Source organism: Thunnus thynnus, chromosome 11, assembly GCF_963924715.1.
Source record: "Thunnus thynnus chromosome 11, fThuThy2.1, whole genome shotgun sequence".
NCBI classification, from domain to species: Eukaryota; Metazoa; Chordata; class Actinopteri; order Scombriformes; family Scombridae; genus Thunnus; species Thunnus thynnus.
Window position 1 is genome coordinate 12,877,683 of NC_089527.1, and position 137,499 is coordinate 13,015,181.

At 38.6% G+C, this 137,499-nt stretch overlaps 3 protein-coding genes and 1 long non-coding RNA gene across 4 annotated transcripts; 3 read left to right on the forward strand and 1 right to left on the reverse strand.

Annotated features, from left to right (window-relative positions):
- The first annotated feature begins 9,790 nt into the window (after positions 1-9,790).
- Positions 9,791-108,778, forward strand: asic4a (acid-sensing (proton-gated) ion channel family member 4a). The gene is made up of 10 exons (XM_067603216.1): positions 9,791-10,604; positions 87,020-87,164; positions 87,547-87,674; positions 87,809-87,962; positions 94,024-94,077; positions 98,274-98,427; positions 99,599-99,690; positions 99,841-99,920; positions 100,529-100,639; positions 100,954-108,778. Exons 1-10 carry the CDS (start codon positions 10,029-10,031, stop codon positions 101,095-101,097), a joined length of 1,638 nt encoding a protein of 545 aa, XP_067459317.1. The 5' UTR covers positions 9,791-10,028; the 3' UTR covers positions 101,098-108,778.
- Positions 67,484-71,617, forward strand: LOC137192100 (uncharacterized). Its single transcript, XR_010930513.1, has 2 exons — positions 67,484-68,560; positions 69,872-71,617. It is a non-coding gene; the product is annotated as an uncharacterized lncRNA (long non-coding RNA).
- On the reverse strand, positions 108,538-118,208 carry chpfa (chondroitin polymerizing factor a). The gene is made up of 4 exons (XM_067603215.1): positions 117,707-118,208; positions 115,537-116,101; positions 113,512-113,694; positions 108,538-113,360 (listed from the first exon to the last, which is right to left on the reverse strand). Exons 1-4 carry the CDS (start codon positions 117,994-117,996, stop codon positions 112,098-112,100), a joined length of 2,301 nt encoding a protein of 766 aa, XP_067459316.1. The 5' UTR covers positions 117,997-118,208; the 3' UTR covers positions 108,538-112,097.
- Positions 118,209-124,718: 6,510 nt separating this feature from the next.
- On the forward strand, positions 124,719-134,117 carry LOC137192482 (pyridoxal kinase-like). Its single transcript, XM_067603217.1, has 11 exons — positions 124,719-124,993; positions 126,415-126,469; positions 129,927-130,031; positions 130,576-130,659; positions 130,768-130,802; positions 131,048-131,133; positions 131,407-131,452; positions 131,550-131,661; positions 131,954-132,090; positions 132,174-132,240; positions 132,689-134,117. Exons 1-11 carry the CDS (start codon positions 124,913-124,915, stop codon positions 132,808-132,810), a joined length of 930 nt encoding a protein of 309 aa, XP_067459318.1. The 5' UTR covers positions 124,719-124,912; the 3' UTR covers positions 132,811-134,117.
- The last annotated feature ends 3,382 nt before the right edge of the window (positions 134,118-137,499 follow it).

Below are 137,499 nucleotides of genomic sequence, written 5' to 3' on the forward strand. Positions count from 1 at the left end.
TTCAGCTGGAGGGAAGGAGAGTAAAGCGGCAGTAGAGCAGGTGGTCAGAGTCTGTTGCAACTGTGCAGAGGGGATGGGTTTAAACAAATTAGCAGTGGGAAGGCCAAGTATGTGAAATTTTGTTCCGGTTCGTAAAAGCGAGCATGGTGTCAGGAGGTAGAGTAGATTGTCCACTAATCGGAAGGTCGGTGATTTGATCCCGAGTCCTCCTGTCAGCATGTCGAAGTCTCCGTGGGCGTAATACTGAACCCCGAAGTGCTAGCACCTTTTTTTACACAAGGTTGTCAAGTGAACATTTTCTGTGTATTTGTGTGCTTTAACCCCCTGTGTGTGTACTTGTGTGACTCTCTCTCTCTCTCTCTGGTGAACCTGTGGTGCTAGTTGTGTGGAATGGGCTGCCGGCGAGCTTTTCTAATTGGCTGAGTGAATGATTGTGTGATTGAATGTGTAGGTTGTTGTCTCTCCACTTCCAACCAGCCAACCAGCCAGCCAGCCAGCCAGCCAATAGTATAATAGTATATTGTAAATAGCTTTGCACATATATATGACAGCCCAGGTTCTGTAGGGTTGGGTAGCATTTTTGTTTAATCTCTTCTCTGCTGTTAGGACAGTGATTTGTTTTGTATTTTTTGTCTGAGTAGGTAGTTTTAGGTTGATCAACTTTAGTTCCTTTTTGTTTGTTTTTTTGCTGTTAACCCACCCTGAAGCCAAAATTATGAAATAAACATTTAAAGGGCTGTGGGATCCCTTGTTACCGGTGATTCTCTCATTTTCACGTTGTGTCAGGGTTTCCCCTAGGCTGGGTTTTAACATCTTGCATGGTGGTCTGCCACCATTGATGTGTGAGTGTGTGTGTGAATGTGAGTGTGAATGGGTGAATGAGCAGCAGAAACATTGTAAAGCGCTTTGGATAAAGGCACTATATATGTATATATAAATGGCTGCAGTTTTATAAAACTGCAGCCATTTAGCAGAATTGATATTCCATTTAACAGGACTGTGACAATGACTTGTCAATATATGATCCTTTGAAACGTGCAGTTTTTACAGAATGGCTATCATCATCACTGAAAGTCTGAGCATCAAACAGGCTTGTGAGGGAAGTTAGTGTGGCACTACAGTACCATGCCATTTGTACAGATCAGAGAAGCCTCATATTATAGATGGGCTTTAAAGGGCATTGGATGCCATCCTTTCTGAATTAATTTTATAGCTTAAATGTAAGCTGGCTTTTTTCATGTGCAGTACTCTGTTTAGTGTTTGATGTGCGTACATTTGTTGTGAACAAGACAAAAACTGCTTATCGTGAGGAAACTGAAGCTCAGAAACTGTCATTTTCATCGCAACATAATTATACTGAATAGCCGTCAGTGTACAAAGCTCTACCCATGAAATAGACCGAGATGAATCAAAGCAAAAGCTATGACGTTTTAAAATCAAAATAATTTTAGAAATTTTACTGAGGAAAGAAGGTGCACATAACAGGAGGAGAGGAGATTGTTCAAATAGTTTTTTTAAAGCCAAAAGGTACTTATAACTGGTACAAGTGGGGCATAACTACTGTAGATATCAGATGAGTATAAAAACACACTATAATGAAAGGCTGTGTGAAGTCAGACATTAGTAACTAAATGCACTCAAGAACCCTTCAGTACATTTCCTCATTAGATTGTAACAGTTAAATCAAAATGTTCCTCTCATTGAGCTGGGACCTCTGGTGTTTACTCAAGGGGAAAAAAAGAGCAAATATCAGCCTGCTTTCTGCAGCCTCCACAGTTCCACACCTTCAAATATGAAGCATAGAGAAAAACAAGAAATACAATATTTTGTGGCTTTTATGTAAATTTGACATTTCCCCTGCCGGCTCCACAGAGCCAGGCTCTCTGTTGACCACAGATACCTGCCTGTGTTACTGCTGAGGTGGCAGCAGCCTCTGTTGTATTGAGTCTTCATTATTTGTTATCAACACATTAATACCTGTCAAATAGAAATTACACACATGCAAGTCTAAAAGCTGAGCTGCATGTGTACCCAATCTATAGAAAGTATATGTCAAATACATCAGTGTACAGGATTATCTTGTGGCTGCACCTTTAGGATTGAATTGCAGGGCATAGCAAGCAATTTTTTCACTCACCTCCTATCGAAAAAAAAGATTGAAGCGACGATACAGCAGTCCTAAAATAAAAAATACCTATTCCACTGTATTTTAATACAATAATTTAACATCACTGTTAATGCATGACATGTTCTCCTGTTTGATGTCAGAGCATTGGCAAAACATTTTTTAAAAACAATTAATACAATTCATTAATTGATAGGTAATCTGCTGATGTCAGTTTTAATTGTTCAGAGAGTTGATAACTTAAAGTATCCTCACCAGCAGAGTACACTTTCTTTTTTTAAGTTTTTTAAGTACACTTTCTTAAAACAAAGTAAATCTTGACCATAGCTTAAAATCCAGATATTTTTCAGAATTTTATCATAGAGAGACATCACAGAACAATGCAGTGTATTCTTAACCAATAGGGATGTGCAGAGGGCCCAGTATTTGTATCTGTATCTGTATTTGTTGAGGCAGCAAAATTATTTGTATTTGTATTTGTATTTGTATTCAAATCAAAGTGGAAAGAGGCTTAAAAATTCTGTTTTTGTTTTTATTACGCTTTTCATTTTAGAAAATTAAAGTGTTATAATAAGTGTTCATGAATAAACTACCTCACAAAGGAGGTCCTCACATCGGGTCTCGAACTGGAGTCTCTCGGATCATCAATGACTACGCTGACTACTGAGCTAAAACTGTACTCATCGCATCATTGCAGACAGACCTCTACCTATTTATACACCCATAACACAGAGACAGCACAGCATGTAACATGTAAGGAAGAATTTCAAAGGCAATTATTGCTTTGCACTTTTCATTTATTGCCCATTTTTTTACAACCCAGCTTTGTGGAAAGGAGAGGGGGAACAACAGGTTATGGAGAGTCCCGTGTAAGCACTTTGCGTGTGTCAGCAGCTCAGCTTTATCTCTGGTGAACATCCCCAGCTCTGAGAGTGATGTCTAAATAAGGAAATGTGCATCATGTAGCAGGTGGATGTGACTCCCCTCGTTGAGACCTGCTGATAGACATAACAGTTGAGCAGAGGAGAGAGACTGAGATAGCGATGTAACCGACCTGCGTGCTAGTATTTGACATGTTTTTTTTTTCTTCCCGAAAACAAATAATTTTTAAAATATTTGTCAATCAATCAATCAATTTGTATTCATATAGCGCCAAATCACTATTTGTTTAATTTGTATGAAACAAATATTTGTAAAAAAAACAACAAAAAAACCCTACTATTTGTGCTTTGTGAAATAACATATTTGTATTCGGGCACACCCCTAATAACCAGTACATCATACGTTTTATGTGATGATCCAATAAATGTACGTACGTACAAAATGCCTTTACCAGTACATACATTTTAAAAGATGATCAGCCATAAAAACGCAATAAAGCCAAAGTTTTATTTAAGGAAAACTGTCAGGACGATCCATGTTAAACCTGCAGTTTTTTATCATGTGTGGTCCAACACTATAAATTCACCTCATTTTTTCAGGTTCGGGTGAAATTTACTTCCAGATTTATATTATTGTTTCAAATGATTCAATCATATTTTGTCAACAAAACTACGATTAAAAAATTAAAAAATCTGTCAAGTTGGGTCAGGTCAGACAAAAAATTAAATCCTCAATCAAGGTCCACTTGGTTTTCTTTTTGTACCTCATGATCTTCCTCAGCATATGGAGTTTGCTCAGATGCTGTTGAAAGCTCAGGAAGAGAGCTATGAGTAAAACTTGAGTTCAGGATTATTTATGTTGCCTTTTGATCACAATATCATCTGAAAGGACAGTGATAGAACTCGTGTAGACACTCAATCTACTATAACTTTTCAGTTATCAGTTATGAAAACAACATGACAGAGTGTTTTATACATATGAACAAAGCAAAGTACCAAAGAGACAAGACGTAAGGAGCAGTATAGCGTATGAATGTTGAGTGTTGGATGTAACCTAGACTACAGCCAAGATTCCGAATCCAAGAACACTCAAGGAAGAAAAGAAAAACTTATTGAATAAAAACTGAAGAAATAATATTAAAAATATATAAAAGAAGAATAAAGAAACCCTGGGTAGGCTGCTTCTTAGAAGCTATTACAAAAAAAATCAGCAGCATTTATTCAGTCACCAGTGAATTAGAAATATTCTTCATGGGCTATGATTACTTTTAAATTCTTCAGTTTCTTTGTACACATGTAAAAAATGAAGATGATAAAGCAAAGTCGCCCTCCTTTTAGTGACAAACTATACTTCACTAGCAAGAACCATGCCACAACAACGTCATTTAAAGGTTTAATGGAAATTCAGGAGGTATTGAATGTTGAGGACAGATGATTGGTGAAGTGGGTGAAGATGGAAGGAAGATGTTGTCTGTTAGGCTGGTCTGGGAGGACGAACTGTAGACCAGGCGGAGGGAGACTCAGTGTGGGGGTTCCGTCTCAGGCATGTTTCCGCCTGAGCTGATTACAGGCCCCCAGACGGTACCTAGAATGAGACGTGGGAGAGGTATGCACTGGATTGAATAGGAAGGGATTATGGGAGGAGGGAGGAGAGGATGAAGGGATGTGAGTAGGGATGAGCAGAGGGAGGAGTGGGGTAGGGATGAGGTAGGAAGATGAATGGATAAAGTAAAGGGAAAGGGAGGGTGGGTTGAGAAATCTGAGACAAACAGGGTACGATGGGTTGACCAAGTGTAAGTAGGCTTGACAGGTGATTAGAGGTGTGGTCGAAGCATGGCTCTGCTCCCGAACCTAAGTTAACTTCATTTTAAACACTGTGGCCTCCAGGGACTGCTAGCAGTGTTATAGACTTAAGGTTTTGTTCAGATTATTGTTTGATTATTATCGTCCTCGCTTGCTGCAGAGTGAGAAGCTATGTTTTTTAAGATGAACAAAAAAAAAAGGAAACTGTGCTCAGTCAGAAACATACTTTAAAATTCTGCCACAAGCCTTTATCTTAAAATGTTAAGATCTAACCCACAGGAAATGCAGCTCTGACCCTTAATTGATGAGGAGAGGGCACTGTCAGACATTCATTGCATGAGACACTGAAAGCTGAATCTTTCTCTACTTTTAGCTCTCTCAAAAGTTTCTCCCTTGATTTGTGTGCACACTAATTTATAAATCACTTTGTTCATATACCTGCTGCATAAAAATCTACAACTGCTGTGTAACAGTGTAAAAATACAACTGTTATTTTCCATGTTTCCCTCACTAATCTCTGCTCCCACAAGATTATCAAGCTCACACATGTTTATGGTGTTTGACTAATTAGGAAATAGTGCAAAACAGGCTTCCTGGCTGTTAGAATAGCTGCCACTTAAAGGTTTTGCTATAATGCATGATGGTTGATTATATCATATATATGACCGCTACCCTTCACCCAAAGACTAGCCTCAGAATTGGAGCTGGTTAATTTGGGATTTTTAAGCACTGTGATGATCCTTTTAACCAAAGCAAATAACTCAATTTTTCTTCAGAATCTTTAGATTTTCTTCTCAATTTTTGATTTACCACTCAATACAATGTATTATTTTTTCACATAAATGGGGAGAATTAAATGCTGTGTTGACTTACATTAATACTGCCACATTTACTCTATTCTCTCTTAGATAGCCTGTTGAAATAAAGAGCCTATAGCCAAAAGACCAGCATTCATGTGTAGCCTGTTTACACCACAGGGACTTTTTCATGAACTCATGAACCTTGCCTGTTTTGCAATTGGAGGAACCAGGGTTTAAATATAGTTCCTCTGCCATAGTCTCTGGACCAAAAAAGGTCCCTGCTGTGGGGGAACCTTCTGATGGCCTAAGAATTATCAGGGCAGAGTTGATGTTAAAAACAAAGTTGTATGTTTACTGCTTTCCGACTAGAGTGAGAGAATAGAGTGAGATAATGGAAGATAATGCACATGAATGACAGGGAGAGGCTACAGTGGAGTGAAATGAATGAAAAGAAAATTTGATTTAGTATTTAATGAAAACAAGTCCCCCTAAGTCCACCCCCCTGCTCCAGATTTCCACATAGGAGTGTTTTCTAATCTGGCACCCCTATCTGCAGTAATCAACAGGACAACATTATTTGTCTGTGCTTTCTAAAACTGTTACAAATCACTGTGAAAAAATAATTTTGTTTTGTAATATGACAACACAATGGCTAAGGTCTGGTGAGGTTTAGGCACAAAAACCATGTGGTTAGATTCAGGTAAAGATCATGATTTGGGTTACAATGATCACTTTGTTAAGGTTAGAGAAACGTGGTGTGGGTTAAAGTTCCTACGTCCTTAAACTTAGGCAACAATATAACCACAGGTGGATGATCGTAGACTGTTCTTAAAAATGTGACACTTGCGGTTGGAAACAGGAAACAAACAGCAACTCTCCTGTGGCAAAGTTGTTATGGAATCCATTATTGATTGTGTAATCATCACGTTATATCGATGCATTGGAAACGCAAATGCACAAAATGACTTTCATGCTCCTGCCTTAGATCCTGAATTCCTCTTACTTTGTTACCTGGAACTATTTAGTCTAAAAGGTTAAATTTTGTTAGAAATGCCCAGAAAAGAGTAGGCTACATATATGATAGAGTTAGAACACAATAGGAACAACATTATGTGAGTTTTCACTTTACCAACTCCAGAGAAATTAAATATAAATTGTTGGAATTAAATATAAATATATTATTTTTAAGCTCAATAGAAATGTTCTCATCTATTGTTCAGTTCTATCCTGTGGTGTTTTTACTCAATTATTAAAGGCATACTATGCAGCATTTTCCTAAAGAACAATGTATAGACTCATACAAAAATAATCCCTCTCGATCATCACTTATAACCCACTAGGAGTGTGTGGTGGTGCATTTATCTACAGAGACTCTGCCCACTGCCTGTGTTTTCTTATTATTTTGCTGTGTGCAGGATGCTTCTTGGTGTCAACCTTTGGGCAGTGGGTGTGTAGCCTCCAGCCAATAACAACGCGCAGTGTGTGAGGTCAGGACTCTATGAACTCTATAAACATAGCGACCAGGTTATATCGCTGTCTTCGTCTCTCCCCTCTGCTCTGCTCTGTTCTCTGTCTCTGTGTCATGGATGTATAAAGAGCTGCAGGTCTGTGTGTCTGCTTGACCGAGGGCAGGACTGAGCTACACACACACAGAGAGCAGAGAGGCCACAGCGGACAGGATGAAGCTCTGCATTCAAACAAAACCTGGCAATGCAGCACCTTCGCACCTTGTGCAGAGGTGTGGGCGTGTTTATTTGTGCTTTAGGATGTAACCGCCGTGAAACAATCGGAAAATAATGTTTTATTTATCTGATTCATAGTGCTGCTTGCTCTCTTCATTCACTCTCTAGCTCGCTCTACCGCTGCTGCTCTCTCTCTCTCTCTCTATCTCTCTCTCTCAGCTCACTCCGGTCGAGCCAGGGAGGAGGGGCCAAACTTTGAATGCTGTGATTACAAATACCAACCTACAAATCTTGCATAGTATGCCTTTAAATTACTGAGAAGCTGGATTAAAAATATACTAACTTTTACCTAAAAATCAATGAATGATAATAAATTATTTTCTGGCCATGATAGGCATGTGTCTCTAAACAATCATCTTTAAATTTTCATAAGTGAGCTGAACGTGCCTTGAATTGAGACGTCCAATAGATGGAGCCTTTGAACGAGATGGTAAAACTGTCAGCCTGTTCTCTCAGGGACCACATCATCCATCCACATCTTCCACTTCCACAACTTTCTTATTTTATCCCTCAATAAATAGACCAAACAGAGCAATTTTAAACCTAATCAACTAAACCAACTATTTTTTTTTTTCAGCATTGATTTTCATTCATAGCTGAACCTTATATTTGAAAAAGACAAAATCAATCATATTATAGCATCCATAAATTATATTATGTTGTAATTCATACAATTTACAGTTGTGTTAGAAGTGATTACGATGCCTCACAAAAGTCCCTGTTAATATATGTAAATGTTCCTGCGAAATGAGACGTTATTCACAGTGTCAGAAATAACTTGAAGGTCAGCGACATTTAATCCATTCTATCTCATTTTTGGGACACAAACCAGAGCCGGGGTTGGAGTGTTATTGGCTCTGACAAACAAATATAATGCCATCCGCTCCTTGAATGGTTTTCATGTGCCAGATGTGCCTGCGTGTTTTTTATTCACATTTGGTATTTAGTCATGGCGTGGACTGTGAGCTTTCATTCCCTCTCTGAGACTGTAAATAAGCCAGGCATCCTCTGGGAGTGACTACATAAAACACTCTGTGGTTAGCAGACCTCCAGTGCCTGCCAGAAGCATAGCTAAATCATGGACGCTTCACTTCTATCAAGTAAAAGCAATATCCTAGATATCTCTGTTTGTCAAGCAGACGAATACACCATGAAAAACAATCTTACTATTATTAGTGTAAGAGTATAAAAAGCAAATGTCTGAGGGACTGTGATGACAAAAAGCATAAAGGGGAAAAAGGAAATGTTGAGTGATATTTGTCTTAGCATTGTATTGTCCCTAAATGAGATTTTGTTTTTTTTTTAAGCAGCCAAAGAGCCAAATTATACAATTTTCACTGCTATGCTGATCATGCTTAGTATTTAGTGTTTTTGTTACAGCAAAAATGATGATGTTTCACAGGTCATCAACATCATCAAGAGACATATTTGGAAGGGTAAGAAGAAGCAAATTGTACAGATTTTCTTTTGTACCCTTAATTTGTTCTGCAGTTTTGAGTAATCACGCATTTCTAATGCTCTCTCTGACTTGACTTGGCACTTGTGTTTAGAGCGGTTGAATTCACTTTTAAATATGCCTTTTCTCTAGAGGTCCCAGCCCCTTGTGATGTGACCTGCATGACTAATTCCATTTAAAGGGGAATAACATGAATTAGGGCGCTCACTTTTCTGCCTTGCATTTGCATAATTTTGTTTGGCAACTTGGAAAAGGGCCATTAACAGCACTAAGACACACACTGTAAAGGATGGGGACGAATCCGAATCAATACTTTATTTCAACATCTTTAGCAGCATCAGGGTCCAGATCAGGAGGCATTCACTAATTCAAATCCGTGCAGGAGTCTTGTGATGCAACCATTAGGTCCTGATAAGAAAACACTGTTGCACTGCCTCTCTTAATCTCTGACAGACACGTTCGCTCGATCAATAGTCTTTTACTTTTTTGTTGTAAAGACAAGATTGATTGCCAGGAGTTGCCTCGTGCTCAATTCCACTTCTCACACTCCTCATTATTGTTTCAATTAGGCATTCTCTGGAGACCTGATTGGGGGGTGGCATTAAAAAGCGGTGACCCCTGCGATTCACATCAATCAACGGATGTTTGGCAGAACAACCTTTGACACCAACTTTATTCCGGTCAAGAAGAGGAAAAGCCATCCAAACAAGTGGATTAAGCAGAAGGGGGGCTCTCTGCGGGAAAGCGGGGATGACCAGGGGAAGTTGCGACTCGCGCCAGTGAGGAGGAAATAATCACAATGTTACCTTCTCATGAATTATTAAGTACCCTGTGCTTATTTTAGCTCGGCTCAAAATGCTGCATTTTCATCTGTGGGTCTGAGGCAGTGTGCAAGGGTGCTTTTTTTTTTGACAGCTGTATTACTGCTGATAAGCGAGACTGTGTGAGCTGATCAAGTAGTGAGACAAGCGTTCAGAGCAGTAGCAGCACATCAGCAGCGCTCTAGTCACAAGGAGCCGTGGCGGTAGAAGCAGCAGCGGCACTATCAGTCACAGCACAGGCAGCAACGGCAGCAGCAGCAACAAACTCTCCTGTCTTTTTCTCTTCTTTCTGGAGTTGTTTCTTGCTCAAGAGGACAAAAGCCAAGGAAGTAAGAGGGAAGTGATCCGGGGCTGATAGCTGCCATCAAAACAAAACCAAAACGCAGACCTGGCTGCCCCCATGCCTATCGAATTTGTTTGCAAAATCAAATTTGCAGAGGAGGATGAGAAGCAGAAAACCAAGCAGGATGGGGACAAGGAGAGCCTGATCGAGGAGAGCTGCACACCTCCGGCCAAGGACTTGGCCGGGTTTGCTAACTCCTGCTCCCTACATGGGATTAACCACATCTTTGTCTCTGGTCGCCTGGGGATCCGGCAGACTCTCTGGGCTCTTGCCTTTTTGACTTCACTGGCTCTGTTTGTTTACCAAGCGGCTAAGTGTGCCATCTCTTACCTGGAGCACCCGCATGTCACAGCTCTGAATGAAGAGGCGACCCCCGAGATGGTTTTCCCTGCTGTGACCATCTGCAACATCAACCGCTTTCGTTTCTCTGCACTCACCGATGCCGACATCTACCACCTGGCTAACTTGACAGGTCTGCCCCCCAAAAACAGGGATGGACACAAACCTACTGATTTAATGTACCCTGCCCCTGACATGCAGGACATCTTCAACAGGACAGGACATCAGTTAGAAGAAATGCTCATGAGCTGCAATTTCAGTGGGCAGAACTGCTCAGCCGAGAACTTCTCTGTGGTGAGTGAAAAAGTTTGTCAAACTTCATCCTTTGCTTCATTTTTATCATGTTGCATTACTTCATCATAATTTCTTGGCTTTATCAAAGCATTTTTATGTAAAACAACCTCAGAAAAATACATTGTTTTCCTTTTTTCTAAACCTATATGTATGTAACTTTATGAGGCTCTTCTTGTTTATGCAAAACTACCAATAAGCATGAAAGGAAAAAGGAACAATTGAAGACAAAAGGAATTCTCTTTGTGCTTGTATTCATCTCCAGAGGCCATGTGGTTCCTCCGATACATTTCTGCATGCAAGATTCATGGCTTTGGCTCAGTCATTGAGCTATATCTCTTCTCACTAAGTTCTAAGCAGCAACAGTGTTTCTCTCCAGCAGTGTTTTTCAGCCTGTACCAAAATCTATTATGTCAAAGAACAAAGGCTGCTCCCGAAGAAGAAAAACAGAAAGCTGTCGTATGTGGTTGTATACTTTTCCTAGGCAAACTGTGCTTTTATGCTGCCTCCAACTCGAGTAGCTGAGAGTACACGGCAACAAAATTGTCATCGAAAATAGCCGAGTCTCTTCCTTCCTCTCTTTTCCATCTCTCTCTGTCGCTCCCCCTCTCTCTTCCTGACATTGCAGAGCAGCTGCCTCTCTCTCTCTCTCTCTCTCTGTTTCTCTCTCTGAGCTCTTGTACCTTTCAGGAGGGAAGGAGTAATGCTTCTTCAACGTTGTATTTCAATCTTGCTGCTGTTAAGATTAAATATTTAAAGACAGACATACATGATTTTTGCATTAGCCAGATTGACTAAAAGGAATGAAACAATTTCCATGAGAGAAGGGGAAATGGTGTGTGTCTGTGTGTGTGTGTGTGTGTGTGTGTGACAGAGACAGAGAGAAAGAGAGAGGGATCAGGTGAAAGAGAGAGAGAGTTTGTGCCTGTGTTCTGTGCACTATTTATTAAAGACACTGTCCTTGCAGGAGATGGATTTCCCCATCTCTCCTGCAGGAATAGGAATATGCAATTGCTTTAGTGATGATAAAGTGCGGGTGTCAAGCCTTAATAGGGTATGTTGAACATTGATATGCTCACCTTCCTGAGACCTAAAGATTTCTTTCTTATCACAAGGATGGCACTACATTACCTTTTGATGTGCCAAATTACACGAAAAGAATAATGACATCACATTGCCTCTGGTTTGGTTTCTCTAACAGAGTACTGAGATATTTATTTTCTTTTGTCTTTAAGGTATCCACTCACTCACATGGAGACGTAAAATTACCTGTGACACGGATCAGCCTCCATGAAATTTTCTCAGTTGTATTATCAGGCAAAAGTAAATGTCATACTCCTCAGGGGTTGCCAGAAAGTTTGATGAAATTCAGTCTGAAGCAACAAAAGTTTATAATGTGCTTCTAGGACATTTTGATGGCGATGTCCTCTGACACTCTGACACTCAGTCCTCCCTGAGTACATTAATTAGGAGACAATTCTGACATGCAGGAAACGTCTGTCCTGCGTCGGTCGATGAAGCGTCCTGTAGCTCTCTTTGGACACTGGGTAACTTCATCACAGATTAAGATCCTGTTGAAAGTTCCCTAAGCTGCTTTTTCCTCTCGGTCGGCTACGTGATCTTGTGTATCTGCATTTTTCGAGGGCTGCCAGTTAGATTTGTTACAGGCTACTTGCTGCCGCCACGCATGACAAATCACTTACTCCGAGTCCTGACTGGGAACACGAGTGGAAGTGCGAAGGGAGGAAAGACTGGGAATTTGTGGGAGCAGGCAGGGAAGCAGAATGTAAAAGTGTAATGAAACTCGGTCACATGCGCTCACTCCTCGTGTTTGCGTGAGTGTGTGTTTTGTTACATCAAATCGCACATCATTTGTTACAGCCAGCCTGAGAATAAAAGGAAGCCATTATTACAGGTGATGTGCTATTAATCACATGCAAGCATGTACAAACCATACACACACACACACACACACACACAGAAGTCTCCCTCACACGTCGGTCATTACTCTTTCTCATGGGGCCCCACTTCATGGATTGGCTCCTTGTAATGTGTTTTCTTTCGATTGATCATTGTTGGAGCTCCAGATGTTTTGTTTTGGTAATAGATGAATACATGGATGCGGTGCTCTTGGGGAAATTGCATGATGAAATGTAATTGCAATATTTTCTGACATTTTAGCTCTTATGTAAAAAGACCATCTTTGTGGTTTGCTTTTTCCTTAATGGATTTTAATAGTAAATGTTTTCAAGCCACGCTACGTCAAATGTACGCTTTAAAATATTAAAAATCACAAAAATACAGGCTGTGAATATTTTCTCTTCTCATTTTAAGTTATTTAGTTATTACAGAAAGTCGTTAAATTGCTTCTATGCATTCACAGCTCGAAAGAGTTATAGAAATACAAGCCTCACCACCAGAAAAAATTATCTGGTTCCTCTAATTTATAGCAGGAAAATACATAATCACGTAGCAGAGGAATTTGTTTTCCTCTTTCCAGCATTGTGGTCTGGCGTGATTATTTGACGTAGGTAATAAGGCCATTCTTTATAATTAAAGATTACATTATTGACTTGGATTAATCACAGAAGATAAAGCTGATTCAACAAGCCATGAATAAATAGATTAATATTTTTCTTCCAGTCTAACTCCGAATAATTGTTCATCTATTGTGTGGTGCTGTCGCAGAGATGAGCAGCAAGCCCTTTGGCTTTTTTTAAACAGAGCTCTGTATTGGTTTGCTCTGACTCTCAGCTGTGTTTGCTGCTGCATTATCAGATTTTGCTCTCAGCAAGGACAGATCCCTTCTGCATATATTCATGGAGATAACTAAACAGCTATAGGGTGGCATGAGAGGTGATCTATAAAAACCTGGGTTAAGGGGGACAACACTAAAGAGCTCTCCGCCTGCAATCTGTCATTACTCTGACTGAAGCCCCTATTGTGTGCTTTATAGATAATTGAATGTTTGATAATATAAGCCACAGATGATGCTCACATCCCTCCCTGTCCTACCCTTCATAGTGGAGTGAGATTTTAGGCCACATTAATGTAAATCAATACATGAATAAATGGTACAAAAGAGACATTATTGTCAGTTGATCTCAATAAGTCTGCTGCCCTTGTTTGGTTAATCGGAAAAAATGATTTTGTGATCGAAGGAATTTACAGCATAAACAGGAAAAACAAATTGAAGTCTTGATAGTAATGAGTCATGTGTTCAGCATAGCTTGAAGACTTTGCATATAAAGCAGCATTGTTGTGTGGTTGTGAATTTTACCTACACGGTTTGTACCAGCAACCTACAGTACAAGACTTAAGTCAGTGATTACAACTGAAGGAGAAAAAGGTTTAATCACACAGAGATGAATCACTAAATATACAACATCTCTGTTACACTGCCTTGGCTTCACTGCTTTTGTGTAATGTGTTTTATAGGCCATTTTTCTGCCGTGTCGTAGCCACGTATAGAAGCTAAAATACAGTGTTTTCGATATTTGGCACAAGGTGCAAAGTCTCTGCTTGTCAGTCTCCAGCTTAGGCCTGATGTGGTCTGTTAGATGTGGTTTTCAAGCTTATGGATCTGTAGAAAGTTCAGTAAGTGTGATAGTCCCTGTTACTGCTAGAAATACATTCCTTATGTTTGGTCTTGTCTGTGAGTCCTGTGAAAACTCATATATACACAGACATTCAATCTTGGTATATATATATATATATATATATATATATGTGTGTGTGCGCATATGTGAGAAAGCGTGCTGTGTACATGTGCAGTGACTGTGAGTGACATCCACTTCAACATCTGCACGCCCTTTAACAACACACCCACTCACACACACACACACGCGCGCGCACACACACACACACACACACACACACATCTCACCCAGTCATCCGCCTTCCCCCTGGTGGTGTGGGAGCGTGAAAGTGACTGGCTATCTGGACTGGCTTCGTCTCCAACAACCTGTCAATTAGCTGTCTACAGTTCCACTGCTGTGGGTGTCCCTGCAGCTTAGCATGCTATCTGATATCTGATCCACATACCCAACCCTGGAGGCCAGCGCCGAACATAATACACCCCCCCCCGCAAGCCATAAACAAACAAACACACACATTGTCCTTTCTTTTTTTTTTTTTTATCCATAGAGTTTTTGCTCTTTCAAAATGCAAAAGAAATAACAGAGCACTGATCCCGAATCGTTCCTCCACAATTGAGGCTAAAGGGAGGACTGCTGCCTTTGCAACCCACTTCAGTCCCCCTGCACTCCCACCTTCTTCTCCTCCTCCTCCTCCTCCTCCAGTGTATCAGAGGAAGATGAATAGCAGCGCAATCGGTCGGCTGCTCCTCCTGATATGCATCACCACTGTCTAATCAGATGAAGCCCACCTGTGACCAGCCACTGGATAACACCAATATGCAAACAGTTTATTTTTGGGAAGATTTACCTTTTCCATCACTCCTTGAGCTGGTTTTAAAACCTCACTCTGTGCCACGGTTTGGAGCGCTCGGTTTGATGAGGAGAATCTGCGGCTTGGGGATGGCTTTTAACTCAGCGATAAAGGCTTCCGATGTTGTGGTACTGCTAAACCGCCGCCCCCCTCCCCTCCCGCCCCCCCTCCTCTAACCCCTGGGAGTCTTTTACTCACACAGACATTTGTCTCTTTCTGACAAGTCATACACCAAGCTGTTGGTAATGTTAATGCAGCTGCACACACACACACACAGGAACATGTGTATTGAGAGTGTTTGGTGGATGGAATGCTTCCCCATACAAACACACACAGGTTTCATCACAGATTGAGAGAGTTGGCTTGCAAGATTGATCATGACTCCTGACTAGGTGCCCCTCCCTCTCTGGAGGATCAATACATCCTTCAGTCAGATTGCTTCCCTGCCCTTCCTACTCCAAGCCTGGTGTGACTAATTATCTTGTGCCTGTGTTTTGGGCTCAGTCTCAGCTTCATTTGTTAATGCCGCTGGAGTTGGTGAAGAATTTGATCTTTAGAACAAGATATCTGTTTCTTTTAGCGTATATCCAGCCCAAATTAATCAATATACACTGTCTACCTTCTCCCTAAAGGGCGCTGAAATTATCGAGTAATATGAGATGACTCACAGCTTGTACCGAGCGGGGATGGGGATGGGGAGGGATGGGCGTTTTGATAAAGTGAAATAAAATTTAAAGTCAAATCTAAAAGTCAGAATAAAAGTTTTAGTTGACTGGTGCCCTTCAATGCAAGTAAGAAAAGCTCCGTCTACCTAGATAATCATTTAAAAAGAGCTAATTGTATCCTCAGGCCTGATCAGATTAAATAGAAATTTAAAAAAGAAAAACTTTAAGATTACTAAATTTGTAGATCTTGGAAATGAAAAAAACATGTGTCTACATGTTGAATGGTTGCAGGGGGGGAACGACATGTTTAAGTCAAATTCTAGTCTCCATATAGCAGAAGTCTTCCACATTAACACTGCTTATAAATTGTTGTGGCATTTTCAAGTTGGGCCTCTCCATATAACCGGTTTGAAAGATTTCATTTGCAGCTACTCTGCCTCAGTGACCCCATCAAACAAATACATCTCAACCTGACTAACAGCACTGCACACATTACCGGTATTATTCCCCAAGGTATATTTTGAAAGGACTCATTAACCAGTGTATTTTAGGTAAGACTTCCATTTCTGTTTGAGTGAGGTGTGCATTTTCCTAAAAAAAATAAAGTCTGGTTAATGTTCTTTCAAAATCCACAGTCCTGCTGTGCAAAATTGTATTCTAAAGTTTATGTAGCTTAAAGGGGACAAATCAAGTGGATATCTTCCAGAGCAACAGTTTTTTTCATTATTATTATTATTATTATAAAATGTCCTTAAAAAGGATTTTGTCCTAAAAAGACTATAACTTTGGAAGATATCCACTTGATTTGACTAAGTCGAATTGCTAGAGCTTTATATTAATTTCAGATGAACCTTTGAATGCATTTTTGCACTGAAAGAGAGCTGCGGATTTTGTCCCCCATCACTTGCATTGAAAGCACATAAAGGGATTTTTAATGGCCAGTATGAACAGAGGGAATGATAAGAGCAAGAAAAACCCATTCATTTGGGCACCTGATTATTATTTTAAGACAGACTTGAAAAATTGTGAACCTATGCTTTAATGTAGTATTGCAGTATTCCTGCATATTCCTCATAATAAGTAATAATAACTTTCTTTTTTTTTTTTTAAATTTTACAGTTTACAGCGACAATGAACAGTATTCATAGTGCAGATAACTGTGCCTTTGGCCAAACAGACTTTGAATGCAGACTTTTCCTCTTAGCTGCCAATGTGAACATTTTATTTTGTCATGTTTCCCAGTCTCTGAATACATTAGTGGAAATTCCTCTGAAAAATTAACCAAGCTTGCTTTTAGGCCACCAGCACATAATGGGTTCGTGCTGCTTCATTCCCTGTGCTCGTACGGTTTAATTACTTTGCGCGAGATAGCACGTGCAGGAGATGGACAAAAAAATTGAGACACCTTGCAGTTTAATTCAGTGCAATGAAACAGTTTCGTTAATGAAAGATTTAAATTTAAAAGATTCAAAAATTTAAAAAAGCCAGTTTGATGAAATAAATCTTAAAGGTTTTCAAAATTATGATGAATTTTGATGAATAAATGGACTGATACAAAACAAAAATCCTTTTATTGTCATCTCTGTTCTGTAATCTCCTACGTAGTGAGTGCGTGTATCTTATGTGTAACAGTCTGCTAGGGCTAATATTACTCCCAGAGGGAGTGCACATTTTAGATCATAGACTCGAGCCACCAAATTAGAGGCTGCAAATGAAAGAGCAGTGTGTGGGATCATTTTGAGCACATACTAGAAAGTAACAAACTTTAGTGTTTAATGTCTTTTGGCAGCTATTTGCATACTTTGACTAAAAAGAAAACTGACAAAGATTTCAAAATGTACTCAATAAAAATGTATTAATAGATGTTAAGGGAGCACCCTGGTAGCCGAATGGTTACTGTGCATGCCACGTAACCACAATGTGCCTGGTTTGACTACAGTCAGTGACCCTTGTTGCCCATCTTACCCATCTTTCTCCCCTTGTTTTTTGTCTGCCACTTCACTACCCTCTATCCAATAAAAGGTAAAACATGCTAAAAATAAATAATAATTTAAAAAAAAGATGATGAGGGGAGAGGTGATAATACCACAAGGAAGAGAACAGCCAACAGTGTAGCTTTATTCTTCAGTAAAGCTGCTGTGGTCTGAGCAGACTGCAGAATACAAAAAGGAGAGAAGCAGCTTTGATGATTTTGTTAAATCAGGGAGGCATTCCCGATTATTTGAAACAGTGTCCTTCAAAAGGAGTACTGAGCCAAGCTTGACCAAACATTTATGATGCCCAGTGTTGTGCTGTTTTTTTTGTTACTTCCAAATTGAGGTGAAAGTTAAGTAAAAATACATTTCTAAATTAAAGCTGCAAGCAGTGTTGAACAGGTCTTCGCACCTTGCGCGTCGGAGGGATTATTTTCAGGATTAGCTGTCACTGTGTGAATGCGTAAAATGTTATTTCCTATGTGTAGTACGTGGTGCTCGAGATGACATATTGGAAATTGTGCATACATTTAATGAACTATGTGACATTTGGGCTTCACTTCCTGTTGCTTGTAGGCAATACTACATACTATAAGTGCAGCAATACATTTTCCAGAGGGCAACTGACATGGATATGCATTTTCATGAATATTGGACATTGCATGTAGGAGATAACTATCACTTCCTGTGTCCACTATGTGGCACTAGACAACACCCCCTAATTATATATCATGTTGTTGTATATCATGTGTAGACCACAACGTGTACATTTCATGTAAGTTGGATGATGTTTGTCACATACGGCTGACTTCCTGTTGTCAGTGGGTGGCGCTATGACTATGACTCAATATTGACATGAAGGGTGGTTCATGAAAACTCAAAAGCTTCGCAATTTAGCATCGCAAAGGTCTTTAGGTGGCTGACTTCCTATCGGGTGAAAAAATGTATTAAAAACTTAAAAATGTATTATAACCAGAATGATGAGAGCAATGATCCCACTGAATTTCATGAACATCCAAGCAACTTTATCCCAACATGGCCCTGCGTTTGAGGTCGCTATGGAGCCCGCTGGCCACACCCAAGCCCAATCACCACAAAACTTTGCAATTGTTGCCAGTTCTTACATGTGTGCCAACTTTTGTGAGTTTTTGAGCATCCCAAGGCCCTCAAAAATGCAATGACATACTAGAATAATAATTATAATAATCTCTTCAAAAATAGGTTAGTGCCAGGGACCATTTGGCCCTGGCACTTTTGTGCTCAGGCCCTAATAAAAGCTAGTAATTGAATTTCTAAGGCCATAGTTGCCTCTTACAATCGATTGTTAGTTTTCACCCCCCCCGTGTGTTTTATATTTCCAGTAGGTTTGAAATGTACAAATCACAGCCAGTGTGACTCGGATGAAAATGTCAGTCAGCTACAACTCAGCTGATGAAACAGCTCAAATGTCATGGTGAGTATTTACCCCTGGCATAGTCTGAACATGAGGCCCTCGTCTGTCCGCTTGGCTGGACACTTGGCCCTTATTCTGAATTATGTCTAATGTCACACACTTGGCTGTCCCCCTTTTCTGGTTTTTCTAGTTTGTTGCCACACACATTTCATAAAGATGCTTTTTAACATCCTTTTTCTGTCTCTTTGTCCTTCTCTGTTTGATTTGATTTGATCTGATCTGATCTGATCTGATCTGATTTGATTTGATTTGATTTGATTTGATCTGATTTTTTATTAGGATCTCTTTTAGTCCAACTGGGCTATTCTTCCAAGAGTCCTCAAACATAAAAGCATCACTTTAAGGGATACAAACAGAAACAAACAATATTTGTACAAGTAAAACACTTAAAACACACAACTAGCCCCATACATTGTACAGCACACAAATTATCATTAAAACAACAGAGTACAACAATTGATGCCCTGTGTACTGCAGGAAACCTCCCTTATATACTGTTGGCTATATTTAATGCAAACAAGGTTTGAACTGCACTACTACTTGCACAAAACATTGAGGTGTCATGACAGGTGTGATATTTTGTCTGAATCTATATGTGTGCTGGATGACTTTGAGGTGTAAACCACCTCTGAACTGACCTGCCTGTATGATGATGTTTGGCATACCTTGTAGCTTCCTCTTGGGAGCTGCATGCAATGATTTGTCAGATAGCTTTAAGGTTGGGTCGGCAGCAAATGTACAAAATGCATTTTTGTTCCTGTGTAATGTTACTGACTGAAAATCACTGACCTTTTATATTGCTTAATAATGCACACAAAGCTTATGGAGCAATACATTATGATAGAGAAAGCTTAATAATTCAAGCTAATGCCTTGCTAATGTCGGTAGCTCCTACTGGCCATCATTGAGGCCATTTGGGACCTTGGTTATATCTTTATACTGCTTTGTAGAGCTACGAGCGATCAGCGGATTAAAATTGTCGTATTAGAATTTTTGCCTTTGCTGTTTAAGAGCAGATGTACTGCTGCAAATAAAGCTTGGTATCAGTTTAAGCCACTGTAGACACAATAACCAACAAAATCTTGGATGTTAAATTTGCTGCTGTTCCTACTAGGACTGAATGATTTGAAGAAAAATCTAACAGCGATTTTTCTGACCAATTTTTTAATTTCTATTAAAATTGCCATTATTTTCTATAAACTAAACTACAGATCTGTATTTGTGGTCCGCATAGTATTAAACAAGACACATTTCAACATGGAAACATTAAGATAAAACAAGGTAGTCAGTCAGAGAAAAGTTAACTTCTAAATAAACTTGACTAGTATTCTGTAGAAAAAAATACCAGTTAATCCCACATTTATGGTAAACTTAACATTACTGAGTAATATTGAAATATACTTGACATTTACATTAACAGCAGCATAGTTGTCCACTTATGAATATGACAAACTGCTGGTAAGTCACATCCAACAATGTTTTGATAAATGCTAACAACGCAGTGTTGAGAGCTCTGCACTGTAACTGCTTGAGCTAACATTAGCGTTAGCTTTAAAGACTGACAGGACAAGCTGGACAACAACTCTGAACCCTCAAGGTCCTGACTAAAAACTTTCAATGTGATGACATGATGTCCTTAAATTTTTGACTCGGAGCTTCTGACAGCTCGAGCTAGCTGCTAACTACTCATCTAACATTGACAAGAGGCGGTCACCTATTTCATTTATGTAGAAGAAGACTCACCACTCTGTTGGTCTTTCACAGAGTTGAGTATCTTCAACAAAACCATCTACGGCCATGTGTAAATACTACAGACATCAGCATACAGACCATTTTAACCAGCCAAGATTTGTCTTTTTTGTTGTTTTGCCAACTCACAGAATTAACATTAATTAGTTACAGCTGAGTAAATTTTCCAACAGCAGCCATCATCATAGCCAGGAAGTCAATGTCACCTGCTTAAATTTTCACTCACTACAACACTTGAAATATAAAAAGTCTTATTCAAATTTGATATAAAAACGATTAACCATTCAGCATTGGTGGGTTCAGCACACCCATCTCGAGATTGTTGTTGCATCTCTTTCTCCTTTGTCTTTCCCCCTTTTCTCTCTACTGTCTGCCTGTTTTTATAATAACAAATTTGCTTTGCTTTCTTGTTTCACACTTTACAAAGAGACACAGGCCTGAAATACAGCGCATTACATTCTCCAGACATATGGACATATCAGTGTAAATCCACCTTTTTCAGATTAACATACAATAACCTTCCATTAGCCAGTTTTTTCCTTTCTTCCCATGCACAATGTTCACATCTTGTTTGAGTAACATGTGGACGGTAAATCTTTCAGCTGCTGTTGGCAGCTTTGCCGTCAGGTTCTGTCCATGTTGACAAAACACTTGACCTTCAGGTGCAGCAAAATGTCATCTGATTTAGCACACCGAGTTTGAATTGCCACCACTCATTTTGTCATCCATGCACTGCATTTGGTTAGGAAGTGTCCGAGGCGATGCATTATAGTGCAATGAGGTTGCTTAAAGCATCTTGATTTCTAATATCATTTGGCCGTAGCATTTTTCATATCTGTTACTGCATATCTCTATGTGACTGTTTCAGTGTAAAGAATATGAAAAGAGACCATTTACCATTATATGGTATTCTGTTGCTTTGGTACCAATTTGTTGGTCAAATAAATGGGAAATATCCTTTTTTCCCTGCATGGTAGAGATACTAGATTTATGCATTACAAATCTTTGAAGTGGCATTCATGCTGAAAACCATGATTTTTTCCAAAAAGACAGTTAGGGAAGCTATGATGCTCTGAGGTCTTGTAACATTAACAATGATATTGTGCTTTATCATTATACATAAGACAATGTTTAATTTATATTTAGAAAACACACTGTCATCTCTGTTTATCCCCCAATTTTTCTTAATTTATGCTTCTCCTTTAGTTAGCACACTAGTTTTTTTTCTAGTGTATTGTCTGTCATTCTGTATTTACCTACATATCTCATGTCCCCTGCTCACGTGATCACCAAGCCACTGTAAGGCGTGTTTGTTTAAACAAGCGTGTAACTGTAGTCATGTTTCCCAATGGTGTTGTCAAGATTAATTCTGTGTTTTACTAATGCATGCTAATGAGAAAGTTGTGTGCATTTGATTGTCAATAATGTGAAATACGGTCCTGCTCCCTAAATGCTGGCTCCGTTCAATAACCTATTAAAGTTGAATCACAGATAACTTGGCGCGCATCAGGAAAGCAATCTGAAATTTGTGCTGACATTGATCCAACAGGAAGGAGACCTATTGCTCCGATTAACACTGTTGCCCCAGGAGAGGAGTCCCTGGCCATTAATAGCCCACTGTCCTAGATTTTACTTAGACCATATAAAATACTTTTATTTATGAGACACGGAGGGACAAAGCATTGTGGACATATACCAACCTTTTTAACTATTTCAGGGAGCTGTGGTGTTGATTATGGCAAGTTTCATCTCCAGTTACTTTTTTTTATCTGTCTATATAACATAATTTGCTGGTTGTACGATGCTGTGATGATTACTGTGGTGTACATGGCTAAATCTTAACTATGCACTTATAGCAGCCAGTGTTGGAAGTGAACATCAATGTAAAGCTAACAGATGATGTTATGAATGTTAAAGGGGAGGTATCATGCACATTTCCATATTTTGGGGTTCTACTAGTATATTTTCGCATGATTTACAGTTTAAAAAACTCCTTACTTATCTTATACTGGCCCTTTATGCAGCCCTCAGTTCAGCCTCTGTCTGAAACAGGCTGTTTTAGCTCCTGTCTCTTTAAGACTGTTTCTGGCAGGTCAGGAGGCCACGTAAACAAACAGTAGAAGTAGGATTTCGCTGCTTTTTCTTCTTCTTTACACAAATTGGAAACTTCTCAAATACATCCATACATGTTGGAGCCCGAATCCAATCCAAAATATAGAAGTCAACAATGCGAACAGCCCATAAAATAACCTAAGCAACAACCTTAGCAACAAAGGCTGTGGGACAGACGGCTGTTCGTGGGCATGCGTGAACCCTGATGTCAGTTCAATGGGGACGTAGAGGTAACATTGCAAATGAAGTATCAGAGCAGGTTGAAGCCTGGTCTTTTGACTTGCAGGGAGTATTGTTACATATGTTAACCTCAGGTTTTGATAGACATGTGGCATCATAACAGTATAAAAATAACAGAGAATCACAAAAAGCATAATATGGCACTTTAAAGCAGTAGACCAAAGTCTGCACATTGTAGCATGAAACATAACTCCTTTACCCAATACTCCCTGCAAATATGTTGCACACATCATCTTATTTTTCTTAACCACTTTATTTTATAAATAACATGTGAGTTATGTCTTTTTTTTCAGTCTTTTTGAGGATTAAGCTATGATTCAAGACACAGATGTGGCATTTGAGGTGCCCTTAACACTATGACACAGCATTTGAAGTTAGGAATATGAATACCCTGCTACAGTTTCTTGCACTTTGGGTGTCATGTCAGAACCAGCTAATGGATGTCTTGAAACATTTTAAACAGTGCACATGAACATCTGTAAAATGCCATGGACCCTTTCTAAGTGTGCCAATTATTTAAATACCAGATGTCTGCATACTTCTGTAGTTTAATGCCAACTCATGGGAGGCTGCTATAATTAGACCCTCTCAAAATGTGATTGTCTGATCTTACAGTGAGATGAAAAGCATATAACACGAATCATGGCTGGGAAAGACAAATAGCTCATCACTTAAAGTCCCCCCACCCCACACCCCTCCACAAAGAACTTGGAGATACAAGATGACAGATCTTTTCAAAATTTTGGCCTCATCCATTTAATTATAAACACTGTGATAAGGGCATCTCCTTAGAATAAATATGACCAGTAATGAGGTATGGCATCGCTGTTTACGCGTGTCCTTGACATTCACTTTGAGAATAAGGAAGGGGGTAACGGCATCTTTCTAAACAGATCTTGAAAGTCCACGGGAAGGGATAAATGTCAGTGAGCTTCACTCACGAATTTTTTCTTCAGTGAAGGTCACAGAAGAAAAAAACTCATAGGACTTGTAAAACCAAGTCCTATGAGCTCAACTCACGAACCACTATGCTTTTTTTTTTTTCTTTCTTATGTGACCTTCACTATGTCTACTCTAAAAAGAATTAGCAGGATATTAATAAATAATTGGTATGTATACTACGATGAAAGTGATCCCCAGAGACAGATTTGAATATGTCTTCCATAAAAGCATGCCCTTAAACTGTCAATTAATTAGTGTGTTTAGGTAATGATAAATAATTAATTAGCATGACATTGAGGGACTTCTGGGACAATGTGACAACTAGATAAATTACAAAGCTTTACCGTAAACCAAATAATCCTGAGACTTTGGCCCATGCCACATAAATCCATTGTGTATTTGACTATCAGTGTTATCTAATTGGTGTCATCATATCTCTCCTGGCAAGAGCTTCGCCTAAGGATACCATTTGGCCGCTCTAGTGGAAGTGTACTGTGAACAGATCAATGGATGTAGTGGCCGTGATTATGTTACGATTATACACCGGAGTGTAGCCTTGTAAAGCCCAGAGAAAGGTGAGTTGAAGGGAGTTGCCACACCTCTTGGCACAGTTCCTTCGCCTGACAAAGCTCAGTGGGAAACAGAGCGGTCACTGGGATTGGCTGCAGCCCTGCCTTAGGACCAGCTGGCTCTCGAGCAGAATTAGAGCCTCCCCCCTTGTTTCCACCTGCCGTATGATGCTCAAGTGTTCCAAATCAAGCCATTATTTGCTTCATTTCCTTGCTGTCTGACTCAGCTTGCGAGAAAGTCAGCTGCTCGCCCCTATAGCTTTACATATACCTGCTTAGAGAAATAATCTTAAAAGAAACCTACAAATCAAACCAGTACATTGCAGATATGAATATAAGAATGACTTTTATACCAGCATAACAATAAGACCAAAATGTCAACATGAATTTTATTCTTCAAATATCCTTTTGAATATGACCACACCAAAGCCGGTTTTCATTTGTACGCCTCTGAATAATTGAACTTACCACTCTTAGAATTCAGTTATGATGTGGTAAATAAATCACAACAGATCCTTACGAGGCTTATGATGATTCTCGGAAGAGGTCACCTTTAACTGTGCCTCTCTCTGATGCAGGTTATGCAAGACTATGGCCTGATCTCACCAGACATCGCCTGTATACAGAGTAGCCACTGAATAAATAAAACCCTCACCCTTCCAAACACCAGCGTAAGATGCCAGGATTAGCATCTCATTAGACAGTACTTGTGCTGGGGTTTGTGGACAAAGGAGTGAGAAACGGAGCAAAAGAGGCACTGTTTGAGGTCCTTCCCTTGTATATGGAAGAGATTTAGGTTTTTGCCTTCACTGGAGAGTTACTTTGATAAATATAGAGTGCGCTTCCTTATTTTCATTGGAAAAGCCTTATTCTTTGTGGATACTGTGAGCTTGTTATGAGGCATGATCAACTGCTCTGTTAAACCAGCTGAATCATCATTGCAGAATATTGTGGCATTATTCAAGACCTCAGCAATATTGGTCAGAGGTATAGACAATTTTATAGTCAAAATACACCCCTTGCTAAAACCTTTGCACCCAGGAAGACACTGTAATCTAGTGAAAACTTGCACTGAAAGACTTGGTGACAGTTTGCGTCTGAGATAAATTGGCCACAGCAAAAGTGTCTCCTGCTGGTGGCCAGTCTGTGTTATCTGTGCCATAAACATGCAATTTCCCCTTGATTGTGCTCCCCACGGATAAGTAAACACATTTAGCAGAGCAGTAAACGACAAAAGACAAGAGCCCAAAAGACAGTAGTAATAATCTGCTTGAAGAGGCAAATTCAAACCCTAATTCACAGAGACTCTAAAGATTTTAGATATTCAGATTGTCAGCCTGCAGTAAACATTTGGTCTTTTTTTTTTGGAGTATCTATTTATTAAGATAAAACTTGGATGCCAGTTTGTTCCCTCTGCATGGCTACAAAATACCAAGCAAGGAACCTTTATACACATGCTGATTTCCTAGATGTCTCTGGGAGATGTACTATAACTGACAGATATGAGTGAAATATGAAATGCCTGGATTGCCTGGACAGCCCAGACTATTCCAAATCACCACCTCAATTTATCCGTACAAACAGCAATCTGCACTGCTAGATGGGCAGGTTAATGTCCTAGACTTGTATGGAAAAAAACTTTCTAAAAAAGGTTAATGTTGATATGTTAATGCCGTTCCCGTGTGTGCTGTATGGCATGTTGAGTAGCGTTTTTATTCCCGTATGGATTATGAAGCATATATTTCCATATCTAAGGTGAAACGATATTGCTAGCATATATATTCTCTAAATGGAGGCTGCAGTTGGGATTTTGATTGAAATGGCAGTGGTGTGTTTACCTCTGGCGGTTGATATACTGTAATCTGTTTCCAGCTCTGAGGATGTTACTGTTCCTTGTTAGTGCGGAACACAATCATAAAAATCTTCATGTCACTACGAGGGGTGCAAAAAATCATGCCGTGCATTTTACTAAAGTTAAACTGCCTGTCTTTGCCTTGTCATCATGACATGCAGGCAGTGTCTGATATTAACTTTGTAGCTCACTGCCAAAGCTGTAAACTAAAAAACGACCTGCCAAGAATATCACCCCTTATCAGCCAAAACAATTAATATATCTTTTCAGAGAAATATGTCACCCCACATGTTCTTTTTATATTAGAATCAGGTAATGACATATTCACTGTTTCTCACTTATCTTGTCATATGTTTTAATGTTTCAGACCTGCAGACAGCACAACAGTGGAACAGGGTTAAGCTGGAGATGACATTAATTTAATTAACCGTCCAGGCATTTGTACTCGATGGTTTACTCAACAGTTGGCTTTCAGATGTTTAGATTTGCTAAAATGTCTTACGAGCTGATGTCACTGCAAGAAACACCGAGCATCTCTGCCTGCTGATACAAAAGGCGGACACGGACACAGTCCAGCAGAAATGTAAACAACTGTAGACGGACCATGGATGATGACATCATTGGATCTTTTGTTAAAACCATATGTTCTGTTATCTGAGAGTTCAAGGACATATATCAACAAATCCTCCAAATTAAAATACAAAATAAAACAGGTTGTAACTGTCCTCTAGCGTTTTCTGATCTGATGTTGTCCTGCATAATTTTCCTGTGCCTTCCAAACCTGTTATAAATCACTCTTGATAAATGTATCTATGATTTATTTTTAGGATCTAGTTTAGTTTTATTCATTATGGTTAAGGTTTGATTTGTCACAACTTGAACAGGGTTATGGAAAGATCATGGTTGGGTTAAAATACGTACTTCATTATGGTTAGAAAAATATTATATTAGGTTAGAGGACCTTTGTTGTCTTGGTAACAATAATAGCTATGTGGTTAAGGTTAAGGATTTATCGTTGTCATGGTTAAAAGAAACCCATGTTCACTAACGGTAGGAAACAGGAAACAATCAGCTGTCTCCCATGTTGGAAGTAAAATGTTTTATTGATCTATTCATCCAACTTTGTGGCTCTTTAATAACATCACTCGACTTCCTACTTTGCTCCTGACAAACAAGAGTCATAATTAAGACGACTGCTAGAGGACTTTGTCAATGTTGTTTTGGGGAATTTCCTGAAACAGTCGACTCTGTTGTTTTTCTTTTGAGGACAGTCTTGCACATATACATTTAAAGTTAATAAATAAATAAGCATTGGTACATTGCATTCCTATCAAATCTTTGACTTGGATTACTTCACACTTGTAGTTTAATTCCTTTAATTTCAACCTAAGATAAGAAATTATATATTGTACTGTTTTAGTTTTTAGTCCATTTGGAGGCCACAGTAAAAAAAAAAAAAAAGTAAAACATGAAGTCAGTGGACTGACAGGTAACTCATTCACTGGACAGTTTTAGTGACTTGTCATCTTGCATCATCCATACTACACGGACCTGCAGGGGAAAATCTAAACAAAGTTGATTTTAGTGACTGACAGCAAGTTATTCTGTTGCTCTATGGCTTTATTTACCTTCTCTGGTTGTCACAATAGAGCTGACAAAAAAAAAAAAAAAAGTTGGACATGAGCATCAGTAGGTGGACTTTACTCATCAGGAATAATAACCAAGAATTATAAACAGAGGACAAAGCGAGATGTCTTATACTTGAATATTAAAAGGGGGAAATGGTTGCTGATGCTACTTACAGTTTTACATGCTTTTTATCTAATTTCTAATTATAGTCTAAGTCTAGTTTAATATTCTAATTTAGTCTATTTAGTCTTTATAACTTTTTGAATAAATTAGTTTCAAGTCCAATATGCATTTATTGCATCAAATGTGACTAAATACTTTAGGACAGTTTCACTTAAGTCTAAAACTCCCATTAGATGTGTATGTTTTTCCATTTAATGATGTTTTAATGTTTTATGAAAAGACAAGACATACATGTTGACAGCTGAATGTTATCGTCCTGCTTATAACATCACTCATCATAATAAGCAACTAATGATGCATTCAGAAATATGACCATTTAACAGGGAAATTAGTTGATCCGTATTATTGGTACTCTAATCCTGACCTCCCATCATTGGACCTTTCTTGCTACACTTGACCCGTATTCTCTCTATTATCAGACCTGACAAATTTATGCATCTCGTTAGTAATGTGAGTTATACTGTTAATGACCAGCCCTAATTAAGTAGTGTATCATCCTGTTGCATTATCTTTTCACCTCGAACCACCCAAGAATGATGGCATTGATGCATTTACTATTTAATTCCCTTGAAATATATGTTTTTATTATTATTGTTAACATTGTCAGGTTTGGGTAAAGGCAGCAGAGAATGTGAACATATTCCCATCCTTTCAATTCTCAAAAGGAGGAGGAGGATTACAGCACTTACTGTTGTGTTTGTGGTAGAAACATTATGCATATAATTGCTACTGTACCCTCCTAATTCTACCAATACCACTAAAACACTTTTAATCAGCTGATATTTTTATCACTGTGGATGATGATGGAGTTCTTTGTTTGTTTGTGCTGTTAGCATTAGTAAGGATCATGTTAGCTGGGAAATGTTTTATTGTCATGATTTAAAAGGAAAGAGAAAGGGCATCATCATACAATGGAGAAGTGGTGGGAGGCACTATCAACCTCTCCCGAGGCCAGTTGTGTACTGCAATTTCTTTTTGAGATTCACAGGCACAGAGAAAAATTATCAAACCGAGCAGAAATGAAACCAAAAGGCTTCAGTTGCTCAGCACCACCAGGCCGTGGAAAAACAGAAGTTTAAATGCTACTGCTTTGTGTAGACTGAATAATGAAAAGCTACTCGGAGCCATTGTTTTGTTTCGATGATGACACTGCGGACAGTGACTAGAGGCCAGAGGGGACAAAGTGTGAGAATCGAGGCGTTCTTCTGTTACAGTTTTCATGGCCAGCCAGTAATATATCCACCAATTATGATTTTAGGACTATAATTGGCTCTTCCTGTTTAAAAATTACAATATTATTCAAATTAAAACACTTCTCACAACTCTTCTCTAGTACACCATGCTTTATTCACCAAACGTTTTCAGCTATCTCGCCTTCATCAGCGTGGTGTCTGAGGCAGCTTATGTTTCCCTTATATACAGTTAACTGATTCATCATGTCACTGAATAATACATAAATACAAAACATAATAATCAATTTATAATATATCATAATTTCTCCAGATCTCTCCCTCTCTTTGAAAACATACCATCTCAATTGGAAATGTAAGCGAAGAGACTGGACTATTCATCTCCATTAAATGTTCTGCACCTGGATAGATGTCTTTCTTTGCATCTTATGGGACTTTTATGTTCCACTATTCTTTGTTTGAGTTCTCTTGATGATTCCTACATACAGTATGCTTTTCCACAAGGACACATTAATAGATGTGTTGCATGAAATCACTCCTCTGATGTGTATTTTTCTACCTGTATGTGTATCTTTCAACCAAAAAATGGCATGTTTTCTGTATTTGAATTGCAGTAATCTGTAATTGTGTGACACTTAGAAAAAGTGTTTTTGTCATAAATCAGGACTGATACTAATAAAGCATTTAGATTTAATAATAGCCATCTCCTATGGAGAGTATTAACACAGTGGAAACTGCTTATAGTGATCACGGTTACAGTGATCAACCGCTAATATGGATCAAACAGTTTGTATTAGAATCATTCCTATACAAATGCTTTTTAAATAATTTGCTCATAGTAATCAAGTAGTCCGATTAAAGTGTTAATTTTGAGTCTTTTCATACATGACAACATATGGAAAAAAATTTTTAAATCTACAGTATTATTTCTATTTTTCTTTTTTTTTACTTTACTCCCATGATAGGCTACTTAGCGGCTGCAGCACCATTAGTGCCTTGCAGTAACCCGTTTGCTTCCGGCTGGTTCCCTGAGGCTGGTGCTGCGTGCACATTGAAATCATGATGGGAAAAAGAAAGTAATTTTCTCTCAATGAAAAACGTAGTCTCTGTAGCCAACAAGATGCAGCAGCAAAACAACAACTGTACTGTATTTTGAAACAGTCAGTAAGATTCAGTAAATAGCAAAGCTGTCCGTTTCATTACTTTACATTCATGTAATATATATACAAATGTCAATTAGATGGTAATCTGCATAAAAAAATAAAGAAAAAGAATAAAAAAAAAAATCAGTTATAATAATCATCCGCTTATAGTGATCAATTTGACCTGGGCAGACGTGATCACTATAAGCATTTTCCACGTAAAAAATCAATACAGTCAATATTGAAAATCCTTACAAATTTTGCCACAATTTGTTTATATCACAGAAGTTCTTATGCGCAGTATGTACTGTAGAAATGCAAATGTAAGGATTCATCCTGGGATTGCTGCGGGCTGTGATTCAAACAATCTTGAAGTTGGTAACTCCTCCTGTGAACTATTGATAAGTGTGTCTGGGAACTACTACTCCAACAGTCTCCCCGTGCTCCAAAGTTAAGATCATTTGATCACCCACCTCAGAGACATCCGCAGTGATTTACTCCCTGAATTTTATTTTATTTTATATCTAGCTGATCATCTATCTTACCCAGCACATGGAGCCTGGATTTGCCCTCTGTATTCTGTCTTCCAGATTACAACAGGTTCAGCAGCCTGTCCACCACCCACCACTCAGCTAAAGCCTCCGTGGGGCCTCTGGGACGTGGCTTGGTGCCGATGATCCTGCGATGTTGGTGGAGGTTTAATCCCCACACTGTGAGAAATGAGGTTCTCCTGCTCTCCCTCTTGCTCTTGCAACTTTGATCAAGCCCTAATGTGATTAGGCAGCGACCCTGACATGACTGGCCCTGGAACTTGTAAAAGAAGGGGAGGGAGGAGGAGGATGGGAGAGCATCTCATCTGACCAGTAAACCAGGAGAAGAAAGGAATTATTCTGAAGGTGTCTTTCCTCTGTTGCTTGCCTTGTGGGTAATCAAGGTTTCATGTATTCGTTTCTCCCTGGCAAAAATTGCAATCTATAATGACCTGACATTTCTTTTTTAAAACTAGCCAAGAGGCTCATGATTTGAATGTTAACCAGGTCTTTACTTCACGTAAGGTGCAATCTACTGGGAGGAAGCTTCTTTTGAATTCTACAGGATCTACGCTTCTCTCAGTTGAGCCTACATGGTGAATTAATGTAAATCTTCCACTGTGTGTATTACTGAGCAAAATGGCTGTGTAAACATCCTGTCATTGCAGTTCATCTGCATTAATAAAAAACCTGCTACAACATCAGTAATTCACATGAGACTGGTGCTGCACTACACTCCTTCACAGATATCTCTCATTCAAAATCATCCAATGAGCCTGTTTGCTGTGTCGTGCAGCGGCCTGCTCCCGTACTGTATGTGCTGCGCATTATTCTTGCCGTCAGCTCGCTGATGATGTGTGGGGTGACATGTGGTGCCTTAACTTCAGAGGCCAAATGTGTCAAGTCTCGATATATTAACTTCCCTCTAATGGACTTTATCAACCACAGTGCAGAAAGTCATGGAGATTAGAGAGGGAGGGAGTGGATGTTTGATTATTTTTGCATTCTGTTTGGTTCCTCACACCATGACAGCAGTTACATGCAGATACTTTAAATGCCTTTTGGAATCTGTCCTATAAGGCATCACGCTTGATTTTCAGGTACCTGCTGATACAGAGGCTGGCCGCTGCCCCGTAATCCTCACTTGTAATGTGTTCATAGTGACTGAAGGCATGTTTTGTGTGTTTAATGGAACATGTATACCATTGAACCCATAGAAATTAGACAAGTACACGTGTTTTTAATGAATATTTCAGTCAGATACTAGCTTGAAGATCCACCTACATATTGTGTATTCCTCGCTTGCTTTGGCAACCCAAAAGGGACAATGTCAAAGAAGAGACAGAATGTGAAAGATGTCCTGTACAATTGGCAGCAAGATGGAAAAAGATGCTGCACCACAAGGGATCCTTTGCCATTAGTCTAGAATGAGGGAGCTGGTGTAGAATGGAAATAGGCTGATTTACTTTGGATCAAGAAAACATGTGTCAAATCACTCACATTGCTGATCATACTAAACACTTTATTTTTGACCAAACATTTAGAAAATAAGTAGATGCATATATTATGCTGCAGATGTTAAAAACATGGATGTGGACCTAACAAAGCCACATAATCTACTGCTGATGCAACGAGTGTACAGTAGGTCCATATATGACTTATGTTGACTCATAACAGCAACCAGTACAGGAATTCTAACACTCACAGGTCTCTTGTATAATCCTTCCTATCCTCTTTAGCTGCAGGGGCTGATAATTGTCACAGATGACATTTTCAAAGTAGGGATGAGTAAGCTATATAATTAGAGCAAAAATACAGATCAACACAGACGTATCAGTCATCAACCCTGTCGCCTAAAAATCACGTTAATATGAGTTTGATTAGTTAACTTAAGTTCAGGAGCAGGGCCACACCTCAACCGCACCTCTAATCACCTGTCAAGCCTACTTATACCTGGTCAACCCACCCTGCCCTGTTTGTCTCAGATTTCTCGACCCACCCTCCCTTTCCCTTCCCTTCATCCATTCACCTTCCTACCCCATCCCTCCCTCTGCTCATCCCTACCCACAGCTCTTCACCATCTCTTCCCTCCTCCCCTTATCCCTGCCTATTCAATCTGGTGCTGCCTCTCCCACATCTCATTCTGAGGGCCTGTAATCAGCTTGGGCGGAAACATGCCTGTGATGGAAACCTCACACTGAGTCTCCCTCCGCTCGGGCTACAGTATGTCCTCCCAGACTAGCCTAACTGACGACATCCTCCTTCCTCCTTCACTCCTCCCCTTTACGTCCATTCATCTATCTTCCACATCCAATACCTCCTCAATTTCCATTAAACCTTTAAATGACACATGTTGACACATGATGTGGTCCATACTAGTGAAATACTACTTAATTGCAACAGCAAATGCATCTTTTAGGAAACATCATTCTGGCTGAATTATGTTATTTTTCAACATGATGAGAAAATGTTGATGTTGATACTGAACATACTGAGTTTTGGGTGTTTTTTGAGTGTTTTTGCTGCCAATTATCTAATCTTGCAGTACAATATCTGCAGATAGTAACAACAGAAATATTTAAAATTTGATGGTACTGGCAGCGCTTGATTAAGGTTAAGGGAAGATGGTCTTGGTTTACTGCAGAAAAAAGTCACAGTGACTTGAATCACAACGTGTTTATTAACATTTTTCCAAAACCACAATCTTCCAGTAACCTTAACCAACAAGTGCTCTTGTTGCTTAAATAGGATGTGAACCCGTGTCTCTGGTGTCAGAGTCCTGCGTCTTGTACATTCATCATCCACCCTGACATCTTCCCCCTGACTTCAGTGTGATATATAAATATAGTGCTTCATTTGTTCAAAAAGTCATTGCCTGTGAACATAATCCTGGCAGCGATTAAGTTTGTTAACGCAACATAATTGGGAAAACAATTTAGAAGCATATAAACATAATTTCTAGGGGACAGGGTTGCACTCAACTATGCTGTCAGCCTCTGCAGATAATGTATTATGTATTAAGGTTATTTTGTACTATAAGGCAGAAAATGCTTGTGAAATCAAGTATTTAATAATGAGTGGTATCTTCAAGTGGGTATAAAAGACAGGATTTTAAGGTGAGAATAGCACACATGAATGCAAAATACTTTGCAAAAGCTGTCATCAAAAGTCTGTTTACATTTTTGCGAAAGCTTTGAAATTCCCCTTTTGCTCCATTAGCTCTTACCATGCTAAAAGAGAGCGCTCGCTGCCTGCTTCACTGCATTTTGAGTCCATCCACATTCAACAGCATCGGTCGAAGCTGTGTGGAGCTAGACAGGAACATAAACTAACAGAGATGCCTGCGTTGTGGCTTTGATAGATCTGGCGTTAAACATAGCATTTAATTAAGGTTAATTTGTATGTTTTTTCTGATGGCTAAATGTAAGGACCACAAATTGAGTCTATTATGAGGACTATCAACAGTAACTAAGTAGTGCTAAGAGCACATTGTGAGTGCACTTGTCAACTGTTTAGGCCAGTAGTCTGACAGATATTTATACAGATTTTCTTAGCTTTTTCTGTATTGTTTGCTGGTAGCTGATAGCTTCTAGATAGAAGCAGCATAACCACCATCCCATAAATGCCAGGATGAGGAAGTACTGTAATGGCACATTTCAAATTTTCTTGAAATCATCTGAGGCTCAACCACCACTTAAAAGAGCAGGTGACCTATTTTTTGTCCCATTTTGAACATGAATTATTCCATAAAATAAATATATGACATGCATTTCGTGTATGGAGACTGGAGACTTTGTGTAGTGTCGTGGCCATAGGTGGACATTTGTCTGAATCATACTGAAGTTAGTGGTTAAATAATGCAAATGGAAGATACGAAATGCAACAAAAATGTTGTGATAGCCAGTTGTTACGCAGATAGTTTAAAATAAGCTGTGATCATAACAGAAAGGTTAAAACTCACTTCCATTTCGCATCCCTGGCCTATGAGTCAGACTTTTTTTTTTTTTTTTTTGTCAGTCACAGACGAAGCAGAGCCCAGGTGGGCAGTTATTTTTAAGAAAATGTAGAAGATTATTATATTAAGTAATACCATTTATCTCCTTGTGTTAATTGAGTTGAGTGCTGGTCCAGTGCTTACATTGAGAGCCACTGGTTTGAAGCAAAAGACCAAAGCTACACTTTGCATTATACTATCCTCATATTCAAGACAAAGAGAAGAGATTGAAAGATAGTTAAGCTGTTTAAGTGTGAATAATTAACATTATGGCCTATTGTTTGGTAGATACATTTATAAGACTTTATTTGTACTTGCTTGGTTTTTATAGTGTTAGTAATCTCTTTACCCTGTACACACTTCCATATCAACAAATGTACTGCAGAGAAACAGATTTACTTTTTCCATCCGAGCTTTGGCCTCAAAAATGAAACGCATGCATCTCCCCACTCCTGCCAGAATAGAAAACATACAAGTAGTTTACATCCCACACAGAGTGAGCCCAGACATCCCACCTTATCCTGTGTTGGCTTTTTGTTACTTTTGTTCTTCAACATTACACACATACACAAACACACACCTGCTGTCCTTTCAGCTGCATGGTGGACTATAGTACATCAACAGAGACCTCGAAGTAGATCTAAAGCAGTGTCCTACCCAAGGGAAGTCAATCAAAGCCTCCCAGCAGTGAGCCATTTCTCCAGGCCTAGCTGATCATTTTCCCTCTAATATCCCCAGTCCTGGCAGCTCAGAGGCTGATCAATGTTGTTGAAAACAGAAAACTGTCCATTCTGTCTGGGAGCGGTGGGGGAAGTGAAAAACACACAGAATTAATGACTTTGTAAATGGAAGCGGGGTTAGACTTTGTGACACCCATGGTTTTCCCCCCTCAAAACGCGTTCCTGTCGTCCTCATCACAAACGAATTAGCAATTCAGAGCGTGGCCCTGGGGTTGCCGAGTGTTTATGTGGATGCCCAGTGTGATGAAGGCTCACATTTGTTTCCTGTCACTGACCTGTCACTCACTCGGCCATTAGAGCCGAAGGCAACGCTGATTTTTAGCCTCAAATAGTAGGAAAGCTGTGACCAAAGAGGGATGGACAGAAAGAAAGAAAAAAGAGGAGAGGAGAGATGTTTACCAACCTCACACCCTGCACTTAATCATCCGCACACACACACACCCAAACAAAGCAGACATTATACCATCAAAGCTTTCAGGGAGAAATGCCCTTCACAAAAGTGGTGAGCTGGCACACTCTGCTTCACAGTAGATTACATGGTGAGAGAGACGGAGCTGTTTTAAACATTATTATATGGGATCAATATTCCTAATTAGCACTTCTAAAGCAGCCTAAAGTATTGGTTTGATTTTTAGATTATATTTTCCAATGCATGGATCAATTAGCTATTTGAAGTTTCATCTTACTTTTGCTACAGTAATTCTCGCCCTTGCAGTTTCGTAAAGACGGCTCCTTTGCCTTCATGGGACATATGGAGGGGAACCATATCCTTTTAGAAAGAAACTTTGAGCTGAGAGTTGTGTCTTAGCCCCAAAGTACACACCTCATGTTGTGTAATGTTGATTAAAGGTGAAGTGCATTACATTTAAATGGCATTTAATGCTGTACATCACACTGATCCAGGATGCCAACAGCAGGTGTTAAATGAGATTCAGCGCGAGGAATGTTTGTGGGTTGATGAAGGAAGAAATAGGGCCTTGTGTTATGCAGAGGGTTAATTTATATTCACTGATACTGTATGCCTTCACTCCTCCATTCATCTATCCATTTTCTTTACCCTTTATCCTCTAGAGGGTCACGGGGGGACTAGAGCCAATCTCAGCTGACACTGGGTGAGAGGCAGGATACACCCTGGAGAGGTGACAAATCAATCACAGGGCTAACATATAGTATAGAGAGAGACAGACAGCCATTCACACTCACATTAACACCTACAGGCAATTTAGAGTCACCAGTTAACCTCATCTGCATGTTTTTGGTTGAGGGAGGAAGCCTGCAGTACCTGCAGAGAACCCTTGCACGTACAGGAGAAAATGCAAACTCCACGCACAAAGGCCCCAACCGGCGGGTTCGAAACCAGAACCCTCTTGTTGTGAAGCGACAGTGGTAACCACTGCACCACCGTGCACCGTTCACTCTTACACCATCCCCTAAATGCAAAGTTATGTTTCTCACCCAAACGCATTGCGCCCTAATAAACATGTTGAATACATTTCACATAAAACATTTACAGAGCTGATTTTTGACATTTGAAATCTCCATTGTTTACATTCATGTTTTCTAGCCTGCAGTCTTCTTCTTCCTTGGCTTTGTTTGCTACATTATTTGGCAGGTCACCGTCACCAACTGCGGTCACACATGTAATAATGTTATAATGTCGGATGTTCATATTAAACATGACCAAATTGTCAAATAATGAGGTAAACATATGTAGAAGCAATCTGTGAGCAAAAAGCACTGATTCAGACTGCTCTGAACGCTGGGTTTCAAACGTTTTTTTCTACTCAGCCCAAGCCAATGTCAGCTCGTGACAGATTTCTTTATATGGTCATCTGCTCCACGCACAGCACATGAGTTCACTGCTCCGCTCCGCTAACATTATGGCAATTTTTCCATTGTTTTTGGGGTAGTCATGCTGAGCCATTGCTAGAGTCGAGCTGGTACACTGTGAGTGTTTTTCCATTACACAGCACAGCAAAGTAAAATAAGCTGTTTGCCTGTTGGAGGTGTGCTGGTTGTGTGCAGCTCTTTATCAGACATCATCATCACTGTGGCTGTTTCTGCTTGTACTATTACTCCCTGCATTATTTCTAAGTGATCCGCTAAACAAAGAGCTCCAAATCTTGTAGTGTTGACCAGTTTTAGCACCACTAATGAAGCTCTGCTCATTCAGTGAGGAACACTGGTAAATTCTTCACAATGAAAGCCCCTGTTATTTAGTCAATAAAAGCTTTTAATATGAAGCAGCAAGAGCAGGAAATGTTGGGTTTTCATCAGCAGTAACTTAACACAACTGTGCTACAGCTGCCCATCGGCAGGCTGCCGGAAAGCTGGCCAATCAGAACAGAGTGGGCTCATCAGGAGGGGGGCCTTAAAGAGACAGGAGCTAAGACTGCCTGTTAGAGACAGAGGCTGAACTGAGGGGTTGCATAAAGTTTTTTGAATTGTGAATCATGCAAAGCTACTCTAGTGGAGTCCCAGAATAAAAATATAGAGCTGGCAATGAGCATAACTGTTCCCTTTTAAACGAGGCTGAGGGGATCTACTGTCAGGTGATAATTCTCTGTAGGTTTTTCACTGAGTAACCCATTTTCATGTGATCCATTCTCAATATTAATTAGAGCAGCTTTACAAGATAACCCAGTCTGCTCATAAAAATAAACACGCATCCTCAAAAACTATTACAGAGCAAGCTCAGCCTCACTATCAGGTTGTTTTGCTGTTTTCCACATTTTTTGTGTGTTTCTCATTTACTTGTAGGATTATTTATTTGTAGAATTGTCAACAGATGAACAAACTGTAGTGTATCAAAATGTGAAACCTTCAACTAATGTAAATACTGTACATGTTGATATTTCAAAGATTTCAACCCAGTCATACTGTCACACTTGGTTTTCAAACATTGCAATGATGGGCTGTAATGCTTTGGCTTGGGCTTTGACTTTAAAAGGTTGTCTGATGGACTAAAAACACCAAATGACGATTTATTGTTATAAAGCATACCAGCTTCTCACTTTAAGACTGTGGTCCTTTTAACATGCATTTGTATATGAATAGCACTTTATAGACTGTAATAAAGCAGAATGATGCTGGCAGCATAAAACAGGCTAATCAGCGTGTGTGTTGTTTTGCACCACATTTTTATCCACCACTTCCATATAGGATGACAGCTCATTGTAGCAGCGCAGTCTTTTTAAATTCAATAGCAGTCATGTCAGCTCAGGTTTTATATATGTGGTGTTTGTCCATCGCTGACCCTAATTATTTAAATGTAGCATTAATCCTTTGAATCCAGGCGATTGTGAAGCTGAATTGGGGTCAGCCAGAGGTTAATGATGGTCAGAATTATCTGGTTGGTTCCAAGATAGTCTTTTCAAAAACCTGCATTTAATGTGGCTGCAGAGTAATTATAGCTTGTAGACTCACTTTTGCCCACCTTGCAGACGGTCTGTTTTATTCATGTTTGGGGATGTGGAAGCAATTTTAATCTTTACCCTGTTGAAATACTCTTTGTATATTTAGACACACTACCAAATGGTTTTACATTTGATGTTTTTGTTGATATTTGTCAAATGTTATCAACACTACAAGTAGCCCATCACACACGACAGTTTAATAGTACAGATCTCAGTGGGCTATGTGGCAAGGTTTGACTGCTTTTGAATTCTCTCAAAAGATTGTGAGCGTGTGATATTTCAGTGTGCTACAGCCTAATCAATAAGAACTTGGGTGGCCACTTACACGTTCTGAATGGAGGCATTCACTTCCTCACAAACACACAGCACAGAGCAAATTGAAAGCAATGAATAGAGAAAAAACAATCAAGCTACTGTAGGTGAAAAAAATGTTGGGAATACTAATTCAATACTTCTTGAAAGCTTTCAATGTGATTTTGACATGTCAGTTGAGTTTTTCCTCAGACTCCACTGCAATCATTGTACATCAACAACTCCAAGTGTTACTGGAAGGTACATAGGAGATACAATACTACTCTTAATAACCAGAGTGTGTTTCCACAGTCTGCTGTCAGGTAAAGTAGCTGGTTGCCTCTTCTTCCTCATCATTAAACCTTGTGTGCTGTCTGCGCCTGCATGTTGGTCAAACTATCGCAAGCTATAATGATAATGGTAAAGTTTTTATTGTGCTTATAAATGTTCCCAGGCTACACAAGTTTAAAAGATCCAGACTGCAGTGCATACATTTCCAAATAAGACTTCAAAAAGTCCAAAGATAAACCACATTTTCATGCCTTCATGTCCACACCACAATTCACAGCTTGCTAATTTAGCATAACATATAACCTATAATCTGAAACTGAAGACCCTGGAAAGTGTCTTTTCTAGGCTTTTGAGACAAAACTTTCCCATGAATTTACAAGAGGTTTTTGTCATCAAGTCTTACCAGAACTCGGATGCTATCAGGTGCTGCTTGATGTTGAATTCCCACTGGCATATCATTATCCGTCATGTTTGTTTTTCTGCTGCTCATGCTGCATGCACATTTTTTAAAACAAAAGGAATTATAACACTCTCATTGTTGTTTAACCTGCTTTAAACACAATACAAACAATAATTACATGGCTCAAATATGCAGACAATTTTTTTTTCTGAAACATTATGGAATGATGACAAAATTGCCATTGTGATTCGTCACTGAATCAATATCCCCCTATCCCTACAGGTCACTTTTTGAAAACATGTCAGCTTATTGCACAGAGTGCAGTCATCACGCTCTGAATGGGTAAAGGAGCCCAAATCCTCACCTGTTTGTGATCCTAATAAGGAGATCAGGCAGGCTGACAAGAAGGGCTTTGACTTAATTAATAACTTGTCATGGCTTAGCTGGCATACATGTAGTGTTATATGCCTTACGGCTCTCATCAGGTCTAACATGACGGCACTGCTAGCCCGTGACTTGGCATAAGCAGTATCTAAGGAGGAGTGCATGGGGCCCAGGGGTGCACTTGATTTGGTCATCAACATAATGAGGTAATTTTAAACAGATTGCCGCTGAGACAGATAATAGGCACATCATCAATGTGCTGGCTTGACCTTTACTAACAAAGCATAAAACTGTCTTCCTCTGGCTGGATGTTCATGTCCTCAGGGCAGTATTGCATTAAGCCTACATATCAAGTGCAGTTTTTGCTTCTTTGATCTATTTTTGCTCATCGAAAATTACGTAAACTATTATTGATATTTTTATCAGTCTGTACCATTTCCAGATTGATTGACAGGTCTTTTAATATGACTAACTACACAAGAACTAAATCTGTGTTATGAGTATTTTTTTGTCATTAAAGTAAAATTTCTTCAATTATAGTTAGCTGACTGACACACAAGATGCTTGTTTGAATTATTTTATATTATCTAGAAGTCAAACCCTTTAACTATTTAATTTGCTCATGTTTTCAAAATGAACATCAGCAGAAATGGAAGCTTTAAAGAACAAATGACTGCATAATAGTAAGATTAGAAAGTATCTTAATGAAATTAAGATACTGATTAAGATGAGTGCTGCTACTGACAAAAATGTTCAGGGCAGGTTCAGATACAAAACATACATGTAAATAATATTAGTTTAAATTATTGGTAACATTTCAAGTCCGCCTACAGTTAACATTTATAAGCAGTATGTAAACATTTAACACATGGTTTATTATCACACTATAATGTAGTTGTAAGCAGATATGAGAACATTTTTAGGTGTTAATTGATGTACAGTATTTGTCAGGAATTATAACTTCTCCTATTTATTATCAGCCTCCATATATAAATTGCCAAAGGACAATTTACAGTTGTTGACAAATGCATTAATAAACGCTTAAATCTGCATACAAATACTTTTTAGTGTGTTATAAACCATGTATTAAATGTTTATCTACTGCTTATAAATGCTAGATAAGAGGGGTTAAAGTAAAGTGTTACCATTTCTTAACAGAAACTGGATTCATTGCCAAACTTAAATCACAATTTTGTGCCAGTCCATCAAGTATTATGCAAGATATTTCAGTCTGGGTCAAAGAGATTAACAACTCATAATGACATCCTGAGAGCCCTGCTGCTAGCGTCACTAAAACTGTCCACAGTCCATTTTATTATAAAAAGAAGGAGATTCTAAATTAAATTCTAAAATAAGACACCTTTTACATATTGATCTTATATGTACTGAATCTATACATATTTTGCTTTATTGAAAATGCTTCCATGTTCAGTATAGAAAAGGATCCATCTTGCTTTGAAACTGCAGAGCATTAAATGATGGGACTGGCTCCGCGAGCCGGTTATTTACTTTGTACAAATTGACAACCTCAAACAGAAACTGTGTTCTGACCGATGTTGTCATCTCACCATGCTGCTCAATGAGAGATGAGCTCTATCTGTTCAGTGAAAAGTTGTGGAGTGCTTTTGGGGAGATACTGTATGCCAACCTGTATGTACTGTCAAGTAGCCTGATCTGGTGTAGCTACAGGCTTTCATTTCAAGGGCCCATTTGATTTTATTTTTACCTCATCTGCACTGTGCTCCCTTTGCTGAGGAGGAAGCAAGGCCGTCACACCTGTTTTAATGAGCAAAATGTCCCTCTGAGGAACAGAAACAAAACAACAACCTTAAACAAATAGAACAACTTAAGTACAGTTTTAAATTGATCAGCTAATGAAGTAGCTCATTACGGCCTATTGGCTCTTTTAATAACAATCAGCACATGACTTTATAAGCATCATGTTGAAAAATAAATTCCAAATGCTTAGCATTGCAAATAAATGTAAAAATAAATTAATAAACAAATGTAATAACACAGCATAATAGTCCACATGTATCACGGGTTGTTATGATGCCTGTTATCGACGTCCCAGTCATTAGTCATCATAGACAAATGCTCACTGTTGCTGGCAACAGACAGAGAGATGGAGGACAGCAGTGTGTTGAAGACTGCATTTTTCATATTCTTCCTCCAACCAAATCTTTGACTGTGTTGCTACACTTAATATGCCTAATTACACCTTTTTGTATGCAAATTCTCAAGAGATATGAACAAGTTCTATTTTCTATTGTTTGTCTGTGTCTTAATATGATTTGGCATGTGTTTTGCATACTAGACCGAAATGTTTTGAACATTATATTACTTTTGACATGTAATTACCTGCTGTCTAGCCCCACAGAGGTCGTGAATTGTCTCATATTTATTATCAGTGATATAGGCTTGAAAAAGTTTAAGATTCAAGATTAACTCTATTGTCATTCAGACTACACACAGGACAAGTGCACAGCAGAACAAAATTACCTTGCATGCTTTATGATGTTTTTCTAAAATAAACGTGCTTCTCAGATTAATGTTTCCTTCTCCTCTCAGTCCTTGTCAACAGTACAGTAGATCACATCATGGGGAGAAGCACTGCAGATTAAAAATGTCAGTTTCAAACATCACACTCTACTTTATGATACTGTACACAGCACGGGGTTGGGAATGCACACAGGACACGGGAATCTGAACAAGGACTCTTTGCTCGAATGTCACAGAGAAAACACCTGCTAGAGCCACATTCATGTGCGCGCACACACACGACGTGACTGTCTTGACTCCTTGTGACAGGACTATACACTCTAATCGTTAGGGTTCAACCAGTGTGCTACGTGCTTCAGTCTGAATAATGTTTCTCCATTCTCCAGCCTCCTAAGCCACACTGGCCTTTGACTTGTTTACACAGATTAAAGATGTGATGTTGAAGCATGTGCTGGATCAAACAGCGCCTCTGCCGAGGCGTAACAAATGTCAGCATGATGAAGGTGAGGACTCTAATGCTGTATTATCTCTGCTACATTGTTTAGTGGAACTGCAGGGGAAGCAGGTGTGATGAATGTCCAGCAGAGACGGACACACATTTCTACCTGTCTCCACCTGTCTGTGGAGGGGGTGGGGGGCAATCTATTTAGCCAGGGGGGTTGGGGGTTGGGTCAGGCAATCCAATCTGAAGATGTTTGCTGGTTGACGGGGTGGAAGCGGTGAATGGACATGGCACAGTTTGGCCCTGGGAGATTTCTGTCTGACACTGCCAGGGAAGATAGACAGGAGCAGGGTCAAGGACAAAATGGGAAGGTCCGCGCAGGAAAGGCAGGTGTCACCTGATGTATTGTGGGTTAACAGCCTCAGAATGATGTTACCATTGGCTCAGCCCACAGCACAGACATCTATAAAATAAAGCTGAATTTTTCTCAGCCTCTTCTCTGCATGCCTCTGATATTACACAATCATTCATATTTAGTTTATGTGTGTAAAATCTGACCAGAAAAATAGAGAAGGGAAACCGTCTGATGCAAAAAAAGTGAGAATTTTTTAATATGCTCAGTATGTGCACGAATATAGGTACTCAATGGCATGAAGAACACAGAAAAGGGTTGGATCAGCAACTACTCTGGATTGCAACGCATTTCAAGCTCAATGCCGCCTGAGGAACAGCGCCAAGCTTAAAACGTGTTGCAATGCGAGTAGTTTCGCTGACTCACTTGGGAAGCCTTTTCCCATTTCTCATGGTTACGTTAAATCCAAAACATAATACTCTTGCTCTGTAGTTATGTAAAAAATAAAATACAAATCATAGAAGCTAAATCACAAAATATGTTGGCATTGCCTCCCAAAATGACTCATGTTGGCTTTATAATACAAAATACTGATATATGACTATTTTTGGATATGCCATTGCTATGGTGAAAATTTGGTTAGGTTTAGCCATGAAAACTGTTTGGTTAATGTTAGGGAAACATCGCCCATCTCCATTCCGTTACTTTCCACCTCACCTCATGAAGGACACACAACTTCCTGCAACAGGCATTTAATCAACAAAGCAAGTGATTTGGTCTCAGAGGAATGCTGTTTGTTTCCCCTTTCTACAAGCAGTCAACATTGGTTTCTTTTAACAATTGTGACAGTAATTTTCTAACCTTCCAAGTATTTCTTTTTTTAAACCCTAAACCATATTTCCTTAAAGGGACAGAAATTTCAACATCTATGGATCCTGCACATAACCACCTGTAAAAACAAAACTTTTTTACACTTCAGTTTTTGCACGGATCGGAGCTTTATTGCTGCTAGCAATAATTTCATATTTAGTGTACAGATATGAGAGTGTGATTGCTCTTCTCATCTGACTCAGCAAAGCAAAGCAGAAAGCAAATAAGCAAATAAGCAAATTTCCCTACCTTTAACCATACCATAGTTACCATGAGCACATTAAAAAGATTGGTATTGGACATAAAGAGTTGTCACATCTTCCAGAGTTTTGCTGAGTTGTCTAACATCAACATTCTTGTCTGGGTTTGACCCGCCTCAAACCTATGAGGTTTTATGGCTCCAAAGAGTCCTACTTACATGGCAGCTAGAGGTCCTTTAACATGAACAAAGGTCATGTCAGGCTTTTGAACAAATGACAGGTGCTGTGATTTTTCTTGTGAGTACAGTCTCATAAAGTAATAACTAGTCATTTCCATCAGTGAAATAATGAATTAAGAGTGACATCACTTATCAGCACAAAATGCAAAGCTTATTTTTGAAGTCATCCATCGCTAAAGCTGTATGAGTCAACAGTCAGTCTGTCAACAACATTTAAATTGGTTTTCAAACTCTTCACTTAGATAATGAATCACATATAGCCTCATCAACAGTGAATGTGGGTAAAGCTCCCCCTAGACAAATACTACTCTGGTAAAAAGATCATTAGATTATGTTGGTGTCACATATCTGAGAGAAAAACAGGCTGTGTTTTAAACGAGTAAAATAATTATAATTTTGCACAGTGACCTTTTCTCTGACCCTTTTTTAAAAGCTGCTCTGCTGACAGGCTCTAATTAACATTAGCCTCTAGCAGCTGGTGTCTTCTGGGAAGCGGAGAACAATCCCGGCCAGGCTGTAGTCCTGTAAAACACAGCAAAAGGCCATCAGTTCATCTGTTCATCCTCCCTCTTCCTCTCATCACCCACCTCCTTGGCGTCTCCCACTCTAGCAGAGAAAAAAAAAAACAAAAAACAGAAAGATTCTCACAGATGCTGCTGTTAGAGATGCATTCTCTCAGGTTTTACATTTAATCCTTTTACTCCACATTTACACTCATGTAGGTGACTGACAGCTGGCTGCGAGCACTTAAGGACATGTAGGAAGTTGGTGAGTTCAAACAGGTTTAGATCATGATCATTATTAGGGCCTGAGCATGGAAGTGTGAGGAACCTGTTGTTTTTGTAAAGATTATTATCATCATTCCCCTATGCCACTGGATTTTTGAGGGGCTTGGGATGCCCAAAAACTGGAAATTGGCACATGCATCAGAACTGGCGAAAATTGCAAAGTTCTGTAGTGATTGGGCTCGGTTTTGGCCAGCAGGCTCCATAGTGCTCCCAAACACAGGGCCATGTTGAGATAAAGTTGCTTGGATGTTCATGAAAACTGGTGGGATCATTGCTCTCATCATTCTGTTCATGATGCATATTTTTATTTTTTTCGCCAGACAGGAATTCAGCCATTTTGGATTTTGTGTGTCAATTTTCATTTTACAAACACATGTTTTAGGCCTTTAGTATGAAAATAAACTCGCAATTGGGATTGGGCATGACATGTCGGCTCTATAACGCCCCCTAATTACTTTTAGCATTATTGAGGTGCTAGGGGTGCCCAAAAAATCATGAAACTTTGCAGATGCATCAGAAGTGGTGTGACTTGATATCTGATGTGGGTCTTGGGTTGCGGTGTGGCAAAATGACCCGAGGGCTTAGAAAATTTCAAAGTCAAAGCCCCCACCTTTAAATTTGACGTATATGTACAAAATTTGGTAGGCAGACTTAAAAAAAAGCCTCTTGGACCCATACCCTAAGTCCAATAGGAAGTCAGCTATTTTGAATCTACTGTGCATTAATATTTCAGTTAAGTAGTGTTGCCTATGGGCAACAAGAGGTGAAGCCTAAATGACACATAGTTCATTAAATGCATACGCAATCACCAATATGTCATCTCCAGCACCATGCACTGCACACAGAAAATAATATTTTACCCATTCACACAGTGTCCACTAATCATCAAAATTCAGAGCCGTGTCAACAGATCTCCAGCAGCGATACCACGGCTGCCGCTCCCTCCGTGTACAAGGTGCAAGGGCCCGTTCATCACTGCTTGCAGCTTTAATTAGGATTTATTATTCATATTCGAATGATGAATCTCATCAGAAAGGTGTTATCAATCTGGCAGGTAGTTGTTTGGATAATCTTGGTTTGGACTTGATGACTGTTATGTAGATTCACACACCAAAAGTGTTGTGAGGCACATTGTCACATTAGGATATGCCGCTGTTCTAATTCCCAGTGTCAACACCCCAGTAAAACAGCAATTCTATCACATTTGCTTCTCAGATCAGGGTTTTCTGGCAATTGCACCTTTACATCTTTCTCTTTTGGTATGGTGTGTGTTTTTTCTCTTTTGGTCTGGTATGGTGTGTGTCTTCTAGTGTGCCACGGGTTAAAATGATGCAACACTACGGGACACGACCAGGGTGTAGAGATTGCATTTTGATTATCAAAACTCTAGTCTGTTTGCACTATTGAAGGCTACAAATCAATGAGTATGCGCTCTGAAGTTGACTGTCCTTGATCTGAGAGGCACTTCCATCAGCTTGCTGGAAGATGTGCCGAGCACCCCTTTTCAGCTTCTCTAAAACTGACGTCATCAAAGATTTAGGTCCTGATATCACAAACTTGTGCAGAGGCAGTGATGGATGACTACAGACATCATCTCAGTGCTGTTTGGTTCTGTATTTACTGTTTACCTCTGTAAACCCTTACTCAGGTTGCAGTATCAATATCGATCCACTGTCTAAATATTTGCTGGTTTCTGAAACTGCCAGCTGAAGCACTGGGAGCTCTCCAGATCTTCTCACCTTACATACATTTTTTCTCATCTGTCACACTTAAACGATTTTCTGACATTTTAATTTTTTTGATGTTAAAGCAAAGGTAATATAAACCCCTGAGTGTGTTTTCAAATCTATGATCGGTTCAGATTTTTCAGTCAAGGTCAAACACAACTCATAGAATAACCCCTCACTGAGATAAAATGAGGTAGAGTGAGAATACCTAGTAAAAACGATTCCCCATACCTTCTGCAATTTGTGCGGAGAAGTACTCCCTACACACCTGCCATTTCTCACTGAAAAAATCAATCAGCTGCATCACGGGGGCTCATTTTCATCATCATTTCATTGACTTTCTCCTCGTCTAAATTTTCTTTACAACTACCCAGTGATACAGCTCGAGGCTAAGGAGATCATAGTACGTCTTAATGAGCTGGTGTGTGCATGCACTTCTTTTTCCTTTTAGCCTTGTTAGCTGACATTTACTGAAGGTGCTCACATGTTGCTGACAAAAGCATTCCCAGTAATGCTCTTGCTAGGTGAGGCACGTATGGCTCTTTGCTTGATCTTGGCAGTTCTGCGGCATGATCATCACACAAGCGGTCAGAAGAACAAACCAGGTGATGGAGAAGCACCCTGCTGGGGTTTTGTGTTGATGTAGCAATTTTATGAATGAAATTAATGGTCCTGCACATGGTAGGATTAATAAAGCAACAAAGGGTATTTTGATTGTTTTGTAGTTAATATACAGTATATGATGCAAGTCACCATGCAAATCAACATTATGCATGTTATTTATATGTTTGGGTTTGACTAATATCAGGCCCATAATTAATAACACTCTCTGTGTTGTTGGTCTCAGAAATGAGGGAGTTTCCTCCCTGACATCTGCATAAAAACCCAATTTTAAAAAATGTGTTTTTTTTTCTTTTGTACATACTGCTTACTTATAATGTGCTTTTGTAAATTGAAATTGGGTCAGACATTAAAGGCCTAAATGTATCCCACATTTTTATTAGTGGGTTATCAACACTCAACTTAATTTAAGATTTATACTCACCTTTAATGTGAAAACTATCTCATAACAAAGATAACAAAGTAACTTCTAAAAATGTAATATGCTGTCTCATTAAACTGGTCTTGAATGCATTTAAACCTTTTAGTTTAATCTATATCAAATTCAACATTCAAGTCATTGAGGTAAATGAAGGATGTTCAGTATTTTAGATATTAAGCAAGAAAAACTGAAATAATTACATTCATCTGAAGTGTTGTTACATTATTTGTCACTACTATTACATCATCAATAATAATCACCAATTAATGCAATAACATTTATTTAACCCCATATTTAAACAGGTCATTGAGATCGGGATTTCTTTTTCAAGAGAGACCTGTGTACAAGAATAAATGTGTACAGTTTAAACATGGACAGACACACAGAATATTCATGCACACGTTTGACATTAGTTTAATACTAAGAAAAGCAATTACAAGTAGAAATGCAAGTACTTGAGTATGGCCTTTTAAAATCGAGTGAGAATGTGAGAGTTTAATTTCAAAAGTTTTGCAGCTCATTCCATCTGTAGGGAGTATAGTATTGAATAAAAAGCAGTTCTTCCAAATTCACTGTGAACATGAGGCACAGCTTAAATTAAAATATCCTGTGACTTGACCTTGTAACGACTGTATTTACATGTGACCAGAGAGCAGAGGTATGAGGCAGTTTTTTTGCCATAGAGTATTATAGATAAATAACATACAATGCTGAAGGAGGAATATATCACTGATACAGTCGAGGCTTCAAGGTGGAGGGAGAAGCGTGCATACAATATCACCATCATCAAATGCAGACATGATTGTAGATTGTACAATAGTCTTCTGACTAGCAGAACAGAAGCATGACTTCTTTCTATATAAAAATCCAATTTTGACCTTAAGTTTTCTTGATAGGTGTTCCACAAGGGCCTTAAAAGTTAGTCTGGAAAACAGCCAAATTTCCAAGTGCTTGTGACATTCAACCATTTCATTTTAAAACAAGCTTATGTTTGATGAGAGAAATCTGAAATATATCAAAAGCAGACTGCAGATTTGCAACAGCCAGATTAAGAGAAGAGTTTGTGGCATATAAAGTATTATCATCTGCATAAATATGTACAATTTGGGGTGGCAGAGACGATATTGTTCATGTATATGGTGAATAAAAGGGGACCAAGAATAGTCTCTTGTGGGACACCAATACCAACCTTAAGAGCACTTGATTTGGGACCATTGGAAATTCTGAGATAATAATATGATGTTAATAGCTTAAAATACATTGATAATACAGTCCTGTTTGGCTGTTGCCATGGAGATTAGGGAAGTAGGGAAAGCATTTTCCATTATTCAGAAGAATTTAACTGTAAGTCTGACAACTTTGACAACACGCTGAGATTTTTTTTTCATTGTGGCTCTGCTCACTAAGACAGAGAAATTTCCCTTTTAAGTGTAACTAACTATCATGGGGAGGCTGCTGTGGTTGTCTAATAATCCCCTTTCTTGACTCAGCTACGTCCTTGTAGCCACTGAGGTCCACGCTTTTCAATGCTGACCTTATTCCCAGTATGTGTGATGTAATCCAACATGACATTCAACTATGTCCCCTGGACCACTGAATGGCTCTTAGTGCCTGTGTGCTTTCAGAAGAGGACCGGCTCTCTGGTTCCCCCAACAGGGGGTGACAATGAATTCCCCTACAGGGAATGAACCGATCGTCTCTTGTTTTCCAAATGGACCTTAGGTTTTACACTGAGGCAGCAGGAGCACCTCTAGAGCTCCTACTCAGTTAGTCAGGTAGCTGAAAAAGTGTGAATGAATGTCACTGAGGTGAAGAAAAGCTATGATGGATCGTTTTTTATATCAGATCTACATGTACTACTGCTTAGATGAAGAATGACAGTGTGGTCAGAGTGATCTCTAAAGGCTACGGAGTGTGTTAAACAACACGAAAGTTCAAATATCCTGACCAACAAGGCTGTGGCCTTGCCCAGGGGACGTAAACTGCTCTAATGGAAATCGATGAAACCACTGGCATTTCCAGTGTGGCTTGATGAGCTGTGTAAATTTACCAGGAGAAAAAGAATAAATTGATGTAAAGATTAAATTTGATGCAGGCTGAACTGATGAAGATGAATAACTTAACTGTCGTTGGCTGGCATCATATAATGGTTCTTGGAAAGAGTCAAAAATAGAGTGACCTTCAGCTTATCATGCTGCTGTCCAACCATTATTGTATCAGAAAGACCAGGGGCCATGTGCACGCACAACACCATTTTCTACATAAATTGTTATTTATAAAACTATGATGTGCAGTGGAAACATAAGGTGAGAAATGTAATCTAAATATATTCATTATACTGTTAAAGTTGCTAACCAGTTGTCCTGATTGTATGATTTTTATACAGTCTACAGATGTGTTTAGATCAGTTAAAGTAAATGGGCACATAAAGCCTGTCTGAAAACTTTCTTTGGAACACGTTGCTGGACTTGTTTATAGGGGACTATTCTTGGTTCAAAATCCTCCTCAGCCTCCACATTGTTGATAGTAGAAATGGAGATGGGCCTTGGAGTTGTGAAATTGCACAACTTTGTTCCGATTTGTTTCATTGACAGGTGTAAAGACTGGTGGAGCACTCAGTTTATTGAAATGCCAACAGCTGATTAAAGGCATGTCTTCATCCATTTATGGCTAATTGTGGGAGTGGAAATAAGGCTCATTAAACCACATCCACCTACTTCCACAATGATTGAGATGTAAAAACAGGCCCATGCGTATGCATTGCTTTATAAATCTAACAACCCTGGTGCTAAATATTGCCGTAGGGGATTCCAGCCAAGAGATCACAAAGGCGTGATGCCCCAGGTATGTAACAAGCAGGTACAAAAGACAAAGCATCAGGGCTGGATACTGTGAAATTTTAGTCTGTGATATTACTAGCTGGGGTACAGATCTTAAATCGAAGTTATGTAGGTGTTGGATGTGTTTTAGAAGCTTTCCCATGAGAATAACGGTGAGAAATGTTCTTTGCCAAAGGAAAAGGAGAGAAAAAATGCATTCTTACCTCATTTCACAGTTCAGGGGTGAACCTTCAGCCCCCTCATCCCACCCTCTCATTATTTTAGAACAAATAACATTCTTCCCATGTCAAAACACAAAAATAAAACTTCTTATTACTTTCTTCCTTTATGTTTGTCCAATGTAAAACCAAACATACATACATACAGTGCAAAGACTTATTTGCTCTTTCTCTGCAAATGCATGACTCTGAACCAACTGACAGTGCTAGCTCTCTTACAGTGAGGATTCATTTGTTTCTCAAATATATATTTTCTAAAGGCATGCATGGATCAGTTTTTCATGCTTAAATTCCCAAGTGGGATTATTTCAGAATGAAGGTTGGAGGACTAATATGTATAATTGCAATGCTTTGCTTCGCTTTGCTCTGTAGATCTTTTGTTATTGAAGTGTACATATGATGATGGCTGGTAATATTAGCAGTCACTCATTAGAAACTGCTGTTATCAGCAAGTTACAGGGTCTGAATCAGATACCCCCTGAAAAGAGCAAAAGCAGGTATTAATGAATTGCATTAGCTTAATGATAAACTAATAGACATTGTGCTTGACTGCATGTTATAAATATGTCTACATCTGTTTCCTTCTTGTTGAGTGTTCAAGAAAGAAAGAGTGACACGCTTGTTGAAATGGCTTTGATATAAAAATTACAGATGGAGCTAATGAACAATGACACAGATGTTCGGCATAGTTAAATGAGAATGTTGCGCCTTTGGATGAAGAGAACAAAGTCAAAAAGAAACCTGGGAGAAACAGAGAGGCTGTGAGGTAAAATCTGCCCATTTGGTAGACTGACAGCTGTTTTAGCAGCTCCCAGCAGCTTTTGTAGACTCCGCCTTTGACAGCCTGGGATAAGTGGCCATTAAAATCCCATGATCACTTAATACACCTGTCATTAGCCATCAACTGTGCATTAACACTGCTAGCTGTGGCTTACCACAGAGGACGAAATACAGTCTTGCTTCAATTAAAAAACTATCAAATCTTCCCACTTTTTGCCCATTTATCTGGTCATTATTGTGCTGTTAAGTGCTCTCAGGAAAGTAAAATAAGTAAGTATATTAAGGACTTCACATAAGTGAAAATCCACTGCACTAAATTAACATTAAATATGCTGAAAATGTAATTGTTGGCAGTCTACATTTGAGAACACAAATCTGTCTTCAAAATTGAAAAAGGACAAACCTCACCAATGATACATGTATTCTCATACTGCGTCATTGTTTGTTACTACTATCAATATTAGGACTAAAGATGGGATTTTACATTTTTAAAAATGTTAAAATGACAGTTTAAACGTCATTTTCGTCATTTGTTAATGCCTTTCAAAATGACGCATATGACTTCCAAAAATTACTCATATGAACTTTTTCTTATCGGCCACCTCTATGGTTAAGATTTTAAGAAACTAAAACTATTTGGTCCTTGCTAAGGTTCGGGAAAGATCATTTGGTTAAAAGGAACACACATTGTGACCAGTGCATCACACCTTATCAACCTCCCTCTCCACGTCTGCACATATCCTGTCCAGAGAACATTTTGATGACTCTGTTTTGTCATGTGTTGAAATTATGTCTTGACCAATTTTCACAGTTTTTTAGATGCAGACACACACACACACAAAAAGCACAAGAGGAACATTTGTTCCCCAAATGTGTTTGTGGAGTGAATAGTCCCTGGAAGTATTTGGTTGAAAATGGTGCAGACACTGACATATTTCCCTTGACTGTAAACATATTTTCATATCTACAAAGCTATTTTTTTTATGAAAAGGCTTATAGTTAAATATGCCTACATTTGTCAGTGGACCATCTAGAAAATGTAGTTTGATACTAGTCCTTATTCCTCCTTATTCTGGCATTTGGAAGAAATTTTTTGTGTTCACAACTACAGTATCGACTGGGCTGTCCAAAACGTCCGACAAGCTGACGCTAAAGTGCTGTTTTTATTGCAGATTTGCTCTGTAAAGACAACAGGCAGACAATAGAGCTTGGACCTTGGCCAGTCAATGCAATGTTATCATTAATGGATTCATTAAAAGAATAGGAAGCTGTATATGTATAAATGGATTTTCTGGTAATTGTTTTTGTAGCCTGAGGCTTAGGATGCGGATTTGTTTTGTTGGTCTGTTTATTTCTTTTAGTATCATAGCTAAGGCTTGCCTATTTTCTGCATGAAAATACTATTTGAAAAGCATCAGTACCAATCCATTTTAATTAGGACCAAAAGTCCAAAACAGTAACTTACCCTCTTTGTAAGTCAAAAAATGATTTTCAAAATTAGATTGAGTTAGGAACTGCCCATCTAACAGCCTATCTCACCTCTACCAAGTCTCTTTAACATCGTAGCTGTGGCACAATGGCTGTAAATACAAAATCACTAAAACAAGCTGCGAGTTATGAAACTCCTGTTGCCTCTGGCAGATTTGTTATGTAAAGGTTTAAAAATTTCTTCTTTGTTCCACCTTAACTTGACATGAACTCAACCCTCTGTACTGTATGTAACCTGCCACAGAATATTTTAAGACCTCCATCACAAACTAAAATATATCATATCAGGTATGCTGTGACATTAGTCTTTTAATTGGGTAGAAATCAAAATGAATATGAAAAAGTCTCTTTTAACACAATAGAAATAAAACAAAAAGCAAATCCAAAAGAACATGCAAAGGAATTAATGTCATTAATTTATTTTATGGTCATATTGAGGAACTCTAGTCTGAATAAGCACCTCACTTTATGTAAACTTCATGACGCCAATCTTACAAGGTCGAACAACATCTCCATATCACTTATAACATGGTACAAGTCTGAACTGAATGCTGTCAGATTAACGTAAAGAACACAGCACCGCATGCAAAGAGAAAGAGAAATGCAAGTCTTGTTCTGCCTTCTAAGGTCACTGTAATAAATATATTATCTCAATCTTCGTTTCTTCTGTTCTTCTTGCTGTTGTTGGGGAGATTTTGCTCATATCAGATCAATCTATAAAAACGACTTTAGAGGTTAAAAAAAACATCTGTACAACCACAGTAATAATCTGACCAGCTCTCTCTCCCTGCAATATATTTCATTTTATGATTCATGCATCTTTATGATGATTTTTATATCAGAATCAGAATCAGAAACAGGTTTATTGCCAAGTAGGTGCCTTGGTGTTGTGGTGCATAGCAATCAAAAAATAAAAGGAAAGAGAGAATACAAATACTATAGAAGACAAGTGATATAAATAAAATAACATTTACAATCTAAAAATAAAATGTAGTAAACTTAGTAAAAATATATGCTAAGTGAAAAGAGCTGTTGAGTTTAAAAAGTATTTGACAAGATATTGACTGAGAATGTGCAAATGTTCACAGTATAAACAGTATAAACGGTATAAACGGTACATGTAATGTGCAAATGTAAAAATACAAATAATTGTGTTAATTTGACACATCATAAAGGATGTGATGGTTTCACAGATGTGCAGATGATGACACTTTTACGTTAATATAATGTGTAGTGTCTATGGGTTGGATCGAGTTCGTGTCAGTGGGGGTCTCGGACCTTGTTGATGAAGCTGGCTGCAGACAGGAAGAAACTGTTCTTGTGGCGTGAGGTTTTGGTCTTGATAGACCGCAGCCTCTTGCCACAGACAAGTGTTCCAAAAAGTTTATGTCCGGGGGTGAGAGGGGTCGGCTATAATATTTCCTGCTTGCCTCAGTGTCCTGGAGGGACGGCAGGTTGCAAGTATTACTGGGGGCTGAGTTATCCATTAGCAGTTTCTGTGTGCAATGTACCCATGAATGTGCAGACAACTACCACTGGATTACTTTGATACTTAAGAAAACTTAAAAATGTGATGATTCTCAGGCAAGTTCTGACATGTCAAGTTCTTTTTATTCTCTGATTTCTAAGCAGATTTACGAACGTTTGTTTGGCGATGAATATTCGGGATAGTGAAATCCAATGGAAGTATAATCACACTGAATGATATCAATGTGTTTTGTGTCTCTATTAAAATTTGTCTGACTTATGACTCCAAGAGTGAGTACTATTTTTGACTCAAATTCACCTCAGACAGTATCACACTTTTGGCTTTTTCCCTATACTGTTAAAATCCCATCTGGAATGATGAGTTAAATTACCAAGGAACACATTGAATATTTCATTCCCCACCTCCTCCTTGTGATGTAAATCCTGTCCGAATGGGGCTTCAGAGTGTAATTCAACTTTTTCAGTTGTCATGGATGCCGTTGTTACATGGAGCCCTCTAGAAAAGCTTGTTATATACAAGGCTGAAACCTAAATGGTGTTGGTAAGGTCAAGTGGAACCCATCATCAAAACACTTTGAAATCTGTATTCTTTTTCATTCTTCCTCAATGCTGTTCAGTTGTAACTGTTGAGTTGAACATGCTGCAGGCCTAGAGTACCGACCGGCCTTGTGTCCTCAACTAATCAGAGCCATGAGCTAAATTTCAGTGAGATGTGTCTTGTATATGAATATCCATATTTCAGTTTTTCCAAGTAGGCATGCTAGCTAAAATTTATGCCCATGTGGGATTTTTCTTGTTTCTTTGCTGCCTGAGGGTAGTTGACAGCTGTTCGGTTTGCCAACACTCTTGTCAGATAGCAGGCCAATGAGTTCCAGCGTTCTTTTCTGGTCTCCTCATCGCAGTTTCACCAAAACATGGAAATGGAGGTTGTCAGCGCTCAGTCCCATAGGATGTTGAACAGAATCAGTGGCATCTGACTCTCTGTGGTTGTCACAAAGCTGCACGACAGGGTATGTGGGAGACTTGGGGAAAGGCGGGGTATGTGCCTGGGGTAGCATTGGCACTTAATGTAGCTGCAGCTAGCTTGTCTTCCCTCTCCCCCTTCGCGCCCCAGCCAACCCTCCCCCCACCACCCAGTGCTGAGTGATGTCAGACAGTCAGGGATGCTGGATGCTGAAGGAGAGCGCAACGGCAGCAGGCAGCAGAGATAAGGCCCCCCCATACCTCCACAGATTAAACAGCAGGATTAACCTCTCTACTCCACCACTGCCACCACGATGTCTTTCACCCCCTTATCTACCCCCACCTCCCCCTTTTCTCCTCCAACATTTGCCACCATACATTTGTACAGTTGTCATGATGTGGGAAATTGCTTTTTAACCCTATGTGGCTTTGCTCTGTCATTGGCAGCTGAAACATAAGAAAATGGAACAGGCCCTGCCAAGAAAAAAACAGGACTGTTTTTCCCTAAAATGGTCTTTGGTCTACTCCCAAGTCAGACTTGAAACAGCATGTCTGCAGAAATACGGAGAAAAGGAATCCCTGCTGAATATGTCACAGATTACAGCAATTTTGGTCATTTTTGTGAGATTTTCTACTCTTTTTCATTGCACTTCTGCCAGATTTAATAACTTAAAGATTCAGTTGCAACATTTGAGTTATTCATGTTCAAAGGAAGGAGCCAGAAGCACCAATAAATAGTCCAAGAGATAATGTCCTCAGCTGTGCCACCCTGAAGCCACACTACGGAAATGATTTGCAGATATTTATTTATTTCATGCTCCAGTGTTCGGGGCTCAAACCATGCTTACAACAATACATGTCCAGTTCTCAGGTTTCATGGTTATTGGATGGCAATCAAATATATACACGTTTAACGAGTCCACTAAAATTGAATGGTATATATTTACATAATTTATGTGATCCAATGTTGCCTCATTCAGAATCTGTTCAGAAGTCAGAGCATTTCATCTTCACCCAAGGCTTATGCAGTAATTAATTTAGAAACTACATTTGAAACGCCACAGTTTTGTTATTCTTACAGCATATTTATTTTTATACTTCTTACAAGTTTTTTTTTTTTTAACAACACCATGTTTTCAGTTTTTCTCAGGGTAGCCTCTGGGAGCAGGATTGTTTATTTTGCAGCCCCTTTATTTATCATTATTTATCAGATAGCCATATGCATGAACACTGTCCAATAATAGTGACTATTCACCAAAGATTTCATGTTAATATTCTGTCTTTGCACATACAGGCTTTTGTTGTCAGGTAACAACTATAATCATTCATATCAAATGTGTAATTCTGGCCATCAGAGGTCAGGCTAAGATGGAGGAAACGTAGATCCCCAGCTCTCCAAACCAGGCAATTAGCATAGCATCCCTGTGTGTTAGGAACCTGCGATAAGAGGGCTAGTGACCAAGTGAGCTATGACATTTCATTGATCCAGAAAATTGCTGCAGAGCCAGCCTTGAAATTAGTTTAAATTGCTGAATCAAAAAATGTTATCCTGGATTCTGGCAAGGCCAGCGTAAACCTTATGCCTCTAATCCCCAGACTGATGTGAAAAGTTGTCAGGGATCGTGTCGCCCACCACCACGATTGATGGGGGAATTTGGATTCCCTGTGACAGAGAGAGACACATGCAAGCAACTGGGATTTGACTTGGATGGCACTTATGGCTACTGGGGTCGTGACTTGTTTTCAAATCTGCAGGCTTTGGGAATTTCAAGTGTGATCTACCACTGGCTTTGTGCTTTCCAATTCAATTACACGCCAACTTTTTACTGTGTGACAATGTCGGATCTCAAGCTGTCTTAGATGTGAGTTGAGTCATAAATCTAAGCTTTGACTCAGGGTTCAAGGATTGGGGGAATAATTTACCATCAGTCAGGTGCCTTCTTTTATCCTCTTTGGAAACTCTCAAAATAGCAACAAACAGCAGTGTTGGAGTTGGAGATTGATGGGAGGAAGGAGCAGGCAGGAATATGTCCACTCTAAACTACCCTAATGTGGAATACGTTCTGCTAAGAGGATGACTGAAGCAAACACAGGAGTAGATTTAAGTCAAATATATTCTGTTATAAGTATAATCATTAGTCTGTCTAAAAGCAGTGCTTGACCAAGAATAGTAGCAGTAGTGTTTGCCATGTAGATCACATTTTTGCAATTAGAACAAGAAAATGAACTCTGATTGCTCACAATGACGCAAATAGTAGTGTGTCAAATTCAGAGGGAAGTTGTAATTTGAACTTTAGGAGCTCACCCACACAGTGGTTGTCACATTATACTGTTCTCACAGTAATTAAATAGGCAATAGACACTGCCTTCTAAACCTATTTTAGCTCACTGATTGGCTGCAGCATGCCACTACCCAGGTGTACCAAGATTGGTCAGTAATGAACGGCTGAAACATGATTTTATCAGCAGTGCACAGCAGTCTGACACTGTCGGAGCTGCAGATGTCGTTTCAACCAGTTCTGAGAGTGAATAGTGGGTCTGTATGGTTGAAATACAACCCCAACCACCCTCCACCTGCTACCGCTACACCCCACTCATCACTTTCTGTGGCACAAATGAAATGTTGTGGATCCAGTTTCACATTCAAAGGTTTTCTTCTATCTTCACTACTGAGTTTTGAAAATGTCAACAACCAAAGAAAACAGGAAGAATTTTTTTTCTGACAGTTTGATGGGGCAATCTTTGCACATCCCCTGTCTTTATTGGTTTGTTTATCACGTCCCACAGTGTCTGCAAATTTAGAACTGGTCTACTGTATATTCAGTTTCTCTTTTTGCCTCATGTGGAAAAAAGTTAAACTCTAAGTGGGTGAAGCTTTAAGTATCATACATAATCCCTTGCTTCTGACAGGAATAAGAAACTTGCCCTAAAGACCACTCAACGGATTTTTAAGTTAGTGTGTGAAAATCCAGCAGGATAAGAGAATGCCCCACTGGATACACCCGGATTAGTATATCTATTGATTTGTGTCATCTTGAGGAACACGCAGTATATTACAAGCACATTAGAAGACAGTATCTCTCCACATTAAAATGTGAAGCAAAGAGAATGAGCAAGGGTACTTCAAACAGCTGCTTAGCCTCCTTACTGATTTGCTGAGTGTGTTTCTTCAGGTATGTAGTCATATGTTCTCATTAAAGCTCAAAGATAAAAGACACAAACAAAAAAAACTCCTTATCCATTTGCTAGGGCTGAAGACTTCACTTCACTATGTTCAAGGAGAAACTTTATAAAGCTCAACATCACACTATTTGATGTAGATTCAAGAACAGCATGTGGGGTTAAGGATCCAGCATTGCAGTGACCGATGCTCCCTTGTACTTTGTGCTTCTCTTACTTAAAGTCAGTATGTTGACTCTGCAATGTGTTCACACTGTCCTGCATGTCACACCAGTGCAGATACTGAACTGGAGGAAAAGTAGCCAATCATCTACTACAGTATCCTCTCACAAAAACATGCAGAAAAGAGCATTAGCAGCCGTACAAATTATGACTGTAGTCCACCGGGAGCAAAGGATTAAGTAGTGTAACATTCCTATAGAGCAAAAAGTCCACAGAAGGAGGTTGACGGACGGATCGGTCAACAAAACATTGGACTTTAACGTGTCATTTCCTACTGACAATCTTCTTTAACCGTGACAAACAGCCGTGGTCACGGTAAATATTGATCAATGTAAAATGTAAGAAATGGAGGAGAAATAAAAAAAAAAGTCTGAGCACCAATTTTTCTGCTTTACAAAAAAGTAATAAGCAAGGACATATCTAAAAAGAAGATCAGTTTTTCAAAGGCAACAGTCCTTGGATTGGAAGTCATGCAGCTTTATAACTATCAATTGAGCAGCAGTGATGGTGGAATGAGTGCACGGCCATCTGGGGTAAGATGAAGAATGGATCCGCTGTATCATTCACCTCCATCATTTCTGTTTTGAACAATGCAGTGAAATGCAGCTTGTTCAGGCTTGTGAATCACAGACTGATTCAAAGTCTTTGTCGAAACAGTGAATCCCCCCCTGCTGCTTCATCATGTGGTTCCCTCTTGGCAAAAGAGCTGAAAGACTCTTTTAACCTCGCACCGAGGTATGTGCTTGTCTAAATAAGCACCTGAACCATCTCGCTACAGTAATGAAGAACCCAAAGTATGTTATTCAGTTTGGTATGTTATAACCAAACTTAACAAACTGAAGGTATTACTACAAGGTAAAGAAGTGTATATTCTACAAGGTTAATAGTTTCATAAGAAAGGTCAACGTGAGGGAAAAGAGATGTGAGGATGGAAATGAGCTGTTTCCTATTGCCTGATGCCCGCCAACTCAGGCAGAGCTCCTGTGGTGGGAATGGTGAAAACGTGTGTCTCTGGGCTCTCAACAGTGAGTTGGACTTATATTTGAGTGATCCTGGCAGGGCATCTGTTAAACTGAATTGGGTGAGGAACATTTTCAGTAGGACTGAGAGAAGCAGCAGGCTCCCTACCAGACTGCAGAAACAGCTGATGGATGTCTGTGGGTTTAAGATGGACCATACAGACAAGACACTGTCATAGTGTCCAGACTTGTTGAAATATGTCCATAATGAACCCTTATCCTTTGAAACTATGTTCTTGTGTGAAGTGATTTTCTCAGCTTTGACCCAAATCAAAACCTGGCAGAGGAACAGACTCTGCCTGATTACAGCTGTGGCCACACGGCTGTCAAAGTTTTTGAAAGACAAACTATCTCGGGTGTCTCAATAAAGGGAGAGGAAGCTGTTGGGGGGGGGGGGGATCTAATTTTCTTTATTAATAATGTTCAGTTCAATAGAAATTGATATCAGTTCAGAGTAACATACTATACTTTTGCGTTGGTGTTGGTGAAGAGATACTTGAGCTTTACTGATTGGACTATAAGGATTCATGAAATGGTTGGTAATCCTTGCCTGAGACACCTGAGCCACCAGGAATCCCAAAATAACTATGCTGCTGTTGGAAATGACATCTGCATGACAACCAAACTGACTGGAAAGTACTGATCTGACTAACCTTGAGTCTCCTTGGGCTACTACTTTATCTAGCTTTAATAGATTTTGCCTTCTATTCACCAGGATATAAAATTTAGCAATTCTCTGCTTCTGTTTGTGGTTTGAAGGTCTAAGGAAAACAATGATCTAGAGGACAAGGTAGCCAGGGTTGTGTTAGAGCTCATGTCTGCAAATAGCAATTCCTTTACCCTTGAAGGATTGAGCCATACAGCTACCGTTCAGAGCAGTTCTTAATATTTTTCTTAATAAACAACAGTGACCCTGAGTATCCAAAAGACACATTTGTACAGTTGGGGGAACTCGCGTCCATCGGACTGGAGCTAGTAGTAACGTCTACCAGAAATTATGTGTACATACTTCAACTTTGTTTTTCCTTATATGCTTGAAAGGATATGTAACTGCTGCCTGCAAACATGTTCATTGGCAACTGTTTTTTTTTCAGTCAAGAAAGCGGTGCATTGTTCTACCATACTGGAGTCATAGGGAGGTGGTGAGGGTGGATGGTGGCTGTTGAATCCTGCATGTATTTAACCGAGACCATCATCTTTCCCTAACCTTCCCTAAAATAACCATAAAAAACATAAATCATGCTGTTGTTGCTGTTCAGTTGTGCTTACTGCACAAGAGCAGATATTGACATTTTCACTGAATTCTTTGCAGATATATGCATTAAAACATTGACAGATTATATTGATACAAAACATAATTATGTCCACATTACATTTCTTTTAAGGCATATTTGCTGTTAGTAGTACATACATTTGTGGTGCCAGGACCTGGAATAAGTTACTGGCAGGAAACTTGGAAGAGTGTAAGCTAACCTTCATAATTAAAATTTGTATACTTTTTGACTTGGAGTGATTTTATTGATAATGATATTGATATTTATGGTGTGTTTGTTGGTTGCATAGTCACCTGGAATTCTGAATCTTTGCTATATTTACGTCAAAGACTACAATGGGAATAAGTCGTGGACTTTAGTAAGTCATTTTTGACATCTTTGTGTGCTAAATGTCCTCTTGAAGTAAATAAATACCCTCTGTATCCTGTATTGTCTAAATATCTTGTGATGCCAGCTGTGTTTTAAATTAGAAAAACTAACATAGGGCATTCGATTAAGGAAAGAAAATAAGAATTAGTTATTAGAGTGGATCATTTCAAAGATAAAAACATTTTTTTTTTAATGTGATATCCATTTGGTTGAAGTTTAGGTATTGTAGTTTTCTCCAACAGCACCATAGTTCATGTCCCAGTTGAAGGCAAATAACAGTAAGTAGTACATAGCAAGAGAGGACCATGCAGATAGGCTGAATATGGCAGGTTAAGGCCAGTCATAATGACAAAAGAAAAGAAAGTATAACGTTTAGTTTCATTCTGCAAAGCTGCTCCATCGTTAAATAGTTGCTGTGCAAGGACCTCCTGGGAAATTAAAAACATATTGTGCCACAATTTCCCTTTGACTCAGAGCGTCCCTGGGGAGAGTACTTTTAAAATTTCTAATAAAGGAGACTTCAAATTACAGAGAGGGGACTTGGCATTAATTAAACCGGGGATTTCAGTAGGGTCAACTCCTCATATTTATCTGTTTATACCCATGGTATGGTCCTCTGTAAAGACTGGTGTATTGAGGTCACAGCTCATGGGTAAAACAAATGTGTGTATGTTCTCAAGTATGATACAGAGATGATTTATGTGTTACAATAAACAAAATCATAAGGTGATAAAAATATGTTGCAGTGCAGAGGGGTCGGAAAGATTTGAGTTCTTTGAAATTTCATCACGGGAGCTTTTACTGTGGAAAATGTGCTGTTTGCTCCTTAATTATCAAATTATAATGTCATCACCTCATTTGTCAGATTAACCTTTTAAGAGGGTTTGCGGCACAAAATGATTTGCACCAGTATGACTCTGCCATTATTTCTGCCTTACCAATCCACAAATGATCACTCTCCAACTACCTGCAGCTTCACTGTTTAAAAGCATCAGTAATTTACTGTTCTACCTCCGCACACTGCTGTGACTCTATTTTGTTCCAGGATACTAAACCTGCTGCTTATGTTGTCTGCAGCCTCGACTTGGTCTAAATTGCACAGTTGTTGGTAGGCAATACACAAAGAATATACATGTAGGATGTTGTTTTTTTCCTTGGTGTGTATCTGAAGCAGCACTGTGGTGGAATATTAGTAATATCATACTTACTTTTTCTAGTACTCAAGGAACACGACTGCATGCTGTAGTTTTAGGTTTTCATGGCGACGTTAGTCACTTTTATTTATATAGTGCCAAATCACAACAGAACTTATCTCAGGGCACTTTCCACAGAGAGCAGGTCTAGATCGTAGTCTTTAATTTAGAGAAACCCAACATTCCCCCATGAGCAGCATTGGTGACAGCAGCAAAGAAAAACTCACTTTAACGGAAAGAAACCTCAAGCAGAACCAGGCTCTAGGCGATCTGCCTTTACCAGTTGGGTTGAAAGAGAAAGAGGGAGGGAGAGACACAGAGAAGCACAGCAACAGCAATAATAACCATAACAACAACAACAATAACAGAAATATGACTAATAATAATAATAGCAGGCAAGGTCGTCAAGCAGGATCACAGCAACAGATTGGTAAAGTTTGAAGAGATAAAGTGAAGTTGAGTTGATGATGAAGGTTGGTGGGAAAATTAAGGGTCCCAGAAGTGATTTCAAACGATTTTGTTGATCCACTTTCCTGCATCTTCATCATCAGGTCAAAATTCCCCTTGGACAATTAAAAAAAAAAAAAAGCAGAGATTGTTTTGTTTTTTTGTGAAAAATTATGGCCTTCAGAGGTTAAATCATAATGCTTGTGGTGTTTCTCTGACCTTCCCTACAGAACCACCATCAGGCCCAAAATTTCCAGATAAACGTAAAATATCTTAACAATAGAAACATCTAACAGATTACCATGAAATCTCTGTGCTCATGTTGGTTTTTTGACCTTCTCCTTTTAAACCCATTAGTGAAAAAATAAAACAGTAAAATTATCAATAAGTTATTCATTCCAAATAAATTTTTTATATTGTGGCGTGTAATGAACATCACAGCCTCTACAACATGCTAGGCGGCTTTAGGCTCAAAGGTCCCGACACAGCTAGAGTCATCTTTTATTACAGGTAAAGCTTAAAAGCTGCATGTGAGTACACTGTAAAGTCTCAACGCTCACATACAGCACCACTCAAAAGTATGGACACATCTTCCCATTCCTTTGAATGAGAAAGTGTATCCAAACTTCTAACTGGTACCGTACATCTTTACCTAGCTTACCATTTTCATGCCTCTTTGAATCTGTTTAAATGTTCACACTCAACCTTAGTGCCAGACAGAGTTCATATTGGACGTTGTGCAAAACCCCAGATCACGCTCAATCAATATCTTTACATTACAATGGAACAAATGACTACATGTAATGTGAAAGGTGTACCCTGTAATGACCAACCCACAGAGTATTATTACCTGACTCTGTTGCTCTCCTCAGAGTGTTTTAGCATCTTTCAGCTCGCTGTTTTGGTTTTTCAGTCTCACCGCTCTCATCAACCTTGTTTCCAGACAGATGAAAGCTTTCCACCTTTTGCTGACAGTCCATATGCAACACATGGATTTTATTTATTTTATTTTATTTAACAACACCAATTATTATTTAATAATCTAGAAATCCCAATCTGTAATTTCCTGTGCTCTCATGTTACCTAATGGTCAGTGCCTGAATTGGACCAAGAAAGGTGCCAGTGCATGACATTAGTCTTGCATGTGTCTTGGATATATTTATATTTATACATATATCTTTGTAATATGTCCCACTTAAAATGTATTTTTGTATGCATTTCATTACATACATTATATATGACATACATTCCCACAGTTTGCAAATAAATGTATATTTGGTTAATAAAAACTTTTTATGAAGCTATTGATACAAATCAAATTGTACACAAATATAATATTGCATATATGCTTTAATAAAACCAACTAAAAATATGATATCTGTAGGCCTACAGATTAAATTGGATAATGAGAAGGAATACCAAAGTCCATAATGTGTCGGCAAGACTGCAATTATTTATCTCCAATGATGCTGCCACTGGCAATAATGGTATATACATAGCATGACAGAACAAAGAGGGAGAAAAGAGAAAGCATGAGAATAGTTTTTAAATTATTTACATTGCTGCATTTGCTCAGGCCTGAAAACATGCTTCAGTGCTTTGTTGTCATAATTGTTTTGACATTCAAAATTGGATAAAAGCAGATGAATGCCATATAGGACCTTTAGTTAAAGGATATGCTCTCAGCAGTGAACACTGTAGTGAGGTCTGTAAATTGTAGGTGAGCGACTTTCTTCACATCTTCCCTTTTTTGGAAGATGAGAACTGGAAAGTTCTTTTTGAATTTGCAAACATTAATTTTACATTCCACCATAAACAAATGTCCATACTTTCCCATCACAGTCCTGAAATAAAATGAAAGTACATCTGATGCCTCAGTCTCCAGTAATAACATTGAAATCAATAGTCATGTCCTCAAGATCTGGATCAGCATACCATATCTGCAAATTAGACAGAAATACACTCATATTAATACTATGATGGTCAAGATGGATCAACAAGTAAGTAATTAGAGTTCGTACTGTGATTATGAGATATTTTATCTTTTTACATCCAACTTATATTGTTAAACAATGCATTAGCCAGTACAGATGTATCCTTGAAAACATTTTTTCACAATTCTGTGTGCTTTTTAATGTAGCCTAATTTATTATATTATTATTTTATAACTTTCTTACACTCATACTCTTAAAAAAAGTTACAGAAGGTCTTGGGAACAGCAGTGTCATAAGCTGGACCTCAACAGGCCCTTTATCCAGCACTTTTTCTCTTTAACAGCCACGACCTTATGTATGCATTTGGATTGAAATGTCCCAGCGGTGGTCCATTGCATTTCAAAAAAAAAAAATCCAGACTGTAGAGTCGGCTCACAGAAAGTGCATTCCTTTTTGCAGTAAGGATGTCATTCATAGTGCTGAATGCCCTCTCGCACTCACCAGTGGATACAGCAATAGTCCTGACAGCTTTTAGTAGAGGCTCTAACGCAGCAGGTGTATAAGGATGCCTCGATATCCTTGTATTCATGAAACTCACAGAACTGAACACTCACCTCAGCATACTGTATATATAACTCCTCTTTAGGCCAACTTCCAGGATCTTGGACTCTCATGTCATGCATTATCTTTTTGTAATGGTCATGTGATGCATTTTCTCTGATGCTGACATGGGAAGAGGTTGTGCAAGTCATCCGGTATCTCATGTTGTCTGCCAGACTGCAAAAGAACTGACCTGCATATATCTGTCCAAGTCTGCTGTTGACACGCAGGATAACACCCATGAAAGTATTTTCTTCCACAGCTGCACGAGCTTTGGTCACATGTGGGCCTGGAATAAAAACCATGGACTTAAAAACTCAAGTAACTCGAGTTAGCAGCCCATCTGCTTCTGGCAGTGTCATCTCTCTTTTTTGGAATTGCCAAGAGAGGTCGCTAAACTCTGTGACTGTGAGTGCATCATACATCAGTCCCAGATTGATGACAAATGCTACAGATGTGAGCACATCATCAAGTCCTTTATATTTTTCCCTGTCTCTGTAATTTCTGCTCATGTTATTTGCTGCTTCTGAAAAATGATCATGAAAGACTGTAATTTTGCAAAACAGTCCATCAGATGGACAACACACGTCCTATCATTAGTAGGCGCTGTCCGACTCATTGTGCACACTGCCCTTACTCCCTCTGATTTTGGGGGAAGCATGGACCAATGAGTAGAGTTTATTAATAAAAAGATCTGAAAATGATTGAGGCAAGAAACTTCCTTGATGACATCACCTACTGCCAATGGTTCAAGCCGATGGTTCAAGCAGTGCCACACAAAAATATCTGGGAATTTACTTCACAGCTAGCTAGCAACACCTGCTCTCTTGCCTAGCATTAGTGATGCCCCGTCACGACCAAAAGCAACTAGACACTGATCTAAAAAATCCTCAATAAAATGTCTTTCAAGGCACTTCATCAAAGCTTTAGTGATGGCATCTGCAGTTGTTCCATGCATCTCAACCAATTCCCAAAAAAAGAGTTTGTTTAGGGATTAGCGTTCACTAATGCGTCACTAATGCTGAACACAGACATACAACTAGCACAGATTTTCCACTGATTGTGGTAGATTCATCGATCAACACACACAGTTTCCCGTTATTTTCTGTGATGTGTTTTGTCATTTGTAAGAGCGAATGACATTGTCCACATTAAGTCCCTACAGCTGTTGCAAAATTCAGATCAACCAGCAAGTCAACCAGCAAGTCCACCAGCGGCCGGCCATACTTGCCATTTTATTTTTGCTGTTCTTAAGACTCTGGCCGTGCTTTCGTAATCTGATGTATACATAGTCTGTACATGATTCTCAGTTGCTTCGCGTGAAGCACATTTCAGTATGTCAGCAGCCTTTTTATGAGCAAATGATTCTTTGTGGTTTTTTAAATCTTTTTCCTGAGGCTTAGTTCACAGCCGAAGTGCGTCACTAGACACTCACCCCATTCACTCAATAGTTTCAGTCCTTGTCCACAGTATATTCTCAGAGATTTAATTTTTCTGCAAATCCGGCATCTACGCTTGTCATCCTTCACAATGAGCCAATGGGACAACAACAATCGGTCACTGACTGCGGGTGGAAGTCAATTCATTGGTAAGTATTTGTTTTTTGTAGTAGTTTAGAATTTACCTTGCTGTCAAATAATGTGCATTCCGTAATATTGACCGAAATATGTGCAACAGCCGTGATAATGTTAACGTTAACATTAATGTTGTTACATTTATATACAGACTGTTGCCACAGCTCAATTCACAAGTGCATTTTTTTTCAAAAGGAAATTATCTGTTACCTATCAGATGTCTCCTTCCTTTTCAGCCAATAGAATGAGTGTAGACTTGAGGGTGTAATTTAATGTGGTCACATAGCGTTACATCTGCACAGTCATGAATCAATCATGCAATCATGAATTAGAATACTGGGAGAGAACGAGCTGAACGAATGCTTGCACTTATCACTAGTGTTGTTCAAGAAGTTACCCATATAATGCTAATAGACAACCTAGGATCATTAGCGAGCTAGCAAGCATTCATAACTCAAACATATTTAATCATGCACGACTAGAGAAATCACTTACCTGTGGAGAGTAGCTACCAGACGCTTTGACGTTTGATATTTGTTTTCTCCTCATGTTCTAATTCATAATTGCAGACTGCGCAGATGTAAGGCTATGTGAAAAGGCTATGGCTGAAAAGAAAGGAGACATCTGATAGGCTACAGATAATCCCCTTTTGAAAAAAATTAATTTGTGAATGGAGTTACGGCAATGGAGTCTCAAAACACCCACACACAGTGAAGTTCACACATGACAAGCAATTTGTAAATGCAGGTTCAACAGTCTGTATATAAATGTCCAAATATGTTTTTCATGAAAATTGCAAATACTTTTAAATACATACAGTATATTTGTGGACTTCTATTACATAAGTTTAAAGCAAGTTAGTGCTTTTTTACATTCATATACAATGATAAATATTTTGTGTGCACTGACAAATATTTTTGTGGAGTGGAGTCATTTACGTATAAATCACAAAATACATTTGTGAATCCTTCTGTGCACAATCATTAATATTGAGACCCATCTGATTCCATACACGATTTATAATGGGAATATCTTATGGCACACCGTGACATCCCTACCCATGGCTAGATGTCTTAGGCCAAATGTTTTGGGCTATGGGACAGGTCACATACGTATAGGAATTGCACTGAAATGTGATTTGATTTGAATAGCAATTGGCATCTGATTTTGATCCCGACAGTTGATGAACTGAGCACCTTGTCTGCTTCTCTAAACTGCAGTTGATGATCTAAGAATGCTCATTTATGTTTTTGTATATAGTTCTCTGTTTGTGCTGTTCAGTGTTTTACTTAACACAATTGTTCTATGTTTGCGTTGTTGTTCAGGCCGCCACTGAGGATACAGGGAGGGACATCGGAGTCATGGGGATTTACACAATCCAAAGAGATGGGGATGAGGAGCCAGTGGACGTGGGAATTGTGATTGAACGCATTAACGTAGGCCATGTGATCATGGGGTTGATCATGCTGTTTGGGCTCATTTATGTCCTTTATCCTTTATTAAGTTTTCCAGACACCCTGAAGTACACCTTCCAGTTTTTTCAGAAGGTCGTAGTGAATTTGGAGGGGCACAAGCTGAATGCAAGAGGTGAACACCAGGTGACAAAGTGCATTGTCAAGTTTCCTTATCAGGTCTTTTGGGAGTTGTTTTTGTTTTGTTTTTTCACTTTCATCTTCCGCCCAGTCAACAACAATCAATGACCTCATGGATGTTTTTCTTGTTCTGACATTTTGAAAGAATTGACTAAGCTGCACAGTGGCAGGCCAGGAGCTGTAATTTACTTAGCTTTTACATATAACTGCAAGCTTCTGTTTAAATATAAAGATAATTATATGATATGCAGCCATCAGGAGTGGAGTGACTTACTGTAATTGCTCCTCCCTCACGAAATAATGGTTGATGGGGGTTTACGATTGGAATTCCATGGGCTCGGACGAATGTTTACTCATGAAAAGTTTGCCCACTTCACCTCCCCATCCTAACTCCTAGAGTGTGACTCTACCCTCCACCCTTCTCAAGCTGCCATTCATCTCTAATGTCAACTGGCGCGTCTATTTTTCTCCTCCCTGTCGCCTGATTGCATGACTCAAAACTCGGGTTGAAATGGACTTAAATACGATTCAACACACTGTGTAATTTCCTTTGATTGTGAATGGCCAGAACTCTCTTCATGCTGCAAGTCACATTTTTACAGATTAAGTTACATTTAAATGACTATGGATATCCTTGTTAGTTATAATCAGACTCTCTTAGTCAGTGAATGTTTTGTGATTTCTTTTTTTTTTTTTTTTTTTTTTGTAGCCCAAAAGTGGTCCATGTGTTTCTGTTAGCAGCTCTGATAATACACCAAAGGCTCTTCTTCAGTGTAAATGAGCAATTGCAAAACTGTGTCCTTGTTTGAACTGACCATCTGTACTACAGGCAAAGAAAACAAAGCTGTACTGCTAGTGACAAAGCAAAGTAGTAGGAATTTTTCATTTGCCATCTTGGTTGCTACGTGCCGATTACAGGAATTTCTTTTCTGCTTTTTTGTAATGATGGGTTCAAGGCAAATGGCTACACTACACTTACACAAGTACTAAATATAGGTTTGTGCAGTGCACTCTTAAAACCACCCAATGATATCCCCTGTTTGGAGAGCAGTGCAAATCCTCCACCTTCATAGCATCTTTGTTGTTTGTGGCTCTGGGGGTTTGGGATAGATGGGCATTCATTTTTCACCAGTTATGGAGCTGTTGTAGCAATGCTTTTTCCAGGGCACTGGACAAGGAGTAACACCCCTCTTAAATCGTTCTTTGAAAGAAAGTTATTAGCTTGCTGTGTGTATTCAAGTATAGATGTTGAATTGGGGATTACTGTCCCATCGATGATTTCCATTTCGATGTTTTCTTGGTTCTAACATTTAAAAACAACAGTGTAAGCTGCACTGTATAGATCATGTCGGAGATTTACTTTCATTTCCTGCTCAGTCTGTTTCTTAAAATTTGTTATCTGTAAAACAAAATAAATAAATAAATGCAGGCACACTTGTGTCATGGATCATCATTTTCAATAAAAATACCTCAACTAGGTTTTGTCTCATGCATGTCTTAATGGGGAATCAAATGAAAAACAATTTTACCTTATTATTTAATTTCCAGTTAATTATAGTAGTTTGAGTTGGACAAACGTAAATCACTTTAAGAGTTAATGTAATTATTTTATTTTAGCTGTATTTGATAAAATGACTTAGGCTGACTCTATTAAATTATAGTGCATGGATGTACTTGGTTTGAGTTGGGGCTACATATATTTATTGGATGGAAATCCTGCCCACAATTAAATTGAGTTATTTTTTGAATGAACTGACTCAAAACATTAACACTAAACATGGATTGATGTGTTCTTTAAGGTTTAGAGATATTTGATCATAAATGTTTAGATAAAACATGTATTTCTAGATATAACAGTGTTAAACAACATACAGTAAGTGCCCTATTGTAGAAACGATTCAGGATCTATGTCAGTGCTCTCAATAGAATAACCTGAGAAAAAGGACGTGGCTACATGCGCCTCAGTTACGGCACAGACCATGGTTGCATGACTTTAATTACATTGTCTGTTTGGCAGAGCAGTGGCACATCAATCTTATCTGTTCAGCTGCATGCAACAATCCTAAACCTCAACAAAAACCTCTCAGATGACACCGGGTCCACAGAAGTACAGCAGATATTCTGCTACCTGTTTTGTCATGAAGAAGTTTGAATCATTTTAGAATCTGTCTCAGTCTAATCTGAACTCATCAAACTGTCTTTATTAAGGGCAAAGGTAGAAAACCAAATGTACAAAATGTCGATATTATGTGAATTGTTGTTGAATTTTAGATTAACATTTGCATTATTTAAATTTACCGGTTTAGATTTACATAGCTAAATAAGGAAAGATTATTGATTATTGACACACACAACACCCTTGAGTACCAATACTTATTAGTATTATTGACATAGTGCTGCAGACTGCTGCATCACTGTGATACCCATCAACAGAATATAATGAAGTGACAATTAAAAAATATTCCTGTTCCCAGACGGGCGTTTTTGTTTGTTTTGTTCAGCATTACAAATTGGGCATTAACAATGTGCGATCAAGCTTGACCAGAGATAAGGCCAACTTTATCTTCAGCTCAACAAACAGCAGGGTAAAGCCAAGTAGGAGTGATGGATGGTCCTTCCTAGCTTCTCTTGTTGTTTGTTTCATCCCTCGCTGTGTTTAAAAATGACCCTTCAAAATGGTACCAAGGGTGGAAACTAGTGTTCTCAGCTGCGCCGAAGGAGGATATGCTTGCTTGGGTAATCCTTTACCATGGCTTTTACATGGGCCTTTCTTGCCACCAAGGCAACCCCTCAAACATCAATACGCTATCCCCTTTGGGTAGGTTCAGTTGATGGCTTTCCATCCTTGTATGAGGGCTTGCTGGCAGAGATGGAAGTGCCATGGGAATACACTGACATTGATTTCTTCATCCCAATGCACACACTGATGTATTGACTGAAGAGGTGACCAGAGACATTCTTTTTGCCACTGTTTGGTGGAGCTGAGAGACAATGAACAGAAATTTATCAGACTAAGCCACCAAGTCAAAGGCCATATTCATTTCATTTCAGTGCAGCACTGCCTTCTTTCTGGGTTTCTTTCAGGAGAAAAAATTCTGTTTTTGTCAGTGAAATGTTGCTGGAGTCCTTTTAAAAAAAGAAGTCTTGACTTACTTTTCAAGCTATGATGACAACCAATGTGATTATGCTGAGGGGTGCCTGAGCATAAACAGTAAGGCCTGCTCTTGTCTGCTGCACTTACTTTCATTCACTTGTAGTCAGCTGCTCCTGTTTAAAATGGCTATAGACTCTTTGAGGGGGAAAAGACCCACAGATAAAGCTTTGTGTAGTCGGGGGGTTGGTGTTCCCTCTTTCGTCACACTGAAGAGTCTCTAATGCATTTGGAATCATAATTCAGTCATCGCTTGCTAATGATAAGTCATGCACAGCACAGAATTCACAGACTGCAGGATGTTAAGGCATGTTTGATGTCTCCGGAGTAATATTTTGCAGCTTGTTGTCACTGCGCGGCTAAAATAAACATGCTCTGTTTCTGACATCTGTCAAAGTGAATTATACATCTTGAGAAGAGTTGCAGAAGTCACAATTCTTCTTCTAGGTTTACAGCGTTGTTGTTTGTAATAATAAGTCGTGTGTTTTTTAGTGCCTCACTGGAATCTGACTGATACAACACATGCTCTTAGGCAGCATACAAGTGGAAACACACTACAGCTGCTTCCTACCTTCAGGTAATGGAGCTGATTGTGTGTGTGTGTGTGTGTGTGTGTGTGTGTGTGTGTGTGTGTGTGTGTGTGTGTGGTAGAAGGGACCTTTTAGCAAGAGAAATAATCATGCATACTTGATGATATAATATCAAAACGTAAACGGTAGATTAATTGTATTTCTTCACTCATGACCCTTTATCAAAGCCTTGAAATTCAAATTATTATTTGAAATGCACCAGTTCCTATGATAAGATATGATAGATATGTAAAGCATTTGCATTATATCATTTCAGTTCTTCCTGCAAAGGTGCTCGTCACTGGAAGCATTGAGGTCGGCTTTGTGTCTGTTAAATGCAATGAAATAGCTCGAAGTTGTATTAATGGAAGTCAGCCACACTCCCAGCAGCTCGGGACAAGGTCAAAGTCGAGGCTAGCACCTTTGAAATTGATTTGACAGGGATTCATTCACATGGAGCAAATGTGTGCTAAAAAATGCATGCCTCCTGATATTTTCAAATTATAAATGTTGAAGCCATAGTCACCCGTGACACAGAGGGAAAAATATTCACTTCAAGGTAGAAACACTGTATACTGTAAATACCTCCATCCAAATTACAGATGCCTGTTGACAAAACTAGCACACTGACCTGCTGTCTTACACATGGAAAAAAAAACCTCTATACATTATTGTTGACTTTCAGTTTTCTTTTTTATCTTTCCAAAAAATGTTTTAAAGTTTTCTCTCATTTCTGAAAACATTAGAAATATAAAAAACAATAGAATTCCTAATAAAATGAATCACTATGTAAATGAAGCTGCTAGTTACTGAATATATCAGGCCTTTAACAATTCTCAAGTTTTATACGTAATATTTATACTAATATTTACACTACACAACTGTACTGTACACTACAGAGGCTTTGGTTTCATGTTCTTACTTCATTACTAAAGACACGCTAGCTACATGTCATATAGAAATATATTAATAAAGTAATTATAGTAATAAAAACAAAATCTCCTACAATATTAAAAAAAAACAAGACTTAAGAGTCTTCAGCTGCTCTCAGTGAGGCTGTAGAAATTCATTTTAAAGAGATGGAAATAAAAGTTGGGATTCAATATTTGTTTTCGGTCTTCAGCAGTCATGGTGAAGAATAATGATCTTTGACAACCCATATCAGAAGGGTTTATCATGTCAGGGGCATGAAAGTTTTAAGCAGTGTGCAGTGGCAGTATCACTTTGTTTATATGCATGAGGATGGCTTAAGCAGAAAGGTCATCGTGTCAAGTCTTGTGAGATTTTATAACATCATATGTAGTGTTGGGTGAGTAAAGATGTGAAAAATGAGCTTGAAAAATGAAAGAAATATATTTGTTTTGTCTGAACATTTATAGTCATTAATTATTTATAATATGTACAGCACCTGTTGTCGTGTCTGTACAGTTAAAACATCACTAGTGTTTTCAGCATTGTTGCCATGCTAATATTTGCTAATCAGCAGAAAGCACAAAGTACAGCTGAGGCTGATGGGAATGTCCTGATGATGACTCATCCTCTGGAGACCGTACATGTCTTTTCAAAATTGCTTAGCGATCCAATAATGGGACCCATAATTGTAACGATCATCTCGACCTCTGCCACAGCTCAGCCGAGTGTACAATGGCACAGACTCACTCTGAGGCTTTGCCCGTAAAGAACAACAAACAACTTCAGTGTGAGTAAACTCCAAGGAGATCAAATGCACATTGACAGTCAGGGCTGTAACCACAGGAAGCCTTCCAATATTTTGAGGCCCTTTCACAAGCAACTTCTTTAACTGACAGTCAGAGCCCAGGCAACAGGCCTGGATTGTCATGACTCTGGGATATTCAGAGCCCAAAATCAACTCTTTCTAATCCACGCTGAGCTTTGTGACCCATGATGCAGGCTATCAAAAGTGCCTGTTATGTTCATGGAAAATTAAAATTTAAAAGTGAAGCAACAACTTCAGAAGTCATCAACTTCAGAAGGCTTCTGGAGTAAATGCAATAACCCTCTTAGCTGGTGTGAAATCGAGCTTTTGAAAAATGTTTTATAAAACCACTAAGTAGACATTGAACATATATGTAAAATATGCATAACAGGATTTATAGATTATCATATAAAATATGTAACATGTTTGTGAATTTTTTTGACCGTGGGTTTGTCCTTGATGTTTGGGAGCTTCAGAGGCTTCCTGGAAGGTGTTCTGTGGTCTCATGATACCTATTTGGCAGAACTGGAGTCCACATGCCAAACATCTGGGCAGGTGGCATCCCGCCACTCGGCTAATAGCAGGCCAGATATCTGGCCTGTCTTTGATGTGCAGACAGGGATTGCAACGGTGCTCTGCTCTCACTCTTAATAACCTGGTATTAAAGGGGCATCAAATCATCTATAATCTTTATCGACCCCTTTTAGCGAACAGTGGGAGTTGCAAAAACAATGATAGATGAGCCCAAAACACAGAGAAGCAAACTAACTCATGAGAGCAGAGATCCAAAAGAAAGGTCTAGTGACGAAGTGATCTGTCACAGTGCTAAATAGTGGAATGATTTAACTGCAGCATAATATCAGTGCAAGGGTGTTTATCTTTCATTACTGAAATGGGATGCCAGTCACTCATTTGTAGGACAATACTGCTGGTGTGTGTGTGTGTGTGTGTGTGTGTTCGTTCCAGAATAGAACAAGCTCCAGAAAGTGAGTTTTTAATGCCAGAAATGTCACCACCTAAATTGTAATCATTAATTCACTGACATTAATCATCAACTCTATCAGTCCCCTGCAGATACACTGTGCAGAAACGTGGTCTTTTTGTCCGGTAAAAATTCTCTGTATTGTGCCTTTGATCAGAGTCAGTCAAGGACAGGATCAGTGCTTTACGGTTTTCAATTCCTGTCCAATGTGCCGGCCCTTTGTTCCCTCTCTGCATTATCACCTTCTTTAACTCAGCCATTTGAGAGGACTGTGATTAGAGACCAAATTATACCGGGTGTGTTTAGGTGCGCAGTATAAACCTCTGTGTCTGCCAAACTTCCCTGGGCTCTAGCTTTAGATCCAGCTTAGTCTAATGGACTGTGAGATCTGCTTTTGACTCAAAACAAGCTCTTTCGCCTGAGCAAAAACACTAATCAGACTTGTTTACTTGGATGATTTATGTAGCATGAAAAACATGAATCCCCATGCTCATAAATGTTACACGGTTGAGAGGCAAATATTGTTTCATTGTTGCGCTCACCAAAAGGGGAGGTCTGGATAAGTGAGCCAGTAAGTGGGTAAGTGTGTGCACTTATTGCACCATCTTGTGAATAAAGCAAGTGTTGCATGTCATTAGGAGTCCCAGGACATTAGACATGTTACACTGGGAAACAACAAGAGAAAAAAAAAGTATTTATTATTATCTTATGCACCAGCTACATTTTATAAGATACTTCCAATCACAAGCATTTATATATGTTGATACATGTGCTCAGTTATGAATTACTTGTCACAAAATGACAAGAGCTAGCAAACAATATTTATTTGGATGTGTATCTCTCACATCCTTGAAGGCACGTCATATTTTATATTGATGATTGATGTCAAGAGATAGTAGATCCTGCTTTGCCTCTCCGGAAGTTTCATCAACCCTAACACGTGGCTCCATTCCAACAGATATCATTTCCCCAGAGTTCCCTGGAAAAGAAAAACAACCAAGCAGGTGTCTTGGTTATGATGAATACTAAATAAAAGGTTGGCCAAGGAACTGTGACGGCGTTTCTTCAGTGGAAGTTGGGTGGGAGTGTTTTTGTGTTTTTTGCGGGGCGGGTGCCAGAATCTGAGAGAGGCAGAGAGCGGTGAGAGAGATTGAGAGCTTAGGAAATGAAATCCTGTGTTAATGACAGAGGTACCTTAATTAAACCTGAATATCTAAATGACTGCAGAAAAACAAAGTCGACAGTTAGACAAATGCCTAAGGCACGATGGTTTGCCGCTGCAGTGCCCCGAGCAGATCTTTCCTCGGATATACCAGCGTCTTCCGCACAGAATGACTGATCAGAACTGTGGGCAAATTGAGGTGAAGTGGAAAAGTAAGGCACCAATATGCTGTTTTGCTACCTTGAGAGTCCCATTAGTTCATACATTCAGCATGACTGTACTGTACCCCTCTCTTCTGAGCTGTGACCTCAAGCCATGATTCAAGGTCTGGAGTGGAATAAATAGCCTGAAATTGTTCCTAAACCACCATAGGCTAGAAAATAACTATAGCTTAACCAGAAGCTCTTTTGGGGTTTGACTGGGTGGATCCTGAATGACTCAGATGACCCAGTGTTTGACAGGACCCCTAGAACATGCTACTTTTATTTAGTCAGAGCTGTTTTTGAGCTATTATAAGGGCGACTTAAAGTTTCATGAGTGTTCATCACCAACCAGGTTGACTCATTTTAACGTAGATAAATGGATAATGACAACTATTGTTCCATTACATCCAATTGCAACATTTGAGGTCAAGAATTACTTACCATTTGGGTTGGACCCAGACATCTCTTAGCAGCAGGGATTGATTCATCTCATTTACACATAAAGACTAATTAGGGATCTGTCTCTCTGCGGTGATCCAAATGAATTATCCCAATTATGATGGTAGTTTCTAATCACATTTATAAAACAGCACCTTTATGGGCCCATGGCTGTGATGTTAGTGCAGACTGCACTCAAAGGAAGCTCTCTCACATCTCTCTGAGAGTTGTGAATGTTGTGGACTATTCTATTTGTGAGTTGCTGTATTGTGCTGGAGAGCCTGTCCATTTTCAGCCTCTTTTTCAAGAGCATCTCTTGTGCTCCATTAGCTGAGTATGCTCGGATATGCGGAAGAAAAGCAGCATGGGGGGGGAGAAGGGGGGTAGGACAGAAAAAAAATGGGAGTACTAACATTTGAAGAGAAAGAGGTTTGCTGAGTGCACTGCTCTGACTTTGGTGCTCCACTTATTTTCTATCCTCTGTCGGAAGAGACCAGAGAGAGGGCAGCGAAGGCAGGGAAGAGATGAGTCAGAACTCCTACACTAATGACTGAGACAAGCCCTGCAGGTTTATACCAGGGTTCATTTTAATGTATAGTATTTACTCAAAGAACAAAGCAAAATGTACAGGCATACCTCAAATGGTCAAGTCAGTCCATCACCTTGTAGTGTAAGTGTACCTCAGTGTTTGATCATTAACGCGGTTGGTCAGTTGCAAAATTAAATCAGAAAATATCATATTAATCTGAATTACAAAGTATTTACCTCACTTGAATGACTGTATTAAAAACCACCGTTGAGATTCAGCTTCTTAGTTGTCTAATGAAGGTTGAAATTTATACACAATAACTTTAATGTGTTGAATAGTGATCCAAAGCTGGTAGGGGGGGGGGTTGGGGTGGTTAGGGATGTTTGGCAGATTTGCATTTACTCCCCACTGTACAGTATGTAGAGATCTCTAAGCGCTGACCCATGATAAAAGAAATCTGCCTGACATTTGATTGAAGATTATTTATAATTTATGCAGCTTAAACATGGTGCATGTGAAGAAACAAGATTTAGCAATACATTCTTATCACTTCTTGTCAGTTTTTCAGACATGCATGCTGAGTTAACACATCACTATGCCTGTGAAGATTCTCAGTCACCCAGATCGCGGTAAATCCAGAAGGGCTGAATCACTTGCATTAGATTCTCGAAGACATTTTGTCCCTCATTCAAAAGGCTTCTTCAGTTCTGACTGACTGGAGTCGTTTAACCTCTGTAAAGTCATTAGAGTCACGCGAGTCGAGTTTGACTCATGTGACTCTTTGTGTTAAACTGCCTGGGAAAGGGATGTCAGGAGTGCATTGTAAGTGGCTGATAAGTGGTGTCGTAGACCACCTCCTCTGTTGAGTGATGGTTGTTCAAGTCTGACATAGGCGGCCTCCCTCATTCCTCCTCACACATCACCTGGCTTCTCTGTCCAATATGTGTACTGTTGCTGTCCTCAAAGGAATGTCCCTGGTCCTTCATATGTACTGTAAATAGACTTGACCTGACAAGTTGATGCTCACGCGTTAGGCCACGTGCTTGTGAAGCGGTTGTTTTGTCTCCTCGATGTATAGCTCTGTGCATTCCTCGCTGTATTGGACTGCAAATTGCTTGTGTTTGTGTGTGTGGTCTTTAAGGTGTGTGTCAGTGTGTTGATGGGTTTTAAAAACATAGGGATACAGTGCTTGTTTCTCACATACTTCAGCCACATATGGAATAACAATATTGTTGTGATTGTTCTTCTTTTCTTCACCACCTGTCGCTGTGGTTTTCATACTGGATTGTGTTGTTCTGACAAAGGCTCAGTTTTGGTACCCACAATCTTTTAGGGTTTCCTTGAGGTGTTTGTGCTCCTTCTCTTTCGCCTAAGTACCTGTGTGTACACTCTTCAAGTGCACTGCCCAGTCCAAGAAAGCCAAACTTTTGTCTCTGATGTTCTCCTGTGTGAACGGAACTGATGTGTTTTGTGAAGGCGTGCACTTCCTGGCTTTTTATTGTGAGCCAGGCGTCGTCCACAGCTAGATGCTGTTGCTTTGAAGGAGCTCAAGGCTCTGCCCTCTACTTCCTCCATTTCATCCACAACGTGGGAGATACTGGTGAACCAATGGCACAAGGCTGCTTTGTCTGTAAAAAAAAACCTCATTGTATTTGAAATAGGTGGCATTCAGACAGAGGTCAAGCAGGTCACATATTTGGTCTGGACTGAGGTTGGGTCTGTTGTCTTGTAGAAGCCCATTCCTTTAAATTGCCACTGCATCAGTGGTTGGAATATGCGTGAAGAGTGAGGTAACATCATAGGACACCATGACTATCTTTGACCATCTTTTTTTCTTCTACCTTTTAAGTGAGATCACATCCAGTTCAGTGGTGCTTTATTATGTTTTTTTTTTTGTTTATCTATTTGCAAGCATGTGGTGAAAAGTGCAAAGTGTGGTGATGAAGAATTTCTGTAGTGAGAGTGGGAGAGGGAAACCATCAGTTCAGAGAGCGAAGTTTTGTGTCGTGACACCAATGAGAGGATCATGTGAAAGGGTGAAGGGAAGAGATGGGATGCAGCATAAATGTGGTACCTGACTTTGTGCCCTGCACTTAAAGGCTTGATTTTTTTATTTTTTTTTGAAGACACTTTACACTCAGTCTTTCTTCTTCTTTGTTCAGAAGGAACCTTACAGATGAAGACATCACATTCTTTTTGTGTCTATCTTGTAGTGCCTGTTTGCAACAGCCGTTTTGACAGAAGTGAGGTGTTTCCTTGAGTACTTTTCAAGTCAGCTGTTTTACTTTCTTTTCATTGTTATGTCCTCTTTTGCTCCAGTGCAGGTGCATCTGTACTGTCTCAGATGCATTATGAAAGATTTATGCATTGCCATGTCTCTTTATTTGTTTGTTTGTTTGAACATTGAAATACAAATTCCAATGTAACGGGATTTAATTAATTATGTGCCAAACAGTGCAGATCCAAATTAAAAGCATTAGGCTCCATACTGCAGTTTGCTTTGTGACAGTTAGAAAACATCAGCACATGTATGAAGGAAGGAAAATGTGAACCATATCATACTGTTCCATCATGTTCCTGGATTGTGTTGAAATTACATTTTGGTCATAGCCTACGCTGTTTATGTGTAATAACCATTTAGTCATTTTGTCACATATTACATTTTTCTTAAAACAACAAAAAAACATTTCCCTCATTTAATAGAAATATTACAGAAAGGAATATCTTGAAACATGACTAGAATGAGTAATAAGTAATAAGTAATAATAAATAACTGCACTAGAGTCAAGAAAACAATTCTGGATTGTCTTCTTGTAGTTGATATAAGACTAAATCACTGGATAAGAGGGTGATTTTTGCACTGTAGTACATTAATTCATATTACTTTTGCACACACCGTTGGTCCTTAGAAAACATTCAGAAGTATCGTGTAAATATGCAGTTCATGTCACATTGTGATTCGATTCATACTACTGAGAGGTTGTAATGAAGCCATTAAATCAAGGAACGTTCTGTCTCAACCTTAAATCTGCATGAGCCAGCCTTAATAGTTTTTAACTGCCAATCAGCGTTCTGGCATATTCTACCAACCTCCATAAATGAATTCAAATCCTCCTCCTGCCTTATACTTGGAGAGCTACCCGATGACATGCAGCCTGCCTGGAAATGGATGTCCTCTGAAGAAGCACTGAAGTGATTCCTGCAGGTTATTTAAAAGGAAAAGTGCCGTACGACTGCCAGATCACAGTCATGAAGAGGTTTTGTCAGGGTTTACCCCACTAGGGATTATGAATTACATGGTAAGGGGTTGGTCTCTTAATGCATTTAATGTGGAGAGACGGAGAATGAAACGAGGCACTTAGGGAGAAAAAACACTGGCAAAAGACATTATGTGTCTTTTGCCAGTGTCATAATGAATTCACATGTAAGTAATTATAGTAAGGTCATAATTGGTGAGATACAGTATATGCAAATGACAGTCAGGCATCTTTCCAAAATTTGTTGCCAGACAAGGGCTTCATATTAAAGGACGGGTTCACAATTTTTCCAGTGTGTCTTAAAACAACAATCAGGAGCCCAAATGAACATTGAAGCTGTTTTTTTCTTGCCGTAATCTTTCTTGCTGTTCATACTGACCATTAGAAGATCCCTTCATTATGCATTTATAATATAAGTGATGGGTGCCAAAATCCACAGTCCTCCTTCTGTGCAAAAACATGCTTAAAAATGTATTTAAAGCTAATATGAAGCTTCAGTCAAGCTTCATGAGTCAAATCAAGGCAATATCTTTCAACGTTACAATCTTTTTAGCATCAAAGTCCCTCTTTCTGTTACTGTACTTCCACCGCAGCTCAACGGGGAAACACTGTCTGAGGAAACACAAGGGGGAAATTTGATGCTAAAAAGACTGTAAATGTGGCAGATATCCATTTGATATGACTATCTCTGACTGCTGAAGCCTCATATAAGCTTCAGTTCAACCTTTAAATGCATTTTTGCACAAAATGACTGTGTGGACACACTGTGGATTTTGGCCCCAATCACTTACACTGAAAATACATTTGAAGAGGATATTTTAATAGCCAGTGTGAACAGGAGGGACTATTACAGTGAGGAAAACCTCTTTCAGTGTTTATATGGGCATTTGACTGCTGTTTTAAGACAGACTTCAAAAATTGTAAACCTACAGTATCCGTTAATGCATTTATACTTATTATTTTACTTTCACTATCTCTATGTGAAATTTATTTATGTAGCCAGAATCACATATTTATCCTACAGGCCTTTACAGGGTGAACATACTGTACAACACCCTCTAGCCATAAACCTTCAATTCGGACAAGGAAAAACTCCACACAAAAAAACCTTTCATGGGAAAAAAAGGGAGGTTTCTCTTGGCACACATGGCAGCTTCATTATATTTTGCCCAGAGCTCCAGAAACTGACCAGCACTCATATTATACTGTAATGTCCTTCCAGTTAGTTTGTGGTAATTTGATTAAACAAATGTATTTTTAGGAATGTGCACCATGTAAACATAATATCAACTGATATGATGAATGTCTTCGGGCATGCAGTATTACTAAATTAAACTGAATCAAGCTAATTGCTACACAGTGAACCTGGGGACCTCACAGAAGTTGCCCACTTTGCCCAGCTGGCGATCCAGCCTTTAGCAGTAGAATAATTATATGAAGCAAAAATAGTGCAAACATATAATATTAAGTAAATTCAAAGTGTAATAAGAAGTTTATGGCAGAGTGTAAAAGTGTCTGTGTGCAGACCTTCGACCACAGAATATTGCATACTTGAAGCATGTTTTGATCTATTTTCCATTATCATCTACAAGTCTGTTGAATGGGATATTGCTCAAGGCTTCCAAATGACAACAAAGTGAACGCTGCTACAGTAAGTGTCACAATAATTAGCTCTTGTATACAACTTGAGTTACTCACAGGAACACAATACTTCTTTTCATTTGGTTTGTAACTGCCATGCTGCTGCTCTGTTTCAGCTTGTCAACAGCGGTGCCAAATCCCCACTTGGAAATTGCCCAAGTTAGTCCTGTTACCTTTGCTAAATTTGGTGCAAGGTGTAACAAGAGAAAAATGCTCCATCAATCACACTGCAGATGGAGAGCGGAATAAGGGGCTACAAAAGCTGAGAAATAAACCAGTGGAAGCTCTGCCAGCAAGCATTTCCTGGGTGAGATGATGGGAAAACTTCGCTGTACTCTCCGGGGACATCATTTGTGAACACTCCGACGTCCTCCAGAGCCCAAAGTTTTAGAGCGGAACCCAGGTGCTTGGTCGGGGTGTTTTGAGCATTTCTAAAGTGAAATCCTCCTTTGCCTCTGTTGCCTGCTCCATCAGATAAAGTCTGCCTGCCGAGGCTTAAGTGTGTCAATGAACGGGGGGGAGGATCAATGATAAGTGCAGCTTACCTCCTCAACTGCTCCGCACCAGCCAAATAGAGATTAAACCATTTCAACCTAATAGCACATGTCAGTCAAAAGTCACACTTGAATACTTAAACTCCCTTTCCTGGCACCCCCGCCCCCACTTTGCCACCTCCCATTTTCCTATCACACTGAATGGAAAGATACTGTTATTTACCCAAAAAAAAAAAAAAAAGAAAAAAAAGCTAAGTGGCTATTAAAACTCCCTGAGTAAATTTTCACCATGAGGGTCCCTTTGTACCACACCAGAGCCTGAGCGGAGATCTGTCATTATGTCAGCCATTTCTCAGAATCCTCCACTAAGACTCACTTTGAAGGTTGCCATTTGTAATGTATTCAAAAACAAACGCATACGGTACAATAGTGAACATGCTTGCACACACATACACACAGATCAAAAGCCTGGAGGCCTATTACGGATAAAATAAAGGCTGTCCTTCTAAACATCACAGTATTGTAAACGGTAGGCTACTCATTTCTTGCTCTAATCACTGTTGTGGATATTGCTAAATTGTCTACTGTTTCAGAGAATTACTTAACTGAACCCCACAACCGTGGCTTTGATTTGTTGTTCAGCCATCTCAGATGTGAATGCACTCTGTGGTCTGTAAATGAGAGCTTGTGTTGTTCCACCAGCATCCCTTATTTAGACATCACAGCACTCATTAGGTGGATCAAGCTGATATCAAAGTCAGAACATAGACGTCTGAATGCTGGGACCGTCACAGTGTCTTTAATGATATGTCTGCCGTCTATTCAACTCGATTGTTATTTCACTGTCATTTCTCCAGCGCCTTGTCGGTTGACCTCTGCTGCCATGTGATTTCCTCGGCTTAATACATTCATCTCTGTGTTTTATTTAATGTTTGGCCAAAACGAATCCAATATGTTACTTGTTTTTTTTTTGCACTGTGGTTATAAAAGTGTTTCATTTAGCCGAAAAAGCGCTACTCTCAAGGAGGGTAGTTGTTCAAGGGATCAGCATGTGCATTTCACTCTCCAAAGCAGATTTTCCTTAAAACCAGGTAAAACTAGAAATTCTTTTGAGGACATTATCGCAGGTATCCTCCCACATATAATTTACCATTCACTATGCCCTGCACCCCTCAGTTACCGTTGCTAATCCTGTCAAGATTTCCATTCATGCGCAGCATTTATGTGCTTCACAATGACGACAGTGGCAGATTTACTTGAATTTCTTGGTAATGTTTGAAACCAAAACCAACCAACCAATGAAATGCTGTCTCTGGCTTTTTAATGTTCCCAGCTCACTTGTTTTAAAACAAAAATATTGTACAAGTGTCTTTATATATGAGCTCATATGTAATATTCATATAATTTGAATATTTATAATATATAAAAATATGCTATGTGTGCCACATCCTCACCAGATGTAAATAAAGACATTGTTTTTGTACTGCAGTGAGCTAATTAGTCCTTGTAGTGTATGTATGATATGGAAAAAAGTAAGATCAGACTGTCTTTTAATTCCAATATAACCATGTTATGAGGCTTTTACAAGGCTTTTAGGATGAGGGCTAACCAATGTGTTTGGCAAATGTAACGCTAACTCAGGTCAAGTTGGCTGGTGTTGCTGGATTATATACTTCACTAAATCCAATTAAGAGCAGGACAAAGTTACTAATGTTAGCCTAAAAAACTGTTATCGTAACCCTACTAACTAATGTGGCAAGTTAATAATTTGGCCTTGGAAGTAACATAATGGTTACTACTGTAGGTACTGAGCCAGACGTGCTAATGATTGCAGCTTTCATTTAAGCAGATAAACATACAGTTTAGTCCATTCCTAAAGCTTTTACTCATGGGTTTTTAGTTTTTGAAAGGCTAAAAAAAATAAAAAATACATTCCCTTCCACACTCTTTAAATGCAGAGTATCACTCTTGCTAGAGTCCCATGCACACTGCTTCAACGTAGAGAAATCCAAAGCTTGACAGACTCACTGTTCCTAATTACAGTTGCTAAATAATAATCTAACAAATGCTGTTATTTGGGAGGGGACTAGGGAACGGTCAAATGAATAGTTTGAAATTAGTATTGTGTCCTCTGTTTTGGATTTTGGTGGTGTGGCTTAAGAACCCTTATGTATAGTAGTTGTAGTAGTAATAGTAATAATAGTATAATAGTCCCTTTAAAACTCAGACAAGATAGTAGATAAATGACTTGTAAGATGGGTATTTTCTGCAGTGCAGCAGTTTAGATGAGAGGCATAAACAAAGAGATGATGTGTCCCCCACAGAGACAGCTCCTCTGATAGGTGCTGACGTGATAGCTCATTTCAAGCGGCCTCTCTCCAGTTGTCTTTTGTTTTCTTTTGAAGGAAGATTAAAGAATCTCTTATGCCATTTGATATTTCTGTGGGATGGTAGCACTATTGAGCAGCAGTGTGCAGGTTTTGTCTGGTGGGTGTTGGGAATTAATTCACATACAGCTTATCAGAGTCCACAGGGGTCTAAGACAGCAGACTGCATTCAGAGGTTTGCGGGTAATATTCAGTGACTTACCAAGGCAGAGACTCAGCTTGTTTATTTACTTTTTTCTCCATATCTCTGCCTTCATTTCAATGCACCGCTAGTATGAGCTTGTCACAGCCAGTATGTGGACTTTGTCATGTTTATGGTGATGTTCATGATAGGAATCTATTCTCTTCTAGGTTTACACCAGATATGGGAAATGCTACACTTTTAATGGCAACAAGACCACATCCAGGAAAACCAAGCAGGGCGGAATGGGAAATGGGCTGGAGATCATGTTGGATATCCAGCAGGATGAGTATCTGCCCATCTGGAGAGAGACAAGTAAGCCTCAAAACTATTTGTCCAGTGTAATCCTATATGCTACAGCATGAGGTACCTCTGCTGGGGTTTATATGAAAAATTCCCTGCCTCCATTTCTCTGGGTCACACACTGTACATAATTCATTCTTTTGATTGCATTCCTACTACCTGAAAATGTGATTTATAAAAAGGAAGTTCCTGAACAAAATACACAACCTGAGATTTGTGCTTGCATTGTAGTTGTCACATAATGTTAATCCCTACTGGCTTATTTTTCAAACATGACAAAATATGGTTTGCTGTTAGCATCAAACCAAGTCCAAGCTGTCAGATGAGACAGCTGAAATCCCCTTGTACTCTCCCTTTGCAACACTCCATGCTCGTGCTCTGTTTCATTTTGAAGATGAGACCTCCCTGGAGGCTGGCATCCGAGTTCAGATACACAGTCAGGACGAACCTCCCTACATTCACCAGCTGGGCTTCGGTGTCTCTCCGGGCTTTCAGACCTTTGTTTCATGTCAGGAGCAGAGGGTAGGTCTTCCTCATCTCAGCCCCCCACCTGCCCCCCCCAACCCCTCCCCTCCCACCATCAGATTACTATTCCCCCTGCAACAGTTCACCTCTGCTGGCTCAGACTGGGGTCTAATAAATCTCTGTGTGCTTAGCTGACCTACCTGCCCCAGCCCTGGGGGAACTGCCGATCCACCAGCAAAGAGAAGTTCCCAGGATATGACACATACAGCATCAGCGCCTGTCGTTTGCTCTGCGAGACCAACGAAGTCCTGCGAGTGTGCAACTGCAGGATGGTGCACATGCCTGGTGAGATCACTCCCTATGTTGTATTTACACAGGTGTCATGGAAAATGAATTTGTGCACATGAATTACTCATATTCACATTTTTTTTATTAATCTATTTATTTTTTACAGGGATATTGCACATTAAATCAATATCACTGTAAATGTGCCAGTGTTAGCCAAAATGCTAATTATCAGCTCTTAACCAGATGTTAGATTTGCCATTAAAGATTGAAACAAATGATTAATTCATGCTCTCACATTAAAGGGGCACTTCAACAATTTTATAAATACAGTTTAGTTTTTTGAGAGGAAGTTTTTATTCAAATCAAGGGTCTAAGGATAGAAGATGTGGTGTGCTGTACAGCTTGTAAAGCCCTCTGAGACATATTTGTATTGATGATATTGGGCCATATAAATAAAAATTGATGTGACTTAAATTGACTCGTCATGAAGAATCAAACTGGAGGGTGTAAAGGTAGAGTCAGTCATTATGGAGAAAGATTGTTGATATTTGAACTAAACACCTAAAAAAAATACACCCCTCCCTTGGGCTCCTTCAGAAGCTCCGCCCCCCAAATTCATGGACACACATTGCCAAGGCAACCAACGACCAAAAGAGAAATATGGCGGAATCCAGAGCAATGCGTCAGCTGTAGAGTCACTTCAGTTCCTCTCACACATAATCACGAGCGGAAAAAAAAAAATTCGTCTCATGTGAGCTCAACAGTCCGTCCACACTCTCCGCCTCTCTGCGGCCTCCCCACTCCTCACTCGACCCGCGTTCAGCGCCTCGTCCACAGAAGCAGCCGTCTGTCAGCAGCGGCCGGACAAACTGCCTTCACCAGGCTGACTGACAGCGGGAAATTACTGAACCAAAATAGTTTGCATGTCAGTTCCACAGGAAGAAATCGCCAGTGTTTCTATTCATTCATTCATATTTTGATTCATTGATACGGTTATAAAGTTCAAAGCACATACACAACAGGATATTTGTGTGATGTAAACAGCTGTCTGCTCCGATTAAATGCGACAGAAATAGACTCTGAATATAAAAAAATGCAGGGGATCTCCATGAGACTGTCTCGGATTCAGTGTGGATTGATACATTTGATAAAATGGAAGCATGTCTGTTCCGTAAGAAAACATTTTCTACGTGAATTGGCCACAGCCTCTCTCTCTCCAGTTCGCCAGCCCTCCCCCACCATTCAGCAGGTTGCTGGAGATGGGAGACTGTCATGTCCTCATACAGACAGCTGCTCTGATGACTTCCTTCTGTTCTGTGCACAAACGCCCCCTGCTGATTGGATATTGGATGGAGTAGTGTTGTGTGGCTCGCTCTGAGTCACTGTGTTTACATGCCCATTTACAAAGCCAGTGCTGTGTATGGACAAAATATATTTTTTCTGCACACACACAGAGCAGACAGCTAACAGACTGTGAGGAGGTATTCGCTGAATTTGACAAAAAGTGTTTTGGATTAGAATTGTTGACTCTACCTTTAAAGGAAGTGGACATTTAGCGGACGCCAGGGTCTAATGAGAGACACTATTGAGTTGCATTATGGAAATAATAGGATTCTGCATTTTTGGAACTTGACTAAAAGTTTTCCAACTTCATGGTAGTGCAATACTAAATTGCCTTTAATGTTAATGTTTATTGTAACAGCAGGGACTGAGGACAAATAACTGAAAACTAGAATTCAGTGAATTAGTGGTTAGGACTTGGAAAGAGATGCACACAAATCCTAGACTATTCAAACAGAGAACTGTTTAGTTTCCTGTAAAAAAAACCCCCGGCAGAGTATTCACACGATATTATTATGACCGTTTGTGCAAAACAAGTCAACGTTTTTGGCCCACTTGAACAATTCCAGCACAGATATAATTTGGCTGCCACATGCCTGACCTTGATGCTTGACATCTGGAGTATGATGCTCTTCAGCAGTGCTGGCAGCTCGCTGTCTAGAGACACTTTAGGTTAAAGTCTCAATGAGTTTTGGATCCTTTTGCTGATCCATCTCAGCTGTTTGGAAATTGTTTTGTTTTGCTCCTGTGGCGCTCCTCAATTTTTATGATTATCACTGGTTTTAGTTGTTCTGATGTTAAGTTTCCACTGGTGTATAGAAATATATCTAAGGTAAATTCAGGGGCATCTTGAAGTCAATTTTTTGGAGGAGGCACAGTTTTACAATGCATATGTTAATGTTCACACCAAACCAAATTGCTACCAGTAATTATCTGCTTAAGCTTTTATGTTTATAATCAAACGTCCCCTTATCAGTAACTATCTAGTACTAATGACACGTATTAACGCTATATTGCATTTACAAGAAAATGTGGGAAATGGGAAAAGGCTTTAAACTCAGGGGTAATGTTAGCTGGCTAGCCAGCACTGCCAATTAACGTTAAGTAAATAAAGCACAGAAACATGTAGCTACTGTTTTTACTTACACTATTTAGCTCTTGACTCTTTGTCAAAAACTACAACAAGCTAACACTCATGTGAATTATCTGTGGGTTAAAGTTAAAGCCACTGATGCTTAAATCACTTTAAATAAATTCTGAAGCTCTTAAGTCATTTACACATTCATTCAAGTCATACTGTTTTATGGCATGAGCTGAAATTGGTTATTCATACCTCACACTGCAGTTAACACAACTGCAATTTGCGGTGATTTTACACAACGTTAAATACAGAACTCAGATGATAAAACAGGATGTTTTGTGTGTCTGGTAGTCATTCTGTTAGGACCCCACTCAAGTAGTATCCCTCCTCAGCTTGGGGATAACAATGCAAAGGTGAGTCTGACAAACACAAAAGATGTCTAGACTCACTCAGCGTGTGCGTCATCATGGCCAGAGTGCATAAAGTCGAGAGGCAAGTCACTGAATGCAAGCTAATTGTTTGATGCGTCTGACAAGTCGGCCTGTTTTGGTTCGTAGCATTTAAAGTTAAGACAGGAAGTTTATAAATTTATCCATGAATCATTTTAGCTTCCACATAGTGCATGTGACATTTGCAGTATTATTCGGCACAGATGTGAATAAACAACACAGAATGAGACATTTCATATGAGTAAAACAAGTTTTAATATTAATTTCACCGCATTCTGATGTAACTTAGCGGATGCATAATGGCATTTCGGCAAAGGAAATCCCCTCACCATGCACCATGCTATGAAAAATAAATGGCAAGGTTGTCAGGTTACACATTTACATATCAGTCACACATTTCAAGCCTCCATTTGCAGGCTGTAATGGCCGGACCAAAGCTGTGGTCTGATCTGGAGAGAGAAATCGCAACAAATCATTTGATCTTGACAGGCTGTGAAGCAGACACACTTCTAATCAGTTTGTGTGCTCTGCAGGGTGAATGTGCCTACCTCACTACAAGATCGAGGTCGTGTCACGGTAACCTATGAGTTCACGATTTTGGGAAAACTAGTTAAGATGGCTGTTTACTTACTTTTTGTCATCCGCACAGACTCAGGCCTACCCAAGATTACAGTATTTGTTGATTACAGTGTTTTGACAGTTGCGTTGCACAGACAAAGTGTTATCAGGTAGGTTCAGTGTTTTGCACAAGACAAGATCAGTTAGTGACCTAACATGTTATGCCCATTATATCCCATCTAAATCTATAACAAAGGCCACTGTCTCACCAATCAGCTGTCTGGAGAATTTTTTTCAAATGAATGAGACAAGTAAGAAAAAAGACTCTTAGGAGGGGAAACTTTTGAATTAATAGATAGTAAGGACTGTTCACAGAGCAGAGGTGTTTAGAGAGAGCAGCAGAACCACTTTGCTTTCCGTGATGATGTATTACATCAGATACTGTATTTATTATATCAGATATAATAAATGTGGAAGCTTTTCCAGGCCATTTGCCCAGTCTGGATTTAGAAGAGTGCTTCTGTCAGGTAGCGGGTAGCTCACATTAGTCCGCTGCACTTATCAGTGGTGAACACAATTTATTGTTGCATGTTAAGTGCGATGAAATTCCTTCATAGGGTTCCAGAGACCAATTGGTTCAAAAGCTCGCCAAGGGAGCATGAGGCCAACCTGTGAATTGAAAATCTTTTTTGCACCCTCGATGTGCCCACACAGTACTGTGTCATTGAAACGGAGGAGCACTGTGCCTTACGCAATTTATAGTATCTATTTTTTTCCACCAGCAGTCCTCTAAAGCTGCAGCGATGCATTTCTCATAGTTATAATTATCATCAAAATCATTATAGCAATATTATCAAAATCATTGTAATTGTTTGCTTTTGAGACAACGACACAAGTGTTTAGAGTCCTCCTGCTCACTGACATAATCCAGCAACTGTTCATAGTCTGCTTGCCAGGAAATTGTCATCAGCATGTGTTTACATAATCCCACATTTGTTTACAGTCTGTCGCTTCTAATTTTTCCATTCTTTTGTACCAGTTTTATGAGTCTCTTTTGTGTGTTTATGTTTTTTTGTCCTTTTCAGCTTCTGAATCATATTGTTGTTGATGCTGTTTTCATGTTGTTGTTCTCACCACCACCAAGGAGGATAGGTTTTTAGTGACATATGTATATATCTATGTGTGTTTGTCAGAAGGATAACACTGTAACAAGATTTTTTATACATTTTGGTGAAACTTCAGGCCGTGGGAACAAGTGATTAGATTTTGAAGTGAACTGCACAACCATGTGGCCATTTATAAGGCATCTTGTGCTTTCACTTATATCTCTTGTACTGTGAGGCATAGAAGCAAAATTGTGTTTTCCTAGATTTGGTTGGCTCAAGATTAATATTTTATTATTCCAGTCTATTTCTATATTTGGATGACTACCCAAAAAAGCTATTAAGTTGTTCTTGTTCTTGATGTGTGGACAGTAGGGCTGGGTATCATTTAAAAAAATATGACACCAGTACCAATACCAGTACCCTTAAAGTGGTACCAATAGAGTACATCATTCGATACCTTTTGTTTCTACTTCATTCGATGCCCCTCATGTGAATGGAAGCATTCAGTTGTGTAAAATGCCACCGCTCCTCCCCATCTAAATGATTTTTACACAAATACATTTTGAAAGTGTTCAAATTATTGAAATATTTATTTTTGTTACCTCTAAGGATACTGAACTGCCAACTCTGTCAAATAAACCGCACTCGACTTCACCACCACAGACTTTATGGGTTGTACCTGCTGCAGTAGTGGGCCAATCTAAGGTTGCATTAAATCTAAGAATGCTTGCAGTGATTGGCTGCGAGCAAAACCATACAAATAGTCATTTTTTCTAGCTCTGGGTACAAAAAGGATGGAATGCAGGTATTGTTTGACTGATGAAGTTTCGATACTACTTGGTACTGGGTTATTTCAGTCGACATCTTAAAGGTATCAAGTAGCGATACCCAGCTCTAGTGGACAGCAGATAAAGTCACTGTACAGATTTTGCTTCCACACTCACAATTTCTAAAAATAAAAAAAACAAGATGATTTTAAGTCTTTTTTTTTTGATTGATAGATTAAAGTTGATTTATTTGGTGTCAAATCAATGCAGGTTATTTCTACTCTTTGAGGAAAAAAAAAAAAAATAAAAATAATAATAATAAAAATAACGTCATACAGAAGTGGAAAGTGTGTAAAGACTACTAAGTTTATCAGACATTATTTCACTGTGTGTTGATTAACATTTCTTTGTGAATGGGAAGGAGACTTCCACAAAACATTAACCCCATGGTCATTTCACAGACAGACAAACACACCTCTGCCAATTAATTGTGCTGCTGATGAATACCTGTCATTAATGGACTGGGCAAGATGTTTTGTCTGCGAGAAAGTGAATCATTGATTGGTTTTTAAAGACTTTCTAAATATGCCTCACGGGTGGAGCCAGCATGCTCCATTTCTCAGTGCAATCAAGGCCAGACATCCACGATGGCCCACGCTCCATGGATGGAAGTCATCCTCTGCGTGCCTGCTTTCATTTGGAGATGAATGATAAGCTATGTGTTGTGTTGTTCACAGCCACGGTTCCTCATTGCAGCAGACACGGGTCACTGATCATTTCTGATTGATCAGACTCATTTTCTGTTCTCCTCTCCAGGAACTGCAGATATCTGCCCTCCCAGTAAAATCAACTGTGTTGACAAAGCACTCGGTAAGAAACAATCTTCCTTCATTTCTTTTCTCATTACAATTGATTACCCCAAAGGGAAATGGAAACACAATCAGTAAATATGATAAGGATTTTTTTTTTTGTAATACAAATACCTAGAGGTAGACTTAATACTTTGAAATGACTTTTTCTCGTTGTGATTTAGTCACTTTAAAGCTTGATGACTGTTCTACCTCTATTGTTGAACTATTAATATTAAACCGACGCTCCATTCCTGCATATCTGCCTCCTCCCACCCTTGGCCTTGACTCCAACTTCACTCTCCTCTCCTCCAGCAGACATTGTGACTGAACAAAAAGGCGCCTTGGTTTCAAAGGCATTATGGTTGCAGTAAAAAAGACATTTTTTATGGTGTAATTATAATTTCTCAGCCAAATAAGCCAGAAATTTAATTATGTCTCTCTTCGATCAATTCAAACTCTATTTAAAATATGGCTGAATGAAATCTTAGATATATCTTACAAGAATGGGTGATATTCATGTGGGTCATATTCCTGAATCAAATAGTGTGAATAAATTCACTCTCCATGAAAGGTAATAAATTAAAATATAATCTATATTTTTATATTGTAAAGGTGTTTTGTTCCCACATCAGACAAAGAATATACGCCATAGTGCTCCTGCATACAAATAACCTAATTGTTAGAGTTATAAGATACATAAATCATCAAATTATAATTACTGCTTCCAGTGCTCCCTCTCCCCATTTTTGTCTGGACTGAATGCATTTAGAATTTGAAAAGAGAGATTGTGAAAAGCTATTTACTCTGCTGTGTACACACTATTGTTTTCAGAGTTAGGATTGTGAATGTGTTTGCTAATGTGCAATATGTGTTTGCTACCACTACCTCAGTTCGAAAGAAAATAGGTGATGCATTCAATTAACATTTTATTTCATCAGGTTATTTATTTAAAAATGCTAGATTTCCTCCCACCATCTCTGATCATAGTGCACCTTGCTGGGCAAACACATTAGGCACTCAGACCTTTTCATTGAAGCCTTTTATGAATCATGAAGTGTTTAATGCTCTTTGTTCTGTTGACCCAAACAAGTCCACTGGGGCTGATCAGTTAGAGCCAAGGCTTTAATTATTAGCAGCAGCTCCATTACTAGTTGAATGCTTAAATTTTTAATCTGACAAGCATCCCTGACCTTTGGAGGGCAGCCTAAAGGGGGGCAGTCCAATGAGCTAAATAATTATCATCCAATCTCTAAACTATCATGTCTAGCTGAAGTGTTAGAGATACTTGTAAACAATCAGGTGAGAACATTTTTATTTCAACACTCCATTTTAAAATCGTATCAATCAGGATTTAGACCTGGGCATATTACTGTGATGGCAGCATTGAAAGTCTTGAATGATGTTGCTAGTGCATTAAATAACAGCGAGGATTGTGTTGCCCTTTTTATTGATTTATCTAAGGCTTTCCATACTGTCGATCATCAAATTCTTTTGAAACACCTGGAATCTACTGGATTTGATGAAAAGTCATGCAGTTGGTTTGCAAATTATCTCAGTGGTTGTGACTGATGACTATCAGTCTAGCTTTGTGAGTGTTCACAAAGGTGTGCCACAAGGTTCTATTCTAGGACCACTTTTATTCACAATTTTTATAAATGAATTGAGTGAAAATGTTAGAAACAGAACAATTCGATGACTCTATTCTCTACACACCAGCACCCTCCGTTGTCCAGGCATTTTGATTTCTGCACTGTACAGCGAATTTTAATTGATCTTAAATTACTTTTATACTCTGATAAAACAAAATGCATGCTGCAACAGTTCCACTGAAGTGAATATTACTACCCTTAATGGGACAGCGATTGAAAGAGTATCCTCTTACTCTTATAAATATCTTGGTTTCTGGCGTGATGACAAGCTGTGCTTCAAAAAACATATTAATGAAGTGACTAAGTTCTTAAAAGCAAAACTGGCACTCTTTTATAGAAATAAAGCATGTATCACCCAGAACTGCAGGAAGCAAATTGTTCTGTCAACCTTTTTATCCATTATGGACTATGGCAATTTTATAATTTATATGCACTCCTGCCTCTACTCTTAAACCTCCCAATGCAATCTATCATTCCACCTTTAGATTCATAACTGGGCTTTAGAACGCATCATTGTATACTATGTCAGAAAGTTGGGTGGCAGTCGTTGGCAGGGAGAACGACACTGCATTCTATTTATTTACAAAGCACTTACTGGAAAATTTCCTGGGTATCTCACATGTCTTTTTAACTATAGATCATTGTAACACTGCACTAGGTCCCAAGACTATTTGGTCCTCAAAAATCACCAAGTTAGTACTGATATTGGGAAACTAGCTTTTAAATACTATGCTCCACACAAGTGGAACAATCTGCAGAAGCTTGTAAAAGTAGACAAGCTAATCCCTTATAATCAATTGAATCTCTTTTGACTGACATAGAGCAGTGTGAATGTTTGTTTTCTTTGAAATGATGGCCCTTATGTTGATGTCTGTTTGTTGTAGAATCTGTTGATGTATGCTGTAACTTTGGTGTGCTTTTATTGTTTTTATATGTACTATAATCAGGGCATCCTTATAAAAGAGAGCTTGCTCTCAGTGGCCCTCCCTGTTTAAATAAAGGCTTTATATATATATAATGTGCAAGCAATTCCTGTCTGCATGTTAATTGAGTGCAGGTCCAGGTAGGTTGTGCAGAACCCTGAGTAGCACTTACTGTACATCAATTATTCTCTGAGCTAATACCGTAACTTAATTACTGTAAACACCATTGCTACAGCTCTATTGAATGATATAGTTAGACTAACACATACTTGTTATTCGAACAATATCGGTCTGTTAATATGGTCTATTTCTAATATGGCAGAGATGACTGCCAGAGAAGTCTATAAACCTGTAAGACCTGGCATTTTGTTGCACATTCTATCCATTCAGTTATTCTGCAAACTGTTTATTGTTGATTTAAAGGCTGTAATGAATTCATTACATCAAAATAACCAACACATTTGGGAGAAATACTAACTTCTAGTAATTTTCTGGGCATGAAAGTCATATAATTGAATAACGCTGAGTACCGGCACAAACTATTATCTACTCCTTCTCTCAAAAAATACACATTTCAGTTTGTTTTTTTACTACATCAGAACACTTTTACTCACTTTTTCATGTACTTACACCGTGGCCGCATACTAAAAGAAATAGGGTGACTGTTCTAAAATTGTCATTGTCATGAGAGTTAATTGGTCATGTAACATGTGCCATAAATATGGTTGCTATAGTGACCTAAGGTCTAACATACATTATGCATAGATTTAGATCTGTGGTTGAACTGTTGACTGGAACCAAATTTTAAGTGTCTCCGCTGGTATTACGCTCAATCTCAACAACACCAGCCAATAAAGCAGAATTAAGTCATTTCCTTGGTTGTGTCTATCAGCAGACACCCTTAAAGCTGCACCAATCAATATTTTTATATTAACAATGGATCGAATGATTATGTGCAATGTGAAAGGGGTCACTCATAGTGACAAACCAACAGAGAATCATCTCTCAACTCCGCAGTTCCCCTCAGTTCTTGGGAAGATTTTAGCATCTTTCAGCTCATTGTCTTGATTTTATAGTCCACAACTTGACTGTTCGGTTTACTGCCAATGCCCTTATCAGCATAGTTTCTAGATGCAGCAGGCTACTGTTTTCAGTGAAAAAGTGTTGATAAACCCACTGTACAACCCCTGCCCAGCACCCAACACCACACAGACAAAGGTAGCAGCTAGCTGGTGAATATAGTGGGCCATTTATCAGCTCAAGAGACAGAGAGTTTGTGGAGACCAAAACAAAGTTAAAAGGAGAGTGAATATTGGATTTACATTTAACAGATAGACAGAAACACAACTCCACATGAATGCTAATGTTGCTTCCTCTGTATGTGTAAATGAGCAACTGTTTGCTAATATGTTTTAAAAAAGTAAAAGTGATAATATGTCTGTGTTGTGTTTGCAGCTTGTTAACCTGCGCCCTAGTAGCCTAACAGTCACTTAATCCTGCTTTAAGACTAGATATTGATAGTCTTTCCCTCTTGATTCTGTGTAGTGTCTCATGTGTTTATCTAGAAGAGTGATTGAAAACAGATCAGCACTGACACTGACCCAGTAAATATCCATTAAACCAATGTTTCTATTGTGTTGCAGCACAGCTACAGAAGAACAGTGGGGATACCTGTCCATGCGAGACACCCTGTAATCTCACCCGCTACGGTAAAGAGCTCTCCATGGTCAAAATCCCCAGCAAAGGCTCCGCTCGCTATCTCTCCAGGAAATACGACAAGTCAGAGGACTACATCAGGTACAACAGGGAACCTTCAATATGAAAAACTCACTTATAAGCAGTGATGTGATGCTCACTATAAAGGACCATTTACTATGACCTCCAGTCTGAGATCACTAACAGACAGCCATAAACATACACAAAAATCAAATATATCTTCATAAGAGCATCAGTTTATATTTGATATTAAGGTGAAAAGTTGGATTTAGAAAATGGTATATATTTATGATACTGTGTTGTAAGATAATGTCACAGGACAGTCTCCTTCAGTAGATCATCGTGTCACTATTCTCACCTGAAAAAATATTAAAACTTAATAAAGTAACATATTAACGGTCCTGCAGTGAAAATTAATTTGATAAATCTCCACCATTGCTGCTTGCTGTCGGTTGGTGTGAAATGCATTCTGGGATACTTCGGCGGCCTTCAGCTGCCATCGGCGGACCAATGGCGTAACTTCATCACTCAGTCAGTGACAGACTTTCACATGTGCCAAGCCTAGCTTTTTCAACCTGTCTCACAGCGGATGGAGTTTGCTCTGTATGTAACATCTACCCAGTATTAGTCCATCTGCTGATGAAGACTGTGAGATGCAGCTGAAAGCTCTAGAAGAAGCTAGTAAGCTGTGTCTGTTCAGCACTTTATCACAGTGTAATACTTAATTTATATTATGAGGTATAATGAACACAGTAACGTCTAGCAACCACTAACAAGGATTTAACTTTCAATCCTGTTCTACATTTATGTTTAATGGAATATTTGCTAATATTCATATTATAATGAATTCAGTGCACTTACAGTGTGTTTACACTGTCAGGAATGCAGGAGGAGGTAAACACACCTTAACAAAGAGCTCTTGACGCCTCGCGACACTTAATATTACCAGACTTTCTAAATCCAGAGAGATCAGACGCGGCAGTGACTGAGCATGCTGTCAGTGCTTGTTCTGCTCATCTCAATGAAACCCTGAAACACCTCATTATTTCACAATCGTTGGTTGGATCTGTGCAAAACACTGTCGGCATGACAATCCCATCACAACAGTTAGCATCAAGATGACTTGGTGTGATACTTTTTCCAAATTATATTAGATTCAGAGAGAATTATAAAAAACAGCACATATTTCACTGTGTTTTTGGTGATTTGTTTTTTTAAATCTAAGATATTCGAACTCCACTTGTTTTTCCAGAGACAACTTCCTGGTCTTAGATATCTTCTTTGAAGCCCTGAACTATGAAACAATTGAGCAAAAGAAAGCCTATGATGTTGCAGGTTTATTAGGTAAGTTTTCTGTTATTTTTTTCTCTATTTACAGAAAATTTAAATAGACTTGCTGGTGCAGAGTGAAAGGTTAAGTTATTACTTGTCATTGCCTTTAGCAGCAAACAGGATCAACTTTGGCATTGTATCCATTGTACTCTTTCTTTTCAGGTGACATTGGTGGACAGATGGGTTTATTCATTGGAGCCAGCATCCTGACAATTTTAGAGATACTGGATTATATCTATGAGGTACAGTGCCTGTCTCCTTGCCTGCAGTCTGTCATGATCGTGCAAGCCCACAGCTACCATGAATGTGATTGGACCTAACTGTGGTATAATTACCAATAATTAACAGTTATTGTCCTGCTGGTGTCAGCAAGGACTCTGTTGCAGCTTATAGTCACAGTAGTGCCTTTAATATGCATTTTAATTTTCCTCAGTACTGACAAAGTAGGTTTTTTTTTTGCAAATGTTACCACTGAGCTTGTTAGTATCCTCCAGCGTGTTGTTCCAACCAGACATTGTCACCTAGGGATGAGCAGTGTGTGCGTTATCACTTATTATGCATGTGTGGAGTTTTATTTGATTTCCAGGCTGGAGAAACTAATATCCGCTCAGGTCTGTGCTGAGGACATGCTACTAACGCCGATCATGAAATGAACTCATGCCTCAGCTGTATCCCCTTTAAGCTCTCTGGCCAGCTGTCTGCTGACTGCCAAACATGTACGAATGAAGTAAAATCAGAGGAAGGGAATCTAATGCAGACATCACAGTGAATGAACTGCTGCGTCTCTTGTCTGCCTCCTCTCATCTCTGCTCTTTCACCCTCCCTGCTGCCATGTCCTTGTTGAAACCAGGTGATCAAACAACGGCTACAACGTCTGCTGAGGCCGCAGAAAGAAGAGAAGACGAGCAAGCAGCAGACCAGCACTGTTGCAACAGTGGGTCTAGAGGAAATGAAAGCAAAGGTACAGCACACACTGTACTGCAACAAACGACACTTACACTGTTTTCGTGCCAAGCATACAACTTTCCCTGCAGCACTGCGTTAAGAAACTACAAGGGAGTAATTCAGGGAGATGCAAATTAATATTTTTCCATTCCTAAAATAATGGAGAGTATTATGTTCCTGATTAGTCTTAACCACTGTGCAAGGCACATCCTCCCCTGGAGCTCAAATTTGTTATTGCACAACCGTATTCTGTAATTGATTATTGGACAATGAACAATAGACTTCTGTCTGTTATGACATGCAGTAACATATAATCTTTGCCTCCAACAGGAGCCCAACGACATGACACGGAGTCACCCAGAGGGGGCGTATGCCAACACGATCCTGCCCAACCACCACCTCCCTCACCCTCACCCTCACCCTCACCACCATCACGCCGGGCACCACGGGGTGTTTGAGGACTTCGCTTGCTAGAGCCAACCATTGTTTCCTGTCCTGGTGACAACAAAAGATGAGAGCTGTCTGTGTTGAGATCAATAACAGACCCTCTGCGTTTCCGTTGGTCCTTTGCTGTCACCAGTGAAAAGCTACAGCCAAAGTCGAACACCAAACTTGTGCTGCTAACAAACCACTTGTACGTACAGTATGTAGGCACAAATTGGACACCGCTTTCTCTATTTTTTGTTTTTTGTCTGGATGGGACCCCTCTCAACTTTGTCCTGCTTCAAGCGAGGAGTCAGGCACTTTGTGATTTCAGGACCAATTTTTGGTACATGATCACTACATTGAAACAAGAGGAGGACTGCATGTCACCTTGATCCAGTTTATACTCCAAAAAAGGAAAAATATGATTTATTTATTCAGCTAGCATCTCAGATTTTTCTGTCTGTATCCCTCCATTTATCTCTCCTCAAACTACCGTACTTCATGGAAAACACACTGTACCATATCAAGCCATTGCACCGTCATGAATTGTGTAATTATTTAAAGAGATACTGTTATCTATATGTTCTATATTGTATACAAAATGAGAAGTAAGCAAATCTTATTCATGTTACATCCATCCAAACTATGAGGGGAATTATTTAGGCTGAAATGTTTGACCTTGGCTTAGAAGATCTAGCAGCATCTTTCCACATAATACACTTTGTCTGATTTGTGGTTAAGGTGGTAGAGAATAGCATTGTACTTGTACATTAACTTTAAAATGAGACAGTTCTAAAGTTCTGTTTTAATGGTTGTTGTTTATATTCAGTTCATATATAACTTATGTAATATTAATTTTAGTTATTTATACATTTTAGAAAAAGAATTTTATATGACAAAAGCGATCACGATTGTAGCAATTACTGTACACTTAGAATCTGCAGATACGTTAGACTGCCAAACATCAACATTTGTCCGGGTAACAAAAATGGACTGTATGGATCGTGACTTATCTGTATCATTTCCTCATATATGTCCTGCTTTTTTTCTTACCTAAACATCCTCCGAGACGATAAATCACAAATCCTTATGGATGGACATGTAACCAGTTATGACATGGTTGTACTTAAATCATTCTTCATATTCAGTCTTATTCAGTTCATTTCTGCCCACCATCAACTCTTCACTTTGGTTAGCATCCTAACTTTAAGCTGACATAAGCAATAACAGCCAGAATTTAATTTTTCGCCAACTCATCTCCTTCAACTGTGGGTCAGGAACACTGTAAAAGTGTAACAGCTATTAACAGTGTAGACCCTGTATCAGTGTGTGTGTGTGTGTGTGTGTGTGTGTGTGTTTGTTTGCATGTGCACTTCAACATTTTGCACATGACTGAGCACATTAGACTGATGCGGCTCGGCTGAGCTGATCAATGAAAAAAAGGGGATGTTTGAGAATCAGAATAGCTGAAGCGAAAGCTTTGAGTTTACTGAAGCAGTAAGGTTTTTATCTTCTCAATGTAGAGCTAGAGCAGCAGAGTTTAATGTAAGCAAACATTGTTCTGATGGCTGAAATAGTCTTATTGGTTCACTTAATGGGCTGTACAAAAGACAACACAGTTTTTAAGAGCACAAGTTAACAAAGTGGGAAATAAAAATAAAAATGGAGACTCATACATTGATCGATTTATAATCATGTTTGTCAGCTTGCTCTCGAGTAGCCGTTTTCCACTGCAGTAACTTAACTTGTAGCCTCACGCTTCCCATAACCTGAACTTTTAAGAACGTGTGAGGCTTTGGTACGAGGTTCTTCCGCGCATTTCCATTGTATTTTACAAATTTACACCATTAAAAAGGCAACAATGGGACCAATTATACTGTGTCATATAACTGTAACAACATCATCTTTATGGTAGAACTATGTTAGCAGTTGTGGGACAGACAACAATGGAAGAAGTGGCACTGATGTTGATTTGCTTTCACAATTATGCCAGCTGTAGGAAACTGCTGAGGCCATCTTGTTTCATTATTTGTATTTGTTCCCTGCACTTTTTGGCCGAGTGTTGTGGCCAGATGAATAGAAATAATCTTTTGGTCCACTTTTTGGTTTGAATTGCTCTCTTACCCAATAAGGGCTACAACATCTTTGTCCAACAACCTTGCTCCAGTGCTCTTCTTTTTCAAAAACGGTTTTTGAAAAAACACTGTCCTGATTGATACACATGCAGCAGTAAAATGGTGGTTTCTGTTGTTGTAATCATCCTTGCTGTGATGTGATGCTCAATAAATCACAATTAACAGCACTGCCAGCAAACACTTAAAGTTTCTCTAATTTGCATTTAGTATCAACTCGTGAGGAATGCAGACATTTAACTCCAGGAACTCATGTACAGACAATAAACAACAGACTTTTGTCTTACATGTAACCACAACTATACAACTATAGTATGACAGGGTTTTGATTTTCAAATAAGTCAGCCAGAAAAAACAAAAGGACAATTCACTTTGTTACCATTCAGTAATTGCAGCTTTGATTTGGATGGTGTGACTAGCTAACATCACATTTTACTGTCCAGTACAGACACCAAATTAGTTTAGAATATAGGCAGAAAACCCTGGTATCTATATGAAAATCCATTATCTATTAACAATTAAATGAAAATTCATTCATGCTAACCTGAGAGTGCGTTAGATGCAGGTACTGTTGGAAATCAGCTCTCTATTAATTTTAAAAAAACTAAAAGTAATTTAAAATCAACTACAATCTAGTAGCTAGCTGCTCACATCGTTCTCTCTGAAACCATGGCCAAAGATGCATTGTTCGCCAAAGTAAGTGTTATACACACCTGCTCACAGCCAATAGTTTAATTTGTATTTTGGCCATTGGAATCAATTAACGTTTATTAGCTACGCTGACAAAATGACAGTTGTCAATAGTACAGCTAATTTGGTGGATTCCTTATAATAATCAATCAAACCAATAACAACTTATGCAAAAAAAATATTTCTCCTTGGTTGGTGCAAACAGTCTTGCTGAATTTTAAAGTTAAAAATTTAGCTTTTAAAATTAGCTTTCAAAGTTAATTAACCTTTAAAGGAATATTTCAAAGTTTTGGGAAGCATCTTTGATTATTAGCATAGCTTAGCATAAAGACTGGAACCAGGGTTAAACAGTTAGCAACAACTCTAAAGAGTTCTAATTAACACGTTGTAATTATTTTTTTTCAATCCATACTTAAAGCTGGAGTGCAGGACTTTTGTCTCCCCCTTTTGGCAGTGAAAGTAATTACTAAAACACTGTGGGCACGTGCTTACGTCATAGGCTCCGCTTTAGCCTACTCTGTTGCTACTGTTGTGGTTGTAAAATGGTGGATAAATTGTTTTAACTGTCACACAACCCCAGCAGAATGACTAGTTTCACTATCAGAATTTGATCTATTCAGTCTGATAACATTTGGAAAGTCTAGAAGAGCTGCATTATTAAATTATTTTATCCCCATTCAAGTTAGCAGAGGGCTAACTGGAAGTTAGCTGCTTGGCTGGCAGAAATCTCTGGTGCACATGTTCTGCCTATAGAGCATGTGCAGTATGCACTCATCCAGTCAGCACAGGAATGTCCCCACTGACACCAGATTTAAAAAGTCATTATACAGTGAAATACAGAGAGATTCACCTGGTGGTGATAGGTTTAGTTCCAGGAACCTATCTACAGAGCGAGTTGTAGAGACAAAAGTAGGATCTGTGACAATGGCTACATGTTCAGTTACATAAGTTCTGCAGTGGAAAACGGCAAAAGTTTATTTAAATAACTACAGACTAGTATTGAATATCTTAGACCAGCTAATCTAAACAAGTTGTCATGACTTGACCTCAATCTCTGCCAGTGAAAATAGTTATTTGGGCCGCATAAAATTGTTTCCTCCTTTCTTACCCTATTACGCTCATCCTTAGGCTTCAATCTAATGTTACTCATGGTACGGTCACACTTGCATCATCTTTTGCAAATATTTGCTTAGCCTCTTATTCACCTTGACAATACCAAGAGAAAGAAGTAATGTGTTCTCGGAAATGTGCAATGTTTGATTTCTTGATCTTGTTTAATGAACTGCAAAAAAGACAAATTGCTTTATCAGTGCGTCACAAACTGTGATTTTTATGTTGTTGCATCACCCATTTATATGTTTTACTATGCTAGAGGACTACAAAGTGCAGCATAGTGCACTGCTAAGCCCGACTCATTTTCAGTTTTAAAACAGAACTATATGTGCTCAATCAAAAAACAAATGTTTTTATAAATGAAAAGATAATAATTCTGTGCACAGCTGTAAGCTCATTCATCTCCCAGGGTGCTGAGCAGGAGCAGAAATAATGTGGAAAAACAGTCGTAGAAGTTTCAACCAGGGAAATCCAGATCATCTTCATTTATTAGTTTAGATGTAGATGATTACAAATCTGTGAGCGAACAAGTTTCGCATTGTGGACTCCTCAGGCTCACTAATCCTATTATTTATATCTTGGTTGGTCGTGTTTATCTCATAGCACCTTAGCAGCTAATTTGCTATCATGCAGTAGTTCGGGCATGTATGCTTCAAAACTGTGAGATCACATCCTGTTTTGGTGCAGGGTGTGAACAAAACTTGTTGGACTAAATTCTGCACAATTTAGTCCATGTTTCGACATGTCTTTGACAATCCGCTGTGTTTAATTCTCAATATTTGGGAAATTTATGAAATGCTTCACATTACAGGATATCATGTTTACAAATGACAGCATAATTTTTTTTCTGTTAATTTGATGAGTGCATTCTGTCGCCGTGACATCGCCACACATCACTTTAGCCCACAATGAGATTCCGCAGTCCTCCATCTGTCAAATCCCCTCCTCCTGTCAAGTAATCATGGGCTATACATGGCTGTTTAATATTCATAATCATGTGTCACTTTGACATTTTCAAAAGGTTCCCAATCACAGTCTCTGATGGCATCCTGTACAGGCTATGCATAACAATCTTCTCCTCTGTCATCAATAATTGTAGCTATCCTCAGACATGTCACACAGGGGCTGGTGTGTTGAGATGAATACAGGGCTGCATTTGCACTGTAGAGTTTACTTTGAATGGTAGTCAGAGCCTGGAGAAAGGGTTTTTCCATCCTCTAGATGCTGCGTCTTAGCCGCACTGTGACAAACAACCTGGTTGATTCTGTATCCAAAAGCATCTTTAAACACAGATAAGCTTATCAAAGAGCTGATTTTTTGAGTGCGTGCAGTCTGTGTGAGGTGCCACAGGACTGAGCAGTGGGCGGCAGGTTTGTACTGTAGCTGATGGGACAACCTCCCTGCTTCACAACATGTAGCCTGCATTCCTGGGATTCCTCGAGCCTCTACTCTGAGCTCCTGTCTTGTACAGCTATTTGGGCCAATCTTTTTATAACTCCATGGCATTCAAGTCTGTGTGTGCTTATTAGATTATCCATATAAATCAATGGAATCCAACCAGCCACTGATGTTAAAGGGAAACTTCGGGAAATTCCAACCTGGACCCTATTTTCCCATCATTTTGTGCTTACGTGACTAATGGGGACAATTTTTGAAATTGGTCCTGTATTGAGCGAGAGCACTTCAGCTGGTAGCCACGAACATGGGCTTCAATGTAATCCTTTGGGGCAATAGCACCCCGTCAATGTACTTGCACTAGAAGTGCTTGTTTTTGCCACTGACAGGCTCAGACTGTTATCATACAGGACCATACAGAGAAATACAACTTTTTTCTTCACTTGATCCAGTCTTTTTGTTATGGTGTCTAACCAAGTCTCGCTCATAGAGAAGTGTCACTCTGAAATCCTGTGACAGTTGAGTTGTTGCAGGAGGGTGGAAACGTGAGTGAGAGTTGGAAAGAGGAGTGACGGGCGGAGTTTGTTGTGTTGGAGTACAGAGTGTAGCTTAGACCTTCCGGCAACAACTCAACTCTCGCGAGATTTCAGAGCGATACTTGGTTAGTCACAATAACAAACAGACCAGACCAAGTGAAAGGTAATGAAAGAAAAATATTTTTCTGTATGGTCCTTTCCATAATGTCCCGCTTATAATAACAATCTGAGCCTGTCAGTGGCAAAAACAAGCACTTTTAGTAGACCTTCATTATGGGGCGCTATTGCCCCAAAGGATTACATTGCAGCCTGTTTTGAGGCTGCTGGCTGCAGCGCTCTCGCTCAATACTGGACCAATTTCAAAAATTGTTGTCCCCATTAGTCACTTAGACACAAAACGACAGGAAAATATGGTCCAGGTTGAAAAATACCAAAGTTTCCCTTTAAGTTTTGAATGTTTGCTGTTTTCTCCATTTTTTCCGCTGCGTATTTCTTTAGCTGAGGTCTGGGAGGTAACGTGAGAAGAGAAAAATATCAGTGCAGGGTGATGCAAGCAGCTGTCAGGAACTCAGAAGAAATTTCATCCCATTGCTGACAGAAATGGAAATGGAACATCACTGCAGTAACAAGGAACGCTTACATTTTGTACAGAAGTGTGATCTTGTGATTATTTCCTCTGTCAGAACACATTTTATAAATGTTAAATATGGTAAATATGATGACTATTAAAGTTTAGATTGGTTAAACCAGTGCCTCCTACATCCAGAGCTCAGTTCACTTTGTAGCCTCATGTTGTCTGTTTTCTTAACAACACTGTCAAAATGTATTTCAATTTTTCCCCACACACGTTAAAGCTTTCCACTCCTGACTGAGGCACTGTTGTAGAAAAAAAATGACAAGATTACAAGAAAAGTGAAGGCCTTTCAAAGGTTAGTTTTAGGAAGACAACTCACAAAGGGTATTTGAAGAAGCATTATGTTCTAGTTAGGATAAGTGGCAAAATAATTATTTATTTCTTGACATTTCCTCTTATTATCAAGTCAAATGTGTAACTCTTCTTCTCAAAACACCCTCCAGGTGAACCCAAATGGTCGTAAAAATAGACAGATAACTCTAGCACCAGTTTCAAGAAGACATGAAACAACTGTCCCTGTATGGGAGGAGAAAGTCCTGGGATCATACGTAAAACAAAGTACAAAATAATGACTTACAATTAACTCCCAGCTGCTCTGTAGTTATGTGGTTTTACAGCATGCCTCAGGGTAGTGCATATGGACCCTTGAAATAACTAAAGCTGTAATTAAGGTTGAAACATTTTCTCTGTTGTTACCCAACCCCAGACATCAGGAATACCTCAGGTCTGACATGGACAAGAATATTAACTGCAGTGTTACAGAGCACATGCAGGGAAAATGAATAAGATACCAGTTTGTAAGAGAAATCTGATTTTTAAATGTTGTTCAGTAACGCCGCTCACCTCAGCAACCGGCAGTCCACACTGGTCTAGGACCTGTGCTGCAGACAGTAAATGTGCTCTTCTGCTGACACCTAAAGGACAAACTGGATTTTACAAAAATCACCCTTTATTCTTATCCTAAGAAAACATAAGGACAACAAAAAAGTAAATATTCAAATACTCTTTATTAAAAAATTACAATAATTCACAGTTCATTGGGAATTACAGCACACAATTAAATGTGATGAGCATTAATTAAAATGTATTGCTTTGGTTATACTAGTACCCATATGCAGAAAAATAATGTAAACCAAACAATGTGAGCCTTCTGAAAGTAGTTTTTGAAATGAATTACTTGATTGAAAAGTGAAATGCACACATTTTAAATTGTCTTCATGGTCAGATGACATGACGCAAAATACAAAGCTAGATACAGAATATATATAATTTTGTCACCAGAAATAATAAAATATAAATTGCTGTGTAAATAAAGCTAAAAAAGGTTTAAAAATAGAGTGTCTATAAAATATTTATACATATACAGAGAATGTCATGAAAAACCTCTGTTAGTGCGGAAGTTTTCAGAATCTGCATAATTCATAGAGAAGTGACAGATAAATAAGTTATGGACAAAATACTTAGAGAATCCACTCAGTGACGAGGGCTGTGTTAACAGCACGGGGTGATTAGTCTGCCACGCTCCCTTAATTTTAAGCTTCTCAAATCTACAGGAGGCAAAGACATTACAGATCACCACAATAACTTCATATTGTACTCTTGGCCCTCCGTTTTTCACAGTGGTTTTTTTTTTTGGAAGATTCTGTTTACAACTGCGCACATTATTAGTGTCATACTCTTCAAAGAATCGAGGAGAACATTCATATGACGTCAGCCGGAGTATTTGTCATGGTGAAAGACTGCTCTCGTCAAGAAAGAGATGCGTCATAAAATGAATGCAAGAAGTCAGCAACAACTGACCTCCATGGTCTGTGTTGACATGGTAGAAAATACAGCAAACACAATTCAGGATCACCATTGTTGATGTAGTGTTCCCAACATATACTTTGACTCCAATTAAATTTAAATAAAAAGGACTTGCCTTCATTTTATGTATTTTACAGTAAATTTGATTATGCAAAGTGTCTAGTGTCAGCAAAATACATTAAAGGTTTTGTCAAAAAAATACAGTGTATTTACTTAACAAACAGAAAGCGTGAGTCTTAATTTATGCATCGTAATGGACAGTATTGTGATGCACACACTGCTGTACTTGCAGCAACTGCCATTGAGATTAAAAATTCTCTCCTCTATCGGGAAGTTATCCAGTTGTGTTATCTGTAATATTGCACTTTTTAAGTAACCTGCACTCATAACTTTCTTGTGTCCAGTACCGCTACCTCCACCACCGCTCAATTATGTAGAAACGGCCTCCCATTGGATTGCACTGCGTCTGGGAGAAAGGAACCATTTCTAAAACTGAGCTCAGGAAATGGAGAACAATGGCCTCATTCAATAACTTACAAAATCTTTAACAAGACATTCCAAAATACTTTGGAACAGTTTAACATCAGCTTTTAAAGTACTATATACAACTTGCTATAATTGGTGACGTGGATAAATGTGGAAATGCTTTATTTTCCAGGTCCTTTAATTTTATACTAATTTCCTGGGAGGTAAGATGCAGGAATTTAATGGTTAATTTCTAGGACATTTTACAGAGAGGGTGGTGCAATTTTACAAATTATAAAAAAACTTTTAAAAAACTGTCAAGTTGGTTTAGCTGGTAAGTTTTCAATGTGCAGTTTTATGTGTCAAACTACATATTAGCATATTAGGTTGTTTCTTAAAGGCTCTATAACAAGCACAATTCCTGTATATCACCACATAATTCTTTCAAAGAAATATTCTAAGAATGAACTGTTACACAGCTGCTACTTTTAAGAAATTGTTGAAAAAATCTAATATGCAAATATTTTGTTTGACACACAAAACTACACACTGAAAACAAGTAAACGAACAAATATATTCTGTCAGTTTGTCAAGAGTTTCATTTAGAATTTTTGGAAACTGACAAATATGTATGAACCCAAACATTAATGCCTGGGTACTTATCAACTAAACCAAAGTTTTTAATTAAAATTTCTACCAAATCACATCACCCTCTCTGTAAAATGTTATAAAAACAATCGTTTAATACCTGCAATTTACCAGGAAATTAGTATAAAATCAAGAGACCTGTAAAATAAACCGTTACCAAAAATGTTTCATACATTTATTTGTTCAATAATTTCAATACTGTTTCAAAGTACCACTTACTTCATGAAGGACTTTTGAAAAAAAAATGAAACACCTGGGCAATCACTTCAAACATTTACTAAAGTGATTTCTTTCCCAGATTAGTCATAATTCTCCTTGGTCTCTTGCAGATACATGTCCTTGCAACATCAAGAAAAGGTTAAAAAGAGAAGAATTTAACTCAGATACACACTGGCTTACTGTACACTGGTATACGTACACTAGCCTTCATCTATGACCTCTAAAGACCAATGATGCGTATTTTCTACAAACGCCATTCCCTACTTTGAGGCACGTATAAAACCTGGGGAAAGGATCATAACATTTCCAAGTCACCCATAAAAACAACACATTAAATTCTCCCACCAATGTAATAGGCTTTATCCACAGTGAGAGATAACATCTCCCACTCATTCATATTGGGTAATCATGTTGCAACAATACCAAAATTCTGACTAAAAACAGCAGCTATGCATCACCTGAAGGGGTGGATTGCGAAACTGTTATACATAAAAGATCATTTCAACACAGCCAGCATATGAAAAGTCAGTGACAAGGCACATGTACGATATGCTTTTGTAAATACTCAAATCAGTAAATATCAAAAGCTCAGTGTTTCAATGCTCTTATGTGAAGGGGCACACAGACTGTGCTGCCATGTATCATTAGGGTTATACATCATAGCTCCATTCAAATGATAGCTTTGATGTTAACATTGAATCAAATGACTGCTTAGTACTTCTGACGCCACTGCAGCTTTCTGCCACTTTCAAATCATTGTTTTGACCTCATCAAACATATCCAAAGGCAGCCATACCCTGCACATTATCTCGTGTCTATTGTATGCTACCCACCTAGTGCAAAATAATAGAGAGGAGTTGGTGCACAAAACCAGGATAAAAATCCTAGTGAATATTGGAATAACACTAGACAGGTGGAGAAAAAGATACCACCAATGGGTTACTTATGTTATCCTATGACTGCTGGACAGTGGTGGACACCTTAATCATAGGAACTGGATAATCCAACAGTACGTCAAGGCTCTGATGCTGCTGCTGGAACCTAGTGCTCAAGAATTGCTCAATGCAGGTTTCAAAAACATTTGGTTCTAGTAACTCATCTGAATGGATAAGTATTGTAAACATTTCATAACAAGGTTTCATTAGGAATGTACTGCATTCATTTTTCCAAACTAGCTAAAATGTTATACACGCACCAAATAACTTTCAATGCACACTGGAAGATGTCTAGCTGTGTGAAACTAAAACCCAAACACGGACTGTGTTTAGGGTAAAGTTAATGCAAGTGTTGCTCATGTTTATGTTTAGTCGAATCCCAAATTCTAGCTTGCATCAAGAGGCTATTTAGAGAAATACACAGCTTTTAACATCCATTTGAACTCATGCAGGCATAGACGTTTCACTGGTGTTTTCAAGTGCTGTTACCTTGTTCTTGCTCAAACAGCAGCATGGCGAGCTGGGAGCGAGAACCGAGACCTTCTAAGTTGCTCTGAACGCATCTATGATAGATGTCTTCACTAAGCCGTGGATTGCAGGCTTGGTAGCGGTACTGCTGATGCAATGCCGGCTCTACTGCCCTGAATACATGCAGGCCAGAATACTTTACGAACATGTCGTAGATGTCGAGGGTCTCTAGAATCTCCTCATTCTCTTGGACATCCGCCGCCATTCTTGTGCGTGCTGCCATGTAGTCAGAGTTGTAAAAACAAGCTTCTTCAAATGACCTGCGGTCAAAAAGGCCGGCATCCTTGACCAGATCAATTGTGGCTGGACGCTGCTGGTTGTGATAAGCCACATCGGGGTTGTAGTCCTGGAAATGGATGGGAAAGAACACCTGCCAGTTGTTAATGGAGTTCATACGGCAGCGGTTCAAAAATTCTGAATTGACATTTGTGTTGACGTTTGCCAGGAAGAACAGCGTGTCAACCGGGTGCTTCTTTGAGATAATGTCCATGAATTTGATCTGGGATGGTGTTTCGGTCTTAACACTTATCCATGGGATTTTCACAGTAGGGTATTTGCGTTCATAAGCATTTATCTGAGTCTTCACGCTGGCAAATATGTCATTCTGGTTAACTTGCTGTGCCTCCACTGGGTCATAAATAAACAATAATGTTAGGATGGAATTTTCATTCGTCTCAAAGGCATTTGAGGCAAAGACTTCGAGGAAATGGTCAACATAGCTCCGTTCCTGCAGGGTAAGAGGTATTATGATGTGAACCCGTGTAGCTTCAGTGACATAGGGCATTGGAATGATCTCTATCCGGCTCAAAGGTCGCACCAGGTGAACCCGCTTGGTGATGGAACGGCTGTGACCTTTCTGGTTAACCACCTCCAGCTGTAAGTCCAAGGTGTACTCCATGCCCCTGATGGGGTCAAAGCGCCTGTAGCCGTTAATCAGCTGCTGCTTCTTCAGATGTAACACAGGCTTGTACTTCTTGTTCAGCTCTCCCATGGCTATGTCAATCACATCAGCCACATCCATGCTGTCAATGCCGTGCAGCTCACACTTAGGAGAGCCATCGATGCATGAATAAATCTCCTTCTCAGTAAAGTACTCCCACTTCAGAACTTCAAACCGAGATTTTGGCTCAAAGGGCGGATTGATCCCCACTGGCCACTGGGCGCTTCGGTTGCCCTCAAAAGCAACCACACTCACATTCTTTATTTCTGCCTGTGAAAAACACAAGAAGTGTTGAGATCTAAATAGCTGTAAACCCACACTGACAGTACTACTAGCAGAAAAGAGAAGTAAGCAGAAGGAAGCCAGGTTTTTATTTTTGGCTGAACCAAGGGTGATTTGTGACACTAGACAATCAGCTTACCTGCAGCTTAGCAATCTCATCGTAAGTCTTCTGGAGTTCAATCTCAGTGAAGTATCTGTGCAGCCGGTACATCTGCTCAGGGTCAGACACTGGATGGACAGTCAGGGCTTTCTTGAACTGCTCATTCTGTTCTTTACTTGGATCTGAGTTTTTTCCCAACTCATAGTGGTGGTAGTGAAGCCCCTGTGAAAAAACAGAGGGGTCTTGTCATGAGGAGTCTTAAATCCAGCATGACAGAAACATGACTAATGTTCTATCAAGCTTAGTTGTTATGCTGCGCTACTTCCATTCAAACGCTACACTTAACACGCTATCTTGGGCTCATTTCCACTGCAAACAGGGTGGTTTCAACCATAAATGCATAGTAAAGTGAATTCAGAGATTCATTTTGGTTAAAGTTTTGGTCACTTTCAGGAACAGAATCTGTTATGGGAACCCAAGGTTTTCAGAGATACTTTATCTTAGTTTTCAGGTTAAAAAGGCGACAAAAGCCGTGAGTCAAGAACTTAAAGCTGAAACCTATAATACAAATGATCGACACTGGCACCAGAATCCCATTTAAAGACACAGTTACTTAAGCTGAAAACAAAGTAACCACCTAAGGAGCTTGAGTGATTAAAAAAAGTGAATCCAATCTGATCAAGCTATTAAAAGAACAAACAATGGAGACACCGCTTAACTGAGCTGTAAGGCTAAATGTTTGCTAACAGCTCACGGCATTTAGTGGTGAACTTATAGAAGCATTTTGTGCGGCTAATTGTTGTCAATTTTCTCTCTCTTTCTCTTCTCTCTTTTCTCTCACAGGAAAAACTGATGTGTGGCTCTGAGTTCAAGCTGTTTTCTTCATACCAGGCCTTTCAACTTTCCCCCCGCTTCTCTCCCTTATCTAGGGGGCTCTGCTGGAGCTCGTCTGGCTCAGGGTACTTTAGTTAGCCATGCAACTCACTCTCAACTGTGTAACAAACAAGATGGTTTCCTGCTGTGGTCATGACCAAGGAGGAGAAAATGAAAGCAGAAGACAACATCTACGGAATAAGTCAACTACAAAAAGTGGATATTGTGTAAAGTAAAGGTACATTTAGGTTCATTACCTTCAGGAAATGTATTTTAATGTGAACTGTCTTGAATGCAACAATGAAGCCGTCGCCTGAAAGGGCACTGGGACAGATCAGGGATAGAGCTTGTTTGACCTTAAATACTAATGACGTTTACAGGAGCATAGCATGTTGACCCACAGGGGATTTTCACACCATTGAACCTAAGCAAGGCAGAAGTCAGCTGTGCTCTGCTTGCCCGTTTACCTATTCCACATTGTTTCTGGAGCAGTAAAAGAAAAGACTGAAGGGTATTAGCAATCTACTCTGTAATATAAATACCACCTCATTGCTAGCATGGTAATTACAGTTTTATATGGCCGTCTGTCAGTTTTAAGTGCTGTCCCAGAGGCAAAGCATGATTTCTGCCGTGACATTTTTGTTTTCCTGCCCAGAATGAGAACCCCTGCTGTAACCTGTCACACACCTGTTCTGAATGACAGTCTTCCAACATTTTTTCTTTGTGGTGCCTCGTTCATTTTAACTATAACGGCCTCATTCTGTTCCCCTTAACAACAAACATTAAGAAACACACATTCAGAAATGTGTGTAATAAATGTATTATTAAAAGGTGTGATATGCTGGTATGGTGTTGAATAAGTAAACTGCAAGTTTAAAGAAGGACCTAAAACCTCTTAATAAATTGATTAATTTATTTTCCAGTTCCAGCTTCTTAAATGTGAATATTTTCTGGTTTATTTAGTCCTCTTTGATCTGAAAACTGAATATATTTGGGTTGTGCAATACTGGTACAAAATTGGGGCAAAACAAGACATTTAAGGTTGACATTTCTGGCATTTTATAGACCAAACAACTAATTGATTGATCGAAAAAATAATCAACAGATTAATTGATAATGAAAATAATCATAAATTGAAGATCTAGTTGAGTGATGTGATCATGTGCCCCTTCAAAGATACTCTCAACCTACCTCATATTCACTGACGCAGTTTGTGGTGGTGTAATCAATGATGCATCTTCCAAGCCACTCATCGGGCCTGGCGCTCAGGATGTCATTCCTACAGTTTTCCAGGAACGGCTGAAGTCGCAGGAGCAAAGTCCGTGACAGGAGATACCCGAAGCCTCCGTAGCAGTATTTCCCTTCCATCTCCCCACCTATGAACTCCTCAGGACTGCCCATGTAAAGCTCTCGATCCATACTCAGATGATCCACAAGTTCTTTGATCCTGTCAGCTTCTGTGTAGGCGTCATCTTGGACAAAGTAAAACCAGTCATATTCATTGATATAATGGTCGAAAATGTATTTGATGGTCTGAAACATGTTCCATATCAGTCTCTCGTCTCCATGAGAGACTACAAACATGCCGTGAGGGACTTTGCGGTTGCGCATGCCGGTGAAGAAGACCACTGTGTCCAGGTGATGGCTAATGGTGCGATTGACAGCTACGCCCAGGGTATTAATGCTGTTTTTGGATGTCAGGACCCCGACGAACAGACGCTCTCGCATACCCAATTCTGTGCTTATGTATTTAGCCCTGAAAAAGACATTAAACAGCTGCTGAATATATGCTCCTTTAAATACAAAATTACATCAAAAAACTAGAAGATAAACGGCCAAAAAATGCTTAACAATTCTCCATGTTGTTGTCCCACCAAAATAAGTTATTTTGTTTATATTAATTTTGTGTTCAGTTTATTTATTGACCATGAAATCACTTGGAATTTGAGCTGAGATGATTAGTCTATGAATATGAATTTAATCAATTGCCAAAAAATTTTAACCATTTTCTGACATTTTAATGGACTAAACAATTACTCAGTAAGTGGATGAAATAATCAGCAGATTAGTCAGTGATGAAAATAATTGTTAGTTGCAGACCTAATTGGAATTATAATGACTAAAATTGTTTATAGAGGCCAGAGTTTATACAGAAATTTTGAATCCAGTCCAATACTAAGATCAAATCTTTGGGTCATTCGGTCCACCTGATTTCATAGATAAAAAAGTATTTACTTATAAAAAACATACACAAAGACTTCCGAGAAAAACCACAAGTTCTCTGGAAAAGTAAACATGCAAGAACTTGCACTGTGATTCATCACTGCTACCATGTCCCGATTTTTAATTCCAATTGTGCTATACTTGGCATCAGTTGTGCTTCTTATTGCGCAAACCACTGCATGGGACAGGTTTCCTATGAAACCTGGATGCTTAAATGTTTGACCTCAGCGTAACTCTTCCTCAGAAAAAACTAAGACTTTCCCAGAAGTGCAACTACTTTAGGCGTGAAGGCTAATATTTCTACAAGGTCACAATCCAAGAAATCTTGGAAATGTTTGCCTCCTTCAGCATGGAGGACAAAACATAGGGATGCACTGATGTGACTTTTTCAGTCCCGATGCTAATACCGATACCTGGGCTTTGGGTATCGGCCAATACAGAGTACCGATCCGATACTACTGTTTTATTAATAAGATGTAAGCCTCGCTGTGTGGAAGAGACTGGGGTCATTCTTTTATGAGTAAGGCAACATCAAGCTTGACTTAAACATTGCTTTCCTAGCTTTGTTAAACAAAATGCAACAAATAAATACATAGATACACATTTACTGAATTGTTTATTATTAAAATAATGGTATCTGATAACAGATCACCTATTGTCACTGATACCCAATCCAGCTATTTGAGTCAGTATCGGACTGATATCTGATATTGGTATTGGTACAAGTATCGGTGCATCTCTAAACATCACAGCTCCACCGCAGTTAATGTTAGTTGGCAAGCAGCAGAGGAAGTGGGGCTGTAAACTTTACAATTTATCAACCTTTCTGCAGCAATTTGATAAAGCCTCTAAAACAACAATGAGGAAACACAACTTTGGAGTTATATTTATGGCGTTTTGTTCGTTATGCTGAGAGTTTAAAATCTCATACCCACATGGCAACTAGTGACACCTGTACATAATGCATTATGAGGACTAACAATTGATTTAGGTCATTATTTACAAGGGATGAGCTAACTTATGGCGGCCTGCTGCACTGTAGCACTCTGTGCACTAATGTGGCATCACAACAAATATAAGCCATTTATTGACAGCCATAAAGGATGCATTCATCTGTGAATGGGCACTAAAAGCTTACCTGAAAACTTTCTTAGGAGCACTCTGCTGGACTTGTTTATATGGGAGTATTTTTGGTTCAAAATCCTCTTCGGACTCCACGTCGTTGACAGTGGAGATGGAGTTGGGCTTTCGGGCTCCTTTAAGCTGTCCATCCTGACCCGAAGTCACATCCTCAACTTTCTTACCGTCTAGTTCACACGCTTCCTCCGTCCAGTTTACACTCAATAAACTCAACGTGAACCCTAAAGAAATGCCGATTATCACCGGGCCGACCGACCGCAGCACAGAAATAAACGCCGAAAATCTCATCTTGCGCGTCGGCTCCTGTCTGTGAGAGTACCGGGTCGCTTCGAAGGCCTCCGGTCCGCGGCGGGTCAACTGTGCATCAAGTCTGAGGGAGAAGCAGACGTATCCACATCCAACTTGAGGGAAAGATGTAGCTTCTTCCTTAAAAATTCACGCAGTCTTGTTACGTGTCAGTATAGCCGCTACCTGGCTCCTCCCCGGCCAGACGCGTCAGACGTCAGAGGCGGGACTAGATCCAGACTGTGAGGCTCTCTGCACGCAGGCTGCGCGGGGCGGAGGGATACACAACAAGACCCGCTGAGTGAACTGGAGCACAACCAAAGTCCTAATTTACTCAAGTACTGTATTTAAGAACAATTTTTAAGTACTTGTACTTTACTTGAGTATTACACATTACTACATTTCAGAGGGAAATATTGTACTTTCTACTCCACTACATTTATTTGACAGCTTTAGTTACTTTTGAGATGAAGATTTGACACAATGGATAATATAACAAACTTTTAAAATACAACACATTGTTAAAGATGAAATCAGTGGTTTCCAAACTTTTTGGCTTTTGATGTTTTACATATAGCAGTGTGTAGTCGGGGTCATATTTCAGACGTCTGTGAGTTGTTAACAGCTCCACCAAATATTGATTTTTCCCTCTAAACTTCTCACATGGTTTCATTTCAATAAATGTTCAAATGATCCAATATTTCACCAAAAAGCAAAGATTAGATAAAAAGTCCTAAAGCTGAAAAAAGATTTGTGTATCAGAACTGTTTTTTCTTATTTCCTCTCCCATTAATCATCTTATGACCCCTCAGATTTATCTGGTGACCCTTTGGGGGGAACCACTGGACTAAACTAGCTAACTGTATATAAAGTAGTTCAAACTAGCTCCACCATCAGCAGATACAACAGTAACATGCTGCTTACACACTGATGCTTCAGTATTAATAATATATCAGTCAGAGGGACAAAAACAGTACTTTTACTTTAATACTTTAAGTACATTCTGCTGCCAATACTTATATACTTTTACTTACATAGGACTTTTCATGCAGGACTTTTACTTGTAATGGAGTATTTTCACATTGCTGTATTGGTATTTTTACTTAAGTAAAGGATCTGAGTACTTATTCCACCACTGGTCCCCTCTGTCCCTCTGTAACATCTTTATACACAGTCTATGGTCTGCATCAGGTAATGTTTATATTTGTTGTCATATGTGCTGAAGTAGTAGTAATGTTGTCAGCAGAGGTGGAATAAATATTCAGATCTTTTACCAAATTAAAGGAGCAATATTGAAATTTAAAAATACTCCAGACAGGCTTTCAAAAAGTACAATATTACCACAAAAATGCACTTAATCATCAAAAATAAATGCACTCATATGCATGAGTACAGAATAACCCCTGTTATATTATTACATGTTATATTATTGGATTGATATTACTGATGTGGGTAGAGCAGCAAGGATTAGTTGATTAATCTGTTAGTTGCCAACTATTACATTAATCGCCAGCCATTTAATTTAAAAGCACTCAGCCAACCTGTGTGATTGAACTGCACAGAGGTGACAGAGTCCACTTCAAAGCCCAGAACCCAAGAGGAGATTAATGAAGCAGCTGTTAAAACAGAGAACAATGAAGTCTGTACAAGATCTGTTCTAAATGAGCTTCTGGCTTTCACTGAACTGTGGGAACAGCATGGTGGATAACTGTGCAAGCTGTTTCAGTACATTTCACATAAATCACATATATTATGCATTTTCATACTGTTATTTAATGTTTTCAGATCTGCATTCCATTTCAGCGGACTGTATGAACTAGAGCTGAAACGATTAGTCAATTGACAGAAAATAAATCGGCAACTATTTTGATAATCGATTAATCATTTTGAGTCATTTTTCAAGAAAGAAAGTCTACATTCACTGTTTCCAGCTTCTCAAATGTGAATATTTTCTGATTTCTTTATTCTTCTATGACATTAAACTGTATATCTTTGGGTTGTGGACAAAATAAGACGTATGAAGACATCACCTTGGGCTTTGGGAAACAGCAATCGACATTTTTCAAAGTTTTCCATCATTTTATGGACCAAACAATTAATCGATTATTTATCGTTAATTGCAACCCTATTTAGGCTTTAATTGTAAAGAGCATTTTAATGTTGTAAGCAGGACCCTTGGTGAGACACCGGCAATCGATCTTTTCACTGTTTTTATATTTTTATTATAATACAATTATAATAATTTTATGATTCTTTATTATTTTAAATGTACCTGTATTCACTGACCTTCTGTTCTGTGTCATATCATCAACATCATCTTTTAGGTAGTATTTTTACATGCACTGGTCCCTGTTGAGACTTTTTCTGGTTGTAATCATATCAGGATGTGATACAGAACATAACCCAGGTATTAATATCTCTGTATGGTTATAACATTATCCAGGTTACTGATGATCTGTGCAGGAGTGTTGGTGACTCATCCACATCACAGACAGTCTCCGTCATCTCTGTATTAAGCTGCAGGTATTGTCTGCACAAAAATAACAGATGAAGTCGTCAGCACTCATAAATATAGTGTATATCACTTTTTTAATGATGCACAGCAGCAAAAAAACAGATACGTTTTAGCCTTAGGCTTTCCTCAGCATTACACTCTACACACTACAGCAGTACAAGACTTTCACTTTTTGATCCAATATTAATTTTAACTGCCTTTTTTCTCATTATGCAACTCACATGGCAAACTTTGTGTCTGCATTAAGACTAAGAAAGCAACTTATGTTTTACAGCTGAATACCTCTGCATTAAGAAAATATAACATGCAAGCTAGATTTTTCATATGCTGTTGGGCAATTTAATTCACAGCGAAGCATTCCTCTGAAATGTAGTGGCGGATAAGAATAAAGTAAGCAATACAAAATGGACAAGTGCCTTAAAATTGTACTTAAGGACAGTATCTGAGTAACTGTGCTTCGTTACCACTAGTTTGTAGTTTGGTTTTGGTTTTGTTTGTTCAAATTTTTCTTGTTTATTAAACTGAATTTAAATATAACACATAACCATCAGCAAATGCAAACCTTCACACATCTGAAAATAATGACATAGAACACGACAAACTGTTGAAACCTATAAAACCATCAAATCTGTCAATGTAAACACTTAAACTCTCTTCAATTTCAATCTCAGTTTGCTTTATTGTATTTGCATTATGTGTAGATACATACTGTATGTGTTGCCAAAGTATACTGTATGCATTAAGATAGCGCATAAAAATTAGTATTGTATAATTGTACATAAAAGCAAGAATTATGAGCAGTTAACATTTGAAAAATCATCTTCTGTTGTTTTCATAAAGTGTATATCCCATTTGATTGTACTCATAAATTTGTATGATTTCAGATGTATAAATGATTTATTTCATCTTTTTTTTCTCCGGCCATTTCTTTTGCTTTCACTAACAGTCAGTCAAGCTTCCTGCTTGTACTGTAAAATAGAAGAATGATGATTTTTGCTTGTGAATGTTTTTAATATTACCTTACTATCACACATTTTTACAACCTTAATTTACCTTACATTGTTATCCATTCCACATTTTCAGGATTTATCCGGACTTTGAAATAAGTACAACAGTGCACTGACATGCTGTAATCACATCTCTCAAGAGCATCATTATTAACAATCCACAAGAAAATTCTCACCACAGTTCTCTCTCTCTGCAGCTGCTCCTGGTGCATTTTAGTGATGATCAGCTCAGCTCTCAGCTCATCCGCCCGGCTCTTGTTGTTGCTGCTGTACTCTGGCCTCTGTGCTCCTCACCCAGATGTCAGGTGCAGTCTGCTCAGTGGATCCCTCAAACTCACTGGCCCTGATCTCACCCATCTCACTGAGACATCCATCCTCCCCCTGTCTGAACCTCTGACCCACACAGGCCGAGCCGCATCAGCAGCAGAATCACAGAACCCCTCAATGTCCAGTTTCAGGTCTTCAGGTTTGGTACATTTGCAGGTTTGGTCTGTTTTCATAGTCCTGGGAAAATGAATAGAAAAAAAGGGATTGGCATGTTGAAATAGCATTAAAAGCCTGAGATGATTCAATATGATCATATCCCTTTAAAGGCTTATCTGATTATTTAAAATCTAATTGAATTTTCCTCACTTCATATCATGAGGCCCCTGTCTTTGATGTGTACTGTAACTAAAATATATGAACATCAAAAGCCTGTGAAGATTCTCAGTCATCCAGGTCATGGTATGGTAGAAGTCAAGGGCAGCTGGTCCTTTTTTTTTAGATTCTTGAAGATGTTTTTCCTCTTATTCAAAAGGCTTCTGCAGTTCTGAAGCTTCTATGTTTTTCAATCAGTAAAAAACAGACAAAGCAAATCTCTGTCCTCTTGTGCCCTCTGGTGGAAACTGAAATGCTCACTTTAATTCATCAAGATTTTGTATCATCAGAGGGTTTATTCAGATTGCTGAGCCATGATCAAGGTTCAAGACAAGTCATGACTTGCAGTAATTAACATTTGATTACATGCAATTCATAATTTGAAACCATTTTTTAAAAAATGTTTATATTTAAGACTCTTTTGAGTTGATTTTTACTAATTACTGAAAAACCGTTCAAATAAAAAAGTCCATTGTGGGTGAATAATTCTTACTGTAAACTATCATTTCATTACAAACCAACAATGACACCAAACCACTTTCTTATAATTAACTGGCAACTTCTTATTGGTGAGGACTATAAGATATACTGGAATGTAAATAGCTCATTTTCCAAGAAGACAGTTTTTAGGTATTTATCTAAAATCATGGACACCACTGACATCTAATCACCATAATTGTTCATTACATGTTTACTTTGATGCATATTAAGATGCAGATCAAATATGTGTACTGTAAACATTTATTTATTATTAAAATAAAATATTTAGAGGAGTGTTCAGCCTTGACAGAGGTATGTTCTCTCTTAGTGCTTTCTAATATTACTTGGTTATATCTTGTATCATAATTCAGACATGATAGGCCAGAAAATCTGACTTTTGTTTGTTTGTTTGTTTGTTTGTTTTAAGACTCTGAAGTATTGTTTGAAAATGTATGTGCTATATTCTGGATATGGTGTATATTGATTTGTAAGGGGATAGTTGTATGCACAACAGACTAATAATAGTCACATGGTGCATACAGTGAGGTATGTACATGCATAGAGATATACACATATTTGTCTAGCAGCTACATACAGTTGTTTACAACAGTTTGTACATGTTTGCTGCACAATTTGAATATAAACTTAATACGATTAGTATGTATGCCTATATATGATCAGTCTATGTATTGGTATCAGATGGTTATTGCACAGGGAATTCATTCAGTCATTCATTTATTGATTGTATTGTACATGTATCCTGAGATTATTTCATGTTCTTGAAAACAGAAAGTCATATTCAGTTTCACATGACAATTGTCTTCTTTAAATTTTTAGCTAAAAAAGCTTTTAGCTAATAGCTAAAATAAATAAAATAAAATTAACTGAAACAATACTTTCTTAATGCAGAGATATTCCACTGTAAAACACATCTTGCTTTACTAATTTTAACATAATGTGCACTGCAAGTTGTATAATGGAGAATATTAGATATTAAGATCATAAAAACATGGTCAGGACATTGATAAGTGAAAGTCAGATACTGATAGTGCCTGCACTTCAGTACAGAAGTGGCGGACTGTCTGGGATGCTGAGGAGTAAAAGACATTCCTACACAAACGATCAGACACCTGAATAAAATGTTCATGAGTCATAATGAGATATAAATAACCTGGGTGTATTATACGTCATATCCTGTACGGGGTCATCTGTGTGGTTTATTAAGGATCTAAATATATAAATGGTTTATGGTACAATGGATATGTTTAGTTGGCCAAGTATGTTTATGCATACAAGGAATTTGACCCCGGTTTAGTGGCTCTCAGTGTACTCACACAAAATAACAACACAACAATCTTCAGAAATATACACAAGGAATGACTATGTACAAGTGGAACCATTTTTGTGAACTGTAAACAGGATACAAATAATGCAAAGAAGTGAGGAGTGCTGAGACAAATATTAAATGGCAAACAAAAGAAATTACTTTATATAAATATGGTAGGTGGTTATGTACAGTATATACAGCCTGTTCAGATATACAGTAATGAGTACACGTACTTATTATTTAATTTTTTATTTTTATGCATCTATTTTTGTTTATTGTCAATGTAGCCTCGCTGCATCTGCTACTATGTTTTATTGTTGTTGTTTTTTTTGAGGACTGCATAATCAGTCTTTTAAGTTGCTTTTGAAAACTCACTTTTATCATAAGGCTTTCTTATAATCTTCTTTTATTGATTTATTTTATTACATACAGTCATTTATTTTATATTTATTTTAATGATATATATGTGTGTATCTGGCATTGTATTCTATCTTTTGTTCATTTTATCTCTGTCTTGTAAAGCACTTTGCAATTGCTTGTTTTGATAAGATTATTATTATTATTATTATTATTATTATTATTATTATTATTATTATTATTATTATTATTATTATTATTATTATTATTATTATTACTGTAGTTTTCTAAATTAAGTTTTTTTAAAAAGCAAAAAAAAAGAAAAGCTGGCAGTGAACGTCTCTGGTAGGAAGCTGGTGTGTCCCACAATTCTCTCGAGCCTGTGAACGCACCAGTTTAGGTGTCCTTGTAGCTGCCTGCAGAGAAACAGTAACTGTCAGCAGCAGCGCAGCTGTCCTTCACTGCTGGAGTTATTGCTCTCATGCTAAGTTTCAGCGTGTCAGAGACCGGACACAGTTTTAATGCTGCTTTAGGATTTATCGCGTCTGTTGTGTCTGTTCGGTGTTTTTAAACGCAGCCAGTGTAACAGCCGGGATGGACTGTCGTGTGTTGTCCGTTCAGAGTCATGTTGTCAGGGGTTACGTCGGGAACAAGTCGGCAACATTCCCGCTGCAGGTAACAACTAACGTTAACCCAAATCTTTAAGATTCAGGTGGCTGTTTTGTTGGTGTTAAACGTCTCTGCTCAGGCACCAAGAAAGAAAAACAGTTAAAGAGGACAAATATGAAAATGACGACTTCCTGATTCCTATAAAAGGAGTCTTAAATGTGTAAATGTTAACCTTCCCGTTTCTGCTGAAACATCAGAGGCCGTTTACTGATTTTTTTTTTTTTTTTTTTTTTTAAGAATTTATCTACCTAGCTTACAATAGCTGTAAAATAAATGCTAAATATCCTTGAAAACAAATGTGCTGTAATATAATAATTCTGAGTTTCACCATGATTTAGAGGTAGGCTGCCTGTTATTTGCACTAATTATTAACAAAGTACAGAACAGCTACAGGTAGGAAGCTGTGCAAACCAATTTTAAAAGTTTTATCGATATTAATTCAACAGAGGAGGGTGGAATTTTAAAAGACAGTTTTTCAACTCTGTCTTATAACAACAGTCAGGAGCCCAAATGAACATTGAAACTGTTTTTTTTCTTGCTGTAATCTCTCTTCCTGTTCATGCTGACCGTTAGAAGATCCTTTCATAATGCATTTACAATGTAAGTGATGGGGGTCAAAATCCACAGTCCTCCTTCTGTGCAAAAAAATGTATTTAAAAGTTTATCTGAAGCTAATATAAAGCTTCAGCTTTCCAAATTAGTCAGATCAGTCCCTCTTTTTGTTACTATACTTCCATTGCAGCTCAACAGGGAAACACTGTCCAAGGAAACACAAAGAGGAAGTTTTATGCAAAAAAGGCTGTAAATGTGGCAGATAACCAAAATCTTGAACCTATCCTTTAAGTCATGCTCTACAGGATAGTAGGTTGTGCCTGTGTGAAAAGAAGGAAACATCAAAACAACCGTATCAATCTTTTTACATATACCGACATAAGTATTAGAAATATCCTTTTATATCGGTGCTGGAAATCTTAGAAAGCACACAGTAGTTTTTAAGTATTTTGAGTGTTGCTTCTTGGTCTTGACAGAGAAAGTTTTTTGTACCATTTCTGTATGAATCAAACTTTCAACAAGTTTCAATTTGTAAATGCATTTTAGTGAGCACCATGCCTATTTCTTGCCAAAACATGTTCGCTGTATCAATCATACAGAGACAACAATACAAGCTGACAAGAGGATCTCTTTTGAAGTCATTATGTCAAACAAGTTTCATGTCTCTGCAGGTTGATATTCATTCAGTCCCCAGAAATCGCTGAAGAAGGCATCGAGATCCTTATAACAGTATTGAAATATACAATATTTGTGGCTTACAGCTCAAAACAGTAATCCACCACGCTGTTCCTGCAGTTTAGTGAAAGTCAGAAACTCGTTTACAATAGATTTCATTGTTCTCTGTTTTGACAGCTGCTTCATTAATCTCTTCTCAGGTTCTGGGCTTTGAAGTGGACTCTATCAACTCTGTGCAGTTCTCCAATCACACAGGTTAGCTGAGTGCTTTTAAATGGCCTGCATGAGAAAATTGAGTGATCACAAAAAAAAATTCCACTTTCTTAATAATGTAACTTTCTATCTTTTTTATCCAGATATGAGGCTATTTTTTATTTACTGATGTGTTACATGGATGTAGCATCATACAGTAGTTTAAAGGTACACTGTGGAACTTTTGACCACTAGTGGCGCTGTGGAGCAACGTTTTTACCAGCTAGTCATCGTTTTGTTCGTATCTTGCACTTAACCAACACATGCACACAAGGACACATGAAAAGACGACTTCATGTTTGTTATAAGGCTGCAGCAATTAGATGATAAATTGATTAGATGATCTATTGAAAATTAATTGGCAATTATTTCATTCTTAAGCACAAAAATCCCCAAAAGTTTCTCAGCTCAGAGATTTTTACTATTGGTCCTACAAAACACTTTGAACTCTGGGAAATAATAACATTTTTTCATTTTTCACAATTTTCTCACATTTTAAAGACAAAGCGATCAATCAGTTAATCAAGAAAATAATCGTTAGTTGCAGCCCTGGTTTGTTCGGCTTGAAGGAGAGACACAACATGGTTGAGCGTGAAACAGTGAATGCAAACAAAACTGTATTTGCTTACAGGAAGACTCCACTGTGTACCTTTTTTAATTAGGAGGCTTAGGTGTGGGGGCAAATATGTGATGTATAGGACATCATGTACTGAGTTAATCACTGTCTTGTGCTTTTTGTACTTTGACTTGCTACTGTGGAGACCTTGATGAACCCTGTATGCATGGTTTATAAGACTCATGTGATCAGTCAGCCTACAGGAGGGACTCTAGTACTATGTTTAACTCAAAAAGTTAATGTTTTCTAACAACCTTTATCTCTGATCAGTTTATCTTCCCTCTGTTAGCTCCAGATGTATTGCGATTTCATTTAAATTTAATCTGTGGGATTTTAAGGTTGATGCACAGTCAAAAGTTTTTGCCTCTTTACCCAAAAAATCTGCTATAGAACAGTTTAAAAGTTGCTAATTTAATGAATGTAAATTTGATTATAACAATCATCTGATGTTGCCGGAACAAATTCAGTTCTCAGCTTTTTCCTTTTTAAGTAAATCGATTCAGTGTGATGATCAGTTCTCCATTAAATAAGTCATGTATGTGCAGTATTTATAATAGAACTGCAACAATTAGTTGATGAATCGATTAGTCGATCGTCAGAAAATTCATCGTCAGCTATTTTGATAATCAAATAATTGTCATTTTTTAAGCAAATATTAAAAATAAGCTGGTTTCAGCTTCTCAGATGTGATGTTTTAATGCTTTTCTTTGTCATACATGACAGTAAACTGAATATATTTGGGTTTAGGACTGTTGAACCGAACAAAATAAGACATTTAAAGACGTCACCTTTGACTTGGAAAGTATAACAATCATTTTCACTATTTTCATACAACAATTGATCAGTTGATTGAGAAAATAATCGGCAGATTAATCAATAATGAAAATAAGTGTTAGTTGCAGCTCTAATGTATTGTAGCAATAGTTTAAGTCTTTAGTAAGTGTCAAGGAATATAAAGGATTTTGTACTGTTCCGTTTTAAAACATTATAATGACAGTAAATTAAAAATAATCCTGCATAATGTGAAATCATCTAAAGCTGTAATTAAACACATATTAGTACTTTTAAAGCGAGACAAATGTTAATTCTGCTGAACAGAGGCCGCTGTGGCCACAAGAAGCATTTAAAGGATGATGGATTCTCTTTAGTCATTTGCTTTAAAGAAACCACCATTACTTGGCCTGACTGAGAGCGAGTGAAATGGCACCATAAGCAGAAAATAAAGTCAGGAAACTGACTCAGTAATGTCAGTTACACTGTAATATCTAAAATTTGCTAACATTAGCAAACAGTAGCCACCATATGCTGCTGGTCATACCAGACCAAGTAATGCTTTAAACAGCAAAATCCCTGCATGTATTGAAATGAGCAGCAGTGTGTTTTATTGCTGATGAAGTTAGCTTTTCCTTTGAAAGAGAAGAAGGCAATATTTCTTCTTTCAACACGGCCTCGCTTTAAGGCACCGCATTTAGATAACTGAACAGAGCGGTTCAGCAGAGGCCATGAAACAGATTTAGAATGACATTTAACGTACAGCCTTCAGTAACATTATCAGTGCACTATTAAGATTAGCTTACACTGTATAGAATAAGTGCCTACGGTAGTCTGGAGCTGAAATGCGGCACCACCCTTGTTTCCCAGAATGTCTCGTGTTTCTGATGATTCATTTGTTCGTTGAACCAAGTAGTTCAAAATGCAAAGAGGTCGCAGGAGGAAAAATTGTAACATTTAAATAGGAGGAAGTCATTTCTGTTGCAAAATCCTGGTGATCACATAGAGTATAAAGGTTGATGTCAATTGTTTTATATATCATCATCCCACTGATAACCTTTATTATAGTTCTTTTGTAATGTGGGGCAGTAATAATGTTAATGTTATTTGTTAAATTGAAACTTGTTGGCCCGAGGCACCTGCAGAGAGGATAGGAATATAATCTGGGTTCATGCGCCAAAGTATGTGAAGAATGTGTTTTCACCACAGGGGCAGGAGACATTTGCACAGCAACCACTTACATCAATATAAACATTTGGTCCTGTGAGAGAGGAAAGTGGTCGGTCTTCAGCATTTGGACTAAATTACACAACTGCGTGGGGTGTAATCCCACATCTAGTTTATACTAGTGTTTGTAAAAAAAAAAAAACGTTAATACTCAGAAGTTTAGTTTTTCAGTGGAGGCATAAGTACACTTCCCCCTCCAGAGAGCTTTCTGTTAAGTCCTCACTGCAGGAGGTGCACTCGCTGGCACTGAGTCAGGTTTGGGCTCCGTGTGAACGCTGTGCTCCTGTATGGATGTGGTTTGTTTGTGACTGTCCATTCTGTGTCCAATCATTAGCAGTCAGAAGAGCTTTCGGGGGGTTTATTCTAGGTTAATGGTGAAGGGGGGACAAAGGAAGGGGGAAGCTGACAGCCAGGATACAGGCATCCCATTCAGTCTGTTTGGAGGCCCCGTTTGGCCCCAGACAGCACACGGAGGAGGGGAACCTCAGCGGAGGGAGTGAGGGAATGAGAAGACAGAGCACAGAGAAGAAAAACACTTGCATGTCTACTCTTTAGTTTTATACACAGCATGATTTATACAACATTACAGTGTTTTTCTTGGTTTATGTTTCACAAACGTCTTGATTTTTTGTTTCTCAAAGTCAGAAAATGTCTTAACACGTCTGGAATTTTAAATGTCCGCTCTTCTCATTGACACTACACACTATCAAATGACTCAGTTTTCATTTTTCAGAAATGATTTGGTTTTGCCAGCTTTGATCTTCTTTATTTGTGTTTTTGAATAAATCCAAGCAGCATTAAGAACTTGAAGATGTCTTGTCTGCCATTTTCTCTTTTATAACTCAGGCTACGCCCATTGGAAGGGGCAAGTACTGACGGCAGAGGAGCTGAATGTGCTATATGAGGGTATCAAACTCAATAAGGTGAACCACTATGACTACATCCTCACAGGTGAGTCTGAGGAGTGTATCCATGTAGACTAGGGTAAAGAAATAGGAAGCTTAAAAAACAGCGGCATGGCTTATGAACACTTTATGGCCACTTAGTTTTAACAGCAGCCTCAATAGACAAGAATTCAATGCATTTACAACGTACTGCTGCATTTTAAGGGGTGCTGGTTTCTACCAAAAGTTATTGTTATGCTGATCCAAAATGTCTACTTGCCTGACTGTCTGTTTGCTTTGGGCTGCTAAAGACAGATGTGAATTGGTTTGGTCATCAACACATAAAAAATCTGAGCTTACAAGCGTCACGTTTCTCGTTTTTTTACATAATTTGTTGACAGTTTGGTTAACGTTAGCATGCATGTGTGGTTTATTCATGTCAACTTATGGGAAAAAAGCATCAAATGCAATAATGTACAGTAAATTCGTAATAATAATAATAATAATAATAATTATAATAATAATAATAATAATAATAATAATAATAAGCAATTGTAATAATAAAGTCAGATGTTTCTGTTTTACTTTGCTGATTTTATTTTCCTCCTCAGGCTACAGCAGGGACACGTCCTTCCTGGAGATGGTGGTTGATATTATTCAGGAGCTGAAGAAGGCCAATCCCAGCCTGGTATATGGTAGGTGTAAGATTACATTATTTCAGTTATAAATGTGAACTATGAAACTTTATCGAGTATAACTTTTAAGTCCAAACAAAGCTTAAATTTCTGTGTTCTTTTCCACAGTTTGCGATCCTGTTATGGGAGACCACGGTGCTATGGTACAGTAAATTCCTCTACAAATATTGTTATCCTACATTATACACCTGTTGAGTGTTTATAACGCAAACATGCTAATTTTGGACTCGTGATGCACACCATTCAAAAAGTTAACTTACAAAGTGCTATATGAATTCAAACTTTCTACAATATTTGTTTGTTTTCATCATTTTGTAAAAGTAATTGTAAAGTGGTGACAAAAACATGCTTTTGGATAAGAAAATCTTGTGTCTGCTGCCTGCTACAGTACGTCCCAGAGAAGCTGCTGCCAGTCTACAGGGACAAAGTAGTGCCTTTGGCCGACATCCTCACCCCGAACCAGTTTGAAGCAGAGTGAGTGCACTTCTAGTCATCATTAAAGAAAAGAAAAAGTAAATGGAGTATAGTAATAGTAAACAGCAAACAGACCAGCCTGAAAAAGAGAATGAAGGAAAGGGGCTAATTTGCTATGATTATCTATCTAGGAAGAGACATCTGCAGGCAAATACTGTGATATAAGGTGTTAACAAATAATAAATGTTTGTACAGGATACAAGTGAGGGAAAGTGTAAGTTTAACTTTTTTTTGTCATGGATGCATCTGTAACTTCTGCCCTTTTTTCCGTAGGCTATTAACTGGGAGGAAAATCAACACAGAGTCAGACGCTTTTGAGGTGAGTTCAGCACTTCTCATCCTGCCTTATTTGGATTTAGTCTGTGACACCAAGCGGTACAAAAGCTTGAGTAAATGGGACTCCGTCTACTCTCCAGGTGATGGACTTGCTTCATAAAATGGGTCCAGAGACCGTGGTCCTCACTAGTACAGATCTGCCCTCGAAACATGGGGACCAGTTCCTGTTGGCACTCGGAAGCCAAAAAACAGGTAAAGCGCAACCAACTTTTTCCAGAGAAGCGTCTCCTTACTGCTGTTTAGAAGACATTTTGGGATTCAACTCTTTTTTTTTTTTTTGATTTGTCTGCATTTCATGCCAGTTTTTGGTTAAACAGGATAAAAGTACAGCATTGTAATGAGTGGGGATGGGATGTTCTTCTGTTTTCAACCTTACTTTGTGTCTTAGCCTAATAACACGTATAAGGTCATCTACATAAAAAATGAGTTTTAACTATTGTGCCTTTTAATTTCAATATCACTGCCTTGTCTGTCCTGACTGTAGTGAAACCAGATGGGACCAACACCAGTCAGAGAATCTGCATGGACATCCCCAAAGTCGATGCTGTATTTGTGGGTACAGGAGACCTGTTTGCTGCCATGTTGCTAGCCTGGACTCACCATCACCCCAAAGACCTGAAGGTCAGAAACACATAATCAGTAAGCTGAGGAAATCTAATGATGCCAGCTGTATGTAATCAAGTCTTCTTTTTTGTTTTTCACAGGCTGCCTGTGAAAAGACTGTTTCAGTCATGCACCATGTCATTAAGAGGACCATCACTTATGCTAACGGTAGGGTGTGCGTGTTTGTTTATTGTCTTCTGTTTGTGTTTTTTTTTTTTTTATGGTGAAGGAACAGTGTTTGCTCCCCTCTGCTGTTAGTACTGTATTTACACAATCAATAGTAATATGTGAACCAGTAATATACCTTATGTAATGGCCCCCAACATTATATAAAAAAGTGATTGTCAAGAAACACATCTCTATTGATTACTTCACTCTACTTAGTTCGTCATCTCACAGATTTTCTATCGTTAGGTAATGAGTAAAAGTAAATTACACGTAGAAGGAGGCAAACAAGTAATGACGTAACTGTTTCTTATATAGCTACATATTAACAGCCACAACAGTCACATGGACCAGAATTACCCTTTGACTGCTAGGTTGACCAGTAAGCCAAAGTTCAAAATCGTGGTGTTTTCTTTCAACGGTTCTCCTTCTCATCTTTTTTTTCTTTCAGAGGTGGCTGGCCCCGGGAAAAGGCCTAGCCCTGCACAACTGGAGCTGAGGATGGTTCAGAGCAAAGCTGACATTGAGAATCCTGCCATCGTAGTAGAAGCTAAGGTCTTACAAAAGTCTTAAGACTGAAGACATTTTCGTGAACATTCACATCTCGCTGGTACAAATCAGCTTTAAATCTGGGCGATACATGTAGGATCTTCACATCAAAGACTGTCACGTGTCTCTGCCTTATACAGTAGAATCTCTGAGGGTGTACCACTGTGTTTTTCATGAGGAAAAAATTTGATTTGTTGTATGTACATTCTGCACACTGGAATCACTGCCATATGTGTCTGTACTATGGCCTGTGTAGACATCATCTGCCCTAGAATCAAAACAAAAAAGAACATTAGACAACGATGTTTAGGTTTAAAGGTAGTGTACTTGAGTGATAAGTGTACTTGAATCTTCTTTATCATGCTGAAAATTATTTCTTGGTATAAAACAACTCATCTCGGTTAAGAATAGGAAATACACAAAACCAAACGATGCATGCATGATCATGCCTCTACTTATTATGGCTATAATAGTAGGTTAAATGTACTTAAAGTGTGTTTCTCACAAGGCATTATAAGCACATCATTGTTTGCAATATAATCAAAACATGATGCGTTAGGTACATAATGCAAAAACAAAGGGGTTAACAGCTTCTGGTGAAACTATATGTAATAATTGTAATAATAATAACAATGATGTCAGAGTATTTCATTGCACTGTGAATTTTCTGAAATGATTATTATAAAAAGGTATGAATGCATGCAATGTGCTTATAATGAACTTGGGTGTTACCACATTTATACATTCAGAATGGATTATAAGTGCTGAGATATGTAACGTATAACATTGTAAAAAATGTCAAACATCATATGCAATTAGTATGTGGTCTATACGTCTAGTTTCATTACCCCAATTTATTTCATTTTGTTTTGTTTTAGACAAATTGTAACTTTATTGATTATAGTGACTATAGTTGATGTCTGAAATGGTTCTTTTAAACAATTTTCTGGAAATGTTTTTCACCTTCTTTTTTAATTATGCAATGTGTTCTTGAACTAGCAGATGTGTAACATGTTAACATCTCAAATTGAGGTATTTGCACAGATAATCTTTACTATACACTATTTACTAATGATATTTTTTTTTTTTTTTCATTTTTGACTGTTGTCATATCTCAAACAAAAAAGAGTCGGTATGAGAGACCACGCTGTTTAAATAGCCTTAACGCAGTTAGGAAGAAAAAACATTGGTTGTGAATGTTTTGATGTACCAATGTAATAGTCGATCCTCACACATAATGTTAGAAAGTCAAGTGCCAAACTTCGAGCTGCTGCTCTGATATAGAGCAATATGAGAACAGAAATAATAAATTATTAATCTTTTACTGAAAACTGCTTTGATTTTTAATTTAATTAATGTTTTTTCTTTGCGAGGTTTCTTAGATGAGTCTCCCAAGGGTGCAATATTTCTTTTGCTTTTAGGTCTATTAAGTCTGGGTAAAGGAGCATACTAGAGCCTAACCTTGTGTAACATGATGTTTACATGAGGGAACTAATTGTTCCCTGAGGTCATCTTACCACATCTGCATACAAGTGATGACTCATAATTGCCTTTTTTTCCTTCAATAGGTATGGAAGGTACAGACTTGAAATGGAAAAAGTGGAAAAATATGTCATGAATTTTACCCTAAATAGAGAGATGTAAATGTTCCAAACTAATTTACATAAATATTTTGGTATAATATAACATACATTTAAATTTCTAATGTAAAAAATGTACCTCAGAAGAACATAAATGTCTTGTTTAAAAGGGTATTCAAAATGTTGGCTGCTGAACTACTAAAATATGATTGCATTTGATTTTATGTATGGTGGAGATGAAGAAAGGAAAGTCAAACTGGGTGTTTTGACAAGAGTAAAGAAATAAAGAAGAAAGGGAAACAAATAAATGCTCTTAGCTGTCCCGCCAGCTGTATATTGTGTGATTAGGGGCAGGTAACAGCTCTGTTTTGCCAACACTAATCCACAGTGTGACTAGCCAGCATTAACCCAAATAACCAGACAGGCCAATATGTCTACCCGACTGCGACCTGAATGCAGTAAACACACTTAAGAGGACATCTTATTTGTGGGCAGAATCTACAAGCTGAGTGAGAAACTCCAGGTTTTGTTGGGAAAGAGAAGAGATGAATCCAGCAGGATAAAACATAATATCAACAGACATACCAGATTTGTCACACAGAAGGCCTTGAGGCTCCTGCATACAGCGAGTTACTGATCCCTCAGTTTATCTCAGCTCTAATTAAAACTGCAGCTGAGCAAACACACCAGCAGAGGGCTAAAGAGGTCCAAAGTTGATCAAACATGCACACCTATTCAGGGGATGAAAGGACTTTGATGACAGGACCTTGTCTATGTGTTCAGGTGAGATTTTGGAGAAGAGAAGTGTTTGTCTTTTGCGCTGTTCAGTGGTGTACAGTAACTATGTACGTTTACTAATGTACTGTACTGAAGTACAGTTTTGAAGTCGCTGTACTTCACTTGAATATTTCCAGTTGATGCTACTTTATACTTCCACTCTACGACATTTCAGAGGGAAATATTGTACTTTCTACTCCACTACATTTATTTGACAGCTTTAGTTACTTTTCAGATGAAGATTTGACACAATGGATGATATAACAAGCTTCTAAAATACAACACATTGTTAAGGATTAAACCAGAGATTTCCAACCTTTTTGGCTTTTGATGTCTTTCAAAAAGCAGTGTGTAGTCGGGGTCACATCTCAGATGTCTATGAGTTGTTAACAGCTCCTCTATATAGTGATTTTTCCCTCTAAACTTCTCACATGGTTTCATTAGTCAGCATTGACACTATTGTTATCCATATCTTTTTTATTTTTAGGGCCCAACCTGTTTTAAAGCTTTATTCCACCAAAATACTGCTTTTTGTCTAACTAGGAAGTTAGAAGTTCAGGAAGTTCAGGATGAGACTTATATTTCAAAATGAAAACCTCAAAATGTTAACAGGAGCTTACCAGGAATATCTTGAGGTTTGGGACTGTTGACAGACTGTTGACTGTTGACATTTGAAGAAGTTCCCTTGGGCTTCTTCAAATGACACTAAAATTGGTGGGGTTTTTTTTTTTGACATTTTATGGACTAAACAATTTATTGATGAATCAAGAAAATAATTGTTAGTCAAGCCCTAGTTTGAAGTGGTCTTCTTCAAAATAGATGTGAAACTGAAAATGTTTGCCCACAACAACTGAAGAACTAAAATCCCTCCCCTCCTCCTCTGATGAAAAACTTTCAAGTTAAAGGCCAGTATCCACTTTAGATGGGGCAACCAATCACTGGAGTAGTAGCGCTGGGGGAGCTCTTGGGTACATGGCTAATAAAATTAAACATTTAAGCACCAACACTATTTCAGAAGGCATCATACCAAGATTTCTTTGAAGCTCAAGCAACCTGAGCACTCATGTTTTCCGCAGGAAATGCATTTCTAGTTTCAATAAATGTTCAAATGATCCAATATTCCACCAAAAATCAAAGATCAGAGAAAAAGTCCAAAAGCTGAAAACAGATTTGTGTATCTGAGCTTTATCTGTTGGTCCTTTTGAGGGGCCTGACCCCCAGGTTGGGAACCACTGGACTAAAGCTAACTGTGTATAAAGTAGTTCAAACTAGCTCCTAATGATGTCATATATAATAATATATCAGTCAGAGGGACCAAACGAGTACTTTCACTTAAATACTTAACATTTTGCTGCTAATACTTATGTACTTTTACTTAGTTAGGATTTTTCATGCAGGACTTTAATGGAGTTTTACATGCTGTAGTGGTACTATAACTTAAGTAAAGGATATGAATACTTCTTCCACCACTGGCACCATTTCACGTATGAATTTAAAAAAACAAACAAACAGACATTGGGTGTCAAATAAGTGCATTTCAGAAAAAGTTAATTTGCAACATTTTAGCACAACAGGACAAAATCTGCCTAAATGGAGAGAACAACCAATCAATCAATATCAAATATAGGCTTTTATGTTTCAAATAAAACAAAAACTATCCACGAAATGGGTTTTCTTTTAGAAGAATCAGAATCAGATTTATTCGCCAAGTGGCAAGTACAAGGGATTCAATGTGGTCCAGAGGTCAACAGAAAGTACAAAAAGCATGAACATCAAACAATAAACACAAACATAACAGAGTAAGAAAGAGAGGGACAGTAATTTACTAAGAATCTGTGCTGTGGGGGTGGACTATGTGCAAAAAACCAGAATATAAATAGAAGTATAAATACCAATATTAATATTAATATAAATATACATTTGAGTTATTAAGAAATGAAATCTATACATCTATTTACATACACAGTGCAGGACAGACAAAAACACAGTATACACAATATCAGAATCATCTTTATTGGCCAAGTACACATGCAAGGAATTTGACTTAGTGGCTCTCAATGTACTCACACAAAATAACAACACAACAACCTTCAGAAATATAAACAAGGGATGAGGATGTGGAGAGGGCCCAGTATTTGTATTTGTATCTGTATTTGTTGAGACAGCAAACTTATTTGTATTTGTAGTCAAATAAAAGTGGAAAGAGGCTTAATAATCCTGTTTGTTTTTTTTAAATGATGCTTTTAAATTTAGAAAATTAAAGTGTTACGATAAGTGTTCATGAATAAACTACCTCACGAAGGAGGTCCTCACACGGGGTCTCTGGAATCTCCCAGATCATAGACGGCTGCGCTGA

Coding starts and splice junctions, on each gene's coding strand:
- asic4a (XM_067603216.1), top strand. CDS start 10,029: ATGCCTATCGAATTTGTTTGCAAAATCAAATTTGCAGAGGAGGATGAG. Junction 10,605..87,019: donor CAGCCGAGAACTTCTCTGTG/GTGAGTGAAAAA, acceptor ATTCTCTTCTAG/GTTTACACCAGATATGGGAA. Junction 100,640..100,953: donor TAGAGGAAATGAAAGCAAAG/GTACAGCACACA, acceptor TGCCTCCAACAG/GAGCCCAACGACATGACACG.
- chpfa (XM_067603215.1), bottom strand. CDS start 117,996: ATGAGATTTTCGGCGTTTATTTCTGTGCTGCGGTCGGTCGGCCCGGTG. Junction 116,102..117,706: donor GCTCCTAAGAAAGTTTTCAG/GTAAGCTTTTAG, acceptor TGTCTTTTTCAG/GGCTAAATACATAAGCACAG. Junction 113,361..113,511: donor ATGAGATTGCTAAGCTGCAG/GTAAGCTGATTG, acceptor TGTTTTTCACAG/GCAGAAATAAAGAATGTGAG.
- LOC137192482 (XM_067603217.1), top strand. CDS start 124,913: ATGGACTGTCGTGTGTTGTCCGTTCAGAGTCATGTTGTCAGGGGTTAC. Junction 130,032..130,575: donor CTATGACTACATCCTCACAG/GTGAGTCTGAGG, acceptor TTTCCTCCTCAG/GCTACAGCAGGGACACGTCC. Junction 130,803..131,047: donor TGGGAGACCACGGTGCTATG/GTACAGTAAATT, acceptor TGCCTGCTACAG/TACGTCCCAGAGAAGCTGCT.